We start from the raw sequence: 106,604 nt of genomic DNA on the forward strand, positions 1-106,604 counted from the left end.
TCCAAAATAGCTTCACAACACTGGTGACAAGGCAACAAATTTAGGAGAAGAATAATGGTGTAACAGCAGAGTTGAAAAGACTAACCATTAGTTTGGCTAAATCTGTCCCTCTGAGTCAAAATAAAGACATAATTTCTGGACATGTTGAGGAGGAAACACATCGTTCAAAAGCAGATATGCTCAAAAAACCATCTGGACAAATGAATTTGGATTTTTGTTCACCAAAATTTATGGTCGAGATTCTCCTCCTAAATAATTGCTATTTAAGACTGAGAGATAATGAATGGCATTCTTCAGCCACTCACTGTACACCGGTATAAGTACCATCCAGCCTATTTATTCAGCAAAAAAGCTTTCTTTCTTAAATAGGATCCAGCTATTAAAGCAACTGCTGTGTGCAGGTATTTGTGTCCCTATTTAAAGCATTTATTGATTAGCGAAACTCTGAAACTCTATGAAAGTACCTCGCCAGCATTTTGTCGCAGTACACTGACCACCTCCTACTCTCCCTGAAACCACACAATCTCATTTTCCAAACACATACACAAAAGAGAAACCCTCAAACTGAGCAGTAGCCTCCTGAGACTTCCCCAAGTGCTGTGCTCGGCAGCTATTGGAGCAATATTATTAGCTTTATTTCACACACTTCACCATTAAATCTATATGCAGTAGCCTTGAATTCCACAAGAGAGGCACTGTACTTCAACTTAAGTGGTGCGTTTTTCTCAAATGCAGTCTTTTAAGTCATCAAAATGCAATGATAAAAGTGTGCGTTTCTCACTAACAGCTGGAGCTGCAGATGAACTGAATCAGTTGCAATGGAAATGTTTAAAAAAAAGTTTTTATCAGAATTTCAAAACTTTTCCATAGCTTTTCAGAAACAAATAATTTGTTTAGAGAAGAGAAGTGTATTTAGTTTCCCTGATATGTCATGTTGTTTTTAAATCACAGCTCCTTTCATTACTGTCACAATTACTTAACAACAGGCACTGTTATTAAGTTGCCACATTTGGGATAGTAAAATCATATCATATTAAGTCAAAATTTAGGGTTCTTTTTTGGCATATACATGCAGAAATACGCACATGTCCACGAAATAATATTTTAGACAGACAGATGATAATCTATTTTTAAATCTTAAGCAACCCAGCACCAAATATCTGCAACTTTACAGAAAATCTTGGGTCTCATTAGATCCATAAAGCTTCATTATGTCATTCAGACTACCAGAATTTGATAAATTTACCAAAACTTTCAGCACATTTAATGGATTTCATGACATTTCCAGGCCAAGAAAAGGACACTCTTTTCTTAGATATGGGAATTATAGACTTGAAACTGAGCCTATTACTATCTTAAAGTCTTATTAGCAGCAGTGATGTAAAAGTGTACTAGTGACACTGGTGACAACAAGTGTTGGTTGGCTAAGAAACTGAGTATTCCCAACTCACTCAGAGATCTCAACTTGAGTTGAAGGCAAAAAGATTTGAGTGTCAATTTCTGACCAACATGACAAAAATGACACCAGCAGCAGGTAGACCTTGCTCTTAAAAACAGTGTTGTTTTAATGGTCTACAGTCAGTGATCTGATACACCTTTGAAGGACTTCCTTATGAGGACTTCCCTGGGGACTTTAAACATGACACAGGACTTGTTTTTAACAAGACTTGGTATTTGACCAGAAATATTGAACAACTCTACAACAATCTCACATTGCAATGCCTCTGAAAAATAAATGCAATGCATTGTTGATGGCTTTACTCTGTTTATTACAGTTATTTGTATACAGTTCAATTATTACAAGACCATCTAAAATAGATGTGGCAACTCTTTTTTCACCAGATTAGTATCTGAGTGCTAAAATGTTATTTGATGGTATTTTTGGTTTGTTCACAAACTCCACTTATCCTTTTGTGTGAGATAAGGAACTATGCAGCTACAATTTCACAACTATTTCACAATAAATTATGATAATGAATTAATTATTATTGATAGGACAGCAGGGCAAAGTAGGCAGAGAGAAACCTTGCATGGGGTGAAAAAAGACAGGGACAGATGAATAAGAGCATTCAAATGAGAGAGTATGAGGACAGTTAAGATGATAAATTTACTGAAGGTAAGGAAAAAATAACATGTTTTTTTTCTCAGATCTGCTGACTGCGATAGTGTCTTAAGTGTTTCATGAACTTCCCCTAGAGGGAGCAAATATGTGGCCTTCAACATCCATCACCTTTTGGCTGAAATGCCACAGGAAGACGGTGTGCTGACACCACAGCAGAGAGGATGATAATCTGTGCATATTGTTCAGTAGTTCTGAAAAATGTCCATGCAGTTTAATTTCCTCATCCCTTTTGCAGCTTGAATCTGATCTTACCTTTTAGAGCGTTAGAAGGAAAGGAGAACAGGTTGTATTTTAAAGCAGGGGAGTAGTGGGAGATTTTTTTAAGTAGCCGTTGGATACTTCCTCCAAATAGCACAAGAAAAAACTTTAGACTGTAATTTCAGTGATGGTCGTTACTGGAGAGAGAGCAGTAAGACTTGTGTCCATCCCACTCACATCCAAGACACACATCAAGCTATGAGAAGTGGTCTCTCCTGCTGTAAACAGAAAGAGCGAAGGGAAGATGAGGAACAGAGAGGAAATCCTCTGTTTAAATGCCAAGCTGTGAGTGCCATTCTTTCCCTCCTGTTCATATTTCCTCTTTTGTGTACCTCTCATGCTTCTGATTTTGCACCTTCATCTCCCCTCCACTGCCTTTTCATGTGCACACAGTAACTGTGTGGGTGTGTGCACGTGTAGCTTTTTGGCTCACACTCACATTCTTAATGGCTTTACCATTACTGGTCACACATTAACAAAGATGATACGGAGGGCTTTGGTCTTTGTGCCAGCAGAATTTGCCAACAGGGGAAAAAAGAATGAGAGTAGGATGCACGTTTTTGCTAAAGAACAGCAATGTGGGGAGAGTAAACTAGTTGGGGTGGAAAATTCCAGGAGAAGCTAAAAGAGAAGTTGTTACAGAATCAGCAATATTTAGCTATCACTTAACAATCAAACATGTGTCTCACTGTAAAATGATTGGGCTCAACAGGCCTCTGACATTTTGTCTTCTTATGTACGCTATTCTGAAGTACTGGCACTAACTCTACTATGCTGTTTCGAGTATAAGCTCTCCAGTGAATGAAATAATCCACACAAGATTTGTTTTCTGCTAAGGTTGTGTGCACTGATTACATTATGTTGTCATGTGGATTTTGTTTCTTGGTTCTTGAAGACAATTCACCCATCATTTAAAGCTCTATTTAGCTGATGGGGTGTTTAAGGCTTATAAGCTGTAGCTGGGCTATTTGGAGTTTGTTAAGGTCATACAAGAGTTGTTGAGGTCACGTGTGAGTTGACCACCTGCACATTATGATGGTCGATAGGTCATTGTCATCTGTGAGTCCTTTACCAACACATCGGTCAAAATATTTAAGGTGTAAATGGTTGTGAAACCGCCTGGGGAGGAGAGTCAAGGCTCCATCGTAACAGTTTGGATAAGTGATAACAGAGGCCGCCTCCTTTGTTAGGGTTCCAGGTTTAACTCCCAGCTGGGGCCTTTCTGTGTGGAGTTTGCATGTTCTCCCCGTGTATGCGTGGGTTCTCCCCAGGTACTCCAGCTTCCTCCGACCGTCCAAAATCATGCATAATTGGTGTCTCTAAAATTGTTCTTAGAGGTGTGTGTGTGTGCAGTTGTTTGTCTCTGTGTGGCCCTGTGATGGACTGGCGACCTGTCCAGGGTGTACCCCGCCTCTCACCCGATGACCACAGGGATAGGCTCCAGCCCCCACACGACCCGACCGACGGATTAAGCGGGTATAGAAAATGGATGGATGGATTCTTCAACTCCTCTCTCTTCCCTCTCCAAAACGTTTACATTATTGGACAGATGTAGGTGGACTGCACTGTGTAGACTTGAGGAGATGGATCTCCTGTGTTGTGACATGTGCTATTCAATGAAGGAGAGGAAATAATGACATGGCGACATAAAGTGGATTTAAATGTCTTCTATGTTAGATGAAGATACTCTCCCATTTTGTTTAACAATATCACAAGAAGTCTTTTTATGACTAATTGTTTGTATGTTTATTTAAAATTGAGTGTGTTATATTTGCACCATGTAAATCCAAGCTGAATTCTTCAGTCTTCAAAATTACATCAAATGGAAAAAGGTTACATGTCTCATGCTTCATGTAATGCTTACTATCCTTTACTTAACTATGCCATATTGGGTGTCCATCCATCTCCTCTTTGTTTACTGCTTATCCATGTAGAGTTCACAAAAAGTGTGATTCTACGTTATTCCTTTCGGTCTTCCTTCTCAAAACAGCTAATCATCTTTGGATTGCAGTAAAAAACATAGTTTCGGGTGCTTTTAGGACTGAATATAGAAATAGTTTGTCGATCTAAACATTTTTCCACAACTGCAAATGAGGACGACAGTTGCATAAAGAAGCAAGAATGCTGAGTTGAGAGATTTTGATGAAATGAACAGTGACAGACAAAGAAATGCAAAGGGTGAGCAATGACTTTTGAAGCGACTGAATCCCTTTTGCACCACCTCACCATTATGAAAGCTGCAGATGTTGAAAGTGCGTGTGTGTAAATGTAAAGAGCAGTCCCTTGCTGACATAGCGCTTCTTCAGAAACTTGGCATTATGTTTGTGTGCATTTGAGAGAGAATGTGTGTATGTGTGTATTTGTATAACTCATATTGTGGGGAAGTCTGTTTACTGTCACAAGCTTGTCTCAATAAAGTAAATAATTAGATTCTTTAGTGAAGTCTTGGTTTAGGCTTAACATGATTTAAGGTTTAAGTTAGGATTAGGTTTCGTCTGAACAAATGCGACGTAAATTGATGCAATGGCCTCTATAATGATGGAAACACAGCTGTGTGTGTGCTTGGGGCTCTGCTCCCCAAAGATATGCTTGCTTTCAGAAGCGCTGTAGAAATACGCAGCAAAGACCTTTGACTATGTGCGTGTGTGTGTGTTCCTGAAAAAGGTAGACAATGAAAGAACTTTTGAAAAATGTGTTTGAAGAAAGAAACTTCAACAACAATATTTTTGGTATGCTGGGAATTCTATGGATTTCTCCAGTTTATAAAAAAAAGAGAAAGAAAGAAAAGGCAAGCTCACATATTAACATATATTTATGGTTCTTTCTTTTCATGCAGTTGTGTATAAAGTCCTGTTCAAACACTTGGGTTAATTACAGTTTAACCTGAACATACTTACTTTGCTACTTAAGAGGCATTTGTTCAAGCAGCCCATTTAACCACCTTGCTTTCAACTTCTTCTTATACAGAGAACCCCATAATTCTAAAACCCCAGCATGTGAGGCAAGTCTCTTATCTTTTCTTTGTCATAGTCTTTGTCATATTTATTTTCTTTTTTTGTGCTGCTGTACACTTGTGTCAGTTGTTTCATTTAACCAAAAACAAAGTTTGAGATATATGTCTGCTGTATTTCTCACAATATCCTAAAGTTTGAGTCCCTGCTTGAACAAGAAGGATAGTACTTTTCTGTAGTTTTTCTTATTCTGATTTGGGAAAACTATAAAGAAAATCAGCCTGTGAGGGATGTCATAAGTTTGCTGGCCCCAAACGAAAAAAGAAAAGAATATTGGTGACACTAAAGAGAAAAAAAAAGTGGATGTAATTATCATTATTATAATTATCTTATCATTTTTTTTATTGACATTGCGCTGCCTCAAGATCCCCGGGGTCTTTGGGAGGTGATTAATGGCTGCCATCAACTTTGTGACTCTGATCAAATACAATCAAAGGTTGTGAGGTCACTTTTGAGAGTATTTTTGATTGGTCAAGGCAATTGCATTCACCTCATAAAACATGACATTAAATCTTTACTTGTTCAGTAAAACAAAGAAGAACGAGCTAACACTTTGTTTTCCTAAGATCAAAAATGCTAATCTTGACTTTGCAGTTGGGATGTACTTGCCATGCATAATCTTTGTACAAAGTTGTGACCATCTCTTTCTCAGTCCACACAGGCCTCTTGATGAGGGTGAGGATGGTGTCAGTAAAGAACAGCACACTCACATTGTGGTGAAATGATATTGCAGTGAATAGACTTCCATGAGCCTATAGGAGAGCTCAAAGTTCATCAGCATATCCACGTTAGAGACAAGCTCTACACCTGTGACTTGTGGGGGAGGAGTTTCAGTAATTCAGGGAATTTGTAAGTTCATTAGCGTTTCCACAATTGAGAAAAGCCCTACACATGTGACCAGGAAGCGTTTCAGGAGCCAAAGGTCTTTCAAAGGAAAGTCCAGCAGAGAAGAGTCTAATATCTGTGACCTTTGTGAGCAGAGTCTCAGGCACCTAATCTCTTCTACACTTAATTAAAGAATCATATCCGCGCTGAATGAAGACCTTAGGTCTGCGACCAGGGTAAGACAGAGTCTTTTGATTTTCTGAAGCTTGATCAGGGCATCCTCAGTGACCATGCAACAATAAACAGTTTCGATCAGTATCAAATAAGTGAACCCCTGAACCATTTTATAACAGTATATTTAAAAAATGCCTGAAACTATCTCAATTCTACCCACAGGCATGCAGCTGAAATTGTATCATTGTTTTATTTTCACCAGCAAAGATACACAATTACATGTGTGTTGGCGTGTGTGTCTGTATTTGGTTACAGTGGTGTTTTGGTCTAAATGCTAATGTCAGCATCTGCTTTTATCAAAGATGTACCATTCCTTGTGGTGGCAGATTTAATCTAAAACAAGGTTCAGCTGAAACTGGTTATAAATATAAAATATTGTTGACATATTGTTCAAATTGAATATTAGATAGTGAAAACTGGAAGAACCATTAAAAAAACATCTATTTGAAGAAGAGGGCAACTTGGACCACAACTTTTTTGGAATGCTTGTTTTGCTTTCCATGTTGATATAAACAGCAGCCACATATATCCACAAATAGAAGGTTTCGTGCCTCAGATAGGCCTCTGGGAAATCAAAATTTGCATAATTATTCATACAGTTTCAGTATTGATGAAGTAAAGCGCTATCCCAAGGATTTTATGAACACATGAAAAAAAACAGCAGGCTTGTAATCTTAAAATACTGAGCTAGGTCAGTATAATTAAATAATGTCTTGAAGAAACATAAATCATCAGACACAATGTTTGAAGAGTTCTCTGTTTTACAACATGGCTGCTTGCTGTGAAAGTAGACAGAAACAAAGGGGAATTAATAAAGAAAAAAATCCAGAAATAGATTAAGTAAAGAAAAAGTTGGCAGGGCTTCTGACATCTTGGAAAAAGCACTGTGCCAGGATCATATCTCAGACATCTATGTTGGTAACAGATCAGTCAAACACTGTTTCTCTTCTCTAAACTTGTCAGGTTTCAGACAATATTCATAGGATTCAACAACCCACCAAAAAAAAAAAGCTAAAATATTTGGTCCATAGCCACCAATCAGGAGCTTAGGGAGCATTTGGCAGGTTTTTTTCCTCAAAGCATAAATTAATAGATAAGGTTACTTTAATTATGGCTGAATGTCTTGTCCAAGAACACTTCAAGGGTCTGTGGACTGAACCACAACATCCAGTGAAAGAACAACCACTCTACTCAGTCCCAAGCTGTTATATTTACAGCATCATGTTGTCTCAGTGTTGCCAAAAAAATTAACGGTTCTTCCAAGTCATTTGAAGAAAAAACTGTGAGAAGATCTTTAAAAAAGAAGAAATGAAAGCATGAACTGGGTGTGCTGCTAAATTACTCCATAACAAATTGGCAAGCAAATAACCAAACGTCATGTTGAGACCTCCAAATTAGTCGTGAGGAATCTGACTGCCAAGAGGACATATCCAGTACATGTATGAGAAGATAAGTTACTGCAGCTTAGTGAAAAAGACAGACAGCAATGCTACATAAATGGATGCTACATCAAATTTTCAGAGGCTTCGGTCTGTCTGGCCTTCAGGCTGAAGTGAAACAGTAAGCTGCAAATAAAACCACAGCATGATAAGAATGAAACTGTTTATGTTATCCAGCTTCCTCCAAAGTGAAAAGAAGTAAGCTGGTCCTGGGTATAAAACTCTCAGGCTGAACATCATCAGGTTATCTGCTCCAACTAGAGGGGATTTCAGCATTTGGGCTGATGGCTGCGTGTCAACATAAATCTATCAGGCAATTTAGTGGAGTGAGGTGCAGCTATTGGCTTTTAAATAAGCTAAATTTTGTTTTCTCAAGGTGATTTAAGAAGGCACGGGCACAAAGCATGGCTTCTTTGAACTCTTTGAGTAGCGTTGTGCTGAGTCAGCATGTCTTTCTACGCTCCTGTCACACCGAATCCTGCTAATTCTCCAGCATGGGTGAATGAATAAAGTGTGTATACAGGCATGATTTACGCATGCTGATGTTGCCTCCCACAGACAAAGAAAGTCATAGCTGCTGCATTTTTAGCACTCATACCTTTGGCAAGCAAAACATGTGCTTAGATGGAGTCAGGGATGACTTTAGCAAAACTTCTTTTAGTTTGTGTACACATTTTGAGTTTTTCAAAGGCTACAATTAGACTTTTACGTCAGTACGTTTATTTTGAATGCGAATAGCAACCACTGCAAAGTACAAAAATTCAGTACATTTCAGCCAGGGAAGTAAAAAGTCTGAATATTACTTAGTATCAGCTGAAGTTAAACGGGTCACCGTCAAAGGTCTGATTCAACTGTAGGTCAAAGAAGGGTGGCAGCTTCATTACGCATGCAGTGTTTATCTTGTTGGCCCAAAAAACACGGAAACAAACACATGAACTCTGTCTAGTTTGTGCGTGTGTTCACCAGTATGTTGATAAGCGGAAGCTGCGGAATTTCAAAACTGTCTGTGACACTAAGCAGTAACTTCACTGAAATTTATTCGCACGGTACTTGTATTAAATTGTTAATATGTTGTGTTTGTGTGAACCTTGACATTACCTAAGTGTCTGATCTATGGCTGGTATAAACATAAGATGTTTAACCTAAATGATCCTATTATTGCAATGGTTCGTTTAATTATTTAGTTGATCAGAGGGAGTGCCAAAAGCGCTGTATACAGCCATCGGTTGTAGTGTTTTTGAGCGAGTGCACTGCACTGTGTGCAAAGCTTGCCTGGCTCTTTCCTAGTTCCAGGGCCATAAATCGTTTTTATGAGCTAAGTTTCTGTCTGCTCTGTTATATTTCATATATCAAAAAACAAGATATTAACTGAAGTATGCTTATTTTTTGTTTACACTACAAAAGTGGATGGTTATGTGATAGATTCAGCTTATCTCAAAGTAAGGCCATGTGGGAGTTTTGCCACAGGTGCATATTAGATATTTTTAAGTGATCATCAGTTAAATCTTGTGGTAAAATGCTTGCTGAGAGAATCACATTCACTGTTGTCTGGGGCATATAGATTCTGTGTTGCTCAGCCACAATGTAGGGATAATATTGAATATAAACTAATAACTAAGAGCAAATTTTCTTTAGCTGTTCCATTAGGTCTCATTGCTATTGTACATCACAGCATTTTTTCTTCTTAGTTTCCCATTACTGCAGTATATTTTATCTCTCACATTGTGTCTTTGCAAAATTAAATAAGACATGTAACACCATATAACCCCAGTGTGTATTTATTATTCGAATATTAAATAGATTTATCCTCAGACATAATTTTCCAGACCTCTGTAACTGATCTACACCTCTGTTTGTGTGTAATATCATCAAACTACAAAAGTCACCAGCAGCGAGCTCCAACATATGAAGGTGTCCAGGTGGTCAGGTTACATTGGTAACACACAGGACTGTGTAGACTGTGTGGCTTAAGAAAGGAGAGCATCTTTGGCTCTGCTGCTCTGACTTTGGCTTTTTTAAAAACTTTCCAAGACAATTAGGTGAGTAATTATCCAGTATACAATTTCATGCCCAATTTCAAAGTTTGAATGAGAGTTTGAGAGCACTTTCAAGCCAATGTATCTACTCCATGTTCTCCCCTTTTTCAGTTGTTTAGATGATTACGGAGCATCCACATGCATGAGCATGTTGCAGTGGTTATGAGATGTTATTTGGAGCCACTCTTCATGAAATGAGTACAGGATTAGAGACTTAAATTATATTTACATCACTTACCGTTGGAATAAAAACAAAGACTTTATCATGCAACTGCAGTGAAACAGGTCTTCCACCTAAACACCTGAAACCTTTTAAAAGTGTCGTAATGAGGTCAAAATTTCAACATATAAATGTATTACAAATTTAACTATAAACAAATTACTTATGGAAAGTACATTTAGTTGAACAAACCTTTTATTCACTATCAATGAACACTGATAGGATATAAGCTAAACTGTTTATCATCTTAAAAGAAAAATGTTTCTGGCCTCAAAGCTTTTCCTTTTATATTTTCCTCAGTTTATCTTGCTAACTGGTGGCCTTACTTCATGCTTAAACAAAAGAAGAATAGCAATCAGAGTGCAAACAGAACGGTTTTGTGTTTGAAACAGATGTTAAAGTTCTCATTGGCAGTGCACCTTTCATGCACCTTTTCTTTCATCAGGAGAAAAGGATGATATGCACTTTTTTAGCTTCAGCGACTTCCAGTGGACTCTGTAAACCAACCTTTAATATGGACCACATGCATTTGCAATATCTGCTGAGACGTCAGTACACCGTATTAGAATTCAGTTGAGTTGTTGTCAGGTCATCAGTACACTACTGTCATCTGCAGGATCGAAGAAGTAATGACAAACATAGACTGCTGTGGCTCTGGACACTTCTCCCACCAGGCTGACAACAAGGTAATGAACAGGAATATGGTGTTACTAACCCAAAGTCAACAAAAACAAAAAGGATGATGTCAGCTACAGCTGAAACTTACAATTGCGCTTACGTATTGATTAACCTGCAGATGTTCCAAATTACTGGTTGAGCTATTTTGCCAGTAAAATGTAAAAAATTAGGAAACCCCTGTCACAGTCGCAAAGAACCAGAAAGCCATCAATTTGTTTTTTTTTTTTTGTCTTTCCAGCATCCAAAAACTTGGTAATAAGTTATTTTTAATGTGAAACAGACAGAGGCAGCTGTGGCTCAGATTGTAGAGTGATCACCTACGAATTGGAACAGTGGCGGTTCAACACCAGGACCTTAACCTGTCCAAGATGTGCTCTTCAGTATGTGAATGTGTGTATGCTCAATGAAAAAGAGCTGCTTGAATGTTTGTGTGAAAAGAGGGACAGAGAAACAGATGGTGGTAGAGTCTAGCAGAGGTTAAGAAGTGACAATAGAAGCGTGGACTCTTAACAGACGCAGTCCTAAACATTGTTTGACACTCTTGATTTAAAATTTGCAGACTGATTTTCATTCAATTAACTTTTGATGTAAACTCCCCCAGTCAGCACGTACTCGCCACGTTTCATTGACTCTCAATTGTCACAAAACCCTTGTGTGTCTTTTAAAACTGATGCAGAGTTTTTATCAGTTGATCTGTAAAATAACAACATAACATTTGATGGATGTTCACTGTCTGATCAGATTTATGTGTCTCAGCAAGCCTCCTCGGTGTACTGCTGCATCCTGAAGCCAGAGCTGCTGGATCAATGGTATTGATGAGAAGATGCTAATAGCAGATGCTAATAGGGCCGGTATGACTAATAGACCAGGTTTATATTGATCTGCAGAGTTAGCATCTAATGCTAAAACAGCTGATTCAACCACATAGTTGGACCAAAAGTGCCACTTTTACTTGGCTTGTGTGTGTGGGGGTGTGTGAGTGTGTGCTGAGAGGTATTAAGTAGCTACACAGTTATGCTTAAGAACAAAGCACACTAATACACACAATATGAAAGAAAAGAGTCAGATTTATAATTGAATAAAGATATAAAGTCACATTGATCTGTTCATGTGCATCAAATCTTTTTTTTCCAAACAGATAGTTACAGATGTTTATGACATTTTTAAAGCAATTTGCAAACTTTTCTTTTCATAAACCAAGTAAAGCATGAAACTGACTCTATTCTATTCAAAACAGAAGATAGAAATGCTTAATTTTTTCTTATTCTAAACGTAACATTTTCTTATTCCAGTTTTGCATAAAGGCTGATGTTCATATCTTCACAGAATCCTGTAGAACTGCATATTTAAAGTATTAAAACATTTAGAAAAGTTTATTTCCTTTTTATGTTCCAGACAAATAAACAAACAATCTTTAAAAGGATCTTTTTAAAATATCAATTTGCACAAAAAGCAAAACATTTTTCCGTTGTTTTATTGTTTTGCACATTTATCAAAAAATCTGTGGACTGATCCTACAACTTCGATATTTGCACATCTTTTCTATAGAAATATTATCTATTCTCTTGTATGCTCCTGTATTTTCTTGGCGATATGCTTCAGGTCATTGTCTTGTTGAAATGTAATGTATTTCCTTAGGTGTCTTTATTTTTCTGTACCCATATCCCTCTCTGTCCTGTCTGGTCTCTAATCCCCTGTTACAGATAAAAATCTAACAGAGTAATGCTGTGTTTGACTGTAAGGTGATATAAATAAAAGCTCTGTGTCTGGTTTCCTTCACACATGAATTTGACTTTTGTGGTCATAGTTTTCTATCTTTGTTTAATCATCTCAGAGGATTGAATTTATTCAGGTGCATTTTGGCAAACTCCTAAACTGTAATGTTCCTTTTTACTGGGAAATGACTTCTGAACAATATACCAAAATGGTCACAATGGTGGACTGTTGCTCTGGCAGTTCTCTAAAAAGAAAAAAAAGACTGTGTGGTTTCTCTAATAGGTCTGTCTCCACAAAGATACTTTTTTTATTATGATTTTTGGCTTTATGGTGACTTGTCTGGCCACAGCTCGGCTCTTTGACCCTATTTCTTCAGTTTGACTTTTTCTATTTGAGAATAAAAGGAGCTACTGTGGGCACTTTGAATAGTGCAGAAATGTGTCCTTCCCCAGACTTGCGCATTGACACAATCCTGCCTCGCACATATGCACCAAATTCCAAATAGAGCTCATCTGGGTGGGTTTACTGCTGCTTATGACACAGCCTTTTGCATTCTTACTCTCAACTCTGTGCGTTGTATGCAAACCAACTATGTATAGGTGCTTACAAACATACTAGCACAAGTCCTGCTCGTGATAAGGAAAGAGAAGCAGTAAGGAAAAGGAGATCATGAATACATGATTGGCACATATTGGCTTCCGTGTCTGGATGCATGCCTCATATCTATTGCGCAAGTGTTCATCTCAATGTGCCACGGTCAAACTAAGCTGAACTTGCACACATTGGTGCATTGACAATTTGTCACAGAATAATGGGTTTCAGAGCCAAGGTTGCTGCTGTCGCACACCGTCTGGAAAGGCCTTCAGCTTTCCTGTTGTGTTTAGTTTTTTCTCAACACAGTTTTGTTTTTTCTTCAACACTACTCAAGAGAGCCTTTTTTCTCAGTGTTACACCACACATCACAAATAGGAGGCGTGCAGAGGCATATAGACAAGACTCTTTAAACAGGGGTTCCAGGCAGAGGCAGATTTAGGTTCATATCCATTGAAGAATAGACTCTGTTGACTGCAGGCTATTATGTAAAATAAAATACATTAGTTGGAATTACCTTGGACATCCAGCAACTAACTGCAATTAAATAAAAGCTCAATGTCTTTTTTCCTCACATTTAATAACAAGGTATGAAGCAAGACATAACTAAATTGTGTGGTTACATACATTTCTTGCAAGTGTTTTCCAATTATTTCAAAGAAATGACTGAAGTACTTCCAGAATGTGACCAAAATTGAATGAGACCTTATCTTTAATCAAGCTAATTATTGCTCTATGAAGCCTCATTTAGAGACAATATACATTTTCAAAGCACACAAATGCTCTGTATTTCTGTCTGGAGTAACTACAGACCTAAACAAATACAAATGAGACTTCATTTTGACAACATAAAGAGGATCATTTTATTAATCAGGTCATTCTTTACATCTGTTTCTACAGATATACATTCAATAAATCCTTTGTATGGTTTTAAAGTGGGCAAACTGGATCCATACCGTCAGCTAACTTTCATGTTAGTGTTTACTATGATTTATCTTTGAAAAGAAACTCATTCAACAATTCCTTATACATTACAGGTTCCTGTGTAGTGCACATACAAAGGAAGAGCTTTGGGTGAAGAGATAGACAAGATTTGTAACTGTTAATGGCCTTTTTTTATTTTTCAGTAACAAAAAACACACATATTGCTATACCTAGATCATAAATACAGTATATATTATAACCATTCACCTTAAAATCAAAGCTGTGCTGCTGTTTAAAAAAAAATCTTAACATCGAAGAATTGAGCCTGTTTACAATAAATGTTTACAGTGATTTTACAGTGTTTTAATGTCCCTGGTTATCACAGAACCACGATGTTCTATTATCGTTGTTTATATTACAGGAAAGAAACAGAGTGAATACTTATCAGAATGTGTTGTACAGTTTTTTACATTTTAAACTTGTTGGGAATCGCGAGGGTGTGTTTTTGTGTGCACTAGCATTGTGTGTTTGTGTATCTCTACTAAAGCCTGGAGAAACAGAGACATTTAAAACAGGAAAATAAAACGAGCCATGTAATAATGTTGTAAATAGCTCCTCTACATACACAATTACTCAGTCATTCATTGGTTATATAGGTGGGTGTCATGGTTACCAATCACGTGTACAACAAAGAGCACAACACCACGGAAGTCAACACCAGTCTCACTGCCACCAAACTACCTGCAAATTCCTCCTTTGTCTTTCACTGTGTGCAGGATATTCAAACCATCTACAGGAGTTATGAGGCAGACAGAATAATCAACTGAAAGTTAAGGAAAGAGAACCGAAAAGAAACAATATATTCTCTTTAGAGAGGGCGGACACAAAGAATGAATATATTACATCAATGTGTGAACAGACAGGTCATCAGCGAGACAAATTCTTCAGAAGTTTAATGTCTCTGACATCATCCTCCACCAGTCCATCAACTCCTCCCGCTCCTCCTCCTTCCTCTCCAACAGAGACTCCAACTCAAAATCCACCTGAAGTGAAGGCAAAGAACAACATGGACACAAGTGAGGGGTAGGAAATTAATAGTGCAGCAGTCAAAATGTTCCCTTTTTACAGCTTCCACTTTATGAACGTTCCACAAAATAGTCATTTTCAGCATGAAAGCCCATTTTTGACTTTTTCAGAGTATATACTGTAAACAAGAAGTTTCTATATTCTAAACAGCACCTGAGGGTCTGTATCAATCGATAGCACTGTCTTTTGTGTTGTGATGTGGATCATTGGTTTGACATCATACCGGCTGTCTTAACCTAAGATTGGACTTTGTAATCTTGAGTATTTGGTTTCATCTCTCTCCGGAAACCAGATAATTTAAATACATATCTTTCATGCTCAAGGTTACAGAAACATCTCACACACAACCTTGGACACATCATCAGTGTTGTTTCCTGGATTAATCGGGTCTTATAACAGACACCCTCCTCCAGGCGACCCCACCGAGGCTGATCAGACCCTGGCCTGTGTCCAAGTGACAGTCTACTGCCCCCACTGCTCTACCCTCTTCAACCAGAGCCATCTGGATGCTTTTTACACCTGGTCCTCCACCTGGTCCTCCGACATTCCTCCACCAGCTCCTGGTATTTCTCCCTCTTTCTCTCTTGAGCCTCCTCCATCCTTTCCTCCCAGGGCACTGTTAGCTCTAGCAAGATCCGTTGTCTTGTGGCCTCCGAGACCAAATATACAAATATAGCTGGACACTGGATGTTCACAGACCACTGACAAGCAGATTGTTTTAATTCATAATCATGCTTTGGGTAACTGACTACACAACTTTGTTGTGTGCTCCTCAAGTCGCCTTTTTAGAATGCTAAATGAACCACACTGTGAGTGTTATATAGAGATTGGTTTCTTCACTTGCTGGTGTGTCTTACCCTGGTTGCAGGGCTGTAGGCAACAGCCACCTTCTTGATGACAGTCAGGTATCCTGGGGAAGAAGCTGCCACTTTGTAGTTTCCTGGGGCCAGAAGGCGCCAATAATCTCCATCTTTGGCTACAAAATACAGACAAAGTGGCCAGTTGATGCTCAGCTCTGGAAATAATCACACTCAAAACACTGTTTTGATTTGCTCATACTGTACAGTCACGGTTATGTACAGCACATACACACAAAGGGGTCGGTCTGAAAAAACGGTGTAGTTCCCGCTATGTCCACAAGAGAGAGACGTTGCAGTGTAATAAAATGAGCCTCATGTAGTTAAATGTGCTAGTTTTCTTTTGTCTTTTTTTTGCTGAATAGTAATACCTGTGGTGATGTCATGGCCAATACCCTCCACAGAGATGGTGGCATTGGAGACGGGATTACCCTGCAGGTCACGGACAAAGCCCTTAACACCACGGTGAACCTGCACACAACACACACAAAATACACAGATAAACAAAAAGAAACATCTTAATCAAAAACATTTTGGGCTGAATATCTTTTTAGGTTTTTGTGTGACTGGCACAGTGTTATTTGGTGGGGAACGAGATGACGTGCAAAAAATTTTAACCTTTAACTTGATCCTCAAAAATACATCCTAATTTAGATTTTAGACGAGTCATGAGCTCTTTCTAAGCAAAGACTGTTCTCACCAGACTAACTATTCAAATGTTTGAAAGAATTTTTTCTTCAGGACTTGTGATCATGCAATGTAGCAAATGTGGAGGAAGTGTGTAGTTGTCATACCACAACAAAGCTCATGGGCAGTTCTGACTTAAACACTATGAGACTGCAGTTTCTGTCCTGAAACCTAACGCCCATCAGCACAAATTTATTTTTATTTTTTTCCACTTTTTGCAATTAGTTCCTCTACTTTCAGCCAATCTAAGATCAGTAAATGTTCACTGAGTTACGACAACACTCAGAAGAGTCAGATTAGCACTTACAAACGACCAGTTTAGTCATTGAGGTTTGCAGGTTGTTGCGCAAGAGTCATTTTTTTGTGTTCTGGTCCACATTACCGTTTTATTCACTTGAGATTTTGAGTATTATGTATGGTATCCATATTACAGAATACTCCCAACCTGTTCAATGTAGTTGACGAGGGAATTGCGGTTCTGATCCCAGTAAGTTTTAAGAGTGTCCTCATTAGGGAACTTGTCACAGCTGAGCTCCAGTGTGATCTCAAAACAGTTGCTGCTGAGGTAGTTGAAATCCTGCATACCTGTTAAGAGACAGGAAACCAAAAGAGAGCAATAATGATGTTAAGCAAGAGACACAAAATAGGAATGACAGCCAAATAGATTTTGATTAATTATAAGTAAACAGTCATTTGGAATTTGAGAATTCAAATTGGCTATTTTTCACCTAAAAGTAACAGTTTATTGAGGCACATGAGTAACATATCTGCTGTGTCTATATGTCAAACAGAAAGTGACCCTCAGATCTGCTGGACAATTAGTGACTTTAAAAGATCTGCTTCAACACTCATTTTTCAACTGTAAAAAACATCTTGCATGGTACACACGCCTCTGACTCAATGTAGCAGTATATACTTACTTATTCTCTTGTTTGAATTAGTACCGCTGAACAAACCACCAGTGTGTGCCATAAAGCAGGTGCCCCTGTGTTTGTGGTCATGTTGAATATGTGTTGAACATACATACCATTCAGCGTCGGCATTATTTTTCCTCTAAAATCAGAAAGGAACATAACTGTGTAGTGTAAACCTTGTTTTCCAGCAGTGACCATGCTGCTGTCAAAATCAGAATGGTAGACAACTGATGGAAAACTTTTCAGCTTTCATGAAATCTTCAAGGATTCGCTTTCAGATTTTATTTGTGTTACATATAAACTACATGTAACAGTGCAGAGTATTCAGCGTTGCAGGTCTGCCGCAAAGTAGTTCAAAATTAATTAAATGTAATACTTACATCACTCTTAAGTAATTAAGACAGTGTATATATATATATATATATATATATATATATATATATTATTTAAATGTATTAGCAATAATGCAACCTATCATTAAAAAAGTGTATTTCCATTAGACTATGATCGATATAACAACTGTCTTGTTTTCATTATCTTTATTTCTTTTGTCCAAAGAAACCGCAAATGTTACTACAGCAGCCCAGAGGGGGGAAACCTGGCTCTGAAGTAGGCTTATTGAGGGTTTTTACATTTTTCATGGCCATCATAGCTTTTCCTGCACATTTGGAAGTGGAGTTAGATATCACTACATCCAACATTTACTTTTAAGGAACTTACCTGAAAGCCGTTCAATAATATTCAAAAAGGAACCTTTCCAAGTCTGAAAACACAGTTCCATCTTTACTTGAGAGCTCCAAAACAAACATGACCTGCTTTTGGAAACAGGTCGTTTCTTACCTCCAGGCACACTGTACCAGGCTCCACCATTAGTGATGCCGTCTTTAAAGCTGGAGTCGTCATCATGCTTGCGGCAGGGTTGTCGGTGGGGGTCGGACATTACAGGGTTGTACATAGAGTAAGCTTTAGCCAGAGACTTGAACATCACATCATCTGGACTGGCACTGTACTCATGGGTGGATCCTTAGAGGAGGCGAGGATCGGACAGAGAACAAACAAGTGCAAAATGTTTAGACAGAAGCTGTAATAAAAATGTTAGCAGAAAACCTGCATCTGCTTCGCATTAAACACGTGTCTGGTCAATGCATTTTGTTTGCTTAGTAATAAAAGCGCAGGAGGCCGTCGTGAGAAACATTTTCCATGTGGTTTGAATGTCATTTACAACATTCAGGAGAAAAACAGAATATCAAATGTTTGTTATTTCAGTTGCAGCTCAAACTTTTGTCTTGAAATCCACAAAATGTCCTCATATAAAAGAAGGGAAGAGTTTTTATGCAATTTAATGACTCAAACAAAAGTCAAGTCATGTACAGGAATCATGTTTGTATGTGTATGTACCAGTTCGAGTCTCATCATACGGATAGTTGGCCACAACATCTCCTCCATGCAGGTTAGCTGAAAGGACGAAAGGGATATCCATGACCCAGTGGATCACTGCCTTGGTCTCTGGAGCCAGCTGTAAAGGCAAAATGTTTATCAAATCACAATTACTGATGCAAAAAAAAAAAACATATTGTGGCTTCAGTCAAACCAAAGAGGCCTTGTTTTATCTGAAATATTCTTATTTCCAACTAAAACAATCAAGATAATCTATAAGAACATCAAGGGGGAGCTGCATATTTTGAACATAATTCTCTGGATGTCCATCACTACCAACAGCCACTCATTCAATTGCTTTTGTATTATTGCTGAAATGTAAATGGTTACAGGTTTAAGCCTACATATATCCATAGCCTACTTTTAACATACTATGAGAAACAAATGTTAACTATCAACACTTAAAAATGGCTCTTCGTAAACCTTATTTACTCCTGTCTGAATAACAGTAAAGGAAATTATTCAAGAAAATGTATATTCATGACACATTCCAGAGGAATGAACTAACTTGGGGCTGAGTTGCACCGAGAGGGCAGAAAATTAATTCAATTTGGTTTAACAACAGCCGTATCCTCTAATCACTGAGACTGTTCGATACCTTTGAGTTTTCATCTACGGCCTTCTTCATATTCTGCAGCAGGTGGTTGTTGGCTCCACCCTCCCGCTCGTTGATGTAAATGATGCGGTCGAGATCCGGAAAGTTACGGTTCAGATCCACCCCCTGCGCATTGCTGCGACCCACAAACCAATCCTTGATCTCTCCAGGCTGAGCAGGAGACAATAATAGACGCTTAGACGGGGACACGGGAATAAAGGACGGACATTTACAAGACAAGCAGAGAGATTTTGTCACATTGTGTGCGATCACCTGCAAGGCAGCCTTCTCAAAACCATCTGGGTTCATGGAGGGCATGATGTGGATGCGGGTGTTGTGGATGAGCTCAATGATGGTGTCGTTGCCCTGCTGGTACTGGTTACAAAGGTACTGAGCCAAGTAGATGAGCAGCTCTCTGCCCACAGCCTCATTGCCGTGCATGTTGCCGATGTACTTAAATTCAGGCTCACCTGTGGTAAAACAAAAAGCAGCTGTTACAGTGTCACGGGCAGACATACGGTCTTACGTGTTCAAGCTTATTCTGAAAAATCTATTCAGATCTCCCAGAGAAACGCAACACTGAACTGGAGAGAGGCAGAAAATTCTCTTCAACATCTTTTTTTCTTTTAAATGCACAAATCTGACGACAACATCCCACAGCATAATCATGTTTGTAAAAAGGGAAAGAAAAAAAAGATTATTCTCAGTAGTCGTGGAAATAATTCTCTTTACAAATCTCTAATAAAGCATTCCTATTTGTGATGGGGTTAACTGGACACACAGACACACACACTTAGAACAGGATGTACACAATGCAATAGTGACGAACACACTGACTCATCAGCTGAAAGGTTAAACAGAACTGAACTTTGCAGCCCAGAGATCCATTTTGACAGAAATGACTGAGACAAAGCGGATTAGGGAGAGACATTGTCACTTATTGTTCAGCTTGGTTCAGAGCAGCCTGCTGGTGACAGGTCTGAAATTCTATTCCCTGAAGATTTAACTACAGGACATGACGTTAGAAGATCAACCAACTCACTGCATACAAAATGCATGATGTGTGGAGCACACGTATTCATGCTGTCAAAAGAAACAGAAATGTAGCGGTACAGAGGCAAACATTCATGATTTTAACATTTCACATGATGAAAACATCTGCACTAAGTAGAAATAAATTATGCAGATTCATGTGATAATCATCATGTTTTAAATAGTTCCAAGTATGTGTCTTTTCGGAACATTTTGAAATATGACCTGCTTTCAATGTCAAAATGTGATAAAAAAAATTTATAAATGGATTTTGGTAGCATCCCATAACGTGCTGCAGAAGTAAACATTTAATTTCAGAAACTTACTCTGGTTTTGAGATGCCCGTTTGGTGTCACTGTGGCATGCAAACAGCTTATCAAGCTTATCGGAGGTTCTCTGATGTTAAAGATGGCAATGGATAATATGGTGAGACACAACTTTGCACACATGATCAGCAAGTGTGTGTGCAAGAATATCAATGAACAGATATTTGAGTCAATCTACAGTTATAGCTTGTATGTACCATTTAACCAGAGCACTATCTTTGTCTCTGCATGTTTATACAGGAGCAGAGTCCAGTTATTAAACAAAGTATATCTAACAATGCTGATGACTGTGTGAGGAAGTCATTCTACCCCTTCATACTTCCTCTGTGAACTGAATTCACTGCATAGATGTTGTCTTGATGTTACATGAATAATAACTTGATGATGATGCTGCAGTTACAAAATTAAGATTTTATTAGTTCAGAGTGAAATGCTCTAAGTGACCACAAGCTGACATGTAGTCTTAAGCACAAAATATAAGATATAAGCTATAAGATATAAGCTATAAGATATAAGCTATAAGATATAAGATATAAGATATAAGATATAAGATATAAGCATAAGAGCAGCTTAATTGGAAATTTGGCCGCATTAATATACATACATGCAAAGTGATTTAATCCACAACCTTGTGCTCTGGGTATGTTTGTTTGGTTTTGAGAAGCTCGATTTCATATCATTTAATCTGGACTAACATGTTTACGTGTATTAAAAGTTAAATTTTGGTCGGGCTAACACACTTCTTGGCACAATCTAGTTTCATTACTGTATCATTCATAACACAGGTGTAACAAGTATTTACGATACTACCCATGTCTTTTCATTGATATTACTGAAATTATTGCTCCATGTTTCCTTTAAAATGTAGCTGCTGTCTTCAACATTTATTGGAAGCGTGTTTTGCTGTTGTTATGACAGAGCAGATGAGATATGAAACAGAGAAAAAAACATCCTTACAATTAAGAACATAAGAATAAATGGATTTTTTTCTTATGGATTTAAACATATACTATACTTCAGTCATTAAAAACTCTAAAAGGGTCCATCATCTGTTTTACATTAGAATTAGCCTTTCACTCATTACTCTAAGTCTCTTCATCTCTATACTATACAAACAAATCTCGCGTTTGAGACAGAGACAAATTCTTCTTTGGACCCATTTAGATCCTTCTACAATACAAAATGGCAGCATGACAGAAAGCATGACAGTATGAGCTACAGCATGCTGTGCAGACTCTTTTGATTAACTGCAAACTGAAGACTAATGGTTCTATGTTGTTGTTGGAGAACAAAGGAGATTCTTTGAGTGTTGATGACAAAATCACTCTTTTGTGCAGTTCAGTTATGAGTTATGAAACATAGCTCAACGATGGCAGATGGTGAGGAGAGTGTGTGTAGGTTTGTGTGTGCTGTTGAAGCTGTGGGGTTCCTGCTTTTGTCGACTGCCTTTGTGTGTGTTTTTATTGCAGCTCGGAGTTGGCTGTTTCCAGGCCTTATTTTTCACCTCATTAGTATCAATCTAGCAACTGGAATATTGTATAACGGTAATGCTTTTAAAATGTATTTGTACATGTGTGTCAGGATTTTCATCTTTGGCAATTCATTTCAGCTAATTTCTTGGAATGTTTGATGTGATGGCAAAGTAACGCCCGCGGCTTTTTGAGTGAGTAGCTCACGCACACACACACAACGCTCAGCACACATCTGGTAGTCAAGTTATTTTTAAATGCTCAAATCTGGTTCCTCCGCTCTCTGAGTTGCAACTAATGATTTCAAGACTACAAATAACTCTTTCCCTCCTGAGATTGGTGAATGGATTTTACAGACTGACAAGCACCCACACTCACACACATACTTTGAAGTTGTATTCTGCCTAAATGAGTTACTATGATTCAAGCTATTAAACACATGTTCCATATCTGGAGACCTTCTCTTTCTCCTATGAGAACATGTTTTTGAGTTGTTGATACCTGTGTTAGCGTGTGACAGATCACAGAGCTGTGCATGTTTTCTACATGTAGAACACACACAGAAACCCCTAAGGGGCCAACTCATGTAGCTAGTTTTGCTTTAAAATGTGTGTTTTGGGTAATGTGTGAGGTCAGGTCAAGAAAGAAAAGAGGTTCTGATAATCTACTGCTTAAATTCTGCATAAACAACAGTGGGTAATGGTGCCATTCATATTCATACTATTAATTATTTTTGCTGACTCACTCTTTCATAACAGCCCTTTTTGTTCTTTTTACAAGCACACAAACACCTCTCCCTCACATTTCAATTTATTGCTTTACTCTCAAACATTCAGTGCAAAACTAAGCTTTCATCTTGTCACAAAAGAAGATGATAATAGCCAAAGCCGAAGAGCCCATGAGAATTGTTCATATTAAAACTACAATTATTTTTAAACAGCTCGGTTTTGAAATCTAGAAGACGACAAAGTAGACATCCTTCACCAGTTAGACTCCAGTACGGAGCACACAAAGGCAAAGAACCTTTAATTATGCAGTGTTTTCACCATCATCAAAATTGATAAATACTGATCGACAAACTCTACATAAAGCTGTCTTATATTTTACCTATTTGTTTACTTACGTATTTATTTATTTTACAGATACAGGCTTTACCCAAACGTCATTTTCATTTTCCTTCAATCTACTTTTTTTTTTTTAATTCAACTATCAACCTTCCAGTCACATTTTATCAAACACTCCAAAATGCAATCCGTTTTCACTGATATACACATAAAAACACACGCAACTAACAAACTTTTGAATTACAAAGGATTCAAGTTTTCTGTAGGACTTATTAATGAGGAACATTTCACAAGTGTGCAATACTGAAATATTAGTATCTCAGCAACTCCCTTTAACTCCTCTTGATTTCTGCTTTCAAAGTGTGAATATAACACGGATAACGTGGGTGCTGCAAGGAAAACAAAACCTTCCACATTTGTCCAAAATTCGAAGGTTGTCGGACAGGTGATCAATACAGTTTCCTTGGTGACCACGTAATAACCCCGCAAAAACGTCATTTGTTAAGCAGTACATTAGAGTGCTCTCAGTTGCCGTGGCAACCCTGACAGGTGCAGGTGCTTAGGGAGACAAATCAACTGGAATATTGAGTAAACACACTCTCAATCTAGGTCTGTCTGCTTGTCTCGTTCGAGTAAACCCACTATCGCACTCATTTACAGGCAGTTGGTTAGCTCTCAATGACTGCCAGCTCTGACATCTCCAATCACAGGCTCACAGGAGTAAACAGCACCGATGTGTTGCTCTTTTGGATCATATATCATCTATGTGTTTTTGAGCCTAAGTCTCAAAAAAGGTAACTAGCTTTCCACTGCTGCATAAGTGTCTGTGAGTCAAAGACATTCAAGTTTCTTGTAGTGCAAAGTTGGAAGGTTGTTGGTGGCTTAAATCTGAAGACTTTTGCCTTGGTGACAAAGGTACAAGTTCCATCTGGTGCCATTATGTGTTAAGACTGAATTCTATTGTCGGTACTCAATTAGTTTCCTTTTCAGCAGCTGCATGCCACCCTTATGTTTCATGTTCTTTGTAGACTTAGAGTCGTTTTTCATTTGTGCAGAATTGCATGAAGATTTAAAAAAACAAAAACTTTTCTAGCTTTCTGAAGAGAGTAGAGGAATAGAAGATGTTTAAACACATCAGAAGAAAAAGTACTCAGAAGTCTACAGGCAGAAGGGGGATGTGTGGCGTTTGATGTATTATAGATGATCTCCAGCTGATGCCCTGCTCTTTCTCTTGTCGTCTTTCCATTTCTGTTCTTTCTTCAATCCCTCTGTGTCTGTTGCCCACCCTTCTTTTTCTCCCTCATCACAATTGCACTCATGTGACATTTGCCGTTTTTTCAATCATCATTCCTTCTGTTTTTATCTCTCTTTTCCATAAAGTCCTCCTCCATCTCAACAGGAAGAGGCTCCTAGTCCTAGAAGGGAAAAAGTCCAGTTTTATGAGCTTATACTCCTTTCTCTTCCACATTAATGCCTTCTTATACGAACCTGTTCTATTCAAAAGCCACTTCATAGTCCGTATATGATATGTCACATGATATGACATATTCAGCAGCGTGTCTCACTGCTCTACACTCTAACTCGGTGTGTGTATGCATACTCACTGGGGAGTTCATTCTTCTGCTGATAAAACGGTTTGCTGAGGAGTCATATGACAGTCTCTATAACATGAGACAGTCTACATAATATTAGATGGAAAATTGCCTCACACTGACATTTTTTTTTATCACCATAGCCTATTATGAGATGGGGTTTCTCCTAAAATCAGACGTTTTGTAAATGGTTCCAGACATGAGAGTCAAAAGAGTTTGGCCTCATTTTCTCTGAAAATAGACCCCTCTTTTGTTTTATGTCAAATACAAGCCAGTTTTAAGAAGTAAATACCATCTTTAATTAAAAAGTATGGCACTCAGACCCTTTACTTGAAAAAGAAACATAGTTATTTAAATTGTTAATTGTTGCATTACCAAAACTGTTACATTAAGTGTTCTTAAAGTCCTGTTAGAATTCATAACATGTTCTGTATGAGTAAATAGTAAATAATAGATTTCATTCAAATAAATGAAGGCACAACCCAGAATGAGGCAACTGTGGTGATTGAGCCCATAGCCCACTGATTAAACTGCTGCAAAGTTTAAAGATTTGCAGTATTGTGAACTGAGTGGCAACATTCCTGAAAACCAATGTATTAAGTTAGTTTCAGTGAAAGTTTCCAACAGCTGGAGTGAGACGTGTTCATTTCAGGTAGAAAGCCGTGGAGCAGTCACAGTGAGCTGTTGAAAGCCTACAGGTGAAAGTCAAAAATGCTGAATTAATGCTCAACTTCATTAAAAAAACAACAACAACATCAGTCTGTGGTTTTAAACCACCTCTGTTGCCTGAAATTTAAAATTTAAAATTTTCAGAATTGACATTTTTAGTAGTAGTATAGATTATAGTAAGGCAGATGCTCCAGAATATGAAGCCTACAAAACAAATGGTGCAAAAGCTGAAGATTGTTTATCTGGAAATCAATCCGCATGTGTCCCCTTTCTGTTGCATAGTTAGAAGACACACCAGTGATCAGTTTTCAAACTGACTTTATTAGCCAGTTGCTACAGAAGTTCACACCAAGTAAACAGGAACAAAGAAATCTAATTGGAGTAACATTTCTTCCCACCTGGCAAATATTAGTCTAATACTCACAAGAAGCCAAAAAGGCTACAGACCAGTCAGTTTGGTCTCCAGAAACTCCTAAAGGGAAACTGTCTTTCTTAGCTGCTTGTAGGAGTCACTCCTTTGTGGGCTACCTCAGCTCTTTAAAGCACAAAACGAGTACATGAAAACATGTTTCCCAGCTCTGTATTTACTTAATGTAACATGGGTTAGGGCGGCTAACCAGAAACTTGGGATTCACTCCTGGCAGTAGAAACCGGAGATTTTTCCCCAAAAAAGAGAATGTAAGCTAGAAACAATGTGCTGGAAAACCAAACTCCTGATCAAACACAAGACAATAATTACATGCTAATTTGGGTTTTTGGGGTTTGTCGGTTCTCTCAACAGTTTACCAGTACATAATGAGTAACTATCTACACCGTCAGTCTAGGCTTCTCATATGTTCCGACCTATATGCAGTTCCTGAATATAAATATGTAACCAGTGTTTACACTCTTGACTCCATACAGTTCCTGTGCTGCAGTCTATGACAGATGGCTGTTTACTGACAGATGCATCAGCTCAGGACTATCGTCAGCCAGCCAACCACGGGCAGCCAATAAGCTCAGGGCACTAAGCTGATCTGTTACCCTGGCAACCGCTATTTCAGCTCCACCTTTGATTGAAGCAGAGTCATAAAAAATATCAGAGGAACATCCTAAAAAGAGATTAAGAATTGGAGGCTTTAGTCTTCAAATCAAATACACACAATCATAGTTATTTTCTCTCCTTCATTTAATAAGTCTCTGGAACTCTTCACCGTCTCTCCTTCCCAGTTTCATCCCACCCTCTTTTGACATGAATGTTTTGCTCAGCAGAAGCCGGGGGTGGGGGGGTGGGGGGGTGGGGGGGGGGGATGGGAAACTCATCTGGTAGTAATAAGGGTTCCACATCGCTACTGTGACTCATGCCAGCGCACGCCCACCAGACTATTACAGGCTTATTTAGTATGTGCGGTCATTAGTCTGTGTGACTATGTGAGCTGAGTTGCACATGAAACCTGCGGTGTACCCTTTAGACCACACAAACACACCCAGAGAAGGAAACACACCTATATGCAACAATTTTCTGTGACGTATATATATATAAATATATATATATATATATATATATATATATATACACACACAAAATTCACAGTCTACTGTCTTACACAGTCATTGCACAGTCCTTTATTTTGGCTCCTGTGTTGGGATTACTGAGAAGATATTATTAATCGCTTCCTGCTGTTTGTCACAGTTAAAGCTCCTGTTGGAGAGTCAGACAGGAATAACTGAACAACTCCCAAACAGTCATTAAAGGATGAAAGAAGTGCAGGCTAATCCATTCAAGTTGCATTTTTGATCTATTAGTACCAAACATGCTTCTTAATTTGTTTTCAGGCTTACAGCTGAAGTGTTGTTGGGTCAGGTCTCTGATTAAGGTGTTGAAATAGTCAAAGGTGCACATTTGTTTTGGTTTATTGTTGGAAAATGTTTCTAATATCATACCAAAATGTCATAATGGAGTATTTCTGCAATTCATTGAGCCCTATCCAAATCTATTCAAACTCTAACATTAAAAAACGGACATCCCTCAGAGGTAGAAAGTTGAAGCGTAGCTTGATAAAGTTCCAGCCTTTCAGTCAGAAATAAAATTCTGTAAGGAAGAAGTGGAACGTCCCAGGACAAGATCAGTTTTAAATACTATCTGGAGCCATTTCGTTTAAATCCATGTTTGACAGTGTTCTGAAACAGCTGTTACAATCATATGATAAACAACTTACAGCTGTGTTCCTCAGTTGGACAATGAAGGCACCATGTCAGAGAAATCACTCATGGTTTTGTTGTTGTAGCTCCTGTCCCTGGTGTGTCATAAGAGTGTCAAATCTTGTGGTTTCCTTCAGCCAGAATAAAATGTTACAGAGAAGATGATAAAATTTGGGCATGCAGCTTCCAAACAAAACCATTACTGCGCAAAACTACCGTTACTTTTTGATTTGTTTAACATTCAGTTCATGTCTACTTTCTTGTTCAGGCCTAATCATTTCAAGATACACTTGCTTTTAACTGGTGAGGAACATACACAGCTTATGAAGCCGTGGCGTGATCCAATGCTTTTGGAGATGTTTTCACGACTCAGGACAAGCATGAAGAGATCCTTATCAGCGATCAAAATGGCGGCTTTGTGTTGCAGATACCCCAATCTATCATCTAGAGTCCTGTGAGGTGGTGATGCAGCAGGCCCTGCGCCTGCACAGCACTAAACACCTGCGCTCTACCTTCACTGTTCTCCCGGGGGTGGGGGTGGGGGGTGGTCATCCATACAAGTCATTTCTACACGACACAAAAATGAGCATCATCAAGCTGCTATGCGCAAAAGTGTGCTATGCGCTTGTGTCATCCCAGTGGTTCTTACAAGTGGAGCGGGAACAATGGGATGAGGAGTACAATCACCGCTTTATAAAGCAGACTTTATGTATGCGTAAAACTGACCAGCCTCGTGCGTCCCGGGGTTGTCAGACATCTCAAGCACCAGCAGCTCGCGGCCCTCGAAGCTCTCTCCAATGGTGTAGATGCGGGTGATGGTCGGGCACTGCAGCCACACCGACACCAGCGCTTTGCGCAGCTCCTCATAGCGATGATACTCGAAGGAGATCTCGCTGTCGTTACCGGCTGAGCTGGCCAGGGCGACCACCGCTGCCCCGCATAAAACTACCGAAAGAAACGATTTCATTTTGACGCGTCCTCGTTTCACTAAGCCCTGTCTGCCTGCGGCTTGGTTCCAAGCCTTATCTCTGTGCTGCAGCCTCGCTCTGGGATATAAATATCTCTCTCTGCCTCCCTCACTCCTTCCCTCAGTGTGTGATGCGCTACTGTACCTGAGCAGAGCGCAGACTCTGAAACTCCGGCGTAAAGTCAAATAGAAGATTCGTCTATCCGGACACAACTTTCTAAATAAAAGCTTTAAAAACAATAGGTCGCCCGTAAGAACTACCGTGGAAAGGTGTTTTAAAAAAGCTTATTTCATATGTGAGAAATGATCAACCCGTATAAGACAAGGACAGAAATAGGATAAGTAGAAGGATAGAAAAAGATCGAGTAAATATGAGAGAGAGACAGTCATTCAAAAGGTAATCAACACAAAATGAGTCCTTTGTAAATATCAGACAGCCATACACGGGACTGAAAGCCCAAATAAAAAAGAAGTATTAAGGCTGTTAAAGACATGGAGCCGGACTGATCTTTCATAGGTAACAGGAGAATGTATGGGTTGCGGTGACGTTTATAACTTGAAGCATACTGTTGGTTTGACAGAGCAAGTTCGAATATTGTTTCTTAGAAAGAGAAACCCAAAATAAAGAAACGTTAAAAATCCCTTTTGGCCAAAATATAATGTCACTAAAGGAACTCGAATTCAAGGGTGATGCTGAAAGTGTGATTTACATTACATTCATTGTTTCATTAATTGATATAATATTATGTCAGCGTTCTCCATATACGTCTAGGAACCTTCCTCATTTCCTGTTTGGTGCCTACGACTTCTGGCTGACTTGACACAGCTGTGTGTGCTGGATGAAACTCTAGGGGAGTGTCCACAGTGCAGCAGATGTATTCTCATAATGCATCCCGCGTCTCTATCAGCCCACACTATCATGACATACTTACCATGAGGCTCATGAACTGTAGTAATGCTATTCTCCACAAAAAAATATGTCCATTTGTTTACAGAAAATACCTTTAATCCAGTTGCACACATTATGATCCGGTTCAACAGACATCCATCAAATAAAACTGATGTAAAACTAAACTTCTGCTTATAGTTTTTCACACATTTTATTTCTACTATGACAAATACATAGATACAAAGCAGTATTCCTTTACTTGTTCAGACTAAAACAGCATTTGATTAATGTTATAACCAGTTTGTTCACCCAGAAGGGCCATGCGCCAATTCCTTTTTCATCCTAAGTTTGCATCAAACATGCTTAACTCATTTCAGAGGTCAGCACTAGTCTAGGCAATTTCCACTTGAGTGCAGCTTCAGCTGCAGGAAGTAAAGATATTTCGATTCAGATCGACTCAAGAGGAAGTGCTAAAGTGCTGAAGCATTCAGAGGTAAACAGGAGCATTTCACAACAAAGTAATATGGTACTTTTTTTTTTCATTTCATGAGAAGCAAAGCAAAAAATACAGATGTTCATGGTTTTTATTCAGCAGGCAGCTGCAAAAACAGACAACATACTTATTTTTCATTAAGGCACAGAAAGCGCACTGAAGTCAATCTGCCGTCAGACTCAGAATCAAAACACATCAGTGCTGGTTCATCTTTCGCACAACTTTGCTTTGAGTGGGTTTCATACGGTGTACAGATAAGAAAGCAGTGCTGTTTGTATCCTCCTCGTTCTTGTTCAAAGAACAGATGTGTGTGTCCTTAAATTGGGACTCGGGAGGATTACTGCTCCTTCTTTTCTCCTTGTTTCTGCATGTGTTTGTTGTACTGGTTGTCAGTGTTCAGCAGCTTATCCCACCAGGTGAAAGTGGACGCATAGTTCCCAACAAAGTTCATGTGGTGGAAGTCATGGAAACGGGCACCAGCGTAGAACGGGATTAGGTGGAGTGGATTTAGAGGGATGTCATAACCGCTGATAGGGGGAAAAAAAGGAGAAGACAAAATGTAAGTCACAAGAATGCACCAATTCTTATCACCTCTGACAACAAGAATAAGAAGTACGAATAAGAACAACCCCCTGCAGGTACATAAAAGAAAGCGTCTAACCTGAAAGTGTAATAGTAGGTGTGTATTATGACCCAGTATTGAAACACAACTGTATAAAATCTGGTGTTCTCTGTGGCCCTCTGGTGGTAACTCTCACAAATTGCAGGCAGATAGAATTTAGGAAGAAAACATCCAGGGGTTGTGTAACCACTGCACTAAATAATTTGCTTTCTACCATATGGCCAGTTTGAAGTCGAGTCAAGCGTATTACAACTATTCTGCGTGCACATGTATGTTGAAGCTGTTGTTGTGTCCCACCTGTGGACATCGATGGTCTCCATCAGACGGAAGGTCACCCAGGCCCAAAGGAGGAACACGTGGTTACAAAAGGTCATGATGCCAATGAAGAAACCAGCGCCCAGGATGAGGGTCTCAAGAGGATGAGCGTATTCTGCCTGCATGCCAAACGGAGCCTGGGTGACAGCGGAGATACAAGTCAATGGAAGGGTTTGCATTTTTCATAAGTAACTCCTCAGTAAAGAGATTAACCAGACAGCAGTGTGTTTGTTTACTTTTTCACTGGTGTGTTATACTCACAGTGAACTCATGGTGGACTTTGTGGATGTATTTGTAGACGCGCCTGTGATGCAGCAGACGATGGAGGAAGTAATGCCAGGTGTCCTCAATGACAGCACAGCCGAAGCACTGAGCCAGGAGGCATGACCTTAAGGAGAGGCGGTCATTGTTAGAAAATCAGATTTATGACAACCAGCAGACAAACAACAAAGGTATGCTTAATAATTTGCTATAATGTGTCCATATTGCAAAACATACTACTGTTTGGAAATTGACCCTATATTCATCTAGATTTTTAAGCCCCACAGATTGACGTAAACAGAACAGTTTAACTATAACAACATCTCTCCATACTGCAAAGATTTGGGCACCTCGAGTCAAAGTTTCTGTTACTGTGACTAGTTTAGTGAGTAAAAGATGGACTCTCCAAAAGATATGAAGTTACAGACGAAACATTATTTTTGGTATTATGAACAACATTATATTACATTTTGTTTTTCACAATTTCAGAGTGAACAAGAGGAAAGAAGCCCCACGCGAAAGTTCAGGCACCCCTAGACATTTGAGCAGTCAGATACGGTCTCGGACCTTCATTAGCTCGGTAAAGATGTGGATTATTCACAAGCCTTGTTTTGAAAGGCCAGGGGATGAAGATTCAAAGCTCTAGAAATACTTAAGACTTTTCAACACTTTTAACAGGCTGCTTTAAGCTGCGGCCAAACACTCTTCCTGCTGCTTGCTTTCACACCAAGCTTTCTAAAGTTTTACTGATTTTCCCTTTTCCTTATGATACCTCTCATTCTTATGAGCTAAAATAAAGTCCTTTGTTAACATCGAGTCAACGGTAGATTGATATGAGTATGATGGGAATGATATGATTTAACTTGCTAATATGCAAAGCAGAGAAGGATAAAAATAAATTAAGTATTACAACAGTGTTAATCTTTTTTGTTTCTTTTTCTCCTGCATGTTTGAATTCTTTTATCATGCTTCCACTTACCAGCGTGGCATAGAATCCCAGTCATATGGGATGTTGAAGAATTCAGTGAAGTAGTATGTGCCACAGATCAAAGGCAACTGGATGCAAAAATGATTAAAAAGCAGTATCTTGAAACATCTCCATTGTTTCTCCCAGGTCTCTGGCCTGTCCTGCACACACACACACACAGATACAGATACAGGTGAGCCATCAGACTCGGACTTTGGAACATAAAATCATATCCAGTTCATATAAAAGCACACACGAACCGACTGGATCTTGTATTTCTGCATGAAGGGCAAGAACTGGAAGATGAAACCAGGCAGACAGAACAGGAAGTAGATGAGCTCATGGACAATGAGAGACCCCCAGGTGGCAATCTGGAACTTGGTGTAGTTGTCCAGCATGTAGTTCCAGGCATGTTTCAGGGAGGGCTGGAAGGGGTTCTCTGGCAGCACAGCATCTACATATTCCACCGCAAGATAGGCGGAGCTCAATATATCTGCTGTGCCGTTCACTGCCATGATGGACGATGCAAGGTGACTTCAGGTCTGGAAAGAAGACTAAACAGAGTTACTTACATGTGCTTCAGAGGCAGAAATGAACGCAAACCAAATAAAATGACCCTTCCAGTCATGTCATATTAAATCACTGTGCCCAAAAGACAGAAACCGTGTAGAATTATGCTATTGTTATAACTGTATAGTGAAAAGTAAGAGAAAATGCAGGGCATTAGCTCAGCAATGTTGGCTTTTACTAATGTATGTACACTCATCACATACTGTACGTCTCAGCATGTTTCCAACAGTAACAGAGGGGGAAGATCCTTTCGTAAAAGTACAATCAACACAGAATTTGTTTTCCTTAGTTTTAAATTTGACTTATTAAACAAGCATCAGTGTAAATATTCTAAAAGTAGAGCTTCTCTGTTGGGTTAATATATATTGCACGTTTAAAACACTTGCCATCATATGAAATCCACACACCATATAATGATACTGAAGTTGGTTTGGACTTAGTTAGCTAACAGACAGTAAATGTACTTTTAAACACACTACGTTATCTGTAAAATCTTTATCTAATAGCAAAAGTGAAGAAAATGTTTTTTACGCTACCATAGGCTGGGCTTCCTATCTGGACTTGACTTTACAAACCAGAAACTGAGCTGAGAACGTTCCTTACTATATGTAAGATAAATTGGTTCAGATTTGTCTTGTTTTTGATTTACAGTTTCACGGGTAGAAAATGAAGCCATGATACTGCCCTTTCATTTTTTAAAATAGAGTCAATATTTCACAAATCAAAAACCATGATCAAAGAAGTCTTCATGATCTCTAAAACAATCCAAACCAGATGAGGTTATTCATCTGGACCTGCTCTAAATTGCTGCAGTTCCTAAGAAGCTGTGAGATTGTCATTTTCTTCTTTTCCGCCTAACTGCCGAGTCTAAAGTAAACTTCAACGTCATGAACTGAAATCAAACATTAAAATGGTTAATCTACTTACTGCTTCTTCTTTTTTTTAACATTTACACTGTAATAACTATTGACCACAACGCAGAATGACTCCTGACAGATTGTGCTTGGAAACCTGTATACATTTCCCAACAAGACTATCAAAGACAAGCTGCCAAAAGTTAGTTACAGTCTCTTACAAAATAAGAGTCAAAGCGCCTCACCAGGTCTCTTTGCTTCAGGTAAACTAACGACAAGTAGGTCATGTACCTCACTCCGGCTGTTTACAAATTAAAACCCGACGTGTCTCAAACAGCAAGAAAACACCCGCTTAAAATGTCGTGTATTCCTAAAATCTTTCCTCGTGCCTACATCATGAACAAGTTTATGTTAAAGCAGGTTCAAATTCAGCCTAATATTCGTCTGCAGCTGTCAACAACACGAATCCCTCACCTTTCCGCTTTGCGTCCCGTCTACCTGCGCAAGAGGAGGCTGAGTGGGTGAAGTACACTGATATCGGTAAATTTCATTGGCCGACAAGAGAGGAGAGTGACGTCGCGAGGCAAGGCAGCCTCGTTGATTGGTTCGAACAATGGAGCGATGATAGTGAGACTGGAGGTTTCTACAGCGACAGCCAATCAGAGGCGAGATCTGCTTTTATAACTTTGGCAGGCTGTAGGAGGAAAAAGATGAGGCGGTGGGGGTGTCCAAATGGAGAACTTTAGTCCTTAATTTACATTTGAATGTTGTTACGTGTGCTAACTCGTGTTTTAGCTTTGGAAATTACTCATTTGTATGACTGGAAAAAATATCCAATATTTATTTTGTATGTGCCGTGATACAAGTTTGATACAGTAATTTTAAGTGCCCATTGGAAACAACTCTTATTTCACTTGGAAACCATTTAGTAATCCTTGAGCGGTACAGTTTTTTGCCTTTCAAAAATACTTTTCAGATATTTTTTCCCTCAGTATATACCTAAGCAGGTCTAATGTTTGTTTCAGTTTGCATTAAAAATTCCAAGTCATATTTACAAAGAAATATTCAAAGTTCTCAGAGGTTTACACACCTTTCAAGAACCAGTGTATTTTATCATGTATAATCATTATTGGTGCAGAAAAATTAACAGGGTTTTCATGCAGTTGCTTGGTAAAAAATGTAAAATTGTTCTGTGTTATGTTAGGTTAATCTAATCCATGACGTTTGGTTTGATTTAATGAAAATGTTCTGGTTTTTTATATGGACTAATTCTATCACACATTCATTTGTGTTATGAAGAAATAAAATGTCTGTATATGTATCATGTAACATAAAGTTATTTTATCCGAAAAAAGTGCAAAAATTTCAAGAGAGGCACTTAGTTGCTTTTCCCCCGGTTATCAATAGGCACAGGTTAAACTGAACATCTAAACATCTAAATACATTTAAACTAAAGTTTAGTGAAATGAACATTTTTTTCAGTGAAATTATTAAATCATCACACAGAGAGCATCACCTTTCAACGTTTTACTGATTTGGCAAAGTTTTAAAAACAGATTATATCATTTCACAGCTTTAAATACAAGAAGCATATTTATTAATGATAATATAAAACAAATAACGAAACTTTTTTTTTTAAGTTATTAGCCTACATGACATTCCTCAATACACTGACAAGAAACAGCGATACCAATTACTTTTAGAGCAACTTTGAATATAGCAGGAGAGGCAAGATAAAGAGGCTTAAAAAAAAAAGAAACTCAAGAGGAGGTTTGGTCACTTTCCAGAAAGAGAAAACAGATTAGTGACAGATTGATAAAGAGAGACAAAAAAGAGGAGACATATTAAAATTGGCACATTCATAGTACGTCAGGGTGTGCAGTTGTTAATAGGGTTGTTACACCAAAGGAGAGGATGGAACTGTAAAAGGATAACAGGTTAGAGACAGGGAGCATGCAGAGAGTTCAGGCTGCTGCTGTCATTAGTGGTTATAACCACGTTAATATGGCTGCCAGGCGACAGTAGAGCACAGACACATCCAACTGTTTTTCATTTCAAACAGTTTCTCTCCTTGTCAATGTGTTTGGCAACATGAATGAGGCTTCCTCCTCACCAGAGGAGTTAGTATTCCAACCAAAGTCTGTTTTCTCTACAAAATAAATCATGTGCACGTTATCATGTACCGCAACTGCTTCAAAAACACTCGTAGTAGTAGTGCGGGCTAATGCAGCCACTCCACCAATCCCAGAACGGCGGCTGAGTCCAACTGTACTCTCTCCAGTAACAGTACTCAAAAGCTTAACAAAGGAAAGGAGAAGGTGTACATTCAGGCACTCTTAAGCAGCCCCACTGCAACACGGCAATAAGTCAGAAGTTGGACAGAGTGTGTTCATGCAGCGTCGAGCCAGGTGTCACCACACGCAGACTCAGATGCACACAAACACACATGCTCACACATGCAAGCAATGGAGCACCTTCATAAGCTCTCACACACACTCTCTCTCTCTCTCTCTCTCTCTCTCTCTCTCTCTCTCTCTCTCACACACACACACACACACACTTCTCAGAAGAATACAAATGAAGGAGAAATAAATCTGTCCCAAGTGGTCCTTCTCTGCTTTGCTGTCCCACAGATTATATGAGCGGTCCTTCTCAGAGCTGGTTTATATTAACATTACTAACGTTAAAGTAACTTCGCAGTTATAGCAGCTTCGTGTCAGTAGCGTTTCAATGGCACTGCAGTGGTGCTTCAAACCGGTTTGTCCTGTTGCTGCTGCTGTCCTGTCAGGAGCGATTTAAAACGCAGGTTCGATCCCCTTGTTTGTTACAGCTCCCCCCCATTCAGCTAAGTGCAAAAATCTTCACCGTCCTCAAAAATAGCAATCTTGTCATTTTCTTCATCTTCGTCAGTGCCTGTGCGAATGCTGCCCAACACTGAAGCATTGGCATTGTAGATCCAAGATCAGTATTCAGCAGGAGAATACATTCTGCTCTTATTCAGTGGCAGGATTGAAGTGCAGTCATAAGGGCTTGTCAATCACAGTCACACCTGCATTAAGGGAAAGAAAATTTACTTTTTTTTTTCCAACTATATATTTTTTTTAATTCAATAGAAAATCCTAAAGTCTGAGCCCATGTAGAAAATATGCATATTCTAATGGAAATTATCAGGACAATTAAGGACTCAGAGACAATTAAAACGTGTATTATGACATAAATAAATATCTAAGATTCTGCACTAATTCCAGGTCAGCAATCACATTTTGGCAGATTTGATCTGTTTATCAAGGGGCTTGTTCAAATTCAAAGTCATTTTCAGCTACTCTTTATCTGTCATAAATGTGGCTATGAACCGAGTTTCCAGAAGAACAATGTCGCATTACTTACCAAAAGTATTGTTAGACATTAATATTTAACACGAAAATCCCACAGAAAGTGCATCAGATGCATAAAAAGCACAATCTGACATATCAAAAACCTTCAGACATCAGACTCTGACCACATAAATCATTCTTTTAGGTGCAGGTCAAAGACAGGTTTGTAGCTGAATGTGTGCACTGACCTGCATAACTGCGGCCTGTGCTCATGCAGGTCGGCAGTAGCGTCCACTTATCAGAGTTTGGATTGTAGAACTCCACAGAGGCCAAATTGCAGCTGCCATCATCTCCTCCCACCACATACAGTAAGTTGTTCACAGCACACACACCTGAAAACACAAGCACAGTGAATGATGAGGAACATCCCGCATTCGAGGATGTCTGGTAGATGACCTCCTTACTTACCCGCGTTGCGTCGACACATGTTCATGTCGGCTACTTGTCGCCAACTGTTGGAGGCTGGATCATAAACTTCACAGCTCTTCCTCACCAATGGACCATCATGCCCCCCCACAGCATACAGTAAACCTTTTAACGCACCTACACCTGAGGAAGATAACAATTATGTAGAAATAACAATTAGTTGGCAGTCACCACGGTCTATCGGGAATATCACTTCACACTTTATATGCAAATAAACACGCAGCCTACATCACGCTCAGTAAAGAAAAGTTAAAAAAAATGAAATCATAGATTTCCATTCATCAATTTCTGCCTCCTGTCTGGGACCGGTTTGCAGGGGCAACAGTCTAAGCAGAGAATCCCAGACTTCCCTCTCACCAGCCACCTCCTAAATAATCACCTCATCTGATTCATTTCTATGACAAGTTCTATGAGTACAACTCAAAGCCCCGCCCAGATGACTGAGCTCCTCACCCATTTCCAAAGGCCAGAGAAAGCTACTTTTAGCCTATAAGGCTAGCATTAAGAACTGTGGTTAGTACGTCAAATTCCTTTAACTCCTTACCATTTTCAGAATATGCAAACATCAGTGTGTTTTTTTCATTCTTCCAGGGATAAATGTGTAAAAAAAATCAAACAGGTGACATTGAACCTTTAAGTTATTACAAACCAAACACCAACATTAGTTCCCAGACAGACACACCTGCTCCACTGCGTCTCGTGCCCATCTCTGCTATATAGTTCCACGTGTTACTTTTAGGGTTGTAAGCCTCTACCGTACTTAAACATTGCCTCGTGGCTCCATCATAACCTCCGACAGCATACAAGATCCCTAAAAAAACACAGTAGGAGTGCACATAATTCATAATTTTGGATTGCAGTGGTGGGCAAAACAAAAGAGTATAACAATACATGGTAAAGCTTTTTTCTCTCATTTAAAACATACGTATTTTCGTACATGCCGCCTATGAATAGTAAACTGAGAATTGTGCTCACCATTGACAACACCAACTCCCACACTGCTACGTCGGGTGCTCATGGGCAACACATGGAACCACTCGTCCGTCTTGGCATTGTACGCCTCAATTGTGGACAGACCTTGAACCAATCGGAGAAGTTTAAATCAAAAATGGCAAGAACGCTCCACATATGCACACATAACTGTTGGTTCACTTATTCTAACACCTATGTTAACCCCACAAAAACACTGCAGTACCTGTGCTGCCGTCAAAGCCTCCAACAGCGTAGAGGAGTCCGTGGAGAACTGAAGCCCCTAGTGTTGATCGACGGTCCTGCATGCTGCTTACACTCGTCCAGCGGTCCATCATCGGGTCGTAACAGTCGACCGTCCGCACACGCAAAGAGCCGTTGAAACCGCCAACTGCGTACACACACCCGCCCATGTACACCACACCTAAAAAAGCAAAACATGCTGAGGGTTAACATAGAATGTTACAAAGAGATGCAACACCTACAACCTGCTTTAGTGAAGCTGATGAAAAAATTCATTATTATCATATTTTCAACTTTTTTTTTTTTACCTAATTTTGGTAACAATATGTTGCAGTTGTTAAATCTCCCCTAAACTACAGTATATTGGGTTTTTTTGTGAGTTAACCATGGAGTAAAAGAGTGTAGACTGAGTACAGAGAGCCTGATGTCACCAACTTTAATGAATGAACTTGTTTTCTTAGGTTTTCTTGGGATGTGCACTGCGGCTTTGATTATTTTCACCTCCTATTGACTTTAACCAGCCAGGTGATATAAAGTCTGCACAGTTTCCATACCAAATGAGCCCAGGTATAAATCAGATTAGTTCCTTCTTCAGATAAGCAAACGTGCTTCATACATTTTTCTACTTCCCCCTTTTTCTTCTTGTTTGGCAATACTGTTGATTTGCACAGATAAATGTTGTGTAAATTACTGATGAAAAACAGTCACTACAGAGAAGTAGGGGCTTCACCCGCCATCCACCATTTCCAGTGGTGAGAGTACATCTCACATGGAGAATCTGTCGCTGATTCTCCAGATGTTCTCAGTTTGTTCACGTGTCAGAATGGCTTTAATGAAGCCTATCTTTGGCTGTGTGTGGTGGAAGTTATTCAGAAATATGCCAGCAGATGGTGCGCTAAATGAACAATTCTACTTCCAGGAGCCAAAAAAGGAATGCTATCCATGCGGCTTTATATCATCAAATAAAAACAAACATGACTGATATCAACCGGGTTTTACCAAGCAGATAGAGTTTACCACTGAGTGTCAGCAAAAAGATGAAGGTTAAGACTTCAAGGCTGACACAACCAGCTCTATCAGACTGCTCAGTAACACAGCCTCATTTTGCCTGAATATGAGGATCTAACCAGATTATTCTGTGCAAATCTTGTATCCTCCATTATATTGTACAGTGCTGATTTAGTAAAAGAGTAGCTGCACCTCATCAGCTAAGAGTGTGGATATATGACATCATACATCATCATTGGTTTGGTGGTTTCGAGTGACCCACTTTTACCCTTCTCCATATCGCACAGCTCTCTAAATATAATGCAGTTACTGAGGGTTCCCTACCTGCTCTGCATCTCCTAGTTGGTAGCTCAGCCACCTGGTACCATCGCTGCTCCTCAAAGTCGTAACACTCAACACTCCGGATAGCCTTGGGAGCCTGACCTCCAACCACCACCATCACCTGAACGCACCAGAAACAGCAGTGTCATTACAAAAAGAGCTGTAGATGATGTATTTACTATTTGCGACTGTAAGTGCTTGACTACTCTGAGACACTCACTACAGGCTGTGTTTGTACCTTGGGACAGCAGGCTGGAGTTCTCATGCGAGTGCGAGCAGTTTTCATCAGAGCTCTCTGGTCAGCTGGCAGTAGGTGGTACTTCATGGCCTCAATCAGATAGTCTTTACATGCACTGCTATTTTTTATCAGGGACTCCTCCTCCACCCGCTGATGCAGCCCAACAGTGAGGGAGAAACCAATCATCCATCAGGATTTACAAAGTACAGTGTGTTCTGCTAATAAAAGGTCATATTCAAGCAAGTCACAGGAAACAGTGTTTCTGTACAAATTCATATATTCGTTGTATTTAGATCAACACTGAACTGAGTGCTGTATCTTTACGTATCAAAATATTCAATTAATGTTATCCTAAAGAAGGTGAAATAAACACATTTCAACTGAAATTGATCAAATGATCAGTGGTTCATACAAAACTATAGTCAATAGCAGTACAAAAGTTTTTTAAAAGATAGTTTAATCTGACACTCAATCAGTCACACAGGGTCAAGTCACTTGTTCTGTTACCGGTCCAGTCAAAAACACACATGCAGAACCCTTTATTCATGACCACCTGTTGTCGTCTGTGACCAGAAACAACTGCAAAACCTGCTTGGATGACTAAGTAACAAGTGTGTGGCTTGCTTTTCTTGTACTTTCTTTCACCCCTCACAGCCACTGTTGACCTCTCATCTGACGAGCACATCTTTTGGGGTCATTTTGGGAAACAGGTCAGCTACCTCCCATCAAAAAGCCTACTTTCAATTTGGACCAAGTTAATTTGGTGGCTTCAGAACAACTGTGAAACACTGATAGTTAAAACTAACCTAGAGCTGTTGGAAATCTCTTTTGTTGTAAAATCATATTTAAGCCAGAAATCAACACAGCAACTAAGTGATCAAAGAGTAGAAAAAAAATCAAAGACAGATACGATGCAAAAACTGGAGAAAAAAAAAAAGATCAAGCATCTACAGGAAACTTTGTACATGATGTTTTCTAGCAGCATGCTGGGTGTACATAAAAAAGCTTACACTGTCCGAGGAACAAAGGTGACACACCACAACATTACAAAACTGACACTGTAACACAGATGAGATCGAAGAACTAAAGTCATGTGGTTTAAAACTTTGACTAAACTGTCTGTGATTTATAAAAAGTGCAAGTCATAACATACCTGCACCAGGTATTCTCTGGAGAGGAGCGGCAGGCGAACATGCTCCATCAGGTGAGCCAAGTGTTCCTGGCGGACATCTTTGTCATGGTTGACCCAAGCTATCACAGCCTCAAAAACCTACGTATGAACGGAAAGTGGCACGATTCTTTGACTGTCCTCTTACACATATGTGTACGCTGAGCAGCGTCAGAGTGTGTACCTTCTCTTCTGTGGGGATGGTGAGCTTGTCGCTGGCAATCAGGCTGGACACTTGCTCCATGCCCAAATTGAGAAACTCTTCGCTTCCGACCACCTCAGTGAAATGTTGCTCTGTCAGCACAAAGACAAAGTGAAACGACTTCTTTATCCGTGCAGACAAACAACGAGAGAAGTTTTCCCGAGCAGTTTCTCCCCAAACCTTCATCAATAACTCTTGTCCTCATTCTGTCTCCTCCTTTGTTCCAAACTTATTTTAATAAAGCCACTCATACGGTGCACATATAAAGTATGTCCAGTCTGAGTTTTGAGGGCACAAACCTGCATAGCTGTTAGCCTGTGCCAGAAGCTGGGAGCAGGCGTGTAGGTCAGCGAAGGCTCGAATCCCCAGACAGTTAGACGGATGGAGCTGAGAGCTGAGAAACTCACAACAAGCCTTTTTCACCTCATTGAGCTGAAGTAGTCCTGCTGCAGGCAACAGCGCCTGAGACACACAAATACAGGATTCTTAATACAGGCAGAATGTGCACCACTGTGTGATTTGACAAGAAAAATTCAACTAGAGCGGTTCCAACGGATTCTTGTTTATCAAGTTTAGAAAAATGTTGAAAAAGAGATGAAAAGTCACTGTGGCAGTCAAGTGACTGCAGTGATAACAGGCCAAAGTTATCAAGCTAATTCATGTTTATGCTTACCTGAACATTATCCTCTGTGACCTGTATCTCTGCTGTGTAGATGTAGTCCACCAGCAGACCCAAGGTCCAGCCATCCATCTCTTTTATTCTAACTCGTTTCGCCCTGCTCTCTGCCATCTCCCCTGTTCATACACACACATATATATATATATTAGCACGCCATCAACACAACTGTGACAACTGTGTTTTGTGCCTGTCCGACACAGGCACCTGCCAGAAATGGTGCAACGTGGAGCACGGTCCTTACCGGTGAACATAGCGTGGAAGTAAGGGCTTCCAGCAGCCAGCACCACTCTGTGAGCAGCGATCTCTACATCCTCTGCCACTATGGTCACATCACACAACAGGCTTTGGCTGTATCGCAGAGATGGAGACAGGAAGCGCGTTGGAAATATGTCCAGTTATAGTTTAGATGAAAGCACACAAATGACTTCAGGAAGAGGAGATAATAAATAACTTAATAGAGACGGTGAAACACCTGCGTAGCTCGTTCATGACTTTGAACGCCTTCCTCATGTGCCGAGGGTTTAAAGTGACGGGACCTTGCCTCTCGACTCCGTCCTCTTTGTCCAGCGAGTGCGGACAAAGTCTTGTACACCTTCCAGAGAGAGCACAAATACAAACACACAGGTTTAGATAAAAAGCTTGAAATACGAATCAAGATGCCTAAAATGTTACGCAGTATCTTTATTGCTTGGCGTTGAGTCATTGTAGTAATAATAATATTACACTGTCGTCCACATCATTATTTGGTGCTTTAAATTAAAACTCACAACCTGAATAAGCTTTCAGATCATTAGCTAACGTCCATAAATAATGTAAGAACGCTGTACTACAAGTATATGGTCTTCATTCAAGATCCCAGCATCCAGAATGTTCTCATATGTGGTTCCATGGTGGTGGGAAAAGTTACTAAATGCTATCAGGGCAGATTCATTCCTTGAGGACTCTTCTATTCTGACAACACCTGCCCTCCTAACACGCCTCAAACACGCCAATCATCCTGTCGCTCATATAACCAACAGTATGTGACGTTAAACAAACTTACACTTTGCCCTTCTTTGCCTGTCCCGGTTGTAATCTGTCTTAAATAGTTAGTATTCAATGTTTACAACAGGTTTACTTGGTGCAGTGATATGCTAATAACAATACATTTAAAAAAAACTCCTGTATCTGAAATATTATAAGATATTGTTAACACTGATGCATCAAGCTGTAGCTCAGAAGGCACATTAATCCAGTTGTTCCAAAGGTAGATTAGGCTGTTTTCCAAATTTCATTTAAAGTCTGATATGCTGAGGGGAAATGAGAAGTTCTGCTACACAGGCATTGATCTGTGTTTCGGGCCTTAGTTAATATAAGTCACTTAATCCGAGTAACGTTTGGCCATTACATGTCAAAAACGTAACGTTGATTTTTTTTTATTTTTTAAATGCTCATATATTTTGGATTTCAAATCTAAACGTACACTGTGACATTGCCTCTGCTGGAGAGGAAGTGTGCAAGTAAATATACTTGGTTAATTTAGCCAACCCGTGCCTTCTCCACAATAAAACATCCAACGCATAATTTATGCTGCTCGTGGCAAAATCACGTCGCCCCTTGTTTTCTGTCACAAACACACCCACCCACTCACACACACACGGGTGTGTAGCAGTTCACGCTCTTCCTCGCTGCCACAAACAAAACACCTCCGTTATCCCAACACTATGACACCAGCACAAGCCCCGCAGCCTGCACCCACAGGCTCGCTCGGCGTCACTCCCCGGGTTTCAGTCCCCGGACTCCCCGGGCAGCCTCACCGGCTGGCCGCTGTCTCTCTCAATGCGGCACCATCCGTCAAGCGGCCGCTGGGAAACGTCAACACACACACCCGCGCGCAAGCGCGCATATCCAGCACTTACAGCGGATGACTGTCCATGATTCCGGTGTTTTTCAGAGGCTGAAAACTTGGCCCAGCGGCATGCACCATTCCATATCCACAATGTCGTCTTCGATGAGTCTGAATTCAGGCGTGAATCACGGCGTTAGTCGGTCCACAGGCGGAGAGGAGGGCTGAAGGCAGCCCCATGGAAGCAGTCTGCTTCATATAAATACTCTGTCCGACTGCGGGGACACTCTCTACAGACACGTTGCTGTTCAGCCCCGACTGTTGTGCCAAGCGGATTGTTTCTTCCGTCGGTGCAAAAACACGCAAGAAAGGAGCTCCCGTAGCGATGAATTGGGTTTATTTTGAGTCTGGTTTCCTCCCTCTTCCTTCTTGGGTGTATCTGGGTGCGAGAGGCGGTCGGACAAGATACCTGCTATTTTCCAGTAGCTGATTAAGTCGCACAAACAAGGACATGACGGCAAAGACGGTCCTGTCAGCAGCCAAGGCGTCCCACAAGAAAGCGCTGTCTCCCTCTAGCTGTGGAAGACTGACCAAAGGAGACTCAATCAAGACAAAACATTGTAATATTAGCGTGGTGACTTGTTTTCTAACTGCATATCATGTCCTAAATATGACAAATGCATTAATAAAATCAATATTCATCCTACTTTTTCTTCAATATACTACAGTTTTATATAAGTCAACAATTATTAACTCTTTAAAAAAGATTTCATGCTTGCTTGGTTTGACTCATTTCATGTTTTGATGTTAAGCCAAAACTCTGACTTCATATTAAACCTTTAACTTTTTCGAATTAAACTTTTAACATAGGCCTACGTGTTCTACAATCTAAGAGATTGTTTTTCGAACCCCCTTCTTTTTTTTCAGTTAAACATGTCACAATTTTGACTATGGTCGAATTATTTTCTTTAATTTTTTTATAACTTTATTTTGAATTGAAGTCAATGTCTGATATTTTTTTAATAAAGTTACAACTTGCCACTGCATCTTATAAAGTTTATTGATTTTAATGTGATACTACACTTGGATGATTGTCACCAACCAAAATATTGATTTCATGTCTCCTCAGATAAAAACATCTATGATAGATGCATTTAGCGTCACCACTAAATCAGTTAGCTTCTATATCTCCTAATTTGGACTGTCTCACTCAAACTTTACAGTGTCTGCAATGTTGCACGTTTGGGGCTTGATGGATGAGAATCTCCACATCCAAACAGCATAGATTTTAAGAGGGTATGACATCAGAGTGAACATCAAGTATGTCCCTGCTTGTTGATCTACCATCTATGAAAAACCTACTAAATATGCTGAACTCGTGATTTTGACTCGACGTCTTTATAACTTCTCAACAGCAAGCATAATTTACTAACTGAACTAAAAGATGCATCACGAGCTTTTTCAGTCGACTCGATTATTACTTCAAATTACATCATGAGAGAGAGAGAAAAAAAAGAGGCAACTGCTAACAAATCACAATCCTGGTTTATTCATTTCAGGATCCGAGTCCCTTGCTTTTGTAGAGAGCTTTGTCCCCAGAGTCCATCTGTTAGGATTTTTGCCTGGTTGGACTGTCGGAGCACAGGCAGGAGCTGCGAATCCGAGCAGAACAAGTCTGTTATGGTGTGAAGTCACCGAATACATTAGAGGAAACAGGCTGTCAGGAAAGTGATAATATTCCAGCTACGATCATTTAGCTCCTCTCAGATTAACACTAATTCAAAATGAATGAACCCACTATTTAACAAAGGCCCAGTCAACACAAAGGTAACACTTAAGATGGCGCTGAACATTATCAGTGGTTATTTTCTAATACTTTATAAAGATATTTTCATATTGAGAAGTACTCATTCATAACTAGAAAAAGTGGCTTAAGTGGAAATATAGTAAAGCCAGAGTTTGAGTCTTTTTTCCAAAAACACAACACTTCACTCCACGTTCAAAATACTAACAAATTTTATTTTTTCAATACAAAAGTCGGTGTTAGAAATATTTATATACAAGAAAATAAAGGACAAAAAAGTCTTCACACCTCTGAAAGAAACATATCTATTTGAACTTAGGTTGACAGAAGCAATGGCATGATGTACATGTTCTTTTCTGTTTAAGTAGGTTCCCGTTGGAACAATTTTTCCTTCTTCTACACTCTTCCCATAAAGCCTGTATGACTGAGGAATGCAGGCATGCATTTCCTGTTTCAGAGCCATCTCCAGCCGGCTGTTGCCCACTCAGTGAACATTCTGGAGACGTTATTGTTCCAATCCACCGCTTACTGCAACAATACACTAAAAGTACTAAAAGTCAATCTTTGTAATTCTTTCTTCAGACTGATCATGTTTTTTATTACTCGCACCAGATGAAGAACATTTTGAATGTACGGCAGTTATTTTAGATTTTTTTACAGATGCGGCTGCACCTCTGGTGGGTTAGTTTGGCTTTAATGGGGCAGGGGGCAGACTTGCAGATGCCTGCTCCAGAAAGGCCAGCGGTCCAGGGGTTGGCAGGTCTGAGGGTTTGCGATGCTGACCGCTCACATCCTCGAGCACTTGTTGCCAGTGATGCAGCTTCGCCAAATGCTTCTGAACCAGCAATTCTTTCCGCTGAAGCTCATTACGCAACTCTGACACATCCTGAAGTGAGAAAAAATGTGTACTTGAGAAAAGAGAAGGCACATCAACAAGCGGAGAAGAATAAATGACTTATAAATGTCAAATACAAGTCAGAGTAATAGTTTACCTCCTTCACCACCTGCTCTGGTTTCTGCACAGACAGCTGAAGCCTCTTCTGCAAAAAGAAGCACTCGGTCTGCCGAGCCACATCCAGGAACTTTTGTATGCATTGGTCCACACCTACGATTAGCAGATACACATGTTCCGACATACAGATTCAAACAAAATATACATTCCATATAGAAATGCAGAAAAACACTGACCAGTTCGAATCTCCTCCTGGTCTGTCCCATTGACATAGTCTTGGCTTACCAAGGACGCAAAACAGGCCTAAAGGATAAACATGACAACATTAGTAAATGTGATTTTTTATTTTTTTTGGTTTGCTAGTTTTTTTTAAAGTGAGTGGGTCACAGCCTGGTTACAAGTGTTTTTTTTTTTTTTTTGCTCTCCTGGCCATGAATTAATGAGAAAGGATGAAGACCAGCTGGTTTGTGAGGCCAAGGTAAGTGCACAGTGCTGTTTTACTATGATAATCTGATTACCTGTGAATGATAATAGCTTTCTAGCCTAAAGCCTAGTTTATGCTTCTGCGTCACGTCGTCCTTGAGCATTCGAAGTTCTGCGTCGAGGGAACGCGACACGTAGTTAGGATTTTTTGGAGGTGCACGTCAGGCTACGGCGTAGGGGTCTGCGTGATGCAGAGACATAAACTAGGCTTAAGTCACCACTGATCACTGAATTTGGGTGTAATGAACTGGCGTGCAGTCAGCTTTGGAACAAATCTAGGGGTCTCTATGCTTTGCATTTTTATAACAAATCCCTGCAAAAACTTAAACATGCAAATGAACCTGCAGTTAAAGGAAAGGGCTTGCAGAGTTTAATGAGTTATCTGTGGAAATAACTTCAAAAATGCAATTCATCTCTGAGTGTGGAAAAAGATGTTGGTTGTTCTCAGTCAGCTGTGTCTCGCATTTGGAGCAGGAACTACAACAAAGGTAAGGATGTAAAAGAGAACCACACAGATCGACCAAGCCAGATGACACAGCGTGGGGAAAGAAAACTCAAAGCAGTATGAAAGAAGAAAATGAATAACGGAAGTTTTCCAAACTCATTGATGATATAGGGTTGATGTCAGGCCAGATGAGATGGTAGTCATTACCTTTACATAAAATGCATAGAAATTTTAGACACTTTTCTCATTCCATCAATGGAAAGGAGCTTTGGGGATGCTGAGGTCATTTTTCAGACTGATGATGGTGGTGGTGATGATGCAACTTGCTAAGGCTGTTTGCAAGTTAAGGTTGCTTAAACTTTTCTTCAGGAAAGACTATAGAATAGAATATGAATTATAAATATATATATATATATATATATAAATATATATATATATATATATATATACAGCCTACGAGCTGCTCAAACGAATGAATCATGTCTCTGCTTAGTGACGAAGCTAACAACAATTAGCACGCACGGCTATAAGAAGCACATTAGCCTCCTACCTCGAAAGAAGCTTCCAGTTCATCTACAAGCGTGTTGCTTCCCTGGGCTCGGGCAGCGCTACCAGAGAAGCCCGGCTGACCCGGTCCACCGGGTCCCCCAACAGGATGCCCACCAGGCGGCTGCTGACCGGGAAACATCCCACTCAAGGAAGACGCCATCTTGCTCCGACTGTTGTTCCCCGTCTTCCATTCGCACATGCGCAGAAAACAGTGTGGAATTAATCAGACGGGCACAAGCGCCAGAGCTGAGTTGGAGGCCATGACCTTTGCCCAAAATATAAGTTAATATATTACGAAACAAACCAACTAACCAAAACAAGACTCAAAAGAGACGGAAAATAAAAAGATTGAAATAGACAACTTCACAAAGTGATGTCAAATAAATAAATGAAAAAAAAAATGCTTAAAGACCAAGGAGACAGAAGAGCTACAAAAATCTAAACTAAATGAAAACTAAACAGCTAGAGTTAAGAGATGCAAATATTACAGATGAGACGCTAGTGACAAAACTGACGCATGGTGTCTTAAAAAGTGGTGCAAAATTAGCAAACTCAAAACAATCAACTACAACCCATCCAAAAAGAGAGAGAAAATTACCAGAAACTGAAATGTTGCAAATGATTGACCACAAACAATGTCTTTTAGATACCCTTGTGCTCATGAGCTGTGAACACCCATCCAAGATTTTAGGTTTTTTTTCTGTCCCTCATAAAGGCCACCTACTTATGTTTAAATCTTAATACGATGACTAGTAACAGTATGACAACTTCTTGTTTAAACATGTCCTTATCCCTTCCAACATGAACGTTTGTCAGTAAACAAATGTGAAAGCACTTGTTTGGTAGCCAGAGAATGCTAATCTCAAAACTATGCAACACCTCTGAGATTAATTAAGCCATGTGAGTGGGTCCGCTATTGTTTAACAGCCTAGCTAACCTCACTTACACTGCTGCGATAGATTGTAAATGGATTGCATTTAATTAACATTTTTTCTCGTCAAGCTGATCACTCAAAGCGCTTTAAACTACCAGTCACATACACATTTCACTTATTATTCTATACAGTTTACAGGCTGTCCTGCTCTCCCATATACACACACACACACAATTATGCATCAGAGAAATGGGGTTTATTTTTATGACTTCTCCTCCTGAGCTACTGTGGCTTAACACAAGGTAATTCCTGCAGACAGTTTGCAAAATCATGTGAAAAATCACAAAATCAAAAGAAGTGCCGGGCGTTCAGGCTGCATCTCAATGTCCTGTGGTTTTCAGATGAAATCAATCATGTTTATAGATCTTTAAGTCTCACTTACCTTTACTTATGCAGTGCATATCCATGTCCAACACACACCAGAAACAGTATCAAACACACCTGCTCGTGAACTTATCTGGATGTTTTTATTTAATAAGTAAGAGTTCATTTTTACAACATATAAATGACTAGGTATTCAAAACAACTTTCGGAGAAAAGAAATCTAAATATATGCCATAAAAACTCCTTATTTTTTCGTGCAAGCAATGGTTACTCTGCATTGGCTTTGACTGTCCATGTGGGAAGGTCAATGTTGACGAAAAGTCCTGCATATGACCAGTTTTTGTGTCCATCTCTCAGCCATTGTGGCTCAGTCCGGCAGCAAACTCCACCAGCGTTCGTGTCGGCCTCCCAGACATGCCTTTCCGCAGGTAAGGAATTTCATCTTTGTTACTCATCACACCGGCAATGTCCAGATGAGCCCAGTGAGCAGCTGTGACAAACTCCCTCAAGAACGCAGCTGCCGTGCACGCACCACCAGAACTAGAAATCAACAGACAAACTTGTCAAATGCAGAGGAAAAAAAAAAGCCATGACAAACTCATCTGATGCTGTGATGCTTCTGGCAAGAGCTGCACGGCATTATGTGAGTCGTGAGATACGTACCGGCTGTACTTGCCGATGTTGTTGAGGTCAGCCAGTTGGCTGTCAGTCACCTGCTTGGTGTAGTGCTGGAACAGAGGCATCCTCCAGACTCTGTCACCTGTCACAACGCTAGCCTACAGACAAACACGCACCCATTTGTCAACAGAGGACGGGAGAAGAGACTGACACCTTGTGTTTGTGTTCACCACGTATCTGTAGTACCATGTGCAGCTGCTCCCAGAGCCAGTCAGAATTTGTAAATACTCCTGTTGCTGCTGAGCCGAGAGCTACATCCATAGCACCTTGGAGAGAGGAAAAGTCACATTTTGATCACCGGTCATCATATTTTAGCTTTTAATTGTCCATACTTAATTATGTAATTATATCTTCATGACATAACAGCAGATATGTTCATAGCTCTGACAGCTTGTCATCAACACTGAGCAAAACCAGTGACCAAAATGTCTTTAAACAGGACATAAAATGAATGTTGTTGTGTCAAAATCCCACCTGTTAGTGTTGCAACATTGACAATAGCTTTAGGGTTGAAGGTGTGTCCATAACAAAGGGCATCAGCGAGGATTAGTCTGCCCTCCGCATCTGTGTTATCAACCTGAATGGCAGAATGAAACCAGATCATCACTGCACATGTGTACCCGTGTACGTGCACACTGGCGCACCTGTCATCATAGCTCCACCCACCTGGATTGTTTTCCCATTCTTGGCTGTGACAACATCTCCTGGTTTAGTTGCTTTTCCACTGGGCATGTTCTCACACAGCGGGGCCAGACCTGATTGAGTCAGAGCAGAGAGCACTTCAGAAACATGCTCAGACACTCGTGTGCGATTTATATACAATGAATTGAACTGTGGTAGACACACTGGCAACCAACACTGGGAAAGAACCCATCAGTGCCTTGAAAAAGGTTCCTTGGACTAAAATTTTGGTCACTTTGGGCAGAAACATGGCAGAAAAATCAAACTTAATGATGTGCAATGTCAAGAAGCTCACCAATAATGTTGACTGGCAGTTTAAGAGCTGCTGCCGTGACGATGGACGCGCACACAGTGGCGGCTCCTCCCATATCTGCTCTCATCGCATCCATAGAGGGGGAGGGCTTCAGAGAAATACCACCACTGCACACACAGAGAGAGGGACAAGTGGCCGCAAAGTTAACAGAAAGGCTCGTATAGAGGTTGATATGTGCAGCAGTGAGCTTGGCTGAGTACTATTATGGTTTACCTGTCAAACGTGACACCCTTTCCCACTAAGAGCAGTGGCGGCTGCTTACTGTCAGGTGAACCGTTGTAGTGTAGCTCCAAGAAAATGGGGGCCTCCTCTGAACCTTTTGACACACTGAGGAAGGCTCCCATCTGCTGCTCCTCGATCCAAGCCTGGGATCTGGGAGCGTTCAATCGAAATAATGTATAAAAATTCTTATTGTTTTAAAACTAGGTTAGTGTTTATACCAAAAGGTGAGCAGTCTGAATAAAATGCAACAAATTGAAACGTTTCACCCTTTACACATCCACCTCTATGCACTGACAGGCACTTATCAGATATATTGTACAAGGCTGCACCATTTCTCTCTCAGAATACAGTTAAAAGTCTTGGCAGTAAATCCTTTCCATCAATGTTCACGACAGATGCACAAACCTCTTCTTTATAATGACTCGCTCGGCGTGTGGAGCTAGTTTCTCCTCGATGGTATTTGCAAAAGCGGTAGGAGTGACGTGATTGGCAGGAGCTTCCATGAGCAGTCGAGCCAGGTTTTGGCCTTCTGCGTACAGGACACCTTTCTCCCAGCCGTCCTTGTCAGTGCTAGAAACACACAGACACAAAGCAAACTGTTGCTGTATGTTCTATGTCAACATCCACAAAACTGCTGGAGAGCTGATAGAGTCAATGAACATAAGTTTGTTAGTCTACCTTCCATGAAGCTGTGCTGTTACTTTGGTCTTTTTCTTGGACTTGAGCTGGTCATAGTGAAACAAGCCGAGAACGGTACCTTCTGCTGCCGACTGGGTGTCACCGCAGCCATCCACCTCAATGTGGTTCACCTCCAGGTCCTGAAGCAAACGGCAGCCGGCTGAACATACATACGAACACAAAGATATCAGCAAAGTACCAACTCAAGATGCACATATGTAGATGCCGGAATAAGTCTTACTTGACATTGCTTGTCTGACGTTCTCCTTGCTGGTTTCCCAGTTCTCAGCCTTGGAAACGCTTTCATCGTTTTTGCCTAATCCGACGACTGCCACACACGGGAAGTCCTGCAGAGGACACAAGAAAGTTCACTCTAAAGCCCTTAGTAGACTGGCTTTATAATACTAATGTGACACCTTGTTACCTGGTGAATTCCATAAAATATTCTGCTTTTGCCTTTCTTAAGTCCTGGTCCAGAGCTGGAAAAAAAAAAAAAGCTTATCAAGCAAAAACATTGAACAGACACTACATGGAAATAAGTTAGCCAGTGTCATTTTAGGTCTGTTTTATATACCTGATACCAATATTAGGGAAACAATAAAATTAACTTTTCCTTCTCTGACCAAGAGTCCAATGTTCTCTGTTCTTTATCAGTTTAAAAACATTGTTCATACATAGAAAAGAGAAAGAGAAAGAATAAGACAGAGATGAATGAGACTCTGAACATGTCTTGTACCCAATGAGTTTCATTAAAAGGTTCATTCTTTCACATTTGACTGGTGCTCAAAAAGATGCAATGCTCTTTTTTTTCTAGGTTTCTGATCAAATTAAATTAATTTCAAGTCAATAAAATTAGATTAACAAGCAGAAAAACTCAATGACAGCATTGATTTAAGTGATGTGAATCGAATCTCTTCTGTTTATTTTCTCTAAATATAAATCAGCCTTTAATAACAACATGTGCTTTGTTTATTAGCGCAAACAAACACAGCCCCTCATTAAAATTGACTTCCTGAAAGCCCATTCTGATTGGCAGCGTTTGTGGAAACTTTTATCTGTGAGGACAGATTCAGAAAATATTTAACAACATAATTTCTAGCTCATGTTAGGAAATGACTTCTCAAATCCATCCCTGTACATGTTCCAATCCTAACTGGGATAGGTTATTGGACAAAGTTCACATCTACACCACAAAAAGCACACAAAAAGTCTCTGTTTGCTCTACCTTTCTGCCTAGTAGTCTGACATTATGTGATTAAGTGTTCCAATCACAAGCCATATACAAACAATCTTCTAAATCAACATTGTTAATATACGTAGGACTGAGTAATGGATTAAAATTCAAGTGGAAAACTACTGCTGTCAGGACATACAAAACGTTTTCTGGTGTTGTCATGCAACTGGACAATATCTCCCTGCAAAGTCAGGTCCCAGAAGCTGCCTGTCAAATGCACTTAAATAATTGATCATCAGTAAATGTAAGCACCTCCATAAAAGCAGAAGTTTTGGCAGTTTGCTGGAGGGGAGCATTCAGGTGTGTTTTAACACAATGCCAAGGAGGAAAAACATCCAAAATTATCTTAGAGAAGCAATTGTTGCCGCCGATCAATCTGGAAGGGTTATAAAACAATTATCTAGAGTCCATTTTACAGCGAGAAAGATTATTAACAAGTGGAAACATTCAAGACAATTGCCAATATTGCCAATATTCCCAAGAGTGGACGTGCCAGCAAGATCATCCAAACATAAGACCATCCAATGCTCACTGTAACTGAAAAAAAAAAAACAGAACAGACTGCAAACAAAGCACAGTATATCAGCCAAAACACCTCACACCCACGTCAAGCATGATAGTGAAGGGTTGATGATTTTGGGATTGTTCTGCAGCCACAGGATCTGAATACCTTGTAGTCATTGAATCCAACATGAACTCCTCTGTATACAAGAGTCAAAAGTGAACTGTCACCGAACAGGACACAGCAGCAAATCTACAACAGAATGTCTGAAAAACAAGAGTCAAGGTTTTGCAATGATCCAGATTTCAGACTCAAGGACTCACATTTCCAACAGTTCAGAGAGTTTTCCAGACACAGACTGATCGAAGCCTGCTGCCGCCTCTGTCAGATGAAGGCCACCCTCCTCTCCCTCCTTCTCAAACACTCCCAGCACCAGACCCTGCAGAGACACAAACGCAGCACGGTATTTTTTTTTTAAACAAACAAGCACAGGCCATTATACAGCCATTATAACACTGGATTAAACCCATTGTGAAACACTGTGAGTGACCCATGTGAGTCCCTGATGTAACAGTCAGTGTTTCGTCAGCTGATGTCAAAGTACTCACTTTTTTCTCATGCAGGTGAGTCTGTGAAGAAGAAAATGACCTGCAGATGTTCGTCCGCACCGCCGTCTGCACAGCTCTCCTCACAAGAAGCATTGTCACCGACTGGACATGTAGCAACCCAACTAAACGACTTAACTATTAAAAGGTCGAGCGTTTCACATGTGAAAGGAAGCCGAACGACCTCACTGGGTCGCGTTTATTGTGCGTCACAGACAAGCGACAACAATGGGCATTTGTCGTCACCTAGCGATGGATGTGAATACTGCTTTGTACAAATACAATGCCTACTTAATTTTTTCTCTTTATGATTAGCTGATTATGGGTAAATGCTTCATATTTATTTATTTAATGTGTACAATAGGTACTGTCTTTTGTAAAGAACTTCAGTTTGTTTGGTGTCACTTTTAGTTAACAACTTTAGCAAAACCAGATCAAATACTCAACTGACATCTTAGGGACTCATTCTTGAAAGTTATTTGTTACTCAGGTGACATTATTGCATGTAGAAAATAAAATTAAAGGACATCATGAAATATTGACAGAATCAAAAAGAAAAGAGATGAAAATCCCCATGGAAAATGGCCCATTTGACAGAATACAAAGAACAAATGCATAGTTTGTACATTTTAAAGTTTTTATCTTGCATATTCAGTAAATCTAAGTCCATCAGACATTCGGAAAACAGTGACAAGCCGATTCAATTGAAGTTCCACTAGTCAACAATGCCAAAACTGATTTGCAAAGCCTTGTTTAAACGTGCACAAAGACGTTTTAAATAAATCTGCATGCAGAAGTGTGAATGTTGAATTTAATGAAAGTCTTAAACTTAAACTGCTCCTATTTCTAAAACATCATGCATTTGTTTATTTACCTCAGGAGCCTTAAGCATCAGCAATGGCAAAGCATTTTCTATGAATCAAAGATAATAATAATCATGACACCTTAGAAGCTTTAGAAAGGGACACCAAAGACTCTGTTGCCATGAAATTACATGTAAAACATTTGTACAGTACATTCCATACACACAATGAAAAATATACATTTAGAAACATTATGTATACAACAACAGAATAAACAGCACAGGGTGTCAAACATTCAGAGGGGAATTTTGGGAATTGGCCCAAAACCATGCAAAAGTGCGCAAATAGGACTTCATGCTTTTCTCTGATCAGCTGTGAGTGATGGAAACGCTGCCAATTATGCTTTTCTGTCTGTCCCTCAGTAGAGCAGGTCCAGAGAAGAAATTGTAGGTTCTTCAGGCTTCTTGATCTCTGGCTTGGGCAGCTTAATACGACTCATCGCAACCACTCCACAGACAGCAAAGTGAGTCCCAATGCTGCCGACCCCAAGCCAGAAAGACCAGTCCAGATTGTCTTCCAAGACAACGAGGATGAAGAGGTTCTCCCGATAATTCGCCACCCGCTCTGTTAGCCCGTGGTGTCTCACAGCTGACAGGAAACACAAAACACCCAGGGAACCAAAGACAGCTGGAAACAGATGAGGGAGGATATCAGGCAGGCTAAACATTCTGGAACAGGAATGCCGGTGAAGGAATAACACACTGTTAAAAATTAGAAATTTGAGAAACAAAACAGTCTCATAGCTATTAGAGAAAGATGATTTAGGTGAAGTGACAGAAAAGAAAAAGAAGAAAAGTTAGGAACAGAATGGGTGGTTTTTAATCCTCTGCAGTGATTTCTTGTCTGCGACACAGTTGCTTCCATACCAAAACAGGATGCCGTAATATATATGATGTCATCTGTTTATATTAATGATGTCATCTGTTTATATTTATCATGTCATCTGATAATATGTGTATGATGTCATCTCTTTATGTTTATGACGTCATCTGTTCATATATATGATGTCATCTGTTCAAAAATATGATGTCATCTGTTTGTCTATTATGTCACCTGTTCATGTTTATGATGCCATCTCTTTCTATTCATCATGTCATCTGTTTGTCTCTGACGTCATCTGTTCATGTTTATGACGCCTTCTCTTTATGTTTATGATGTCATCTGTTCATGTTTATGACGTCATCTCTTTATGTTTATGATGTCATCTGTTTATATTCATGATGTCATCTGTTTATAGTCATGATGTTATCTGTTTATGACGTCATCTGTTCATATATATGTCTTTTATATTAGCTGTTTGATGCATCTGTTTATATGTATGACATCTGTTTATATTTATGACGTCATATGTTTATATTCACAATGTCATCTGTTTATGTTTAAGATTCATGTTTATATTCATGATGCCATCTATGTTTATGACGTCATCTGTTTGTCTATTACATCATCTGTTCATATTTATGACGTCATTTCTCTATATTTATGACGTCATCTTTTTATAGTCATGATGCCATCTGTTTATATTCATGTCATCTGTATATGATGTCATCTGTTTGTCTATGACATAATTTGTTCATATATATGATGCCATCTGTTCATATATATGATGTAATCTCTTTATGTTTATGACATCATCTGTTCATATATGATGTCATCTGTCTATTTATGATGTCATCTGTTCATGTTTATGATATTATCTGTTAATGTCTATGACGTAATATGTTCATGTTTATAACATCTCTTTATGTTTATGATGTCATCTTTTCATATATATGATGTAATATTTTCATGTCTATGATGTCAGGTGTTTCTATTCATGTCATCTGTTTATGACATCACTGTTCATGTTTATGACGTCATCTGTTTATATCTATGATGTAATCTGTTTATATGTATGATGTCATCTGTTTATCTGATTTCATCTTTTGTTTATGTAGTCATTTGTTTATTTCTGTGATGTTATCGATGACATTTCTTATTCATGTTGTCATCTCTTTATATCTATGATCATCTGTATCATCTTTTTATATTCATTATGTCATCTCTTTATATTGATGATGCCATCTCTTCATGTTTATGACGTCATCTATTTATATATATATACAGATGAAATCATAAATCTGTTTGTATCTATGACGTCATCTCTTTATATTTTGTCATCTGTTTATATTTATTATGTCATGTTTATTTATGATGTCATCTGTTTATATCTATGTCATCTGTTTATATATATGATGTCACCTGTTTATCCATGATGTCACCTGTTTATATTTATCATGTCATCTGTTTATGTCTATGATGTGATCTATTCATGTTCATAATGTGATCTGTTTATATTCATGAAATCTGTTTATGTTTATGATATCATCATTTCATTATACAACAATGTTGAGAGACATATAAGGGGGAAAATGTTGAAGACACAGTCCTCACATACCTGCAATGAAGTTCCACAAATAAAGTCCTTTGTGGCCTTTGATGCTCTGGTAGGGAACCTTACGTGCATTGTAAATGCAGAAAGACAGACTGACCAGCGCGAAGCCCACAGCCACCAGGAGGAAAAGAATCACCATCATGTGAAGGCCACCATTCAGTGTTCGCACAAGCTTTGGGAAAACTGTGGATTCCCACAGACACAAGGAGAGCTGGACTGTGAATATTGTCATGGTTTGGGTTTTGTTTTGTGTTGACGTGGTTTGTTTTCTCTCTTATTAGTTAGCTTAACGGTCACTTCCTGTGTTATTTTTTAAATAATTTCTCCATTTCAGTTAGTTTTGTTAATCACATTAATACACTGTTAATCACTTTTGGATGTATGACCCCTTTTCCTGCTTTGCTTATAAGAAACTCTTGTCTGTAAAGATTACCATGCTGACCTAGTTTTCAACCTTGCTCTACCAATAAACTTATTGATGTAATTGGTATTATAATAAAAATTATAAAAACAATTTTGAATTTCCCCCACTGGGGGATGAATAAAGTATTTCTATTCTGTTTTATTCTAAACAGCCTTTGGATTTTTTTCTGATAGTGACCTGAGTCTGGGTTCTCCATCCCTCAACAATAATAGAGAGAATCAGCAAGGGCTGTGAGGAGGACATGGAGGTTTTCGATATACAGCGTACTTAATAAGCAAATCCCATTAAAGCATTAAAACTGGCTTTATTAATGATTGGCTATACAACTAAAGGGGGGGAAATCACTGTGGCATTATTAACACATGGTTTTGATATCAAGTCTGCACATCTAATTTGACAGTGGACATTTTAGCATCACAAAATTCTACGGAAACAAAGAAAATAAAATTAGATTTCAGAATATAAACACATGGACATCCTGAGTATATCTTGTCCACATTTCAAACCCCTGTCATGGTTGTATCCTGCCGATCAGTGAGCTATTGATAGTCTGAGGGCTTATTTGGAAAAGAAAAATACTGTGGTCCGGTAGTTAAGATAGTTTACAAGTTATATAGACGATATCTTACTGTAGATTTTGGAGCGCCTGTTCCCGAGTCCGCACTTCTTGGTCTTCCCTCCCTGGAACAAACCGTAGTAGATGTGCCCGATGAACTGTTCCAGCTCAGGATGGGACGCATTCACTATCTCCGCTCCGGTTTTACACAGGATCCGTCCGGTAACCCACCGCTCCGTGGACAGGGCCACCACCAGGAGGACCACCGAGCAGACACACAGCACTGAGGCCACCGAGAATACCACTCGTTTCCACAGAGAAGGCATATTACGAGCCCATTGTGCCCAGAAGAAGGTAATACGACGCCTGGCAGCGACCGCGGGACGCGCTCGGTGATCAACATGAGTTTATATATTTTGATAAATGAAAAACATTCATAATCAGAGAAAAAAAGCTGTTGCTCTTAGTGCGACGTTTCTTGTATTCACGTGTAAGAGACACGAAAGGAGAAACTTAATCTATGGCGGTCAAGGAGATCCCTTACCGGTAGAAACTGTATCCGCGTACGAGGCGCCTGTTTCTGCTCCCTCACGCGCGCTCGCGCGCACACACACACACTTCTCTTTATTCATGTGATGAATTAACCTTTGCAACTTGGCATTTAAATGCAGAAATTGATGTATCCAAACGCTGACCTTGGTGGCAGATGAAGCTGTAAAACCAAATTAACGAATTTAATTGTCCTCTTTGATTCATTATAATTCAGACCCTAAAGGTCAATTTAGAGCATCCAAACCACGTGGGTTTGCATGTATGCGATATGGTCCCCACATCCTTTTCTTGCAAGCTCCACCAATTAAAGCAAAGTCTGTGCATATCAGTGTGTAAACTAACCATGGAGTTTACACACACATTACGTTTTAAGACGCCTTCTCAACTCAGCAATATCATTGTTAAAGTATACCTGCCGTAAGGCTTTACAAAACTATGCATGTTTCTTACTTTTCATACAAATGCACTTTAACGCAGAAACATCACTGTTTGTGTCTACACTTAATATGTACTGAATTGTGCACTTTACGTACTACAATTTGATCTAGCTTGTTGTTCTTTAATGTAATGGTCCGATTTGTTAGGTTTGACTTTTGTATAATTAATTGATTACCGTTTTCACTTTAAATCTAGTGTCCTTTTTTCATTTCTCAGCTGTTTATCTGAGCTATGATGTACGTCTGTTGTGCACTGTTGATGCCATTAAAGATGTTCGAAATTGTTTTTCATAAACTCAGGAAAGTGTGAAACGTAATCTCGGCGCCTTTGGTGACATCTGCTGGTGAGAATGTATAGCTACAGTGCGTGATGACGCCAAGCGTGTGACGCGATCTCCCAGGCAGCAGCTGAGACCGTTTGGTGAAGATGGCGGACTTGCTGTCGACAGGTATAGGAGAGGAGAATGAAAAGGAGAAGGAGGGCAGGCTGCGGGACAGAAAGCCTGCCAAAACGGACAAGAGCAAGGAGAAAGACGGAGTCACCGACACGCTTAGTTCCAATGATAAAAATGGCGACAGAAAGGGCCAGAAACGCAACCTGTCAGGTGAGAAACTGGTTTCCTCAGCCACGGACCCTCAGCTTGTCAAACTCTTATTATGCTGACAAAGTTATTTGCCTGTAAACCAACTGGATATTTATCATCTTTGCAGTATGACGTTTCTTTGGTACGCAGATACAATTACAATTTCTGAACCTGTGCAGCTCAGCGCGCGGTTCTTGATCTGGTGTTGTAGCTACACCTACTGTTTGTGAAACACTAAGCGCGACTAAAATAATGCCAGGAGCATAAGTAGTGACATCTGCATCCGAATCACGTGTAGCAGTGGGATTCCTAACTGTCGGCGTGACAGTGCAACTGTTTCATTTTATTCAGGGGTCCCCATAAGCCAGTTTGCTTCTGTCAAACTAGATGTTGTGGGTTTTGCGCATGCGCACTGATAAGTACGGCTGGATAGTGGAAACGTTCTGTACGTGGCTGAAATAATATGGTCACCCATACACATGCTTGTCAGATGATTTAATATGCACATATCCGCTCCTTAGAGCAGACAGTTTTTTTATTTGATGCAGGAACAGTCGGTTTGATGTTGGCAAATGACAGTGGTATTTTTATATCTTAATGTCCCTCTGTGCCTTCACTGTTTACACAACACCTTCATGGAAATCAGCCACCGTTTATTTTACATACCCATGTCTCTTACATTGCCTACAATTCCCGTTTGCATCTCCGCTTAATGGATGCTGGGTTCCAGACTTTCCATTCATTTGATGTAGCTTTCATTTGCCTCTTGCCATGTAAACATATGTTTTTACTTACTCTATATACAAAGAAGTTGTGAAGTACAGACACAGGGAGCAAAAAATGCTGAGAGCTTGGAGCACAGTTTGAACTTTGATGGAGATGGCTCTTGATTTATCGTTTAATCAAATGAAGGGAACAAAACTTGTTGTGTGAGGAGTAAATGACCAGAATGATGTGAGCAACTAATTATATGTGCAAGGCAAGGGTAAATGAAGGAACATTATTAACAACTTCCTAGTCGAATGGAAGCTTCTTTGAACATGTTAAAGGAACACAGAGAACTCAAGTGAAATCAAATGGCTTCTAAAGCTTCATCATAAGTACCTTCGAGGTGAACCAGAGCCCCAGTTGTGAACCTGACCCTCTCACCAGACACCAGGGGCCAACCTCACAGTTGCTCTTTTTCATGGTATGAGGCAATGGCGCGATATCACTGAACTGTACAGTTACCCATGTTTTACCAGGTGATCGTGACAAGATCAAAGCAAAGCTCCAAGAAGAAGTTGTTTCATTGTCAGTGTCTGTTTGTAACTCGTAAATATTTTTTTTCTCTTTCTCTTTGTGTTTTCCCAGACCTGTCTTTGGTCAGATTTATAACTACTGAGCTCACAAGAGGCTACTTCCTTGAACACAATGAGGCCAAATACACAGAGCGCAGAGAGAGGGTGTACACCTGCCTTCGCATCCCCAAGGAGCTGGAGAAGGTAATCGTACAAGGAACTTAGTTTAAAGCAATTCCAATCAGTGTCACGTCAAAATGAATTGTATTTAGTTTCTCTCTCTCATTCTCTTTCTCTAGTTGATGACTTTCGGCTTCTTCCTCTGTCTGGATACCTTTCTCTATGTGTTCACACTGTTGCCCCTCAGGGTGATTCTGGCCCTTTTACGACTCCTCACGGTGCCATGCTGTGGCCTCAGGTACCATATGTTCTTAGATATTGGGAATGCTGTTTTGCAAAAAATTATTTTATGCATAAATGAACCATTACGCAAAAATAATTCTACTTTTAAATGAGTTGTAAACATCTTTATAATTTTAGTCCACTGCATTCTGATACAGTTTTAACCAAAGCCCAAGTTTATTAGATTCGTAAAAGGCTGTTTTTGCTGGCGTCAACATATCATGCTGCGTTACTCGACGTATTTGGCTGTATTATTTACTGATGATTATGCATGTTCATCCACTTGTTTGGTTTATGTTATTAAAGAGGAGCTACAACTTCATTAACTATATCAAGCAAGTAGATGTTAATCAGAGATAATTTTAGAGCTAGTTTTGTCCAACAGAAAAGGTACTGTTTAGTTTCCTGTGGATGGCAAAGCAGCTAATCCTGAGAGCATCAAATGCTCTGGTGATGATGAGAACTGTCAAAAAGCTGCAGATTACTTTGATGTCAGTCAACTGAAAGTTGTAACTCTACAAGAAAGTGAACATCTGTACAAAGTGGGAACTGATGTGTAGATTAATTACCTGTTGATGAGAAGAAAATTAATCAAAATGACTGATAATCAGTTTAATTACAATCACCGAGGCATTATCGAGATAAAATGTAAATAAACCTCTGGATTTCAAATGTTCAACTATAAAGAACGGCTCACTTGAAGCTGTCCCCCCCCCCCCCCCCCCCCCCCCCCCCCCCCCACATAGTTTACTGCTGTTTCATAGTGTTGTTGGAGATTTTTATTTTTTTAACTATTCTCTAACAATTCATGGACAGCAATTTATGCATGAAAGATGAAATAGAAATCTTAATAATGAGTTTATACAACAAAGATGGTTAGTTGCAGCCAAGTTACAAACTGAAGTCCAAATACATTAGCAGAGCATTTATTTATATGTGAAATCAGTGCCACACTGTTCCTAACCTCTGGAGGGCAGCAGAGTCCTGTCCGATGATTGTGACCTGCCTGTTGCGGCTCTGCTCTTGATGGTGTTTTCAGGTAACATTTTCTTTTCCATAATATGCGTTGTGTGTAGGGGCTCCCGCTTGCTCCAGCCAGCTCAGGTATGCGATGTGCTGAAAGGCTTCATTATGGTGCTGTGTTACTCGATGATGAGCTACGTGGATTACTCCATGATGTACCACCTCATCAGGGGACAGTCTGTGATCAAACTCTACATCATCTACAACATGTTAGAGGTACAGCCAGATCATGCTTCCTCTTGTTTCTATCTGATTATACTGTACCGCCAGTTACCTTAATATCCCCCCTACTGTTATCCTGTCATTATTTATTATTGTGTTGTCAGGTGGCAGACCGCCTGTTCTCATCATTTGGCCAGGACATCCTGGATGCTCTGTACTGGACAGCCACAGAGCCCAAAGAGAAGAAGAGAGCGCACATAGGCGTGATTCCTCACTTCCTCATGGCTGTGCTCTACGTCTGTATCCTCACTGAGATGAAAATGCATTGTTGTAGGCAGTCAGCATGTCTTTATTATGAGCTCCTGAAGGAGTCCAAAGTGTAGAATAAAAACACCACTTATCTTTTCTTTTTCTTTTTTTTCTCACACAAATCAAGCAATGTGAAAAAAAGTGATGTTTTTATTCATTTAGGAACATTTTTATGGACTGTATCAGTGATTCTAACTAGTTGTGCATATTAATTGGCAGAAGGTAAAAGTAACAGAAAGCAGATTGTTGTTCTACTAATTGTACAACAAGTGTGTTTTTCCTCAGCATGTATTTAATCAGTTCTTCATGCCATCCTTATCATGGTTCAGGCCACAACTCTCAATGTAGCCTTCAACTCCCACAACAAGTCTCTGCTCACCATAATGATGTCTAACAATGTGAGTATGATGCACAGTCCGTATAGAAAAGGCTTTGTGCTGCAGCATGAATCGAGTCGTGACGTTTTGGGTCTCTTTGCAGTTTGTGGAGATCAAAGGAAGTGTGTTCAAGAAGTTTGAGAAGAACAACCTTTTCCAGATGTCTAATAGTGGTGCGTGGTGACAGATGTTTTCAACAAAAAACATACTTTTTAAAAAAAAATTAATAATAATACATTTTTTTTGGCCTTCAGCCTTGAAACTAATCCAAGGTAAATTTCTGGAATTGAGTTCAGCGGCAGTAAGCATAAAGTAGGTTAATCCAGGATTGATTTGTTTGTGTCCAACAGACATAAAGGAGAGGTTCACCAACTACATCCTCCTGCTCATTGTCTGTCTGAGAAACATGGAGCAGTTTTCATGGAACCCTGGTAACTAATGCAGGCCCTGCAAACAACACACAGGATGCTATGTATAGTATATACACCATGTAGTTTACTATCCTGCAGATAAATGCACATCACATTAATCCTTATGGGCTCATTCTCAGATATTCTCGTTGTCGCCGAGCTGTCACATTTCTTGGGTTTCTCTCCACTTTTAAACGTATCGTTGAATGAATTATTTGTGCTGATTCACCTTTGGTGTGTTTGTTTTTAGACCACTTGTGGGTGCTCTTTCCAGATGTAGTCATGGTTATAACTTCAGAGGTTGCCGTGGATGTCGTTAAACACGCCTTCATCACCAAATTCAATGACATCAGTGCTGATGTGAGTCGTTTCCCTTTGCTTTCACAGTCTTTTTCTTTTGGATGTTGTGCAATTTGGGTCGAGTGCAGCAAGCGAGCAATCTTCAAGAATGAATCTTCAGTCTTTACAGACTTTGAATAATTTTCCACTGTCTCTGGGATTCTTGTCCTACTCAACTGACCGAGGTGTTTTGCAAACTGGTATCTTTTCCCCTCTCTTTTCCACTCTTGTCCATCCAGCCCCTCACTCCTTATACTATCTGCTGTACTATCACAGAGAAAGTGTGAGACTGCTGAGCCCCTTTCTCTCATTTCATCCTCACCTTGTTGGTTTTTCCCACCTGCTTTGCTCACATGTCGTTGTTCCTCAACAACATGTTGATTTCCTTCAAGGTCCAGTCATGGTTATGTAACAGAGACCTGTCCCACAAGAAGGGATTAACAGTTTATCTTCAAACTGTCAAATCTGATCACACAGACCTCACCTCGTTAGAGTTCAAGCCCTTGTGAACAAATGCTAGTCCACTTGTAATGGTAATCCATGTGTGCACGTTTTCACTTTGGACTTTTTTTTGTCGCAGGCGTTGCTAACAAGGCGCATGTCCTGCCACAAACTTTACTGTACCCAACCTCCAATGGTGGGATACTGTAAAGTAAACAAGAAGCAGATGCACTTCAAGCTGAAAAGTTCACTTTTCTGTCATCTATTACAATGAATTCACCCTGTACTCTATAACTGTATATTTGTTTGATGTTGTCTGCCTGTGCTTAGGAATACTGTCACTCTGGATCTTTTTCCAGGTATACAGTGAATATCGAGCCAGCCTCGCCTTCGACCTTGTGAGCAGTCGACAGAAAAATGTGAGTGAAAAAAAAGCTGTTGAGCTGTTTCCCCGCCAAAAACTCTTTACACCAACTCTAAGAAACAAATGTACAGGACAGTGTTGCTTGCACAGTTTTATCAGACATCTTCTACTTGGCTTCTTATTCATTAGTAAAACATTATTCAGTATGTGGAGGTTAATGCCAATTAATGTGGACTTTACCAAACCCCAGAAGGGGGTCAACCATCAAATATGACTCCAAAGCCGTTCTCACGCAGCCACCAAAGTCGTGAAATGTTCCAAAGATGTTCGATTTAGCTGTTAATATACATCCCAATCCTCCCCTGGTTGTTAGCTGTGGGTGGTGAGTAAAGGAATGATGCAAATGCAGGTGGAAGAAATGAGCTCACCTTTAGGGATAGGGTGAGAAGCTCAAAGTGAAGTCGCTGCTGCTCCTCCGCACCAAAATGGACAACTTGTACACTCCCAGACCCACAGTTTTCATACTTGTACTTGTACATTAAAATCTCATCAACCAATTTCTAGATATAATAACTGCATTGACATGTCTGTTTTTGTGTAATCCCCTCAGTGACAATCTGTCATTATTATCCACTGGTGATAAATACACCCACAGCCTCTAAAAGTATAAATAACAGAGCAGTATGTCCCACTACAAGGCAGTTTGTAGTGTGACAAAACATCATCTTCTACAGAAGCATCCTTTTAAAATGCAGTCATTATGCATTCTGCAAATCCTTTTTTTTTTGCTCTAATCATAATGTTGGAGAGGAAGACTCTCATCCCCCCCTGGGTTTTAATGTCAAAATTTGATTAAAAATGTTATGTGCTGAGTAATTAATTAATTTAGGTAGTAGAACAGTGCTGCCTGTTGATGCTTTAGATGATGATGTGATAAATGCGTCCACAGGCTTACACAGACTACAGCGACTCAGTGTCCAGAAGAATGGGCTTCATCCCTCTTCCTTTAGCTCTGCTGGTCAGTCATTCTTTCTTTGAAATTGAGTCCTACTGAACTGATGTGTAAAAAGTATAATTAGCTAATGCTTTTGTCTTTTTATTCCAGCTGATTAGAGTAGTGACCAGCTCAGTGAAGATCCAGGGTTCACTCTCCTTTATGTGTGTGCTCCTTTTTTACTTGGGGTAAGTACTGACCATTACGTCTGCAGCATTGACATGTTTTTAGATTTTTCAGTTACAATATGCCACCTATTCCCAACGTTGAATGTGTCTTTGTGCAGGATGATCACTCTGAAGGTGCTGAACAGTATTGTTCTCCTTGGAACATCTTGCATGTTCGTGAAAGAGGCTAACATGGAAGAAAAACTCTTCGATCCACCTCCCTCTGTCGCCTCCAGCCGAGCAAACTCCAGAGCTCACCGAACAAAACAAGTCCACACTGCACCACACCAAGGTTGTTCATCCCTCTCTGTCATATCCCTGTTGATAAATGGCTTGATAAAATTTCCCATGAATGTATTCTTCTGCTGATATTTTCTCTCATCGCCCGCTCCAGCAGAGCCCACGACTGACAGAGTAGGAATACCCCCGGCATCAGACATTTCTCAGCCTACGGTTACGGCAGAGAGCGCCGCACCCGTACTCCCCAAGAGTGACTCGGACATATTCCTGACAACTCCGGATGAGGAGGATGACAACAAAATCATAAACACTGATACCGGATTGGAAGGAGATGGACTCAAGCACAGACCACCCAAAAAAGACTTGTTGGAGATCGACCGATTCACCATCTGTGGCAACCGAATAGACTGAATGCTGTAGGAACCACCAGTGGGTGCAGTGTTCTGGCAACACAGTAGGGTTCAGGGATCAGACAAAGGTCACTGAGCATGCTCAGACCTGACTCTTTCTTATGCGCCTGACCCCTCGACTATTTATTTATTTATTACTGACAAAACCAGCCAAGGCATAAAACTGTTACATCGGAGGCCTCATCAGGCGTTTCCAGCTCATCCTGGACGTGTTCGATGAACCAAGTAGACTCTGGCAGTGGGTCGTGGTTGTCGTGGCAACACACAGGCACGCTTGCTGATGACGGGGGGAAACACGAATGAAGCAAGCTGCAGTTGGAGAAAAGTGCAGAGGAGAAATAAAATGTGATTGTTTGAGCATAACAACGGGACTGTGTATAGGTGCGTGTTCAAGAGCACAATTATACGCACAGCGAGGAGTTGTTTTTAGAAAGAACAAAATTTGTCAGTTTAACGTTTTTTATTTTTTTTTATTTTTTTTTTTATTTCCAGTCTGACAAATTCAAATATTTGAGACTAAACTTTTTATTACAGATTACTTTTTCTAAATTTACCACATTCATCTGCAGGACCATGACTGAGTCACATGGGCACTTTTTAAATTTTAAAGTCACCCTATGAACACGCACTAACACACTCAGAGAGCTCTTGTTTGACTGGAGTTGCAGCGACGAGCGCAGTTTATCATGCTGAATGTAGCAGCTGTGACATTAAGAACGTGTTTTTTTTTTTTTGTTTTTGTTTTTTTTGTTTTTTTTTGCATGAACGCATCATCTCCACCGTTTGGAGGGTTTAGTGCAATGCAGTGTGTGTTGATATTCTTACTTTGAAGCACTGAGAAGACTGTGCCGATTTGTTGAGGTGCGAGTCTTTATCCACAGATATTTCAGTTATTTTTCCCCAACATGCTTGATTTTTACTTTAATAGTTCAACCATGCAGACTGCAAATAGTTCTGCCAGCAAACACAGACGTTAATAACTCGTGTTGGAAACTGTGGTCTGATCCTTAGATTTGTGGTGTGTGCTCTTCCAGTTCCTCTCTGTTATGAAAAATTACAGAAAAGATTTCGTATATACAGATAAACATTGCAACCCGAGTGCTTACATACTATAAGGCTTTGCAACTGCATTTACAATGGAGCTTTAAAAAAAAAAGAAAAAGGATTTTAAGTTGCTCCTGTCATCTGTTGTTCTTCTCTGGTTTTAATTTGTTGGAAAAGGCTCTTGCTATAAAAGATGTTTGTGTATCCGTTGAAAATATGCTATTGATCATATCAAGTCAACATAGGCCTTGGTTTGTCCCTCTCATGTGTTATCAGTATTTCTAAATATAAGCAAAGAGGCGGGCCAAAATTAGCTTTTGTTCTCACCCAAGCTGTGAACCAAAATTTTTATACAAGTTGTTAGTTGTTTTGTACAAAACAACGCATCCACGTCTTGCTCGCTCAATGCGATGCAAGTGAGAAGAGAGAAAGGATACCTGGAGAGCAGTTCGGGTGAAAGAAGGTGCCCCAAACTAAAAAGTGATGGGACACTTATTTGATAATGAATTGGTGATTGTTCAGTTTTCAGGAATAACTGGTATTTGTTACTTAATTGTGATTTCTATATGCAGGTAATGCATGAGAGGCACAAGCAGGGCCAAAGTCAAGCTCCTCTAAAGGAACACAGTCATAACAGTGAAGTAGATAAGTGCATACTTATGAAAGAAGTGGGTGAATGCATTTTGAGTGAGAGGTCATTAGCTCTGCGTGGACGGATCTCTCTTGTACGTGTATGAATCAGACATAGTGATGTTTTTATTTTTTCATGTACAACTTATCTGTGTAATCACTCTCCTTATACGATACAAGGAGAATAAAACAATACTTTGTTTTGTAAAGCTTTCTGGTTTGATTTTAAATGCTTGTGTGTGTGATAGCAGGGAACAGTGGCGGTTGTTTCAGCGAAACGAGTCACTGCACTCTCTGTTAACGGGGAAAACACTGCAGTCCACTGTTCGCCTGAGCAGATGTATGGAGAGTGTCGCAGTCATCACATATTCACACTCACTGGGACTATTTTGGTGTCTGAACACGGCATATTTTGGTTTTTTTTCATGATCCTTTACATTGAACTGGTTACGTGTTGTGTGAGGTTACACAGTAAAACAGGATGGAAGAGAGCACGGTGGTATTCGGAGACTTAAAAGCAGTTTTTCCAAGACTACTCGCTTTAACCAGCTTTTATTGTGACCAGACTTTGGGTGTTCCCCCTTTTAACTAAAACGTCACATGTTTCACCATCCAGTGATCCGGCTGCAGAGTCCATGAGCATCTTCGGTTTATACTCACAACGAGCAGCTTTGGAGACCAAACAAATGCTTTAAAAAAAATCCAGGAGGATTTGTAGACTGTCAGTAAATCAGAATGCAGTGATTTGAAAACAGTTTAAACTATTGTGGAAGATGAAAATGGTGCAGACCAAACGGAGTAAAAAGTATAAAAACGGAGAAAAAAGATGTCCTATTTTGAGCTGCACTCGCAAGTCCCCAAAAAGAACTTAAAAATATGGTTGTGTTAGTTTTTCACTTCACCTCAACCCTTCTTCAAGCAACTCAGGCAAAAAAGAATGTTGTTTTTCTTTTTCTAAAATTAGCATTTGGTGGTTAAGGACTGTGTTCTCCGACAATGCTTTTCAGAAAGGTTCCGGTGTTCCTTTTTAATACTGTGCCACCAAAAACATGTTGTTTTGTTTTTTAGCCTTGTCCCCAGTGTACAGAGATTTCTCTGGATTCTCTGAATCTTTTAATGCTATTATACACAGAAGATGATGAAAAGCCCAAATAATTTCCAGGGCTCTAGGTGGGCTTTATTTAGAGGAGAGAGTTAGGAAAGGAAAGCAGCCAGAGAGTTGAGGGATGTCATGCAGCAAAAGGTCCACTCCACCCGCTGAGTCACCCTGCGCCCCAAACTTTGCCCACTCTTTGCATATTTCATAACAAATCATACCACTGGCCTGCTGCTAAATTACCTAATTGGTTTTGAGGTATTCTCTTTGGGTTTTGTTTTTTTTGCATTCTTGAAAAAAATATGGAAGTTATGTTGTACAAACACGGTAATCCTTCGTGGACAAATATTAAGTATGCAACTAATGTATAATTACAAAGGATTATTCTCTTAACACAATTGTCGAGTCACAGCGATGTGCCATTTTGATGTTCTGGAAAAATGAACCAAACCAATATTGGACACTTGGATCCACACAAACACTTCTCAGATGAACAGTTCTCATCATGAATGAATTCCTGAATGGGCCTACAGACCAGAGGCCAAAAGGGGGTCAGGTGGAGGCTGGTCTTCACTTCATCAGAAAATCTCAGAAACAATGTGACCTCAATCAATCTCTACGCAGTAACAGAATTACACGAACCGGTCACAAAAGACGTAACGATTAAGAAAATAAACGGATAACAAATAAGGGGTAAGTCAACTGCCTGTAAGCAAGGGCCTTTTGCTTCATCATCCATCCATCCATAATCAGTCCAGACGGATGGACTGGCGACCTGTCCAGGTTCTACCCCGCCTCTCGCCCGATGACGGCTGGGATAGGCTCCAGCCCCTGCGACCCTACAGCTGGTTTAAACGGGAATAGAAAATAGATGGATGTACTCTTCCCGTCTCACGAGTCAACTTGTGGAAGGTTTGATGGACAGGACGCACCTGTTATTACATTAAACTGACCCAGACGGTGGCCGACAGGTGGTTGGGCTGTGCGCTGTTACGCACCACGGACGCTCGAGCTGGCTTTTAGCGAGCACGAACATTCTTGAGCCTCTTCGTGCGCGTGAGATTAGGGTGCTCTTAACCAGCGGACGGTGAGCTTGAGGACACCGAGATAACGAGCACACCCACCCTCAGCTGGTCCTCCGCGAAGATGTCAGTGATGAGTCCGTCCAGAAAACCCACGAGCTAACATTTGCTACGACCTGGATGAACACTGGATGTTTAGTCTGAAAGTTTGGCTTCGGATTGTTGTTTCAGCGCTGTGGGGATAAACCACCGAGAGAGGAAAGGTGTCACCCGCCCTCTCCATCCCCCCTCGCGGGACTGTAGCACGACTGGGGCCAGGACTTTTCCTCTTGTTCTCTTGTGTTTGCGTAAATAGCCGGACTGTTTGTTTTTTTCCCCTCTAAGCGATGTTGTGGACAAGGTGGCTCGTCCTGCTTCTCTGCTGGGGGGGCACGAGCGGCGAGCAGCAGTCGGATGACAGGGATGGAGTCCGGGCTGCGGTCCGGTCGGACCCCCGAAGACAGCGCTCCCCTCCACCGGTGGAGCCGTTGGATTTTGGGTTTGTACCGGCGGCGGTTTATGATACACATGCTTACTATGAGCCAGGGACCATAGGCATCCTTTTTCACATGGTCCATGCGTTTCTCTACGTCATTCAGCCGCACTCATTCCCCAAAGGTGAGATAATGTGGTCGACTACTCCTTCTTATCTCTTTCCATCATCATTACATATTTGTTCTTACGGCCAGACTCCTTTACCATGTACCTGCCTTTATTTAATTTTTCTGTGCATGCGTAATTCATTTTATGCATATGAAGTGATTTGTTTATTTCTGGTGCATATTGATCAATCTGTGACACAAGTCTTGTGTAGTTTAACCTTGTTCTACCTCAATGTAATATGTGACCTCGACCATGCTTCTTTAGGGGCATAATGTAGCCAAAACACAATCCAAACAACAGCATATGGTCATGACAAAAACAGCTGCAGTGCTAATAAGCCTGCCATCTCTAATCAGGTAATTAAACTTGAAGGGTCATCACCAAACCTTGCATAACTCCCATTAAGGAGATACACAGTTAAATCAGCACAAACTCTAATTTGATAGGTGTTTAAGTGGCATACTTATATAGATAAGGAATTGTGTTCTGGATAGGTATAAAGAGCTTTGATTAAAAGGTTGTGTACAGTTCAGATGAGCTCATGGTAGTCTACTTATGGATTACAAGCAATGCAAAATTCTTAAAGGTGCATCATTGTCGTTGTCTTATTACGATGTATGAATGAAAACGTGTTGGAGCTGTATTTAAGTCTGGAGTGGCTTACACAGCAAGAACCTCAACTAAAGTAGTATGATAATATCAATATCGATATATCATATTAGGGCTTTCAACATTCGTGATAGTATAAACTGTGGTCCTCTAGTCTGTAAGTCTACCAGCTGAAGCTACAGCTAAACGGTTTCAAACCTGGAGACAAACACATAAGGCGTCCTGAGTTATCCAAAACCAGCGGCATCATTGTAAAATAATTCAATTGATGAAAAAGACAAACATATATAGTTATAACATGTCAAGTATTTACTTTTGGATTTGTTTGTTTTTTTATGGGGATCCCGTGGCTATTTTCATACCCACAGGTCTTAAAAATATCCTCTCTCTGAGCTGCTCACACCTCATGCCCAGATAGAGTTTAGGTGCCACGTTTAGGCTTTGGTTTTGCTATATGGGAACACAAATCTTCTAAACCACTGGCCGAGCTGACTTTTTAGTATAACTGAGTCCCAAAGGCCCGTTGTAGGTCATATGTTAAAGAGCAAAGTCCAAAGGACCAGTCGCAGCTTCAAAGAGACGGCTGCGGCAGAAATTATTTGCACAATGTCAGTTTGTTTTTCCGATCTGAATGTCAGATCTGTGTCATATCTTTACCCTCTGACGTGAGGGGGAGAAAAAAAGAGAAATCATTATCCTCAAATTTGGTTAATCGGGGCAAAAGCGCACAAGTGTTGAGGGATGGCATGCAGCGATGGCATGTGCTTGTGAGCCCATAAGCCAAGTATATGAGTAGATTAATGGGATCAATACCTGTCATGGGTCATAAGTGATCTTCTGCAGGCCCATGCTGCAGCATTGAGGTGGATGACAGGTGACTGGTTTCATCACCAGGTCGACATTTTCATGGCGACTGCTGCTTTCTTTGAGTCCAGTCGCCCTGTTTATATACAGAGAGTTACGATGCCCTAAAAGCGTTTTGTTTTTGCGTGCTGTGTGTTGAACTATGAGTGGTCACGTTGGAGGATGACACAGAGCAATAGGATTGAAGGTTTTAAGTTGCTGCCATTTTAGTGTCCAGTGTTAGGGACGCTGCTGGGTAATCAATTAGCAAATCAGTGATTAGAAGAGGCTTTCTCTGTCACCTGCATCACTGCATAATACCTTAATCCACTGGACCATATGCTGCTACTGCCATGGGACTTTCCAGGGTGATTCACTGTCACCCACACGCACAGGTGTAGACCACCTGGATGCCAACTCAATACGTCAATACGTCATATGCATGCAAAGCCATGGATGTCGCACACACGCATCAAACTCACATGCCCCGTTGTCACTCATTTAACACTTCTTAAAGAACGTTCCAGGTCGGTCTTGTTACTACCTGAGGTCCTCTGAGCCATTAACAACTAAACAAGCTCATATGTTGGTGATAGCGCCAGAGTCAAGACAAAGCTTTTAAAAGCTGTTGGTTTGCATGTACCAATTACTTTAGAAATGAAGCACATGCACATTCATTTATTCCTGTGTGGGTCCCGATGATGTCATGTTTCTCCAAAGGCCCAGAAGAGTTTAATCCATTTTTACAAAAAATTATTTTAATGTACGCCAGTAACTCCGGGGGTGTATTCTAATGGAAAAAAATCTCGAACCACTTCCAGGATATTTGCAGTCTTATTAAATTTTTTCCAAAATGTTGCATAAGTGCACTAATTTCTTGGATGCTGTGATCTGTTTGCATGTCGTTGCCATTAGAAAAAAATGGATCCAAAGACCCTCATAGATAGAGATAGAAAAAGGAGAAGAGGAACAAAAAAGAATCATGTTGTGTTAGTTTTGTATGGAGTTCTCTACAGTAATATTACATTTGAGCAATACAGATTTATAGATACACTGTTCGCAACTGAAGTTAACGCCGTACGGATTGAAATGAAAAAATATGTGGACACTGGACAAATTGCTAACTACATCAAACCAGAGCAGGACGATGCACATGTCCTCCATGTCCAAAATAAGCCTTTAGACTCATCTGCCATTAAAAAAGATCTCCAGCTAAGCATAGACTACCAGCCAAAGTTATACGTGATATTTCTGTGTTGGATATATCCACTCTTAGCTCTGGTGAGGTAATGTGGTGTTGTTGTTAATTACAAACTTCACTGAAAGGTCAAAGAAAGAATTGAAGCAGGATTATTTTCAGGATCCATTGTCGTACGTAACGTTTAGGGGAATCTATTTGCAGAAATGTCTCACAATACGAATACCCGTGTTTCATTTTTACAGAATCGTCCAAAAACAAGAGGTGTGTTTTCATTACAGTAAAGCAAAACATTCATGTCCACAGATGTGAATGTATGCCGCATCTCTACGTTTCTATGGCTGCCCTGAAAAGACCAACCAAACACTGGGTCAGCAAAAGGGACAAAATCAAAACCGCTGTGAATTCAGTGAATGCTAAATCTGTGGCAAAGCTAGCCGCTGATCTGGCCAATCTTAACACAGCACTGGTATCTGGAAGGCTGGCATTAGGAAATGAGAAAGTTAATATTCACTCAGCCTGAGGGATAACTCTTCCATCTTCATCTGTTATTGCCCCAGTTCATCTAAAACACACCGAGGCTTCCATCTTACTGTTTTAACTTCTCAAACTGGATCTCCTCAAAGTTGAAGTAAGTGCAGGGTTTTAAGACCTTTATGGTAAACCCATTGAAATGGCTTAGAGCAGAAGCTGTTTCATTAATGTCATGTTTTCCCAGGCAAAAATGAAATGTATTTTCTGCTACTTTGTGTTGAACATTGATAACATGCAGTGGCATTCTAACTCTGCCAAGTTCTACATACGCTACATTTTCATACCCTGTCTTCTAGATTCTCGTTCATACTTTAACACCTGTGTTTCTAAAGTAGTAGAAGTTACAAACCCTGCATGTCGGCTTGCTCTGAGTCGTTTTAACCATGAAAGCTATTCTAGGTGCATACCCAATTTTAGCCGCAGCAGTTGTGACCACAGAAAAGCAAATGCTTTTTTTTTTGTGGATTACCATCCCCAGCATGCCAGATGACCCTGTAGCTGATCCAGTAGGTTGACACACTCATTACTCTAATGACCAGCCAGATGTACAGGTATACAAGATGCTGAGGGCTGGACAAAGATGTCAGGATCTGATCACAGTAGAGTTGAGTCTTCACAGAATAGCAGTTGAAAAGTATGTGTACCTGTGAAACTCTGATACGGGAAGCAGATGACAGAAGCTGTGTGCCCTCGAATAACACCAGAATGTGTTTTAATGACCGGACTTGCCCACTGTCTCCATATTTTTCCACTATTTCTCCACATTTCAAGCAGCTGAAAAAGCAATAATTTCTTTAACAAACGATGACACCGTCTGAACTGGAAGAGATTGCAGAATATCATTAGAACACTTTTAGAGCAATATAAATAAATTTGCATATTTCTTATCCACGCTTCATGCTTGAGAATAGCACTATGACACTGAGCTCACCTGATGTTGCTGGACTTTGTACCTGCAGTGCGTGATAAGCTGCTCATAATTATGAAATATCAACTGAGTTCCCTTTTAAAGCTTAAAACATGTTAGGCACAGTGGCACCATAGATGACATTTACACACTTGTGTTTTGTATTATTAGTCTTAGATATTAATTGTATTTATGTAATTATAATTTATAATAATAACTGTGTATGTAATTGCAATTATATTAGTTAACTGTAATCACTTAAGTAGATATTTGAAAAAGATAATTACCTGAGGAAAAATGTTGCCATTCTCCATCTCAGGTTACATTAAACTGTACAAAAAGGCTACAGAGCGTTAAGTTTGAACATTGAGGCATCCACACTCAGTTTGCAGGTCAGTTCACTGTTTGCAAGAGTTTCTCCTCCACTGAACTCATTGTTAAGAAGAATCAAAACACTGATACAGAGTTTTGTGGGCTACAGGTACACTAGAAATTCTGCAAATGTCTTTGAATGCTGCTGCACCTTTGTTGTCTGTGGTATGGCCGCCCGTGCCGGGGTTTCAGTTTAGGTTAGGCCCCTGCTGTTTCAGGGGTGGCACCTTCAGGACAGAGCTACATTATGGTTTTTGGTTGAGCCAAAAACAAAGGCGAATGGTTATTGATGTGGCGGTTGTGTCAGAGCAGTTAGTTTTGCAAGGATTTAGTCAAAAGTTATTATTTTGTGAGTATAAGTTTGTTTGTTTTTTTTAGGTTTCAGTCAGAGACTGAAAAATGTGAAAGTTGCTGTTGAGAAAGATATCACAGAATGTTGGGAGACAGCTTCTCTTTAATAAGTCTTTGTAAAGGTTGCTTTTGCTGTGAAGAGGCATTTTGGATGGTTTCCCTCAGTGAGGAGGCAGTGTCTTATCCCTTTGATGCACACACAGGGTGGATTAGAGGATTAGCATCCACAGGGCTAATGCTAACTCTGGGCAGCTACCATTGCTACAGATGGCATAGTCACACACACACACACACACACACCCACACTCAAGTGTACACACACAAAGTGGGTCATATCCTCTTGTCTGTCTGTTTGCCTTAATTATTGTGGTCAGTTGTGGACATGTAGTTTATCAGCTAGTCAGTGATTTAAAACACACTGAAAAAACTTGCGTATTCACATTTTTTATGCTAACTTTTTTTTTTTTCCCAAGTAAAGAGTAATTATAGTATTTCTACTTAAGATGGAAGCTTGAGCTTTGTCTCGTAGTCAATAAACTGATTAGTTATGCAACTTAAATAAAGAGAGACAGTTCTGATAATTGCTTAACTGTTATTCGTCAATTTGGGTCGTGGAGAATTGTTTTTTTACGCCAGCTATTTTACAGATTTCAAGCAATCAAGCTATATTGAAATCTTCAACTTATAGCGTCGCGGAACACGTAGTACAACATACGGCACCGTAAGCAATATTTAAAGTAGTTTTAGTTCAGCATAGCTGTCTTTAGGCACATCTGATGTCACACACAATATTCGATAAGTGTTGTAGTAAATAAGTAACCCCAGAAACTTTGATCTGTTGAGCCAAAACCTCAAATTGTCAGCTCAGTATACCACTACAATACGTATATTTTAACTTGCAAGCAGCCAAAATCCAAAATTGGGGTTCATGATCTGGGAGTTTCATGATAAATCGGAGGGGTCCAAAAAGAAAAAAAAAAACGGTTGGGACTCTTTAAAACTTTTCTTTGCTCTACTATTAGCTTCTACGCGACCACCAGTCACCCCATCCTCCCAAACATTCTTAAATACTTTTCCTTACATAACCTGTTCTGTTTTTGCTCAAATGATTCTATCAGCTGCACAGTTAAACACTGACCAACGTGCTGCTTGCACTCTGGTCATTACAGTAAGACTCAGAACGGTCTTTATTGTCATTGTAAGTCCATACAACGAAAACAAAGTTGCCATTCTATGGCACAAACATAAATACAGAGTATCTTGACCAAACAGAACAGAGGATATGAGCATAAATGTATGTTCTTAGTGTGTTTCCTTGCTTATTTTGCAAATTGCTAGAAGGAAAAAAACTGTTCCTGAACCTGTAAATGTTTGTTTAACCCTCACACTTATTATTTATTTTTCATTGAACACGCATTTTAATAAGTGACTAACTTAAAATGTAACAGAATGGCTATAAAACAAGTAAAAAGAAAAAACTTGTGTTAAAAGATAATTCCTAACAGTTAGCTTACATTTATGAAATTCTGTCAGTTGTTTTCATTTTAGTTGCAACACAAAAGAATATTGAGTAGAAATTGACTACTACGGTCCCAGATTCTACTTTTAAACTTTATTTATATATTGACGGTTCCATGCATTTAGATGTTTCCTCTAAACCAGCTTGTTTTTGGAATATGAGGTGGGCTGGTGTTTCTGTACTTTACACAGAAGGTTTTCCATATCAAAAGCGGCAGAGATAGCCATCGGATTGCATGAGGCCTTGTCCACACCTACCATTAATCTCTCAGAGCAGGTCATCAGAGTGGAGGATTGTGTTAGCCTATATTTACACATTACAGTAAGAAGGTTTTAGGTTCTAATTTATGCATCACAACAGTATCTGTTTGCAGTGTTTGACAGCTCGTATCTTCACGGTGGCTTATGTGAACCTATGTGCCGATTCACTCTTACAGTTTCACTTTGCTTCCCTTATTTTAACCAAACAAAGCGCATATAGGTCAGAATGAGATTTTCGATAAAAGAGCTGAAACTCATCAAAGATAGAAAGGTCACATCTTCTGTGCATAAAGATATGTATATGTAAATTTAAAGGACAAAAGCCCCGCTGCGGTGGACACGAGTTCATTGTGGTCCGTTCATCCTTTCAGGTCTAATTCTGATGGTTGTTTATCCCCTCTTTTCTCTTCCTCTGCAGTGGTTACCTCTTATACTGGGTCACTGAACTAAGCTGTCTAAGCTTAACTGCCCTCAGTGGCTAATGCTAACTAAGTAGCTGAGCAACAACAGGTGGCATTGACACAACTCAGATGTGCTCATATGCTTTATCTGCATACTAAGCTGTAGAGATAGATGACTTCACCCTCTCATAGTGTGGCAGTTCTCCATGCCAGTCAATCTTTTAAAGATTTCTAAACAGAAAAGAAAATCAGGGAAAAGCAAAGTGGTCAGCTCCCACCATGAGACGAGGATGATAATGAGAGGATTAACCATATGGTTGTGAAAGGCACCCCGATTCACTGTTCCTTTTTCCTTTTACTCCACAGAGAAGCTTATTACAACAAAGTCAAGTCAAAGCCTATTTCTATAGCTCATCTAAAGACAGCCTCGGTTAACCAAAGTACTGTATAGATTATATGAATTTAAGCAATAGATATGAAACAACAATTAGCTATTTTAAGATTCTTTTTTACCTTACGTGAGTTGATCTTTGGTGTCACTTGAAATGATCAGTTATTTGAGAAGTTAATTCAATTATTTTTCAGTATTTTTAAGTATCAATGCTACACATACTCAGATTTCAACTGTTTTCAGCATGCGTGTGCATGCATCCACAATATGGGAACTCGTAGATGTCTCATTAATGCGTATCATGGAGGTGAAAACTTGGCTTAAACGGGCGTAAGTTTGGGTGTAGGTTGACATTAGGGTGAAGGTTTATGTCAGGCAAAGAGTGGTTGAGGTTAGGGAGAGTGCCCGGAGAATTACTGTAAGTCAACGCAATGTCCTCTGAAGTGATTGAAACATGGTCGTGTGTGTGTGTGTGGGACAGCTGTGTCAGCATTCACATGCTAAACTGTCCTCCATCTGCTCGTTGTGTTCAGTTGCACCCACTAGATAGTTGTGAGAAAACTTTTCGATGAGACAGTATTACATTTTTCGAGGAAAGTTTGATTTTTTTTCTGTTTTCTGTGCTCACGCTCACACCTCTACCGTTTATTCATTCGTTTTCATGTTGGAGATCTAACAAGCTAATAATGCTGGAGAAAAAAAGTCCAAACTGTCTGTCCGACATCAAGCAAAAAGAGCTAAATGGTCACATCAGGTGTATTTGTGAATGTATAGAAACGTTTTGATTTTCATTTTGAAACTGAAGCAGCTTATAAGTGGCGTGGTGTGTTCTTGCAATCGGTGTAAATGCCGACAAAGACACATACATGTCATTTTAAGACTGTTAGCAAGTACAAATGGAAGCGTACATGTAAATGAATCGGTGTTTACCTGCTGAGTAACAGTCTGGGTGAGTCACCGTGCAGGTAGGCTTAATGTTGGTTGACCTATATTCCATAAACATGCTGACAGCTGGACTGAAGTCCTCATTGGCAAACTACACAGTTAAAACAGCTCCTGCGAAACCCACAGGTGTTGAATGTATGAGGAAATGCCATCACAATACTGTCCTCGGATATTAAAAAAATGATTCCATGTAATCTGTGGAGTTTGCTTGTGAACAGATAAATGGATGTTTCTCACTCCAGCGTTGCTCATCATCCCTTTCATCCAGCTGAACTGCCTGCAAACCACCGCTTATTATTATTTCGCAGGAGAGGACCTTCAGAAATAAACATCTGTGTATCAAAGCACTTATCTGCATTGATTTATATACTTTTTCCAGATCTCATCGTGAAAGTCATTCAGCAAAATATGGGAGGAATTAAAGTAGAAGAGTGGCAAAAGGTATGTTTCATTGAAGTTCCACTATTCTAATGAATTACCATGTAGTACCATGAGCATTTGATTGAAAGATTTTTTTCATGTAAACGTCTTGATAATTCATCATGTAAGTGTGCCAGAGGTTACATTTACCGGTACAAGAATTTCAAAGCCTTACTGTCTCATTTAGATCTTTGTTTGAATGAGTAATGAGTATTTGTACCTAATCTTTTGTCTTCAAGTTTATAAAAACATTAAACGCATACACTAACCCTATTTTGTTTGACTTTGTCTTTCCCATGTGACGGCTTTGTGTTTGCTCCTGATTTGGTGTTTCAGCCAGAAAACGTCGTCCTGTTGCTGCAGGTAAACCCCTCATACTTTGCATCTCACTGATGCTGAATACAAAGCTGCCAAAATGACTATGTGAGGTTGAAGAGTGGACTAATCATTGCATGAACGCCTTTCTCGTGCAGTGGATCCACTACGAGGCAGGATTCCTAATATGTACAACCATCGGTATCATATTTGTGGTCATCACCCCGATCATAGCCACGTGTTTCTGCGTGTGTCGATGCTGCGACAACTGCGGAGGGGAGATGCATCAGAGGCAGAGGAAAAACGCAGACTGTCACCGTGGTTTCTTCACCGCCTCGCTCATCGCCACCACCATCTTTATCATGTGAGTCATCCTCTTCGTTTCAGTCTTTGATGTAATTTTTGATTGGCCTTCTATATGAGTTCTAATTGTAATGAATGTTTGGTTCCTACATTATGTGCTCTGAAAAAAGCAAACCCATCAAGATAAATGTCAGCTTGCTATACTTTTAGATACACTGCAAGTATACAACAACTGACGCTGAGCATAGCGAAGTCCTGTTTTCGGAATTTGCACCAACCCTGATATGCTAACCTGAGCCTCAAGGGTTAAAATAATGCTGGTTAGAGTTCAACCCGAGGCTTCTGTTTTGTTTGGTCAGGGATTTTGGTAAGAGTTAAACTGTAGTGTGGTAAATTGCTTTTAATAGGTATGAAATTGAAAATTACCAGTGATGCTTACAAAGACTTTGTTACAACTTTGGTTGTTTGTTGGGCTGCAACTGCAAAAATGGAGACTAAACACAAGTTGAGAAAAATAAGAGTTTTATGTTTTGATAATAAAGTCAATAATCTCTAGGAAGAATAACAACAGTTGAGCGTGGTGCACGAAAGCAGCAAGAACAGTGAAATGCCCTGTGGGTTGACCTAGCGTGCCTCATACCCACACCTTCAAAGGTGCAGGTGATAAAGCCAGTTAGGACAATGAATTAATTGAACCGGCCTGCAGGGCTAGAGGGCATGCAGACAGGTTAATCCTTCGTGAGGAGGAGGCAGCAGGACAGAAATAAGATCCAAACTGTGCAGGACAGTTTAGTGTTACTGATACCAGCTGGCTGACTGGAAGGGTCTGTCTGAATGAGTCCTTTCACATCACAAACATGCCTGATCATGCACACACAAATGCACTCATAAATCACTGCCTAGCAGGATGCAGAAATATTTTCTGATCAGGTTCTATCACGATTCTTTCTCATGGCACGGTTCCCCTTCTCATTTTCTGTTTTTTTGTTGGTTTTCATCTTGAGTTTGAGTCTTGTTTGGTGCTTATGTTGTAATAGACGTCAGGAATTTGAAAGATAGAATGGAGACAGAATGTTTCTTGCCTCAGTGTTTCATAGATTTCGGCCAACCTAAAAGCAAAGCTCAGACCTTTTTCAGTAATTGTACATAGGATTATCCTGGTTATTAAACACATGCGAGTCCTTACTGAATGACAGTTGAAGCCCCACACAGTAGAAACCCACTCAACTTAACCATGCTGCCCTTTGCTGGTGAACTCCGGTCACTACATCTCTTGTCTCTGCTAACGGTAACTCTTATGTGTGTTTCAGTCTGGGAGTATTAGTTGCCTATGCTGCCAATCATAATATCAGCTCTCAGATCAAAAGCACTCGGCGACTCATTAATACCAACATGAGAGACCTGAAGACATTTGCTAACAACACCCCTGCGGTATGTTTTCACACATTCACATGCACAGTTCCATTTTAAACATACATACAAAGATAGTGTCTAATGTTGGTGTCTAATGTGTGTCCTGTTGCAGCAAATTGAATACCTGACAGCCCAGTACACCACAGCAAAGAACAAAGTCCTGTCAGACCTCGACAGTAAGCTTGAACCCAGTCTGTTTACATACAGTTTTTGTGTACTTTCTCTGTTTGCTCTTTTGAAACTATCTGATTGGCTGTGTTGCCTTACAGACATTGGACCTTTGCTGGGCGGTAGGATCCACAGTCATCTAGAGAAAGAGGTGGTCCCTGCCCTGGACACTGCCTTGCGTGTGGCAGGAGGTAACACGTTCTCCACTTTAGTTTTTAGCATGGTCTCCTCCCGAGGCTACATAACTGAGACCTTTCAGGTCCATAAAAAAAGTTAAAATGACTTATAATCTGTCAACACATCCAAAAATTCAATAATAATTCATTTTAAAGGTTATTGTTTATCATGTGTTCCACACAAACACACACACTGAGAATCTCAGAGGATCAGAAGACGGGTCAAATAAAATAAAATTGTTCTGTATTTTAAGAACAACATCACACACACATAATTAAAAGTTTTTTTTTTTAAAAACACTGAGTTTGCTGCACAGATACGAATGAGTGGGACACAGTTGACAAGCTGTTAATAATCCTCCTTTACCTGCTGCCTTTTGCAAGTTTCTGACCAGAAAATCGTAATTTTTTTTTTTAAGGTAAAAGGCTTTTTACTTTTTTTTTATGATTTTCTTTCATTTCTTTTTTTTTTCTAAAGCAAAAATTGAGAGTGCAATCAAAGGTAAACAGAGCTGATCTGGAGTCAGTATTGTGCTTGTGACTTGTGTTTGTGAAAGTGTTAGAAACTGTTGGAAGTGTTAGAAACCGATGTTTATCCTGAACCAGCGTGTCACCTTTGAAACAGACTTTTTTTGTGGTATTCCTCTATTGGTTGTAGAGTTTGTCAGTGTAATCGTTGTCTTCTTCTTTTTTTGGTTGCGTAGAAACGTGTAAATAATCTGACAATATAAAACAACTCTCAGAAGATAACTTTCGATGTAAAAACTTTTGATTCAGTTTCATCTTTCCTCTATTGCCTTTAGCCATGCGGGAGACCAAAGAGGCCCTGGAGAACATCAGTACTTCACTAGATATTCTTCAGGAGGGGGTGGGGAAACTTCAGGCCAGTCTGTCAGGGGAGCGTGCCTCTCTGTCCAACACCCTATCCGACCCCGCCTGCACCAACGGAGCTGTTTCGCAGACTTGTAACGCCATCCGTTCCTCATTGCCCCAGCTTGGAATCAATGCTGACTTCTCCAAGGTATCAAGAAACTATATGAAAGCATCCAAGAGGTTTTAAAATAGGGAATCAACTCATAAAAATGAATGGAGGCAAGGCCTTTAGTTTTGGCCAGTATCTCAAACTGACTCATTTCCACTCTTTTTCTCTCCTTCGTGTCAGCTTCCTGATGTGAATCATGCGTTGCAAAATGTCAATACTGTTCTGAGAATAGATCTCAGCAACATTGTTCAGAAGGTCAGTGTCTGTCTTTATAATTGTTGTGCTGGTCATCATAAAACTTTATGTTTCATCATCCCTATGCTGCTCTTTTCCCTCTTTACTTCACCCTGCAGGGTTATGCATCCTTTAATGACACACCTCGACTGGTTAAAGATCAGACCAAAAACATTGTCTCAGGTACTCAAGTCCACGTGTTGTATTTGATCTGTATTTGGACGAACCAATTCTGCTTTGTAGATGAGATCAGAATGATTATTTACTATTGACACTCTTTCTTCTCTCACTGTCACATGCATACTTGTGTATGATGAAACTCAGCTCTGCCTCGTAAGTCCTATTCGGATCCTTAGATTTAGACCCACAGTTCCCATTTCTAGTGATTAAGTAACCCATTTTGTTTCAGTTTGGGTAAAAAAAAAAGCCTTAATTTTTGTGTCTTTATTTGTTATTTGTGTGCAGGAGTAAAAGGTATGCTGGATAAGATTGGCAATGAGATCACTGCCTTCTCCAAGATGTTTCCAATTGAACCCTCTCTAGTCAATTTCACCATCTTCCTCAATGAAAGACACAAGGCAATTGAGTCCTTTTACCCACAGATTGACCAAATGGATTTCTACAGGTGGGTGCTTGTGTCTGTGTGAATTTAGAAACGCTGTCTGGTTTTAACTCTGCCTTCAAGCATGGCTGTTTTGTTCAGCTATATGTACTTTGATTTCCAATGCGGTCACAAAGCCTGTCAAACAATCCTTTCATTAACCTGGGAAGTTTTGAGACAGGATAAGTTCTCAGAGAACTGCCTTAAGTAATTGTTCATTCGAGTGAGAAATGTTTGTGCGTGTGTGTGTGTACTGCAGGTGGATTGTCTGTGTGGCAGTGCTCTGCATAGTCGTCCTGGTCCTGGCCTTCAACATCCTCGGCCTGCTTTGCGGCAGCTGTGGCTATGACAAGCAAGCTACCCCCACAACCCGCGGCTGCCTTTCAAACACCGGAGGAAACCTGCTGATGGCGTGAGTTGCCTTAACAACACTGCAGCTCAGTAACTGAACACACAGTGGACTTTTCTCAGAGCCGACTCTAAAATCGTTTTGTTTTTTTAAAAGCTGTCAGGCGCACTTGCATCCTGGTGGTGATTAGGGATGCATCGAAGCTGCTTATTAACACTGATGGATGCTGCATGATACTCTTATTGATACTTCTCTATATAACTTTGAGCAAAACATAAAGACATGACATCTAGATATGAGAAAGGTTTAAACACTTTCTCACACAGATTTGGTGAGTTCCTGACATATGCGTATTTTTCTAAAATTTTAGTTTGTGGCATTGAAATTATTGTAACATTAAAAAAACGCCTTTGTGGAGGTTTTTTAGGTTACTCTCAGGCAGCCAACAACTTCTTATGCATTTTTCTGTATTTAGCTTCTGCTCGGTGGCATTAGCCCACACAGTTAATGCTTGTAAAGTAAATCTATTCATCCGATGCAGTTTTGTCACTCAGCAGCTGAGTAGGATGACGTTATATAACATCAATTATAAGAATGACAAAATCTGTCAGTGAGTTGATCAATACTCTGTAGTCAGTACCAGTACCAGTACCAGTAAATAAGATTATTACCAATTTTCAATACTCATCCCTAGTTGTGATGACTTACCTGAATGGATTGGAGCCACTATCATTAGCTACACAGAGGCTTCGATATGTTGTCATCTGCTAATAGAAATGTCTGCTAACTTAAAAGAAGGGCTGTGTAGTGAAATGTGAAATGCAGAGATAAATGCGATTCAGGAAGTTAAAGATATGTTTCAGAAAGCCAAATGTGTGTTTCATTTCAAGGGACTAAGATTTGATTCTGACTGTTGCAATGAAGTGAATTGGCAATTAGTAAATTTAGTAAGTGATTGATATACATTTTAAAGGAAAAAATTGTAACTGATCATGTTTTATTTTAACCAACCTCTGAAGTCTCGAAGTAATATTTGTTTCTCCCATCTCGTTCGCACAAGATCGATAAAGAATTCTGTAACACAGTATAAAGCTGATGCTTCTCTGGCTAATGAAGATCCTTCAGTGCAGCACATCCTTATGTGTGATTAGACTGATGTAAAAATTCAAAACTCATGAAACAGTTTGTTGTTCAAGATCAAGTATGGCAGTACGCTAAAAAGTTACTGACATTTCTGTGTGATGTTGGACAACATCTCTTGCTTTTTCAGTGGAGTGGGCTTCTCATTTATCTTCGCATGGGTGCTGATGGGCATCGTTACCACCCTGTTTGTTGTTGGTGGCAACGTGGAGAAGCTGATGTGCGAACCTCTGGCTAACAGACAGCTATTCAAGGTACTTCCCCGCTCTGCCTCTCAGATCAATCTGTAATCTTAAAGAGATTTATCTGTGAACTATAGTATTTCATGTTGAAATGAACTTTTGCTCAGTGCTAATGAACGTACGTGTGTGTGTGTTTGTATACATGCAGATCATAGACACACCATTCCTGGTTCATCCTGAAAAGAAGAACTTCCTTCCCGGGATGCTGTTTCAGAATCCAAATATTGACTTGACATTGGGCAGCATGTACAGGTACTTTTTTTGAAGGAGCTCATTTATGAAACCAGATTTTGTTAGACTCTGTGTCTGATCTTTTGCTCTTGCCTGACAGGGATTGCCACGATAACAACGGTCTGTACCACGCTCTGCAGCTTGAGACCATGTTCAACATTAACTCCTTCCTCAACAGAACTGTGGTGAGTTTCACTTCGCATTGTAGCTCTCTAACCGATATATCAATGAAGCAACATGGATGACGACTTGGTAACTTGTGAGTTTTTTTTCTGTGTGTTTCATAACAGTACAACAGGGATTTGGCCAAAGTGCTTGAAGGCGTGCAGGTGGACCTGACGGAGATCACACTGCTGGAGCAGGCAGGCAGAGACAACCTCATGAACTTTGCCAACTCTGGAATTGGACAAATCGACTATCCAGGTTATCTTGCTGAGGTAATCTGTTTGGATGTGCAGGAGTGTGCATGTGTCCCTGCTGTATGGCTCCCTCATGTGGAGGCAAACATTTTTTGGGGACTCTTTTTTTCTTTTGGTTAAGATCTAAGCTTCCAAAACTTAATTTACTTTAATTCATGATCTTCAGCTGTTTTTCCTTGTATACAGGTCTTGGTATAAAGATAATAGTAATAAACTAAACAAAGCTAATCAAATGAATATGATCCTTTCTGTGCTTTCCTGCTATTCTCGTTTCACTTATAAACACAAAGGCTTCTATCTTTGTAGCAATGACTTATAAAGAAATATTCTTTCCTTTTTCTTTTTTCTTTTTTAAAGCTTAATAAGGGAGTGACTGTTGTTGATCTGTTGTCCTTCTGTTCTGATCTGGAGGATCAAGCCGACCAGCTGGTGAGTCCCGTTCTAATCGTGCAAACAAATAACAGCAAGACTGCTTTTATTGTTGAAAACCCTAAGCCAAAAGCAAATGATGACAGTGTAATTTTACGTCGGAAATATATTGGCAAATTAGAATGGTTTATGAGAGGAGAAACAATGATAGTCATATCAAGCTGTGAAAATATGAGTGATAGAAAGTATTACGTGAAAATCCTGATATCGATCATTGTTAGTCTGTAAGTAGTTTTGAGCTACTCTACTGAATAACTCTTATAAACTTAAGCATCATAAATAATTTATCTAGATTTGATTATAGCTGAAGTGGATTTTTAATTTCACTGATGAATTTTGTGAAAGTGAGAAAACCTCTGACACGTTGACCTTTCCACGAGCAAAATTTGTTTGCTCTTCCCTTTTCTTTGTGTCTTATTGGTCATTCGTGTTGTTGACATGTACAGTATTGAAGACTGAAGGATTGCTATATAATATTCTAAAATCTTTATGTCCAAAAATGAAGTCAAACGATCTGTGGAGAGCGCTTCGTGCCTACTGATCCGGCGCTATGGCCTAAACAATCTGCCCATTCATCCTGATCGCGCGCACCGTTATGGCACATGAGCTGTATGGGGCCTTTGCCCATTAAAGTAAAAGGGACATAATGCTGAGGGATTAGTCTACAAACTGTCATGTAAAAAGAAATATCCTCCTCTTTTAATTCTAAGGATTTACAAGTCGGGACATAAAATCGTCAGGTCCTAAACAGGTCTTGAAATTAGATTACTACAACCTCAGGTATGCAAATGCTTTGTCCTGCAGCCCTTCCAAACAAACCATTATTGTTATGAACTTTAACATTACTTAGTTTTTCACACATTGTTTCTGCATTCTCAGTTTTTAATTGAATATATAAATACAGACCATAATATGTCATAATTTGTTGCTCATCCGAGGTTGTGTTTAGCTCATTTTAGAACTTGGTTAGGTCCAGAGGATTTTTTTTTTTGTTATGTCCTAATAAGTTAAACCTCGCAAGTGAATTAGGGTTTTTTTTGTTTTTTTTTGACAATATATGTGTTTGTATCAAAGAAAAGCACAATAAATGATAACATTTATATATTTTTTCTTAACTAAACAAAAGACTAATCATCAAATTGTGTTTTGCCCTCAACTTTTTGTTTGTTTACAGCCACGTGGTGCTCTGGAAAACGCACTGAAAGGACATGCCAGCAGCATCAGAGCCATTCACAAAGAGCAGGTGGTGCCCTTGGAGCAAGCAATGGTAATCACTTATCCCACAACACAAAAAAACAAGAAAACTAATGCCAGTTTAAAACCTGTACTACACATACGTGGCAGTAAATACATACAAGTCCTCTCCCACTTTTCCTTCCGCGAACAAAATAAGAAACTCAACTGCCTAAAAGCTGCAGGAAAGCTACATGATGACATGAAGCAGGTCACCTGTTTTTGTTTGTTAAAGACGTAGCTTTTCTAAGTCTCTTTGTTTGCTCTTCCTGCCACCACCGTCCCTTCTTTTTCTTCCTTCTCTTCCATTACATGTTGACAGAAATTTGTCAGAGCGCGGGTAAGCTGCTGTCGAACTTTTCTGTTTGTGTTTGCTGTTTCGTGGTTCATGTGGCAGCAGTGACGTGTTTGAGTGTCTGTGAATGTGTATACAGGCAGACATTTAGGCAGGCGTTTGTAATGTCGTAATGGTTGTGCTTTTGTCTTCTCACACAGAGCACCCTGAGCCAGAGCATCAAGCTCCTACAGAGGACATCTAATGACCTGCCGGTGAGTTAACTCGACGAATAAAAACAAAATGTTGAAGATCACCAAATAGCCGTGTATTAAGCAACTCTACCATGATCATTCCAAATGAATTTTTCTGTCTGCCTCAGGTCAAAGTCACTAATGTCCTGAGCGCCCTTGATGCAGCAGAGTATCTCATCACTCATAATGCCTCTCATGTGGTGAAGCAGGTACGGGATTCAAATTGTTGCATCAGCTTCTTATAACAGTGCACATAGCTTTTAAGGGCAACCGGGACCAGGAGTACAATGACTCTCGTCTATTTTTTTTGTTTTTTAAAGAAAGATGTGGGGATGTTGTGTCCTGTTCTGTTACTTTTCAGATTTGTTGTTCTGGTTAAAAGAAAGATTACATTTAAAAAGATTTATTTAGAGGGATTGTACAGTGGATGACAAAGGGTAAAAAAAAATGCTGACCCTGACGCTTCACCCTAATTGTAGTGCAGTCACATTTCTTAACTTGTTTCTCTTTTTTTTTTTTAGGAGACAAAGGGATTTGTGCAGACCTTGGTGGGATACTTCAGACAGTACACAGAGTGGGTTAAAAACTCAGTGAGTATTCTTTTTGAAAGGATGCGGATCCCTTCTCAGTTGACTGAGTACACAAGGAACTAGTGTTTACGCAGAGGTGGATTTACTGTATAGTCACTCTACCAACCGTAATGGGCTGACTGAGCTTCATTCAGATGAGTTTAACAGGTTGCTTAGTGTGCAGTAAATTACAGCAGCTAGAGTTGTACAGCAGCATTGTCACCACTGGAGATTTCCTGATTTTGAATCATTTATCTGACATGAAGTCTGTGTTTTGGGCCTGGACTATAGATCAGGAGAGCACTCAGCGGGAACTTTCACGTTTAACATTGTACCCTTTACACTGTTGTGCATCTGTGTGTTGCCCCTACAGCTAACTGCAGAGGTGGCTCCATGTAAACCCATCAGCAACATCGTGGACAGCATGGAGATAGTAGCGTGCAGCTTCATCATCGACTCAGTGGTAAGACTTTGATTATTTGTGCATGTGTATGTGTGCGTGTGTGTGTGTGTGTGTAAGACTTGCAGGCAGCCGTCTGAGGTGTACTCATTCATTTCACAGCTGTATGCACAGTGTATTTACCTTCATGTATGTGGATGGTAACTGAAATTATAAATGGCTCTTTGACGGTCCGGAGGAGCTCTGGGACTGGAGTGAGTCAGCCAAGCGTACTAGAACAGGATGTTCTGAATTTGCGCACACCCTCTGAGATGGGATAGAGTCTGTTTTGAGGCAAGGTGGGGGATATATGCACATAGATTGCTCACTGTTTTCACTTGGAACCCGCTGAGTTGTAAAGTTTATGTTCACATATCGGCTTTCTATCTTGCACTTAAATTTGGGAGTAGTTGAGAAGGAAGTTGGGAATATAACCAGGCTTTATAGATTAGTGCTGCACAATTGTAACTATATGTGAAATATATGTGCACGTGAGACCTATAACAACACAGTCAGCATCACTGCAAACGGTTTGCAAATGTTTCCACGAGAATTTATTTTAGACGTAGTGGAACAAATTGAAAAAATAAGTACTGTAAGAATGATATCCTTGTTTTGTTCAGATTGAAAGAAGACTGTAATCTACATTTACATAGTTTTTTTTGTTCAGTCTTTACAACAGATGAAGTCTCCTGAATACAAATTATTATTGAAATCGGAATGAATCAATCAATATTTTGTGTTCGTTCTCATACTTTGATTAAATTAAATCAAATTCTTGTGCCTGCTGGGGATTTTTTTCTTGCCCTGGTGACCCATTTAGCCTGCACAGTTTTAAGGGGGGAAATAATAGTCGTTTTGAGCCTTTAATATGCATGGAAATTTGAGCAAATAAAGCTCATGAATATCTTTTTATTGTTTGCAGTATGTTGCTGACAATTAAAATCAAAGCATACCTGCAGAAAATATTAAAGAAAAGAAGAAATACCCTGATTTGAACAGGGCTGAAAAGTAATTATATGTATATTAACTCTACATCAGACTACATTTTTGTACTTAATAGCAATTCTATTACTATTCTAAACTCACACCTTTGTACATTTTTAAGGGGAAATATTGTTCTTCATAAATGATAATGCCATTTGAATTACACACACTAAACAAACTGTATCTGCAGTTCTTAAAATTACATTGAGTGAGTCAACAATAATAATATGATGTTAAAAAGTATTTGGACAGAGGAACTCTGCAGCATCAGTACCACAGATCATTAATTTTGTTAATCTTACTTAAATGAAGGGTCTGACCTCTTGCACTGCATTTGAGAAGCTGTAATAAGTATTAAATATTTTCTGTGATGGACTGGTGACCCTAAAATGGATTAAGCGGATATAGAAATTGGATGGATGGATATTTTCTAAATAATTGACGTAACAAATTAACATTGCCTTATCAACTAATCGTTTTACCGGTAAAATTGTTTTCCAGAACACATTCTGGTTCGGTCTGGGAAGTTGCTGCATCCTTCTGATCCCCAGCATCATCTTTTCCATCAAACTGGCCAAGTACTACAGACGGATGGACACAGAGGACGTCTTCGAAGAGTGAGTTCAGATGCACATTTTTCACATTCAAGAAGAAATATTCTTAATTTTGCTCCTAAATTGACTGAATCTTTTCTGATGGAGATCAGAACAGAAATAATTAATCCTTTTTTTCCTCTCTTTATGTCATTATTCCTCTTCGCGATTACTGATTCTCCTCACGTTCTATCATCGTGTTATTCCCTCTTCAGCTACTCGTACCCATGGCTTGTTGCACTGTGATCTTTGTCTCCTATTCATGCACCTTTGCCGCCTTCTTCCAAGTGTCCACTGTTTTTGCTACAGAAGACTGTGGATCACTTTACAGCTTTCTCACTTGTTTACATCTGAAATCACCAACATGGTGTCTTATCCCTTTGCATGAACTTTCCCGTCACTGCTCAGCATCGATTTTTTTTCTTTCCTGTTGTGAGCATCGCTCTCTGTGGATCACTTCACCCTTCTGACTTTCAGGGGAGCTCTCCCCTTGTCTTTTTCATCCATCTTCCATCGATCTTATGTTGCAGTATAGCTAACACAAGTAATCATGATGAACAAGTGTGTGATATCCATGGAAACATCGCTGTGGTCAGGTACGAGCCATGCCCACCTAAATCTGCTCGCTTGCATGCTACAGTCATGATTGGTGGAGGGAAATTCTTGTTTGTAGACAGGCCTAAGTTTAATAAGTGACATTTTCCAGAAATTCCTAAAGACTTCCATTTGTGTGTGTGTGTGTGTGTGTGTAGATTTAGCTCTCCTTATTATGACACTCTGACTTGGTTCCCTCGGGCTTCTGCTCCACCGTGTGACTGGTGACCCACAGGATCACTCTCCCCTATAGAGGTATTGATGATCACTCATAACCATCAACTAACCATCATCTCAAACCTCTGACAAACAACTAAACCATGCAAGAACCACCAAGCATCAGTTTGTCCTCATCCTCCTGTTGAGACAAATATTTCATAATCATCCCTTGTTTTCTTACCAGTCGCTCTCCTTTTCATCTTCTTCTTCATTCAACTTTTTTTTTTAACATTGAAAAACTAAGACTGACCAAAACAGCTGCTCATATTCATCTGCTGCTGTCATCCAGCAGGTATCGTACATGCACTGCTCTGTTGATGTCTACCCATAGATTTTGAATGATGTTAAGGTTGATATGGGGGGGTCCAGTCTATCTAATCTTTGGTCCAATGTAGATTTTGGGCTCTGTTCAGGAGCCATCCTATAATAAAACGCATCTTCTTTTCCTCTTTGGCTTTTTTCTTTTACAGATGGTGTGATATTTGTTTTGGCTATTTGTTGGTATTCATATGACTCCAAGCTTTTTCTCTGCCAGTGACCTGTTCCCTGTGCCATCAACTGAAAAAGATGTTATTCACCGTGGCAGGATGTGTTTTCAAAGTGCATCAAGCTTGTCTCAATGTTAATGCAAACTTCAGATGCTGTGACATAAGACAGGTTTTGCCTGACGATTCTTCCATGTGGCTTCACAGTTGAACATTGCACCATCACTTTTTTACATCCAAACAGACTTTCTTTTGCCTTTCTAACAATCCCAAAGGCAAGTTTTTCCCTCAAAGCTTTCCAGAGTTCCTTCAAACTACCATTCATTTGCATAAGACTATGAACTGAAAACAGGTTCCTGAAAACAATTTGCTGCTCTTGTACTGCCTCCTGGGCAGGTGCTTAGATGATAGTCACTTGTGAACAAGCTCATTCACTTTTAACAGGATGATGTCTTACGTAGGTGAAATAAATTATGGTTGCGTTTGCTTTGCTTTTCAAGCTCAGCTTGTGGCGGAAAGTTGAAAATAGTTCAACTTCTCAAGTGGAAGAGCAGAGGCCAGTCAGCATATCTGATCTCGTGACTGATTATCGCTACAATCCCAAAATTCAGACCTGCCCACCGTTGTTAAAGCAGCACATTCATGTGAATGCTGCCATGTGCAGAAAATTTTAAGCAGGAAGTCCAAACTTTTGCATGTCTACTTTATTTCATTAGAGTATTCGATTCATGTTAATGGCTTGAAGTCCAGTCATGAAATGGCTAAATGTCTCACAAGTGTTTTGCAATTTCATTATTCCACAAATCCAGAACTGATTTTGTTTTTGTCTTTTTGTCCACAGCGGACAGGAGAACTGGAACTGATCTGTTCTTTAAGGTAACTGCTTACCTTTCAGCTCCTTACTTCATCTTCCCTAATTAAAAATGAAAGAAGGACAGTTAACAGTAAACAAATAACATCTCATCTCTTCTCTCTTTCCCAGAATCGCTGGACTTTTCAGCTTTTAGATCCTTTTACACTTCCAAGGACAAAGGGGAAGAACAACAGCAATCCAACAGAGTGGTGAGGGTGTCCGACCCACCCATCCCTCCCTCAACCCGTTTGACAAAGACTTGTGATGCCAACCAACTGAAACCTGTAAAGTCTTCTCTCGCTCACAGCAGCATCGTCACAGCAGTCCCACTAAAGTTTCATGTTGTACAAAATCACCTATCAGAACATCGTTCCTGCGTAGCTAGATCCACCTGTAGAGAATGAATTTGTATCCACGTTCTCAGACTCACCATATGTACATTTTTTACACTTTCAAAACTTTTGAAAGTTTTATATATTTTTATTAATCTTTGTTTTATAACTTGTTAGTAGTTTTTTGTAGCAGTAGCTCTTTTTTTCTTTTCTCTCTGTGAATATTTGTAACATAGCTGTCATTGTTTTGGTTCAACAGATGCATTTACCAGGTAGACTTTCAGGGAATAGTTTGACGTTTTGGAAAAAAGGTGCACTTTTTTTTGCTAAACTTTAGGGGGAGAAGAGACCTCTGTCGAGCAGCTTAGCAGAAGGATTAGGCATATCAGTCACTCTAACATTTAACAGTAAACAAAGAGCATCGTCACAAGCTGCAGGACAAATCAGACTTTTCATTTGAACTATGTAAATTAGAGTTTTAGCTTTTTATGTGAGCATCACTGATGTCTGCAGAATATTTCATGTTGTCCAAATAACTGTCCAGACATTTCACCAAATGCCAGACATGTCAACCTGCTAAAGGAAAAGTAAGGGGATGACCAAAGTAAGTGTGGTTCGTGCTCATAAATGTCTTTCCAACAATTGTTAAGCAGATGTTAAGATATTTATACATGGACCAAAGCTGTGGACAAATGTCCCAAAAATTTTGAGTTTTTACTGGAGATGTTTTGTACTGATTAAACTTGAAAGGTAAATCATGTTATTTTGCAAACTTTAGGGAAAATCCAGCTGTCTATCCACTCAGCGAACTAAACAAAGAAGTGAAAACGGGCATTTCCAAAAATGTTTAACTATTCCTAAAACACTGAGCTAGCATATTTGCAGCTCAGGTTGATTCTCTATTTGTATCTTGAGACATGGAAAGTCCAGAGTTTATTTTGATCTTTGCTTCAATCAAAGACTACATTCAGACTGCAGGCATTAAAGCTCGAGATCTGTTTCCGATTTCTGACCACATTCTGAAGTGGCCCAAATCGGAATTGGAAAAAAATCCGATTCCATGTGACTGAGTCTGAAGGTGGCCAAAGTGTTGTAAGCTGTTTTGCACTCACATAGGCAACATAAATTATTTCCTAACAAGGTTTTTAGGACAGCGAACACAAGATTACTGCACAAAGGCATTTCACAACAGACCATTCATAAGGGCCAGATAGCTGTGATGACAGAGGTAAGAGGAACGCATATAAAATTTGCAGTTGAATAAAAAATACAGTCCAACGAGTGTCTGCTTAATTTTATTTCAGTTAACATGAATTTACTGGTTTTAAATTGTACCCACTGATTTTTGACTCTCACAGACTGTAACCAAAATACGCTCTGTGCCAGAGATGATTAAAACTATCCTCTGAATGTGCATTCATTCTCTTTGCATCTATAACAAGATGAATGACAAATAAATTGATGGTGAAGCAAATGCTCAGATGAGTGACAAAATTTGGAACCCGAAGCAAGAAAACTGGTTTTCCCACAAACCCAGTAACCCTGGAAAATCAAGAGAATATCTGTAAAACAGGCAGGGCTCAATGCTTGCACACAGCAGAAGGAGGTCGATAACTCTGCAAGAGATGTAACTGGCAGGGGGGGGGCGAGGTGGCACGAAGCTTTTGCACCCTATCAGAAGAGGACTTCAGTGTATTTATGAGAACATCTGGTCCAAACAGCATACACACACATATATTTACATATACACAGACACACACTGTACATGTTGGCCCTCCTGGTGTCTCCAACAGGAGAACTTTTTCTTCCTCACCAGATTGACTGCTGTAAAAATAAATGCTCCTAAATCGGCTGCAGGCTGTACACTCTTGCATTCTGTTCTGCGCCCTAACTCAGCAGCGCATGTGGAATATTTTAGTCTCTGTAAGGCCAGCGTCTGTTTATATGTTCTGTTTCAGAAGCTAAAATTCACTGTAGAGATCAGTCGGGTCTGGTTTTGAGCTTAACACATCCAGACAAGTATTTCAACTCAAGCTAGTTCTTTGACCTCACTCAACAACTGGGAAGGCTGATAAAATGCAATAATAACTAAAAACTAATCGATAATATCTGGACCCCTTTGGACTCCCAGATGTGAGGTCTCCTGTTGGACCTTTTTTGACTCCAGTCATCTATATGAAAACAAACTAAATGGTTTGCTTTATTACAAAATAAACAAACTATTGTATCTTCATTGTCTACTTGGGGAAAATGTAAAGACTTAACAGCCTGGCCCATTTCAGATATATTTCAATTTCACCAACGCTAAGTCTGACATAATTTAACATTTTTGCAAACTTTGTGACCTTTAGAAAAGATAAGAGCCCAATTTTAGCTTTTGCACTGCACGCTCCACCTAACACTGCAGAAAAAAAAGTTACAAACAATTCAAATTTTGCATCGTTGGAGGAACATGATGAGATTTTTATTTCATAAGGTTGCAGAGCTGCTTTTAACTCCTGGGTGCATAACTCCTGTCTGCAGTGTGGCTTTAGACCCTTGCTGCTCTTCTCTTGATCAATGATCAATGAACCTCCTATGTGGGATTATATAATGTCCTGTGTTATTCACAACATTTGGCCTCCTGTGTGTGCCTCCCTCATAGTCCTTGCTCTCCTGCTGCAAATGTCTCCCCCCTTTTTTCTCTTCCTCTATTCGTTTGTGTACCCCCTCCCCCCTTCCAGCCATCTCGTCCATCACTTTCAGGCATACTGCACGTACCTGTGTGCATGTGTGTGTGTGTGAGTGTGTGTGCATGTGTGTGTGTGAATGCACACGTCTGTGGTGTGAAAAACCGGAGGAGGAGTTTGAGCCATATCGTTTACCTGAATAATACCTTCTTTGTGAGCTCCTGCCTTATAAAGAGAAGCTCACTTACTTTTTGCTCTTGCACATCTTAACCCTCAGTGCAGATTCAGAAAAAATTATTATCCCTACCCACTCTAGCCATAACTCCCATACCTAAAGTGGCCATGAGAGCCAGGATGAGAGTGTTGCTGCTGCTCTTGGCAGCAACTGTTTCTGTGTCAAATGCTCAAACCAGCAACGACAGCAAGCAGCCACAGCATCAACCACGCAGCATCTGGGATGACCCCATCAGATTCAACACCAAGAACAAAGACTCGTGCACCATGGTGGTGTCTGGAGCCGGGAACTATACTCGCCTGCGTGTGTCCTGCAAAGGTCCAAGCCAGACAACAGGACGGTCCTACTACTGCGACTTCCAGGGTAAACCCGGCCAATGTCGCGCCTACAACCAAAATCCTCGCCACTACTTCACCCAGATGATGTGGGAGTTGAGGAAGCTGAAGAATGCTTGCCAGGGACCCAAAATCTACCGGCCACATATGTGCAGGAAATGCCCAGACGAGGCTCAAATGACCTTCCTGACCTCCTGGCCTAAGACCACCACCCCCAAGAACAAACCTGTCCCGGAGATACGTAAACCGATGGTGCCAGCCCAGCCCAAGCCAGCTGCTACTTCTAAACCTGTGAAGCCCCAGTCTCAGCCTGTTAAACCCCCGTCAGGCAAGGGCCCCCAGACCAGGAAAACCACCCCTAAGCCTGGGAAGACCATTACTCGTCCCACAGAGCAGCCTGTCAACAGAGCCTCCCGCCTTGCCTCTGAGTACTGCTGGAAGAGCTTCCAAGGCATCTGCAACTACGTCTTCGGTTGGTTCCAAGAGTGAGATGGCACTGCAGTCACTCAGGTAGGTGATGGAAAAACTAAGAAGGGAAGGTAGAGGGAAGGTTACAGGAAAGTTAGGACAGTGGAGAAACAACCACATTATTTCCATAATTTTGACTAGAAATCAATTCCTGAGGACTTTTTTGTTGATGTTTCAGGTTGGAGTAACAAGCAATCAACACACTCTTCCATCTTTGAACTCTCTGGAATCTGTATGAAAACCTTCAGAATCATTTCATCCCTCTTAATGTGCCAACTCCTCATGTTTCCAGAAAACTCAATGTTCACCTGTGTATACAGTCAGTGGATGATGTGGCATGCATGTAATTTCTAAATAAAAACACACAGCAAGGCAAAGGGAAAACATGGAGGGCATGTGTTTCTGTTTGTATATGATATAAAAGTCATTCCAAGTGTCATGTAAGTGTTTCAACAGCATGTATTCCAAGGAAGAAAACGTGAAGAGAATAAAGTCAGAGTGGTGACCTCTCCTCTTATGTGTATCAATCTGTTTCTCCTGCTGAGCTGAAACAAGCTGCAAGCTTTCACACTCGTGCATTCAAAGGAGTCTTTGTTTCCACTCATCACTAGTTGTAACAACATGTCTGCTGCCTGGCTGAGGAAGTTGTTACCGTGCAGACACAGTCAGTCACAGAAGGTGTCTGAGCAGAGCCAAACACTTCTTTGTATGAGCTGATGAATTGAGTCCTAAGAGCCGCTGTGCACGAACAGAGGGGGTCTGTGTTAAGGCCGCAGATGACTGGAATGAGTGTGGCTGCAGCAGAGCCGTTTTTAACCCACACACAAAAACACACACATACACACGGAGGATGAGGATGGAGACTGCTAACCATTACCCTGGTTTACTTTTGGAGACCTTAAGGGGCTGTTTCTAGGCATTAAAAGCTCATCTTGTTCAATTAAACGGTGTTTAAATTTACAGAGCTTTAATTTCCCTCAAGCGAACCCACAAATTGTAAGGTTACAAATATTTATTGAAAGATGAAGCTATAAAAACAGCTTTAACGGAAAGAAGACATCATTAATCATCAATTAAGACACAAAACAAAGCAATACACAATATATTACCATACTTTCAGAGAGTGAGGAAAGTCTATTTTAAAAATATTTAAGCAGAAAGAGTAACGGAGTAGATCATTTGTAACACAGTGAGTTTAGCATTTCCAGTACTGTTAGTTCATCGGAGATACTTTGATTAATAAGCAAATCTAAAAATACAAACTCACAAAGCACACATGACTGACACAACATTTTCTGAATTTACATTTTATTGTAAAGCCAAAATAATAAAATAGTCTTAAAATGATAACGTCACTGTTATTCCGGGTATATAGGATGGTGAGAACTGTTGTACTGCTGTATTTTTCTGAGGTGGAGCCCATTTCTATGTCTTTACTATTAGCTGTTCCCAGACACAGACTGGACCCTTCTGAAGGATCACAAGACAAATCTGGGGAGATAGGACTTGATTGATGGTGCAGAATAAAAAGATGAGAGTAATATATAATAACACTTATATAAACCATTTGAGTGATTATATGGTGAAATCTCTCTTTTGTAAAAGATTGCATTGAGTTTGACTTAAATAAATTCTTACACGTCTCTCATGAATGCTTTGGAGAAAACACAAGGTGGTGCTGCTGAGCAGAAAGAAAATTCAGTAAGGTCAGAGGTCTATGAAAATGTGTCTACATGTATCTTTTATATTTGAGGACACACACTGACAAAACCCCTGTTCTCCTGTTCAAGCATAAACCTTCACAAACATTTGATGTTGAAACCACCAGACAATATGTCCCCATAAGGCAGGTACATTTTCAATGTCTGATTATTTCTAAACTTTGCTGCCAACAGACACACAGTCATGTTTCCATCACTTTAAAAAACAACATCGAACTGACTCCTTATAATTTTCCAAAATCCATCCTTTAATGAACAGCTCTGCACATTCAAATATGATAAATTACATCATGAGGTCAAACTTTTTGCTCAAAGGTGGTTCTAAGTTCCCCACAATGTGACAGTGTAAACCAGTGTTTCTCAGTTCCGGTCCTCATGACCCACTGCCCTGCATGTTTTCGATGTTTCCCTCCTCCACCACACCTGATTCAAATGAATGGCTCCTTATCAGGCCACTGCAGAGCTTGATGATGAGCTGATCGTTATAGATAGATAGATAGATAGATAGATAGATAGATAGATAGATAGATAGATAGATAGATAGATAGATAGATAGATAGATAGATAGATAGATAGATAGATAGATAGATAGATAGATAGATAGATAGATAGATAGATAGATAGATAGATAGATAGATAGATAGATAGATAGATAGATAGATAGATAGATAGATAGATAGATAGATAGATAGATAGATAGATAGATAGATAGATAGATAGATAGATAGATAGATAGATAGAGCAACTGTGCAATAATAAACAGTCATCATTGGCTACTGAGTTGAGTGAATAATAGACGGCACAGAGTTAATGTCAGGTGCATAGCAAAGTACAAGGATATCCAGCTGGGAGTTTATGAGGAAAGAAGGAACTGACATCTGGTAAATGTGTTACTCTTCAGTCAATAAAGGTGCTAAAGAGTGAACAAAGGCGGCCCGATCTGACAGTGTGGTCAGTGTGAAATTCAAGATCCAAAGCAGCAGCTGCCCTTGTACTGCCCACATATAATGTTTTATTCGATCACAATGGTAAAAGTGCCTGTGTAAATAATAAAATCAACTCATGCTGGTACTGGGCCTGTGTCATTTTACTTAATTTCCTGGCACAGAGGGACACTTAAATATGATAGGGCTGATGTTAGTTTTCCTCATCATGACCAGAGCTTTACCATGACAGGTACTGCAGAGAAAGATTTCAAATATCTGCCACACAAAATTGTACAGGATAAAACATTATCTAAACTTATATATTTTTTTATTAAAAGAAGAAACTGACCCCAGTCTGTATGATTTCCAAGTTAATTAGGGACTGTCTCCCATTGTTTCATTTAAAGGCAGCAGTTCTCAATAATTTGCAACCGTGCCTCTAATATTGATTTCAGCTCTGTCCTGGTCCCCACAAACGTAAGGAGGAAACATTCAACAGTTCAACTGTGTTCATGTTTGTCCATGTTCATGAGATAGTGTCTTGCTACTGTTGCCTTCACAAGGATTTTGTGAGCTCCATCAGGGGAAGTTGTGCACTTTTCTGAAAATTTACATTCATGTGGTCAAGAATATTATAAGAGGCTGTACTCCTGCTGTGAACTCAACCCCATTTCAAGGCGCCATTCTTTTTGCTATACCGAGTGGCGAATGTGCAGCACTTTTTCAGTGAAAATTACTGCTTGCTGAAAAAACGGCATTGTAATGTGGGCAAATCAGAGCAGCAAGGTTGCTGCCTGGAGGGGAGATTCACGGCTGGAGACTTCCTCATAAAGATTCTTGGAATGTAGAGGAGCTGCAGATTTACTTGGCAAATCTCTGAAGGTTTAAATCTATACTCATCAGCATTACGTTGTAATTTGATTATATCTTGTTATGATAAAATCAATGATTGCCTCTTTAAAGTCTGAAATGGTTGTTTCACTGCCTCCAATGCATTCTCCTACAGCCAACCGTTTCAAAGCCTAAGAAATGCAGTAACTGTTTGGATTCTGGATGCATTCCTGCAGACAAGACAGAGGATACCCAACTGAACACGTAATGAAACACGAACGGGTTGAAAAAAGAAGGCTGGATTTATGAGGCAAAGAGCAAAATGTCCATCGTATAATGAAAAAGTATATTCAAAAAAGTCGTTGCTTATCACTTTACATCTTATGTTTTATTTTCTTAAACTTTTCTCTAATGACTGCACGTTTTGTTTCCATCGTGTTCGAACTTAATCTTGTATAAACAGAGAGTCGAGTTAATGGATTTATCCCTGTCAACAAAAGTTCATTCTTAAAACACACATCGCTCGGGCTGATCTCTGAGGCTCTTCTGATGGCTGAGCGCAGGATAAGATTGGTGGAAACGTTGGAGTAAAGCTTCCAAAATGTTCTGGTGATGTGACTGATGTAGTGTTACGAACGTTCTCGGGCGTGTCACAGTAGCCTACTTTAGAAAAAACTCACCAGCCTGTAGGCTACGGATACACGGAAGCAAAACTATTTTTTAGTCTCTTCTAATCTTTTGCTCAGCTCGCTGTTAAAGGCGCGAACTTGGGCACGTCGGGTCACGCCACACAAAAAAAGCACTCGCATCGGAAACTGCTGCCAAGATTTTTCTCAATGAATTTGCATGAAGGCTACGTGCGTACGTAAGAGTGTGTTTGCTGAATGGTGGGCGTGCTGCACATCTATGTATGAAAGCCATGTGCCAGACCACAGAGAGGCACATAACGCGGTTTTTACGCGCCCCACCACTTGTTCGTTTCGGTAAGTTTGACTCAGTATCTGTGACTTTGTTGTATCATCTACAGTACACTACAGTATAGCCGTGTTACTTTTCACAACAGTATCTGAATTCAGTCATTGATAGGCTACTGCACCACTATTTAGGTGCGTAATGGCATTACCAGGTGAGCGTAACCCAAAAAAAAACTTTGCCAGTTGAAATCGAATAATTTTATTCACTTATATTGTACATTTTATTAATCTGGATCCGTTATCTTTTAAGATAATTGTTATCACTCAGTCTATACATTGCTGTGTACCCAAAATACTGGCTATCAGACGCTGAATCTTTATAATTTCCTCACTTTCAGGTAAATATTTATCTACAGAAAGATGATTGCGCTGAGGGCTTTCGCGCTCTGGTTGTTGCTGGCTTTTCTCGAGCAGCAAGTCTCTCTGTCTTCTGGTGAGCGCGCAGCGGACGCGCAATCCAGTAGAGCTCAGAGGAGCGGGAACAAGTATGCGGCGAACGGCCGGGGGAAGTTCTCCACCGGCGACAAGATGCAGTGCACGTGGAACTCGAGAGACGTCGGGGATACTGTGAAGATCCGGGTCACATGCAACAACCCGGGGGCGCAGGTCGAACACGAAGTTACCGGCCTGAGTTGTGAATACAACGCCAAACCCCAGAGCTGCCCAGGCTACTGGTCCGACTCCAAAGTCTTCTGGAAACAGGTGGCCCGCGCACTCAAGAAATTGAAGGGCAAACTGTGCAGGGACGAGCTTGCGACCGTGAAGACTGCGATGTGTAAGCGCGCATCGCGAGATGCGCACTTCAAGCTGGACATCCGTAGCCTCTTGATCTCCAGTCGCTCTGGAGAGTCGAGAACTTCTACACCTCCGCCGCTGCTGCGAACCCGCCCCACCTCCACCTCCACCTCCACTAGCCAGACAGCTTGCACGAAGCGCCCGGACCACCGGAAAACGGCTGAAGAGTACTGCAACAGCTCCTGGGCCAGTGTGTGCTCTTTCTTCCTCTCCATGCTGCAGAGTGACGACTGCTAGATTCAGAGAGGTTCAGACTGAATGCAGGATGTATTTTTAGGAGTTGTGATTGTTAAAAAGTGGTGGCAGAGAAACGATCAAATCCTTTTTTCATTTTAAACGAATACCTATGAGATATAGTGCAAACGAAACACCGATTCTGTGCTCAGGTGTGCTTATTTATCAGGAGTTTGTTGCATCGCAGCAATTATTGTTATTTTCCTTCAAATGTAATTTATGGGCAGTTTAGGAAAGTTTCCATAAGTTCTTTTGACACTATTTCCCAGAAGTAAATAATGTAGGCCTTATTTTCCAGTTAGTGCTTTTCAGATGTAAGTAATTTCTTTTCAGAAATATTTATCCAAATATCATGATCAATCTAATGAATATTATTTATTGAAATAGATAAAGCACTGTAAAGTAGATGTAATTAGTTCCACACTTAAATGCTGCTTCATGCTGTTCCAGAAAGTACTTTTTATACTTGTAATGCAGTTTTCTTTTTCCAAATCTACTTGAGTAGTTTTTACTTTGAATATTATATTTTGACTTTTCAATTGACATATTTTGAAGTGTTTCAAGTTTATATATGTTCACAGTACATGCAGTTCTTCCATTTCTGGGGCTATATTTGGTCACGCAACCACCATTTACATAAAACCATGCGGTGGCCCTCATGTTGCTGAAGTATCTCTGTTTTGGTGTCCTCCACTGTAAATAGAGAACATTGCATTTCTAAATTGGTATAAACAGCACTGTTATTTTTACATCTAAATCAGAATCGGATCTGAATGATTCTTCCATTGCTGTTTATGACACATAACTGATTATTATGCGGTGATATAATCTCCTCTACCTCTGGTGATCAGTCAACCACTTGAATGATGTATCAACACACCTGATTTTATACACCACCAATAAATATTTTATATTACAATGTTCTTCTTTGGCTTGAGAATGATAAAATATGATAGGACAACAACAACAACAACTAGATTTTTCTATTTTTTTCCTGTGATTGATTCCTGTTTTATTAAAACACAGCAACCTTCAGATCTGCTTGTCACTGGAAAACTTGCTGTCATCTTGTAAGATGTTCCTGTGCAAAACACACACGTTTTGTACAGCTGATGAGTCCAAAGAAATCTTGATAATTATCCTGTGATTTATTTAAATTTTTTGTCTTTTTAGGACTACTGAATGTTACTATCACAGCTTATACCCAAGATCACAATACACATTGAACTGTTTAATAATAAGAACATCACAGCCTTTCCCACATACCATTGGCACACCCTCAGGATAAAGCAGCACGCACACAAAAGACTCTCAAATGCACAAGTGGGTTGATTGCATGTGGCACCTTGTCCTCCAGTTTCTTGCAGCAGTGTCTCATTACTCTCTCACCGGCTCTGCAGTGACAGGAGCTGTTTCTATACACGGAGACAGGGGAATAAAAGCAATCCAGTTGTGTGAGAGCAATGTGTGTGTGATGTGTCATCCATCCCAAAACAAGTGCAACCCCAGATGTGGATAATTGTGCTTTCCTGTCTGCTCTTGACCTCCAACACCTCTGACCTGCTCTTTGGCCTCTCAGACAGACAACTGGAGAATGATTTCCACCTTTTAACGTCTTTAACAGCACAAAAGGGGTGTTTGTGGACATATTGTTTTAGGAAATCCTTCACAGCAGCTCAACATCGCATTCCAGCATCAGCACACAGCCAGGGAGGAAGTCATTAGAGGTTAGAGGTTAAGGGGGAAGAAGGAAATGAGGATACCATACAAATGTGTGCATGTCTTCCTCACCTGTACATCTAGTTGTCAAGTGGGTTTATTATTTCATGGGCAAGCTCTAGTAGATCAAAGAGAGATCAACCACTTGCTTGCAGAAAGGATTCAGAAAGTCAGATAAAAGCAAGTGGTTATCAGTTTTGAAGTGCACCAAGAGGGGTCTCTTTTCCTCAAATAAGAAGTGCATTTGGTCAATGTGTTCTCTTGTAAAATTTAACTTTATCCAATAAACGGTTTGAGAAATGAACACAGAAAAATGGTTCATTAGTACTCAGCTGTCAACACTAAAACTCAGTCGCTCCTCGTTGTCCTCACTCTTTCATAACTGAACTTTCTTTGTCCAAAACGGGATTTTCTGTTCTGACTTTCCTTTTATTGTGCAAGGCAGATGTGCACGTTCTGTTCACGGTGCACACCTTCTAGGTCTGTCAATACAAGGTGGTGTAGCCATTCATGGTTTTCATTTCCTTGACATTTTGTCCCAGATTGTATTTTGTCTCTTTGTTATTGTCCAGTTTGCTTATAATGTTATCTGTGACTATTTTTTCAGTTTTATTTTTCGATGACAAGGGTGGCCCTGTAACATCTGTTCAGAGGCTGTACACATTATAGTAGTTTCCATAAATGCACATGGAATCAATGGAAATTAAATCACACTCTCCAAAGCATACAAATTAAGTGGTACAGGACACTCCAACATCTTTCTTTAGTTAGGCAAGGATCATATCAGAGAGCATTTGTACTGTCCAAGTCCATCTTACTGTCAGACCATCCATAAACAAAACAAAATCACATTAACTCTGATACCAACTGGAGTTCAAAAGCAAGATTAGCAGAATAAAGAGTTTCAATCTCAGGGGACTAAAAGTGAACAAAGTCACCTGGAATTTCCCTGTTTCACAGAATAGGACACATATGAGAATTTTAAGATGAACAATCACAATGTACACAGAATTATCACTAAAGAGACTTTAGAAGGTTTTGTCTTGCATCTTGGGGTGGCTGTTGCTCACCAGGTAGAGTGACTGTCCACCAGCAGGAAGGTCGGTTGTTGAATCCAGTCAAAGGTGATGTTTCTGAATCATTTATGTGTGTG

At 39.9% G+C, this 106,604-nt stretch overlaps 10 protein-coding genes across 16 annotated transcripts; 4 read left to right on the forward strand and 6 right to left on the reverse strand.

Annotated features, from left to right (window-relative positions):
- Positions 1-13,968: 13,968 nt before the first annotated feature.
- On the reverse strand, positions 13,969-29,081 carry cpe (carboxypeptidase E). The gene is made up of 9 exons (XM_072384846.1): positions 28,690-29,081; positions 19,904-20,100; positions 19,634-19,801; positions 18,997-19,114; positions 18,439-18,621; positions 17,130-17,269; positions 16,369-16,468; positions 15,998-16,116; positions 13,969-15,097 (listed from the first exon to the last, which is right to left on the reverse strand). The coding sequence occupies exons 1-9, from the start codon at positions 28,928-28,930 to the stop codon at positions 14,999-15,001; spliced, it is 1,365 nt and encodes a 454-aa protein (XP_072240947.1). The 5' UTR covers positions 28,931-29,081; the 3' UTR covers positions 13,969-14,998.
- A 1,306-nt stretch (positions 29,082-30,387) lies between these two features.
- Positions 30,388-34,443, reverse strand: msmo1 (methylsterol monooxygenase 1). Its single transcript, XM_072384847.1, has 6 exons — positions 34,376-34,443; positions 32,738-33,019; positions 32,490-32,638; positions 31,511-31,637; positions 31,232-31,386; positions 30,388-30,839 (listed from the first exon to the last, which is right to left on the reverse strand). Exons 2-6 carry the CDS (start codon positions 32,990-32,992, stop codon positions 30,650-30,652), a joined length of 876 nt encoding a protein of 291 aa, XP_072240948.1. The 5' UTR covers positions 32,993-33,019; positions 34,376-34,443; the 3' UTR covers positions 30,388-30,649.
- Positions 34,444-35,415: 972 nt separating this feature from the next.
- Positions 35,416-44,900, reverse strand: klhl2 (kelch-like family member 2). Of its 2 annotated transcripts, none has more exons than XM_072384849.1 (15): positions 44,428-44,900; positions 43,002-43,121; positions 42,771-42,877; positions 42,524-42,645; positions 42,150-42,312; positions 41,833-41,942; positions 41,634-41,750; positions 40,481-40,630; positions 40,246-40,363; positions 38,897-39,094; positions 38,677-38,778; positions 38,384-38,512; positions 37,684-37,824; positions 37,464-37,607; positions 35,416-36,950 (listed from the first exon to the last, which is right to left on the reverse strand). In XM_072384849.1, the coding sequence occupies exons 1-15, from the start codon at positions 44,493-44,495 to the stop codon at positions 36,922-36,924; spliced, it is 1,818 nt and encodes a 605-aa protein (XP_072240950.1). In that variant the 5' UTR covers positions 44,496-44,900; the 3' UTR covers positions 35,416-36,921. The 2 variants fall into 2 exon arrangements, with proteins under 2 accessions (XP_072240950.1, XP_072240949.1); XM_072384848.1 differs by having other exon boundaries at positions 44,326-44,900.
- A 1,452-nt stretch (positions 44,901-46,352) lies between these two features.
- med28 (mediator complex subunit 28) lies at positions 46,353-48,782 on the reverse strand. The gene is made up of 4 exons (XM_072384850.1): positions 48,589-48,782; positions 47,347-47,413; positions 47,151-47,263; positions 46,353-47,044 (listed from the first exon to the last, which is right to left on the reverse strand). The coding sequence occupies exons 1-4, from the start codon at positions 48,745-48,747 to the stop codon at positions 46,841-46,843; spliced, it is 543 nt and encodes a 180-aa protein (XP_072240951.1). The 5' UTR covers positions 48,748-48,782; the 3' UTR covers positions 46,353-46,840.
- Positions 48,783-49,974: 1,192 nt separating this feature from the next.
- Positions 49,975-54,963, reverse strand: lap3 (leucine aminopeptidase 3). The gene is made up of 13 exons (XM_072384851.1): positions 54,762-54,963; positions 54,477-54,592; positions 52,842-52,896; positions 52,659-52,764; positions 52,418-52,577; positions 52,145-52,309; positions 51,731-51,889; positions 51,500-51,624; positions 51,190-51,278; positions 50,998-51,100; positions 50,710-50,789; positions 50,509-50,621; positions 49,975-50,385 (listed from the first exon to the last, which is right to left on the reverse strand). Exons 1-13 carry the CDS (start codon positions 54,852-54,854, stop codon positions 50,199-50,201), a joined length of 1,551 nt encoding a protein of 516 aa, XP_072240952.1. The 5' UTR covers positions 54,855-54,963; the 3' UTR covers positions 49,975-50,198.
- Positions 54,964-55,887: 924 nt separating this feature from the next.
- Positions 55,888-59,361, reverse strand: clrn2 (clarin 2). The gene is made up of 3 exons (XM_072383823.1): positions 59,109-59,361; positions 58,059-58,238; positions 55,888-56,248 (listed from the first exon to the last, which is right to left on the reverse strand). Exons 1-3 carry the CDS (start codon positions 59,359-59,361, stop codon positions 55,980-55,982), a joined length of 702 nt encoding a protein of 233 aa, XP_072239924.1. The 3' UTR covers positions 55,888-55,979.
- Positions 59,362-60,400: 1,039 nt separating this feature from the next.
- On the forward strand, positions 60,401-69,409 carry tapt1b (transmembrane anterior posterior transformation 1b). Of its 2 annotated transcripts, none has more exons than XM_072384852.1 (14): positions 60,401-60,629; positions 61,962-62,092; positions 62,188-62,306; positions 63,367-63,529; positions 63,640-63,775; positions 64,085-64,182; positions 64,265-64,334; positions 64,512-64,592; positions 64,822-64,931; positions 65,711-65,770; positions 66,665-66,733; positions 66,821-66,897; positions 66,996-67,168; positions 67,271-69,409. In XM_072384852.1, exons 1-14 carry the CDS (start codon positions 60,452-60,454, stop codon positions 67,525-67,527), a joined length of 1,722 nt encoding a protein of 573 aa, XP_072240953.1. In that variant the 5' UTR covers positions 60,401-60,451; the 3' UTR covers positions 67,528-69,409. The 2 variants fall into 2 exon arrangements, with proteins under 2 accessions (XP_072240953.1, XP_072240954.1); XM_072384853.1 differs by having other exon boundaries at positions 67,274-69,409.
- Positions 69,410-71,163: 1,754 nt separating this feature from the next.
- Positions 71,164-95,958, forward strand: prom1b (prominin 1 b). 4 transcript variants are annotated; one of them, XM_072384854.1, is made up of 28 exons: positions 71,164-71,975; positions 80,670-80,731; positions 81,047-81,073; positions 81,184-81,389; positions 82,639-82,759; positions 82,854-82,917; positions 83,011-83,100; positions 83,889-84,106; positions 84,248-84,322; positions 84,421-84,484; positions 84,626-84,634; positions 84,767-84,926; positions 85,162-85,314; positions 86,522-86,645; positions 86,782-86,885; positions 86,965-87,049; positions 87,155-87,301; positions 87,641-87,712; positions 88,887-88,979; positions 89,441-89,494; positions 89,602-89,682; positions 89,995-90,063; positions 90,416-90,505; positions 91,970-92,085; positions 92,592-92,657; positions 92,814-92,910; positions 94,201-94,235; positions 94,342-95,958. In XM_072384854.1, exons 1-26 carry the CDS (start codon positions 71,705-71,707, stop codon positions 92,881-92,883), a joined length of 2,691 nt encoding a protein of 896 aa, XP_072240955.1. In that variant the 5' UTR covers positions 71,164-71,704; the 3' UTR covers positions 92,884-92,910; positions 94,201-94,235; positions 94,342-95,958. The 4 variants fall into 4 exon arrangements, with proteins under 4 accessions (XP_072240955.1, XP_072240956.1, XP_072240958.1 ...); XM_072384855.1 differs by lacking the exon at positions 84,626-84,634; XM_072384856.1 differs by lacking the exon at positions 92,592-92,657 and having other exon boundaries at positions 71,165-71,975.
- A 1,516-nt stretch (positions 95,959-97,474) lies between these two features.
- On the forward strand, positions 97,475-98,324 carry fgfbp2b (fibroblast growth factor binding protein 2b). Its single transcript, XM_072383824.1, has one exon. It carries the CDS (start codon positions 97,556-97,558, stop codon positions 98,270-98,272), a length of 717 nt encoding a protein of 238 aa, XP_072239925.1. The 5' UTR covers positions 97,475-97,555; the 3' UTR covers positions 98,273-98,324.
- Positions 98,325-102,519: 4,195 nt separating this feature from the next.
- LOC140305848 (fibroblast growth factor-binding protein 1-like) lies at positions 102,520-104,793 on the forward strand. Of its 2 annotated transcripts, none has more exons than XM_072384858.1 (2): positions 102,520-102,712; positions 103,060-104,793. In XM_072384858.1, exons 1-2 carry the CDS (start codon positions 102,576-102,578, stop codon positions 103,733-103,735), a joined length of 813 nt encoding a protein of 270 aa, XP_072240959.1. In that variant the 5' UTR covers positions 102,520-102,575; the 3' UTR covers positions 103,736-104,793. The 2 variants fall into 2 exon arrangements, with proteins under 2 accessions (XP_072240959.1, XP_072240960.1); XM_072384859.1 differs by having other exon boundaries at positions 102,526-102,712; positions 103,042-104,793.
- Positions 104,794-106,604: the final 1,811 nt, after the last annotated feature.

This window comes from Leuresthes tenuis, unplaced genomic scaffold (assembly GCF_036924035.1).
Source record: "Leuresthes tenuis unplaced genomic scaffold, fLeuTen1.0.hap1 SCAF_4, whole genome shotgun sequence".
Classification (NCBI taxonomy): domain Eukaryota; kingdom Metazoa; phylum Chordata; class Actinopteri; order Atheriniformes; family Atherinopsidae; genus Leuresthes; species Leuresthes tenuis.

Coding starts and splice junctions, on each gene's coding strand:
- cpe (XM_072384846.1), bottom strand. CDS start 28,930: ATGAAATCGTTTCTTTCGGTAGTTTTATGCGGGGCAGCGGTGGTCGCC. Junction 17,270..18,438: donor CTGGTACAGTGTGCCTGGAG/GTAAGAAACGAC, acceptor GTCTCTTAACAG/GTATGCAGGATTTCAACTAC. Junction 16,117..16,368: donor TGGCCATGACATCACCACAG/GTATTACTATTC, acceptor TGTATTTTGTAG/CCAAAGATGGAGATTATTGG.
- klhl2 (XM_072384848.1), bottom strand. CDS start 44,414: ATGCGCGCTTGCGCGCGGGTGTGTGTGTTGACGTTTCCCAGCGGCCGC. Junction 42,313..42,523: donor TCACAGAGGATAATGTTCAG/GTAAGCATAAAC, acceptor TGTGTGTCTCAG/GCGCTGTTGCCTGCAGCAGG. Junction 38,513..38,676: donor GGGAGTTGGTGTTGTCAATG/GTGAGCACAATT, acceptor GTGTTTTTTTAG/GGATCTTGTATGCTGTCGGA.
- LOC140305848 (XM_072384858.1), top strand. CDS start 102,576: ATGAAGGCTACGTGCGTACGTAAGAGTGTGTTTGCTGAATGGTGGGCG. Junction 102,713..103,059: donor CCCACCACTTGTTCGTTTCG/GTAAGTTTGACT, acceptor ATTTATCTACAG/AAAGATGATTGCGCTGAGGG.
- prom1b (XM_072384854.1), top strand. CDS start 71,705: ATGTTGTGGACAAGGTGGCTCGTCCTGCTTCTCTGCTGGGGGGGCACG. Junction 81,390..82,638: donor GCCACCACCATCTTTATCAT/GTGAGTCATCCT, acceptor TGTGTGTTTCAG/TCTGGGAGTATTAGTTGCCT. Junction 90,506..91,969: donor GCTTCATCATCGACTCAGTG/GTAAGACTTTGA, acceptor ATTGTTTTCCAG/AACACATTCTGGTTCGGTCT.
- med28 (XM_072384850.1), bottom strand. CDS start 48,747: ATGGCGTCTTCCTTGAGTGGGATGTTTCCCGGTCAGCAGCCGCCTGGT. Junction 47,414..48,588: donor AACTGGAAGCTTCTTTCGAG/GTAGGAGGCTAA, acceptor TTTATCCTTTAG/GCCTGTTTTGCGTCCTTGGT. Junction 47,264..47,346: donor CCAGGAGGAGATTCGAACTG/GTCAGTGTTTTT, acceptor TGCTAATCGTAG/GTGTGGACCAATGCATACAA.
- fgfbp2b (XM_072383824.1), top strand. CDS start 97,556: ATGAGAGCCAGGATGAGAGTGTTGCTGCTGCTCTTGGCAGCAACTGTT.
- msmo1 (XM_072384847.1), bottom strand. CDS start 32,992: ATGGCAGTGAACGGCACAGCAGATATATTGAGCTCCGCCTATCTTGCG. Junction 31,638..32,489: donor TGGGATTCTATGCCACGCTG/GTAAGTGGAAGC, acceptor CCTCTCCTTAAG/GTCATGCCTCCTGGCTCAGT. Junction 30,840..31,231: donor GAGACCATCGATGTCCACAG/GTGGGACACAAC, acceptor TCCCCCTATCAG/CGGTTATGACATCCCTCTAA.
- tapt1b (XM_072384852.1), top strand. CDS start 60,452: ATGGCGGACTTGCTGTCGACAGGTATAGGAGAGGAGAATGAAAAGGAG. Junction 64,335..64,511: donor TTTCCAGATGTCTAATAGTG/GTGCGTGGTGAC, acceptor TGTGTCCAACAG/ACATAAAGGAGAGGTTCACC. Junction 65,771..66,664: donor TGAGCAGTCGACAGAAAAAT/GTGAGTGAAAAA, acceptor ATGCGTCCACAG/GCTTACACAGACTACAGCGA.
- clrn2 (XM_072383823.1), bottom strand. CDS start 59,361: ATGCCTTCTCTGTGGAAACGAGTGGTATTCTCGGTGGCCTCAGTGCTG. Junction 58,239..59,108: donor CAGGCGCTCCAAAATCTACA/GTAAGATATCGT, acceptor GGGAATCCACAG/TTTTCCCAAAGCTTGTGCGA. Junction 56,249..58,058: donor TTTGTGGAACTTCATTGCAG/GTATGTGAGGAC, acceptor ATCTGTTTCCAG/CTGTCTTTGGTTCCCTGGGT.
- lap3 (XM_072384851.1), bottom strand. CDS start 54,854: ATGCTTCTTGTGAGGAGAGCTGTGCAGACGGCGGTGCGGACGAACATC. Junction 52,765..52,841: donor TATTTTATGGAATTCACCAG/GTAACAAGGTGT, acceptor TGTCCTCTGCAG/GACTTCCCGTGTGTGGCAGT. Junction 51,279..51,499: donor ACTGCCAGTCAACATTATTG/GTGAGCTTCTTG, acceptor TGACTCAATCAG/GTCTGGCCCCGCTGTGTGAG.